At 42.4% G+C, this 132,304-nt stretch overlaps 37 protein-coding genes across 37 annotated transcripts in view; 12 read left to right on the forward strand and 25 right to left on the reverse strand.

Moving 5' to 3' along the window:
- Positions 1-459: 459 nt before the first annotated feature.
- BDB00DRAFT_773316 (uncharacterized protein) lies at positions 460-1,060 on the reverse strand (the record flags this gene model as incomplete). Its single annotated transcript, XM_053120090.1, has 2 exons — positions 460-721; positions 849-1,060. 2 exons carry the CDS (start codon positions 1,058-1,060, stop codon positions 460-462), a joined length of 474 nt encoding a protein of 157 aa, XP_052974277.1.
- A 5,819-nt stretch (positions 1,061-6,879) lies between these two features.
- BDB00DRAFT_877857 (uncharacterized protein) lies at positions 6,880-7,357 on the reverse strand (the record flags this gene model as incomplete). Its single annotated transcript, XM_053127664.1, has 2 exons — positions 6,880-7,255; positions 7,323-7,357. The coding sequence occupies 2 exons, from the start codon at positions 7,355-7,357 to the stop codon at positions 6,880-6,882; spliced, it is 411 nt and encodes a 136-aa protein (XP_052974278.1).
- Positions 7,358-7,746: 389 nt separating this feature from the next.
- BDB00DRAFT_734950 (uncharacterized protein) lies at positions 7,747-8,151 on the reverse strand (the record flags this gene model as incomplete). The annotated part of the gene is made up of 2 exons (XM_053118370.1): positions 7,747-7,877; positions 7,959-8,151. Coding segments are annotated over 2 exons (324 nt in total), but the record flags the coding sequence as incomplete, so codon positions are not given.
- Positions 8,152-15,733: 7,582 nt separating this feature from the next.
- BDB00DRAFT_792186 (uncharacterized protein) lies at positions 15,734-17,392 on the forward strand (the record flags this gene model as incomplete). Its single annotated transcript, XM_053121103.1, has 6 exons — positions 15,734-15,983; positions 16,059-16,093; positions 16,166-16,331; positions 16,393-16,444; positions 16,521-17,162; positions 17,224-17,392. The coding sequence occupies 6 exons, from the start codon at positions 15,734-15,736 to the stop codon at positions 17,390-17,392; spliced, it is 1,314 nt and encodes a 437-aa protein (XP_052974280.1).
- Positions 17,393-17,757: 365 nt separating this feature from the next.
- On the reverse strand, positions 17,758-18,337 carry BDB00DRAFT_725220 (ankyrin repeat-containing domain protein; the record flags this gene model as incomplete). The annotated part of the gene is made up of 3 exons (XM_053118231.1): positions 17,758-17,836; positions 17,936-18,118; positions 18,210-18,337. Coding segments are annotated over 3 exons (390 nt in total), but the record flags the coding sequence as incomplete, so codon positions are not given.
- Positions 18,338-19,948: 1,611 nt separating this feature from the next.
- Positions 19,949-20,592, reverse strand: BDB00DRAFT_850332 (uncharacterized protein; the record flags this gene model as incomplete). The annotated part of the gene is made up of 1 exon (XM_053125426.1): positions 19,949-20,592. A coding segment is annotated over exon 1 (248 nt), but the record flags the coding sequence as incomplete, so codon positions are not given.
- Positions 20,593-21,218: 626 nt separating this feature from the next.
- On the reverse strand, positions 21,219-23,537 carry BDB00DRAFT_850334 (uncharacterized protein). The gene is made up of 3 exons (XM_053125427.1): positions 22,810-23,537; positions 22,365-22,640; positions 21,219-22,159 (listed from the first exon to the last, which is right to left on the reverse strand). Exons 1-3 carry the CDS (start codon positions 23,263-23,265, stop codon positions 21,656-21,658), a joined length of 1,236 nt encoding a protein of 411 aa, XP_052974283.1. The 5' UTR covers positions 23,266-23,537; the 3' UTR covers positions 21,219-21,655.
- Positions 23,538-24,130: 593 nt separating this feature from the next.
- Positions 24,131-24,736, reverse strand: BDB00DRAFT_877863 (uncharacterized protein; the record flags this gene model as incomplete). The annotated part of the gene is made up of 2 exons (XM_053127665.1): positions 24,131-24,645; positions 24,724-24,736. The coding sequence occupies 2 exons, from the start codon at positions 24,734-24,736 to the stop codon at positions 24,131-24,133; spliced, it is 528 nt and encodes a 175-aa protein (XP_052974284.1).
- A 942-nt stretch (positions 24,737-25,678) lies between these two features.
- Positions 25,679-30,223, reverse strand: BDB00DRAFT_773325 (C2 domain-containing protein; the record flags this gene model as incomplete). Its single annotated transcript, XM_053120091.1, has 15 exons — positions 25,679-25,857; positions 26,047-26,246; positions 26,319-26,526; positions 26,597-26,669; positions 26,752-26,867; positions 26,942-27,004; positions 27,076-27,638; positions 27,708-27,788; positions 27,865-28,225; positions 28,299-28,709; positions 28,794-28,915; positions 28,980-29,328; positions 29,400-29,520; positions 29,603-29,905; positions 30,035-30,223. The coding sequence occupies 15 exons, from the start codon at positions 30,221-30,223 to the stop codon at positions 25,679-25,681; spliced, it is 3,339 nt and encodes a 1,112-aa protein (XP_052974285.1).
- Positions 30,224-31,336: 1,113 nt separating this feature from the next.
- On the forward strand, positions 31,337-32,703 carry BDB00DRAFT_850343 (HAD-like domain-containing protein). The gene is made up of 4 exons (XM_053125428.1): positions 31,337-31,468; positions 31,569-32,230; positions 32,337-32,387; positions 32,477-32,703. Exons 1-4 carry the CDS (start codon positions 31,365-31,367, stop codon positions 32,545-32,547), a joined length of 888 nt encoding a protein of 295 aa, XP_052974286.1. The 5' UTR covers positions 31,337-31,364; the 3' UTR covers positions 32,548-32,703.
- Positions 32,704-32,793: 90 nt separating this feature from the next.
- Positions 32,794-33,231, reverse strand: BDB00DRAFT_773371 (dolichol-phosphate mannosyltransferase subunit 3; the record flags this gene model as incomplete). The annotated part of the gene is made up of 3 exons (XM_053120094.1): positions 32,794-32,844; positions 32,909-33,016; positions 33,115-33,231. 3 exons carry the CDS (start codon positions 33,229-33,231, stop codon positions 32,794-32,796), a joined length of 276 nt encoding a protein of 91 aa, XP_052974287.1.
- An 11,703-nt stretch (positions 33,232-44,934) lies between these two features.
- BDB00DRAFT_850354 (uncharacterized protein) lies at positions 44,935-46,921 on the reverse strand. Its single transcript, XM_053125429.1, has 3 exons — positions 46,127-46,921; positions 45,478-45,991; positions 44,935-45,375 (listed from the first exon to the last, which is right to left on the reverse strand). The coding sequence occupies exons 1-3, from the start codon at positions 46,855-46,857 to the stop codon at positions 45,262-45,264; spliced, it is 1,359 nt and encodes a 452-aa protein (XP_052974288.1). The 5' UTR covers positions 46,858-46,921; the 3' UTR covers positions 44,935-45,261.
- A 1,104-nt stretch (positions 46,922-48,025) lies between these two features.
- BDB00DRAFT_773352 (armadillo-type protein) lies at positions 48,026-51,077 on the reverse strand (the record flags this gene model as incomplete). The annotated part of the gene is made up of 13 exons (XM_053120093.1): positions 48,026-48,136; positions 48,213-48,407; positions 48,487-48,618; positions 48,712-49,217; positions 49,298-49,388; positions 49,463-49,531; positions 49,615-49,781; positions 49,907-50,050; positions 50,151-50,263; positions 50,343-50,464; positions 50,565-50,604; positions 50,717-50,901; positions 51,027-51,077. The coding sequence occupies 13 exons, from the start codon at positions 51,075-51,077 to the stop codon at positions 48,026-48,028; spliced, it is 1,926 nt and encodes a 641-aa protein (XP_052974289.1).
- Positions 51,078-51,553: 476 nt separating this feature from the next.
- Positions 51,554-55,721, reverse strand: BDB00DRAFT_850363 (autophagy-related protein 13-domain-containing protein). Its single transcript, XM_053125430.1, has 10 exons — positions 55,283-55,721; positions 55,008-55,148; positions 54,645-54,883; positions 54,356-54,561; positions 54,213-54,279; positions 53,939-54,107; positions 53,537-53,861; positions 53,260-53,465; positions 52,962-53,147; positions 51,554-52,883 (listed from the first exon to the last, which is right to left on the reverse strand). The coding sequence occupies exons 1-10, from the start codon at positions 55,427-55,429 to the stop codon at positions 51,792-51,794; spliced, it is 2,778 nt and encodes a 925-aa protein (XP_052974290.1). The 5' UTR covers positions 55,430-55,721; the 3' UTR covers positions 51,554-51,791.
- A 262-nt stretch (positions 55,722-55,983) lies between these two features.
- On the reverse strand, positions 55,984-58,900 carry BDB00DRAFT_850365 (putative GFA1-glucosamine--fructose-6-phosphate transaminase). The gene is made up of 6 exons (XM_053125431.1): positions 58,862-58,900; positions 58,629-58,726; positions 58,400-58,533; positions 58,039-58,308; positions 57,779-57,932; positions 55,984-57,689 (listed from the first exon to the last, which is right to left on the reverse strand). The coding sequence occupies exons 1-6, from the start codon at positions 58,876-58,878 to the stop codon at positions 56,287-56,289; spliced, it is 2,076 nt and encodes a 691-aa protein (XP_052974291.1). The 5' UTR covers positions 58,879-58,900; the 3' UTR covers positions 55,984-56,286.
- Positions 58,901-61,568: 2,668 nt separating this feature from the next.
- On the reverse strand, positions 61,569-63,312 carry BDB00DRAFT_70500 (S-adenosyl-L-methionine-dependent methyltransferase). The gene is made up of 7 exons (XM_053118172.1): positions 62,971-63,312; positions 62,779-62,863; positions 62,638-62,696; positions 62,240-62,508; positions 61,925-62,128; positions 61,794-61,828; positions 61,569-61,726 (listed from the first exon to the last, which is right to left on the reverse strand). The coding sequence occupies exons 1-5, from the start codon at positions 63,035-63,037 to the stop codon at positions 61,958-61,960; spliced, it is 651 nt and encodes a 216-aa protein (XP_052974292.1). The 5' UTR covers positions 63,038-63,312; the 3' UTR covers positions 61,569-61,726; positions 61,794-61,828; positions 61,925-61,957.
- A 469-nt stretch (positions 63,313-63,781) lies between these two features.
- BDB00DRAFT_850379 (3-deoxy-7-phosphoheptulonate synthase) lies at positions 63,782-64,912 on the forward strand. The gene is made up of 2 exons (XM_053125432.1): positions 63,782-63,801; positions 63,871-64,912. Exon 2 carries the CDS (start codon positions 63,946-63,948, stop codon positions 64,699-64,701), a length of 756 nt encoding a protein of 251 aa, XP_052974293.1. The 5' UTR covers positions 63,782-63,801; positions 63,871-63,945; the 3' UTR covers positions 64,702-64,912.
- Positions 64,761-66,508, reverse strand: BDB00DRAFT_850381 (DNA-directed RNA polymerase). The gene is made up of 7 exons (XM_053125433.1): positions 66,387-66,508; positions 66,223-66,294; positions 66,033-66,140; positions 65,802-65,931; positions 65,604-65,723; positions 65,092-65,511; positions 64,761-65,002 (listed from the first exon to the last, which is right to left on the reverse strand). The coding sequence occupies exons 1-7, from the start codon at positions 66,462-66,464 to the stop codon at positions 64,878-64,880; spliced, it is 1,053 nt and encodes a 350-aa protein (XP_052974294.1). The 5' UTR covers positions 66,465-66,508; the 3' UTR covers positions 64,761-64,877.
- Positions 66,509-68,894: 2,386 nt separating this feature from the next.
- BDB00DRAFT_850385 (uncharacterized protein) lies at positions 68,895-70,429 on the forward strand. Its single transcript, XM_053125434.1, has 2 exons — positions 68,895-70,011; positions 70,099-70,429. The coding sequence occupies exons 1-2, from the start codon at positions 69,073-69,075 to the stop codon at positions 70,210-70,212; spliced, it is 1,053 nt and encodes a 350-aa protein (XP_052974295.1). The 5' UTR covers positions 68,895-69,072; the 3' UTR covers positions 70,213-70,429.
- Positions 70,430-72,814, reverse strand: BDB00DRAFT_850388 (uncharacterized protein). The gene is made up of 5 exons (XM_053125435.1): positions 72,691-72,814; positions 72,285-72,534; positions 71,851-72,158; positions 71,302-71,764; positions 70,430-71,198 (listed from the first exon to the last, which is right to left on the reverse strand). The coding sequence occupies exons 1-5, from the start codon at positions 72,718-72,720 to the stop codon at positions 70,441-70,443; spliced, it is 1,809 nt and encodes a 602-aa protein (XP_052974296.1). The 5' UTR covers positions 72,721-72,814; the 3' UTR covers positions 70,430-70,440.
- A 422-nt stretch (positions 72,815-73,236) lies between these two features.
- BDB00DRAFT_792202 (exocyst complex component Sec5-domain-containing protein) lies at positions 73,237-75,797 on the reverse strand (the record flags this gene model as incomplete). The annotated part of the gene is made up of 8 exons (XM_053121104.1): positions 73,237-73,281; positions 73,363-73,444; positions 73,517-74,307; positions 74,394-74,602; positions 74,702-74,891; positions 74,985-75,077; positions 75,137-75,308; positions 75,367-75,797. 8 exons carry the CDS (start codon positions 75,795-75,797, stop codon positions 73,237-73,239), a joined length of 2,013 nt encoding a protein of 670 aa, XP_052974297.1.
- Positions 75,798-77,693: 1,896 nt separating this feature from the next.
- On the reverse strand, positions 77,694-79,911 carry BDB00DRAFT_877878 (uncharacterized protein; the record flags this gene model as incomplete). The annotated part of the gene is made up of 4 exons (XM_053127666.1): positions 77,694-78,202; positions 78,290-78,480; positions 78,621-79,099; positions 79,600-79,911. The coding sequence occupies 4 exons, from the start codon at positions 79,909-79,911 to the stop codon at positions 77,694-77,696; spliced, it is 1,491 nt and encodes a 496-aa protein (XP_052974298.1).
- A 3,712-nt stretch (positions 79,912-83,623) lies between these two features.
- BDB00DRAFT_850396 (uncharacterized protein) lies at positions 83,624-84,549 on the forward strand. The gene is made up of 3 exons (XM_053125436.1): positions 83,624-83,844; positions 83,904-84,261; positions 84,438-84,549. The coding sequence occupies exon 2, from the start codon at positions 83,914-83,916 to the stop codon at positions 84,190-84,192; it is 279 nt and encodes a 92-aa protein (XP_052974299.1). The 5' UTR covers positions 83,624-83,844; positions 83,904-83,913; the 3' UTR covers positions 84,193-84,261; positions 84,438-84,549.
- Positions 84,550-86,358: 1,809 nt separating this feature from the next.
- On the forward strand, positions 86,359-87,989 carry BDB00DRAFT_884992 (major facilitator superfamily domain-containing protein; the record flags this gene model as incomplete). The annotated part of the gene is made up of 7 exons (XM_053128374.1): positions 86,359-86,571; positions 86,645-86,707; positions 86,785-86,924; positions 86,998-87,206; positions 87,318-87,411; positions 87,491-87,651; positions 87,748-87,989. 7 exons carry the CDS (start codon positions 86,359-86,361, stop codon positions 87,987-87,989), a joined length of 1,122 nt encoding a protein of 373 aa, XP_052974300.1.
- A 1,444-nt stretch (positions 87,990-89,433) lies between these two features.
- BDB00DRAFT_70764 (rab-GTPase-TBC domain-containing protein) lies at positions 89,434-92,388 on the reverse strand. The gene is made up of 7 exons (XM_053118173.1): positions 91,129-92,388; positions 90,875-91,032; positions 90,736-90,782; positions 90,013-90,621; positions 89,868-89,899; positions 89,525-89,751; positions 89,434-89,445 (listed from the first exon to the last, which is right to left on the reverse strand). Exons 1-6 carry the CDS (start codon positions 92,103-92,105, stop codon positions 89,607-89,609), a joined length of 1,968 nt encoding a protein of 655 aa, XP_052974301.1. The 5' UTR covers positions 92,106-92,388; the 3' UTR covers positions 89,434-89,445; positions 89,525-89,606.
- Positions 92,389-94,541: 2,153 nt separating this feature from the next.
- BDB00DRAFT_877882 (WD40-repeat-containing domain protein) lies at positions 94,542-96,557 on the forward strand (the record flags this gene model as incomplete). The annotated part of the gene is made up of 2 exons (XM_053127667.1): positions 94,542-94,730; positions 94,833-96,557. The coding sequence occupies 2 exons, from the start codon at positions 94,542-94,544 to the stop codon at positions 96,555-96,557; spliced, it is 1,914 nt and encodes a 637-aa protein (XP_052974302.1).
- A 552-nt stretch (positions 96,558-97,109) lies between these two features.
- BDB00DRAFT_850404 (uncharacterized protein) lies at positions 97,110-97,867 on the reverse strand. Its single transcript, XM_053125437.1, has 2 exons — positions 97,637-97,867; positions 97,110-97,523 (listed from the first exon to the last, which is right to left on the reverse strand). The coding sequence occupies exons 1-2, from the start codon at positions 97,842-97,844 to the stop codon at positions 97,243-97,245; spliced, it is 489 nt and encodes a 162-aa protein (XP_052974303.1). The 5' UTR covers positions 97,845-97,867; the 3' UTR covers positions 97,110-97,242.
- A 1,399-nt stretch (positions 97,868-99,266) lies between these two features.
- BDB00DRAFT_850407 (armadillo-type protein) lies at positions 99,267-104,634 on the forward strand. The gene is made up of 15 exons (XM_053125438.1): positions 99,267-99,397; positions 99,499-99,671; positions 99,769-99,884; positions 99,981-100,072; positions 100,175-100,467; positions 100,556-100,784; positions 100,870-100,934; positions 101,009-102,211; positions 102,317-102,847; positions 102,936-103,134; positions 103,227-103,547; positions 103,622-103,810; positions 103,890-104,061; positions 104,139-104,285; positions 104,377-104,634. The coding sequence occupies exons 1-15, from the start codon at positions 99,353-99,355 to the stop codon at positions 104,511-104,513; spliced, it is 3,912 nt and encodes a 1,303-aa protein (XP_052974304.1). The 5' UTR covers positions 99,267-99,352; the 3' UTR covers positions 104,514-104,634.
- Positions 104,635-105,659: 1,025 nt separating this feature from the next.
- On the forward strand, positions 105,660-106,805 carry BDB00DRAFT_773339 (RGS domain-containing protein; the record flags this gene model as incomplete). Its single annotated transcript, XM_053120092.1, has 2 exons — positions 105,660-105,944; positions 106,026-106,805. 2 exons carry the CDS (start codon positions 105,660-105,662, stop codon positions 106,803-106,805), a joined length of 1,065 nt encoding a protein of 354 aa, XP_052974305.1.
- On the reverse strand, positions 106,796-109,166 carry BDB00DRAFT_964299 (uncharacterized protein). The gene is made up of 2 exons (XM_053129767.1): positions 108,382-109,166; positions 106,796-107,936 (listed from the first exon to the last, which is right to left on the reverse strand). Exons 1-2 carry the CDS (start codon positions 108,808-108,810, stop codon positions 107,178-107,180), a joined length of 1,188 nt encoding a protein of 395 aa, XP_052974306.1. The 5' UTR covers positions 108,811-109,166; the 3' UTR covers positions 106,796-107,177.
- Positions 109,167-110,016: 850 nt separating this feature from the next.
- BDB00DRAFT_877888 (formyl transferase) lies at positions 110,017-111,885 on the forward strand (the record flags this gene model as incomplete). The annotated part of the gene is made up of 8 exons (XM_053127668.1): positions 110,017-110,073; positions 110,146-110,278; positions 110,357-110,443; positions 110,508-110,590; positions 110,674-110,916; positions 110,991-111,098; positions 111,203-111,334; positions 111,427-111,885. 8 exons carry the CDS (start codon positions 110,017-110,019, stop codon positions 111,883-111,885), a joined length of 1,302 nt encoding a protein of 433 aa, XP_052974307.1.
- A 129-nt stretch (positions 111,886-112,014) lies between these two features.
- On the reverse strand, positions 112,015-114,134 carry BDB00DRAFT_850418 (soluble NSF attachment protein). The gene is made up of 7 exons (XM_053125439.1): positions 114,026-114,134; positions 113,432-113,931; positions 113,161-113,286; positions 112,899-113,079; positions 112,620-112,794; positions 112,472-112,558; positions 112,015-112,378 (listed from the first exon to the last, which is right to left on the reverse strand). Exons 2-7 carry the CDS (start codon positions 113,736-113,738, stop codon positions 112,232-112,234), a joined length of 1,023 nt encoding a protein of 340 aa, XP_052974308.1. The 5' UTR covers positions 113,739-113,931; positions 114,026-114,134; the 3' UTR covers positions 112,015-112,231.
- Positions 114,135-114,997: 863 nt separating this feature from the next.
- BDB00DRAFT_723760 (putative ubiquitin) lies at positions 114,998-115,249 on the forward strand (the record flags this gene model as incomplete). Its single annotated transcript, XM_053118217.1, has 1 exon — positions 114,998-115,249. A coding segment is annotated over one exon (252 nt), but the record flags the coding sequence as incomplete, so codon positions are not given.
- Positions 115,250-115,951: 702 nt separating this feature from the next.
- On the reverse strand, positions 115,952-117,441 carry BDB00DRAFT_71053 (thaumatin). The gene is made up of 2 exons (XM_053118174.1): positions 116,930-117,441; positions 115,952-116,815 (listed from the first exon to the last, which is right to left on the reverse strand). Exons 1-2 carry the CDS (start codon positions 117,011-117,013, stop codon positions 116,039-116,041), a joined length of 861 nt encoding a protein of 286 aa, XP_052974310.1. The 5' UTR covers positions 117,014-117,441; the 3' UTR covers positions 115,952-116,038.
- Positions 117,442-117,832: 391 nt separating this feature from the next.
- BDB00DRAFT_850426 (adaptin N terminal region-domain-containing protein) lies at positions 117,833-121,626 on the forward strand. The gene is made up of 18 exons (XM_053125440.1): positions 117,833-117,948; positions 118,049-118,120; positions 118,182-118,308; positions 118,384-118,457; positions 118,518-118,639; positions 118,713-118,875; positions 118,974-119,146; positions 119,230-119,303; positions 119,371-119,627; positions 119,706-119,851; positions 119,930-120,039; positions 120,128-120,249; positions 120,321-120,408; positions 120,498-120,625; positions 120,703-120,795; positions 120,862-120,919; positions 120,987-121,120; positions 121,196-121,626. The coding sequence occupies exons 1-18, from the start codon at positions 117,844-117,846 to the stop codon at positions 121,526-121,528; spliced, it is 2,379 nt and encodes a 792-aa protein (XP_052974311.1). The 5' UTR covers positions 117,833-117,843; the 3' UTR covers positions 121,529-121,626.
- A 300-nt stretch (positions 121,627-121,926) lies between these two features.
- Positions 121,927-123,812, reverse strand: BDB00DRAFT_850433 (uncharacterized protein). The gene is made up of 4 exons (XM_053125441.1): positions 123,478-123,812; positions 123,171-123,390; positions 122,524-123,038; positions 121,927-122,446 (listed from the first exon to the last, which is right to left on the reverse strand). The coding sequence occupies exons 1-4, from the start codon at positions 123,502-123,504 to the stop codon at positions 122,024-122,026; spliced, it is 1,185 nt and encodes a 394-aa protein (XP_052974312.1). The 5' UTR covers positions 123,505-123,812; the 3' UTR covers positions 121,927-122,023.
- Positions 123,813-131,403: 7,591 nt separating this feature from the next.
- BDB00DRAFT_850462 (uncharacterized protein) overlaps positions 131,404-132,304 on the reverse strand; it is a 1,853-nt gene continuing 952 nt past the window's right edge. The window contains exons 3-4 of the mRNA XM_053125442.1: positions 132,171-132,304; positions 131,404-132,093 (exon numbers count right to left, since the gene is read on the reverse strand). The exon at positions 132,171-132,304 is cut by the window's right edge and continues 424 nt beyond it. Coding sequence (XP_052974313.1) covers positions 131,435-132,093; positions 132,171-132,304 — 793 coding nt within the window. The 3' untranslated portion in view covers positions 131,404-131,434. The remainder of the gene's footprint in view (positions 132,094-132,170) is intronic.

Raw genomic sequence — 132,304 nt, forward strand, 5'->3', positions numbered from 1 at the left:
TTCCTCTGTTAGTCGACCTTTCCAGCATGAATCTGTTGGATCGAGAATAAAAGAATGAACGAGGCTACAGATACGATGATATGAAAGTTAGTCATAGTAAATATACATGTGCAAATACATATATAACTCACTGTTCAAATTCATATTCGGTTCCAAATTCATACATGGAAAACAATCTTGTTTGCATTAAATGACCAAATTTCAGCTATTCATTTTATTTTCAAATAAATCCATATAATTATCAATAATTGCTGTATCATCAAGATCTTCTTGCCAAATCCATTCATTATGTGAATCATCATAATCTTTCTATTTAACATAATATTTCATTCGTTTTTTAAATTTTCTATGTTTTATAATTCTTCCAACTTCAAAACTATCATCATCTGTATAATTATCATTTTCTATATCCATATTAATTATTGGTAATTCATTGCTATGATTATCATCAAAGTAGTTTCAAATAAATGCATCTTGTTGATTAGTCATATCTGTAATTCTTAATATATCAAATTCATATATAATGCTATTTATATTATTATTTCTATTAGGATTAGGATAATCAAAGTTTTCATTAACCCATAACAGATGATTTGGTTTATTAGGTATATTATATAACTGACAAAACTTTTGAATATTTAATAATAGAAGTGATAATTTTATTTGTACATTATATATTTTAAATCTGTAAACTTTTATAGTACTTTCATTATTATTAAACCTTTTGAATTTATTGCTAAGAAATCTAAGACATGATTCTATTTTACTTCTAAAACTTCCAAAAGTTTCATTGTATAGTAATTCATTATCATTTAAGTCTATATTTTTACTTTTTCTAATAGGAAAACATAAAATTATTAAGATTTATTTTATCATTTCCTTTTCTATCGCAATTATCTATAGATTTTTTAATATAGTAGTAGTAACCACCATCAAATGCTATGCAATCATTTTCATTTAATTTATTTTCCAACTTCATATCTAAAAACATTTGCCCATCATTATAATTTCTGCATGGTTTACTATTAGATACATTAACTGCAAATTCATTTATTAACATTTAATTGTTCAATTCCCAAAATCATATATAACTTGTGTTTGTAAACCTGAATTTTTGAATTTATATGAATAAAAATTTCTTTTCTTTATATCTTTATCGTTACAATCTATACGACTATCATGACCATCTATAAATAAAGTCATATTTTTAAAGCCTATAGGATTAAGCTTTTCTGCATTTAATATTCTCAAAGTAGTGGATGAAAACATATTTTCTAATAATTCAGTTATAATTCTATTTAAAATCATTAAATGACTTTATAGAAAATTCATTTTTATCATAATTCTTTATACTGATAGTTTCTATGCTTATCTTTTTATTATTAAAGAAATTCAATTTTTATGTAAAAAGTAAAATTATTGCTCATGTCATGTCATATGATGAATTAAAAAGTCTTGGCAAAAAGTGTTGAAGATGAAAATAAAAAATAAAATACAATGTATACTTATAAAATAATTGTTCATTTTTTGCTGTATGTTTTAGCATTTAATATATTATAGTGTTTTGAAAAATTTAAATATTCTCAATTCATTATATGTTTAATAAAATTTTTAAATTTATTTATAAATAAATGTTCTCCCATGATATCTTCGAGATAGATATCACTACTATTATCGTCTTTTCGTAATGGCCATTTGTCTTCGTTTTTCATTGCTTCGAATTTTTTTTGATACTGCTCTCTGTTTTCAGCACTCAAAGGACATGAGTCTGTCTTCGAGCTTTCAGCTGTAGAGAGGGATCTCTTGCTTGTAGTTGTTGGTGTTGCTGATAATGACACAATATTATTTGTTGTAGACGAGGCTCTGCTACTTCTTACGTTTGCAGATTGGATCTCTGGTTCCACTCCATTTTGCTTCTATAAATCAAAAGTTAGAAATATCAAAGGCTTAATGTTATACGATATACATAGCGTAGATAGTTAGATACAATACTTTGAGAACATGTTGTAAAATATCATTCCAATTGGGTTGCTTCTTCGAAAATTTCTATTTATGTATAAAATAGCAGTGTTAGATATTATCTGTGTTGGTGAACGCTTGTACTTGATACACATAGTAAAGTACTTTATGCACCTTTAAATTATAACTATGAATTGCGGTTATGAATCGTTGTTTCCATGTTTGTACAACTGCGTTTGGGTTCGGCATATCAATAAATTTTTTTTGTCATGGTTATATAAACCAGCAAGACTTGGGATTCCTTCTTCATTTTCAAGGTATTCCTTGATCACTAAATAATTTGTAATATGGTTGGTTCTGGGTTATCAATCCCTTTAACATGATTCTAGTTTATACAATATATATTACTACGTTTTGTGATTTCTTCATTATCGCTTGGAGGTGCTGTGGCTGCGGAATCTGACATTTTGTGGAAGGAAGTTAACGCTGTTATGCTTCGGCAACCGTTGCTGGGTTACAGCAAAAATAATTATGATGTAATAAATTGTGACGTAATCAATGGTGATAAATAACGACTTCGTTAAACACCCGAAAAACTTTTGGTGCATTTCTTCTATCAATGTATTTCTTATGAGGGTTTATCAGGGTAACAACCCAGCCCAAGTAATGTACGTGGAATAACTAGTATCGGGTTGTCTTTACTAGTCCCTCAGCGTGCATTGCGTTATCTTTTGTCTATTTGTTTCTTATGAGGGTTTATCAGGGTAACAACCCAGCCCAAGTGATGTACGTGGAATAACTAGTATCGGGTTGTCTTTACTAGTCCCTCAGCGTGCATTGCGTTATTTTTCTTATGAGTCTATTCACAAGTCGATAATAGGGGTCGCAATTAGACGGGTCAGGTTGGGTCAAGGGTCTGACCCATTGACCTGTGGGTCAAGAAAACACTGACCCGACCCGACCCGTTCAACCCGACGGGTCAAAACTCGGGTTGATGGGTCAAGACTAATTTCAATGTAGTGATGAAGGAAGTGTCGATCAGCCTGAACTTGAGTGCTGGAAGTGCAAAACTCCATATATATATAGCTCTCTTAGATGATGGCACGCAAATTCCTAGCAGTGCTAGCAACATCTACGTTTTGAGTGATTATTCTTAAAGGTAAAGGGTTCTGTGCCATCACAAAAGAAATTGCTTGGGCTCACATGCTTTAAAGAAAGCATAATATTTAAAGTGTGGTTGAAAATCGACTTCCCTATATGCCCCTTATCCTTTTCCCTTTTCCCTTTTCTTTTCACTTCTATCTTCTTCCTTCGATTTTCTTTTCTCAATTCCTTTTCTGTCTTTTGTTAAATCGCGTCTCTTACTGCCACCCTCTATTGTATATTCTCATTGCACTATTGCTATGTACTCTTTACTCCTATCATATATATTGCTTATAGCTTACTTATCCCATACTGTTGAATATAAAGTATAATCCCACAATAAAAAGAATTAAGTACGTTTTATGCTATAGTTCTATAGCAGACATATTGACAACTAATGATGATGTTTCCCAACAAGAAGATTGACTACTTCAATATAAGTACCTCATACATATTATATGTATACACGGGTCACGACGGGTCAACGGGTCGGGTCAAGGGTTGGACGGGTCGACCTGCGGGTCAGAAAAGCATCAACCCGACCCGTTGACCCGTCCTCAACCTGCGGGTTGGTTTTGACCCGCGGGTCAGATTGCGACCCCTAATTGGTAATAATGTTGACATTTTTCGATTTTGAACAGGCACCAAAAAGAACAGATTTGAATTTCTTTGATAACCGCCTAATATCCACATATGTTTTCTGTATCGTTTATGCTTTGCAGTAGTAATTTTTGTTTTGTCAAAACAGCATTCGTCGATTTCAACAATTTCATCTTGTCCACCAATTACATTTTTCCATAACTCTTGATTGTTAAGGATCCATGTTTTTATCGCAAAGCGTATTTTTGAATGAGAAGTGCTACGCGTACGAGTTTTTCTGAGCGGGTTTTTAAAGTGGTTGTGTTGTGAAACCTTGTATAGCCAATCCAATTGCCGGTCTTACACGTACGAGTTTTTTGCTAAAGGAACTGAACAGCATATGCGTACGAGTTTTTGTCTATCCATCAATCTTCCGTTTTTTTGAATGGCCTTGTCAAAATAAATAGCTATTGTCATACTTCTTGATGTACAAACTGCTCATTAGATGGGCGCAATGGATTTATTTACGCTGTTCTTTTCGAGATCTTACACGTCTGTTCTGCCACCATACAGTAATGGCATATATAAGTTTGCATTCGCTTCTTTTCTTTAAGTTCTTGGCCTTTTCCCCAATATTTGATGCCACACCAAGCGATATCAGGATTCTAATCAATCAAGCAATTCACTTGTTCATGTGGAGGAGTTTTCTACCGAGTCCATATAGTTAGCAATCATTTATAAAAAAAGAACTTTGGGCAGCGCTCTTTTACGCGTACGAGTTTTTTTCTATAGTGGTTCCACGCGTAAAACAGCCCTTTAACATAAGCTACTGTGATAAGAAGTCAGTGTTTATGTATAAAAAGGTAAAATCCAAGAGAAAATATAAGAGAATTAAAACGCTAATTCATGTGAGAGTAAATATAAGGTGGATAACAGTAATTGTGTCTGACAGAGAAAAATAGAAATGAAATGGAGGAGAGATAAACAAATGGGTTGTTACAACAAGAAAAAATCGGAAAAAAGGTAATGAAAGCTGTCAGATACTATTTATACGTTTCTGGAAATACATTGGAACCAAACTGTGCACTTTTCCACATGCGAAGTCGTGCATAAGATGTGAGATCTTCAACACCTTCTATCTGCATTAGATCCCATTCATTTAAATTTTTGCTCCTTCTACCTTCTTCCAGATCTTCAGCTATAAGTAAAATGGCTGTTTCCGGTGCAAGGATCATTTGGACGTAAGATATGTATGTAAGGCGCAATCTTTCAATGTTGTAGTCTTGGTCTTGTTATGAAGTAGGGAGCCAGTACTTATCCTCACTATTATTTCTACTTAATATGTTAGATCATAGTCTTTTTACATTTGAAACGCATATAGTACTCGAAATTACAGTGAGCAAGTTTCCTATGAAACTTCCACTTCCTATGGAGCTGTTTGAACGGTCTTCAGATTAACAAATAACTCACTGCAAGCAGACTTAAGAAAACTCATACGCGTTAGCAGATAGCTGTCAAAATTTACCCCAGCTAGTTATAATTTACATAGAAAAAACTCGTACGTGTAAGCAGACAACTGTCAAAATTTGTCCCCGCTACTTATGATTTACGTGGAACCAGGTTCAAAAAAATCCATACGCGTAAAAGAGCGCTGCCCAGAGTTTTTTTATAAGTGATTGTTACCTATGTGGACTCGGTAGAAAACTACCTCCACACAAACAAATGAATTGCTTGATTGATTAGGATCTTGATATCGAGCTTAGTGTTCCATCTAATTTTGGGAAAAGGCCAAGAACTTAAAGAAAAGAAGGAATGCAAAACTCATATATGCCATCACTGTATAGTGGCAGAACAGAATCCTGTAAGATCTCGAAAAGAACAGCGTAATTAAACCCATTGCACCCATTTAGCGAGCAGTTTTACATCAAGAAGTAGGACAATAGCTAGCTATTTTGACAAGGCCATCTAAATAGGGGAAGACTGATGGGTAGACAAAACCTCGTATGCATATGCTGTTCAGTTCCTTTAGCAAAAAACTCGTATGTGTAAGACTGGCAATTGGATTGGCTATACAAGGTTTCACAACACAACTACTTTAAAAACCCGCTCAGAAAAACTCGTATGCGTAAGAAAAAAAACTCGTACGCATAGCACTTCTCTTTTGAATATAATTGTGTAACTGTTTCATCATCGATTCCCATTTGTAGAGACACTTTTATAGGAGAAGGATCTATATAAAAAACAAATTAATATTATATATGTTATATTGTAAAAGATACATACCAATCATCCATTGACGTAATAGCTCTACTATTTGTATTGGTCGTAGATTTGTTTTTTCAAATAATGTTTCGGTAAATACACCTTTTCTAATATTATCTGGATAACAATAAAATCGATATCTTTGATAATATTTTCCAATGGATAATGGTTTTTCGCATTTTTTACAAATAAAAGGTTTTATAAGTCCTTGCTTTTGTAAATAGATTATAGCTTGTTCATCGTCGTAAAGTGTTCAAAATAGTATTTCATTTAGTTTAAACATTTTGATAAAGAAAAAGAAAAATTTTTTATAACTTTATATATTTTGTGTAACTTACCAAAGAACGCTTGTAACCGAAATTATTTGTGTTTAACAGCCGGCAAACATATCCACCTGGAGAGTCAAGAATAGATACTTGCAAACGGGTGTCTAAAATGTCAATCAATAGATATTTCGTTTGTAAGTTCGCAGTGATGACAATTGCTACAAAGCAGAAGTAAGAACTTACTGTTTTCGTTGATGGCTGTAACTTTAATGACTCGAGCAAGAGAACTCTCACCATATCCCTTTGCTAATATTCTTACAAGAATATCTTTCATAATCTTTGGTGTATGCAAATGTTTTTCCACCATCTCTTTTTTTCCGATACTGCCAGCATCCTCTTTACCACATTCGCCAACAGCAATATCAAGATTATTGTGTATCAGCAAGAAGTCGGGGCGAACTGACGACTGCTTATCTGCAATCGAGTTCAATCCAGTTATTGCCCTATTGTTGTTTACTCGAACTAACGTGGAAACACATGCTCGGTCCCTTTTTTGAGTCGTTAATAGAGCACGTATAACCAAATATATAATGCAAAATAAAGTAAAGTAGAATAAAAAATCCCACCTAGCAGCGATAGCGATATTCTCGTAGCACCGGTCCAAGTTGACTCAGCAACGAGCTACAAAATCCATCTCACTGCCATTTGCAACGATATCTCTTAAGGTGTCGTTGCGATACATGTTGAGGAAATCGAGAATTGTTCTTTGTACCCAATCTTCGTCAAAGTGAGTTCGAGGGTTAAAAAAGCCCAACTCAGTCACTGCCTTCCAGATGGTGTCAATGATATCGTCGCTCTTTCTCTCTGAATTCTCGCCATCAACAGTTGCAAGCGCCTTTTCACAGTGATCAAAAATGGATCGAACGCCATCACCAATTGCCAGAAGGCCTGGATCAGTTGCATCAATGATTCTTTTTAACTCTTCCTCTGTTAGTCGACCTTTCCAGCATGAATCTGTTGGATCGAGAATAAAAGAATGAACGAGGCTACAGATACGATGATATGAAAGTTAGTCATAGTAAATATACATGTGCAAATACATATATAACTCACTGTTCAAATTCATATTCGGTTCCAAATTCATACATGGAAAACAATCTTGTTTGCATTAAATGACCAAATTTCAGCTATTCATTTTATTTTCAAGTAAATCCATATAATTATCAATAATTGCTGTATTATCAAGATCTTCTTGCCAAATCCATTCATTATGTGAATCATCATAATCTTTCCATTTAACATAATATTTCATTCGTTTTTTAAATTTTCTATGTTTTATAATTCTTTCAACTTCAAAACTATCATCATCTGTATAATTATCATTTTCTATATCCATATTAATTATTGGTAATTCATTGCTATGATTATCATCAAAGTAGTTTCAAATAAATGCATCTTGTTGATTAGTCATATCTGTAATTCTTAATATATCAAATTCATATATAATGCTATTTATATTATTATTTCTATTAGGATTAGGATAATCAAAGTTTTCATTAACCCATAACAGATGATTTGGTTTATTAGGTATATTATATAACTGACAAAACTTTTGAATATTTAATAATAGAAGTGATAATTTTATTTGTACATTATATATTTTTAAATCTGTAACTTTTATAGTACTTTCATTATTATTAAACCTTTTGAATTTATTGCTAAGAAATCTAAGACATGATTCTATTTTACTTCTAAAACTTCCAAAAGTTTCATTGTATAGTAATTCATTATCATTTAAGTCTATATTTTTACTTTTTCTAATAGGAAACATAAAATTATTAAGATTTATTTTATCATTTCCTTTTCTATCGCAATTATCTATAGATTTTTTAATATAGTAGTAGTAACCACCATCAAATGCTATGCAATCATTTTCATTTAATTTATTTTCCAACTTCATATCTAAAAACATTTGCCCATCATTATAATTTCTGCATGGTTTACTATTAGATACATTAACTGCAAATTCATTAATATCATATATAACTTGTGTTTGTAAACCTGAATTTTTGAATTTATATGAATAAAAATTTCTTTTCTTTATATCTTTATCGTTACAATCTATACGACTATCATGACCATCTATAAATAAAGTCATATTTTTAAAGCCTATAGGATTAAGCTTTTCTGCATTTAATATTCTCAAAGTAGTGGATGAAAACATATTTTCTAATAATTCAGTTATAATTCTATTTAAAATCATTAAATGACTTTATAGAAAATTCATTTTTATCATAATTCTTTATACTGATAGTTTCTATGCTTATCTTTTTATTATTAAAGAAATTCAATTTTTATGTAAAAAGTAAAATTATTGCTCATGTCATGTCATATGATGAATTAAAAAGTCTTGGCAAAAAGTGTTGAAGATGAAAATAAAAAATAAAAATACAATGTATACTTATAAAATAATTGTTCATTTTTTGCTGTATGTTTTAGCATTTAATATATTATAGTGTTTTGAAAAATTTAAATATTCTCAATTCATTATATGTTTAATAAAATTTTTAAATTTATTTATAAATAAATGTTCTCCCATGATATCTTCGAGATAGATATCACTACTATTATCGTCTTTTCGTAATGGCCATTTGTCTTCGTTTTTCATTGCTTCGAATTTTTTTTGATACTGCTCTCTGTTTTCAGCACTCAAAGGACATGAGTCTGTCTTCGAGCTTTCAGCTGTAGAGAGGGATCTCTTGCTTGTAGTTGTTGGTGTTGCTGATAATGACACAATATTATTTGTTGTAGACGAGGCTCTGCTACTTCTTGTGTTTGCAGATTGGATCTCTGGTTCCACTCCATTTTGCTTCTATAAATCAAAAGTTAGAAATATCAAAGGCTTAATGTTATACGATATACATAGCGTAGATAGTTAGATACAATACTTTGAGAACATGTTGTAAATTATCATTCCAATTGGGTTGCTTCTTTGAAAATTTCTGTTCATGTATAAAATAGCAGTGTTAGATATTATCTGTGTTAGTGAACGCTTGTACTTGATACACATAGTAAAGTACTTTATGCACCTTTAAATTATAACTACGAATTGTGGTTATGAATCGTTGTTTCCATGTTTGTACAACTGCGTTTGGGTTCGGCATATCAATAAATTTTTTTTTGTCATGGTTATATAAACCAGCAAGACTTGGGATTCCTTCTTCATTTTCAATGTATTCCTTGATCACTAAATAATTTGTAATATGGTTGGTTCTGGGTTATCAATCCCTTTTAACATGATTCTAGTTTATACAATATATATTACTACGTTTTGTGATTTCTTCATTATGGCTTGGAGGTACTGTGGCTGCGGAATCTGACATTTTGTGGAAGGAAGTTAATGCTGTTATGCTTCGGCAACCGTTGCTGGGTTACAGCAAAAATAATTATGATGTAATAAATTGTGACGTAATCAATGGTGATAAATAACGACTTCGTTAAACACCCAAAAAACTTTTGGTGCATTTCTTCTATCAATGTATTTCTTATGAGGGTTTATCAGGGTAACAACCCAGCCCAAGTGATGTACGTGGAATAACTAGTATCGGGTTGTCCTTACTAGTCCCTCAGCGTGCACTGCGTTATCTTTTGTCTATTTGTTTCTTATGAGGGTTTATCAGGGTAACAACCCAGCCCAAGTGATGTACGTGGAATAACTAGTATCGGGTTGTCTTTACTAGTCCCTCAGCATGCATTGCGTTATTTTTCTTATGAGTCTATTCACAAGTCGATAATAAACAATTGCATTTTTTGAAATGTTCAACTCCAAACAGCTTTACTACTGGGTTACGATGTTTTTTTAATGAACGTTTTTCTAATATTGTAAAATAGGCTGTGTAGAGGCATAGGTTTACAGCTCAAGTTAGTCAATGGCAAGAAAAACAACGACATAGTAGGAGGAAAAATGGTATTATCTTGGTGTTGAAATGTTTGTGGATTCGTTGTCATCTGGTTATATGTCTTACATTCATTAGAAAGTGACTCACAGTATATTCTTTTTTTAATACAGAAACAGGCCACCAGTATGTTACTATCAAGTCGCATGGCTCTTTTCTTCATCAATAAATTATTCGACAAGTTGTTTGAGGGGTCTTTGTTGTTATCCTTATGTTCTAAAATCGAGTGGATAAGATGCTGGGTATTTTTTTATTGAATGCGTTGGAGTATTGTAGTGTTTACCAATGTAATATATATAATTGGGAAGTTGTGATATGATGGTCAAATTTTGACGAGAGTATTATATTATAAGTGTATGTTTTCTACATATGACAGGTCGGCTTCTAGGAGCGAGATGGCAGTAGAGCATCAATCTTGACCAACATGGAGGTGTCTGTGCAGTATCGCCATTCCGAGAAAACACACACACACGCACAAAAAAAATATATCGTGCTATACTTATCCATACTTCTACAATGAGACACAGGAGAGCCGAACACGCGGCCAGAGCAGAGCAGAGAATCGCAGCCAAGGCAAAAGCACTTCTTCTCGCTGAGAAATTAAAAGATCATTAGAGGGCTGCACACACTGTGCTATCTTCATTTTTGACACGGCATGTCCATCCTCCTCCATCCCAAGCTGGATGCAGCTATACTAACATTTGTTATGTCGTTTTACAGAAAAGATATAGACAGAGAGAGGTGGCTCTAAATTAATCCAAGTCCAAACAGACCACCGCAGAACCTGCCTTTAATAGAAAAAAAAAGTATCTATGAGCAGCTGTGTATACTTTTTGACATGTCAGGGCAGACATCTTTCTGGTTTTTCAAACACGCAAAGACAAACACAAGCACAAAATCCTTTCCAGCTATACTTACTGTTATGACATCCTTGGGTTGGAGGAAGAGAGCCTTGAGCTAAAAAGAGGAAAAGCAAGAAGGACACGACGACCAATTCTGAAAAGAATAAGAGAAGAAATGAGAGAGACTGCCATACTGCTCACCTTTGACACGTCATCCCCAGCACCCAGGCCATCCTACTCACCTACCAATGTTCAAGTCCCTTTTTGCTTATCTCTACTATCTGTTACTTGTCCGCCGGACACGATTAACCCAACCAGCATAAGGCGGAACCTGAAGTAGAAAGAAAAGAAGAAAGACCTTAAGCAGGCTGTTCTACATATGCAGCTACTTTTGACACGTCACGGCATCAGCACTCCCAACAGACACTCAGCTTCTCTCCAGCTCATGCTGACATTCCTTTTCCTACCGTACTCACAGCCGTTGCTTGAGCTTAAAGGTGGGGTGCAAATACCAAACCGAACCAACCGTTTCAAAAGGTCAGAATCCTACAGTAGTAGCAGAGAAGAAAGGAGGATAACATTAGTGGCTGTATGCTGTACACACACTTCTTAGACACATCAAAATTCAGATCTTCTTTCGTATATCACATCCAAATGCAAAAACTCAAAGTACACTTCACCCTTTCCATATCGTTCTTACACTTGCATTTCTGCTTTGAGAGCCAACGTGAAGGGGAGAAGGGCCAGGTTAAGACGAGAAGAAGGTCTGTGTCAAAAAAGAAAGAAAGTGAGATAAAGGATCTTGAGAAATCACTGTATACTCACGATCGGTTGCATACACTCTTCTCACTCACCACCATAAACATACTCTCTCCAATCCTCTAATCCGTTCCAATGATACTCACATTGAATAGCTTTGGCTTAGAAAAGTTGACGAGGAGGAAGAAGAGCGGCATGATTGCTGCGACCGCGCGGTTATATAGTAGTAATGATCACACATGCTACGCGGCATTTGAGCGAGTTCATTCTATCCTATCATATTACTCTCTGACGTTTATGACGCGCCGAGGTGTGTGAGTAGACGGGTATCGCATCGAGGAAAGACTCAAGGAGATAACCGTCATTAACACGACAGAAGCTCACTTCAAATCCTTCATCATCTGAGAAGTGTCATCGCTTTAAACACGCTGAATAGAAGTATCAATACAAGTATCAACGTATTCACTACACTATGTATATAGGAGTATCCAAGATCTCATGAGACATGACGGTCCCGCGCTTGCCAATGTTCCATTTGGTGAAAAAATCATGATCTTTGGCGTTGACTTTCGCTAGGTATTCAACATTGTATCCTCTCTTCTACTCTGCATTCTTTTACTACTGAGCGGTAGTACTTACATTAAAGTATCTGCATCAAACCTGATAACAGTTCCTTCCTGTGATACCAGATGATCGCGCTCGCAAATCGTACAGTAGTATCTAAATCGTTCATCAATTTGGCCCAGTGTCACCGTCCACCGCCTTGAAACCAACATGCGCGTCCAACAACCTGCCAACACCAATGACACAAACGAGCATGGCCAGTTCATGCAATTTTTACTTTGCGTTGGTGATGGTGCTGAGCTGTTGGTGCCAGCCACTGACGACAGAGTCCGGCTTCCGGATCGAATGCTCATGCCACATTACAACACGTACGAGCTCATAGAAGCCATTTACGGCAACCTCAACGCACCACATGTGGATCGTGGTTACCTCATCAGTCGCTCTATCTTAATTCCAGAGAATGTCGACGTCACAGCAATCAACGAATTGATACTCGACCATTTCCCAGGCACTGTACACGAATTCCAGAGCGCTTATACAGTGGATGATCCGGAAGATTAAACCACATACCCACCAGAGCTTCTGAATGCAATGAATCCATGAGACCTCCCACCACACTCGCTAAAACTCAAAGTCGGTTGCCCAGTCATGCTTTTGCGGAACTTGCATACCCAAAGTGGTCTCTGCAATAGGATACGGCCGATTGTACGCTCTTTCCAACGCTATGTACTTGAAGCAGAAATAGCCAGTGGACCTCATGCCGGCAACATCGTCTTAATCCCTCGCATAACACTCACACCTTCACAAACACGCTCCCCCATTCTATTTGAACGCCCGCAAGCCCTTGTTCGCTTGGCATTTGCAATAACCATCAATAAGGCACAGGGTCAAACTTTCAACACTGTTGGCCTCTACTTGCCTGAACCTCCTATCACCCACGGTCTATTTCATGTAGCCATGTCACGCGTCCGCACACCATCATCTATTAGAATCATGTTAGCTCCCGAGAACTCAAGTATCGCGGGTCAGCAAGGCCAAAACACCCGAAATGTTGTTTTCCATGAAGTTCTTCTCTAATTCTTTTTGTCGCCTATTCTCTTTTACCTTCTTATCACTACATTATCTTTTTCTACACTTCTTTTCGCATTGCATTTAAACTGGAGATAGTTAAGTATCCAACTTTGACGACTTTCTATGATAGACTACTTCTCACTGAACAATGATCTAGCTTTTGTTTCTGAAAACAGACAATAAGGATCCAATACCAAAACACTGATCCAACCTCGCTCTACAGGGGGGTTTGGGGGGGCCGTTCGGACGCGTTTCCGTTGAATGACACGGAGCGAAGCGGAGGGGCTCATTCATCCGAGCGAAGCGAGAAAGGACCGCTAGTAATGCTTAAAGTAATAATAATTTATTATTTAGTTTGAAGTTTATTTATTGGAAGGTCAATGACGGTATGCTTGTAGCGTTCTTGTCGTTTTTCTTGCAATGCGGAGATTATCAGAAAAAGCCCTCATAAGAGAGATGATGCTTTAACTGAAAATAGTTTTCTAGTGAGGGAAAAACATGCCAGATTAAATATGATATAGAGTACAGATACTTTTAATAAACAGAGAGTATATGTACCATAATAAATAGTGGGTTCATTAGACCGTATATAAGATATTTCCTATTAGTGCAGAAGGCTGGTTTGAAAAGAGGTACGTTTTAATGTAGTATATGCATTTTCTATAAAGAATATCAGAGCATACATGTTTATGCTGTACAATTCGCTTATTACAGTACTCTCCTCCTGTCATTGTATTGTTGGACATCGCAATCAATAAAGACAGCGATTGCTCTTCCTTAAAACCCTGGTTATAAAAGCTATGTAAGAATAGTAAATAAACACTGACATCGCGGTTGTTGCCGTAAAATGATAAGCTTTAATTCACTTATACTTTTGTTTGGGCCTATACACGGCAACATCTGGCTATGCGGTAATCTTGTCCATATCGATGGACAGGAAATAAACTTGTCTGGTACATCAACGATTTACCTCGTCTGGCAAAACAGTGACAGCTTAGTATCACAGAACTCTTTTTTTTGAAGAATCGAGGCATCTTGAAAACAGCATCGTGTGATATGTAGGTTGCCAGTAAACAGCCAGTATATTTATGTGACGTAGATGCAAAGTTTCAAAGCATGTTGAAAAATCAAAGGTGAGTACTGTAGCGATCAAATGTTTCTGCGAGCGTACAGCTTAGGCAACATGCTCTAGTATTTACCGGCTATCTTTGACAAAATAAAATTCTTAGGTTTTTGTCTTAAAAGGCACTACCGGAAGAACCCGACATTACGGCTATAAGGAACCTGCGGCAAAACCCATAGCTACATGGATTTGGTTCAGCTAATCTTAGAATAACTCCTCATCGCATTAGCATGATAGCAGCTACTAGAGTGAACTGCTGTTTGGAACATTGAGCGTTAAAAGCGGAATATGATATTCAAGAAATCTTACTCGCATACAACACTCACTCGCACACAATTCGTTGCATTTGCGATATATTAAGCTTGCACTTCATGTGCCTGCAGCATCAATTCTATTATTTAAGCAGACAACTTCAAGTAAATAACAGAAGTACTGTATCTTAAGTTCTCACATTGTGATCTCACAAGTATCATATTATACTGTCAGTTTCCGAGATACTCGTTTTTTCAAGCTTGTTGGAATGTAGTAGTATCTCACCTCTTGTTTTTTCATTGCCCTATTCAGCTAATACAAAATACCGTACCTTCGCTGTTGGCCAGCGCAAACTTCACTAGAAGCTGTACTTTATTAATTTACATGTATTATTTATGATATCGATTACTAAGAAGGATGCATATCGCTTCATCTACGCTTATGCATCATGATTTATTCTAATAGTTCGTTATAATCAGTCCGATGAGTAAGCATTCACCTATGATTATCGACAACTTTCGACTAAACTTTGAGGTCTTGTGACTAACTTGCTTACTCATTCAGCAAGGTTGATTGATCAAGTTGGTACCAATGACAATGTCAAAATTTTCGTGCCCTTCAAAAGGAATATCGGAAGAAAGAACGTTCTGGCAATATAAACAGCAAACTGCATGAACAGGCCCCCCTTCGGGCGCCGGTGTCGGATCTGTTACAATCCCGGAGTTGTAATCCGGTAGATCTTTTTTGCCAGGTGTATCCGAAACTCGACGGCGAGAAAGGGAATCTCTTTTTTTTACTCTCTCTCCACACACAATGCCAATTCGAGTACCACCAGAAGGCAAGTCTTTTGCTCTGCTATAAAAAGAGCAGAATAAGCAAGCTCTATATCACACACAGCTGTAGCAGGTCACTAACAGGTTAAGGAAAATATAACTGCGGTGTTTAATAGAGCTGCCTATGCTCGAGCAACTGCTGAACATAAAGAATCGCTTAACCGCGCTGAAACGGGATCGCTCAAGCTACCTGCGCACACAAGACATTCTACCGTTGAAAGACGAAACTGAAGAGCAGGTGGAAAAATTGAGCAAGGTTCGTGGCAATGTATTGTTCTCGGAGGATCGCTTGTCAAATCGCACCGACGACGTGCTGGACGAAGTATGTCAGCTGCTGAGCTTATCGTTTTTATGCTTGGGCAAGACTAGAGAAAGTAAAGTATTTTGTCTTACAAAAGAAGGGTATTATTTTTTCACTGGGCATGTTAACTTATTCCGAGAATTACCAGCACCTGCTGTGTACTCTCAGGTGATAGCTATCAAGGTAAGGAAAAACGAACATGCACGGGTCATGCATAAATTTTTCACAAAATTTAATATCTGCTTCTTCCAACAGCAATGCTTTGACAGATTGGAAGAATTTGGAATTTACGCTGAAGAGTTTCTGGAACCTTATGAGAAAAAGTTAAAAGAAATCGGACAAATTCTTGAAATCGACAATCGAGACCAGGTTATTCCCGAAACTGCTATGAAGATCGTCAACATCAAGTTTAAGCAGTGCAGTGAGTTGATCTTGCTTTTTCTTTATAAAGAAAAGTACATTTGCTAATTGGTGCTTTATAGAGCGCATCTATGAGAACTTGCTAGATACGATCCATGAAGTCTCTCCTGAACTGTAAGTGTGTGGATGTGGTTGTGCGATGTGTTCTTTATCTGTCCGTCGGTGTAACAAGATCTCTTCTGCTATCTAGTGTACCGGTACGCAACCAACTATTACGTGTCCGGCGTCATCTAGTATCCGTCGCATGCAGAAAGTCGTTCAAACAATCGGATTTATTAGGAGCCCAGGAGGAGTTGAATGAAATCGATCAGAAGAGAGTGGATGGCAAGTTCATGGGCAAAGACGGGGTCAGTATTCCACCAGGCCAGGCTGTTGTTGTCGGTCTCCTCGAGCAAATTTATGCATACGCACACGATCTGGTCCTTGTAGCGAGCAGCGACTTTTCACCTGCATTACAGACAATCCGTGAACGACTCGTTGAAATCAAGACTCAGCTGGAGCGACTTGAACTTACGCACAAATGGACATTGCGACAGACCGATCTATTCACGTACCAACATCAACTCCATGATATCGTCAGTATGCGATGCTCGGACGAGGAAAGCCCCAATTACGGCAAGTTTGTCGACGAGCGTGGTGAGGCCCCTGAAGGACAGACGGTGTTACTCTTTCTGCTTCAGAAATGCTATCGCATGATCCTTATTCTGCTGAATGAAAGCCTTCCGGTCTCAGAAGCACTGACGCCCATATATAATCAACTGTCCACCGTTCGTCAATGCTTGCTTGCAGTTAGAAATACTGGCGCACCTTGCTCTCCCGAAGAGCTCTACCCGTAAGTTTATATTTCCAAAGTATCTTCTCCGCTGTAGTACTGAACATTTTTTCGGGTGCAGATATCAAATGAAGTTGACAAGTATCGACAATTTACGCCGAGATGGCAAGTTCCATGATGACGAAGGACATATCCCTGAAGGACAAGCAATGTGCGTTTCGACGTTAGAGGAATGCTACAGCCTTTTGGATGAACTTCGTGACCAAAACCAAGGTAGCGAAAGCGCATAAAAACACCATCATCGTTATTTTCTAAATAAGATCCACCACAATCCCCACATAATTCATAATACACTTATGTACAGTAGCATAGCAACCAAAAACTTTTAAAGATAATTACTTTTTTTAAACTGGCAGTGGATGGGTTGGAAGGGTATTCGTATTTGTATTGAATCACACTACAAGGGAAAGAACACAAGACATCTCTATCGGTACAGGAGCTACTCTTAGTCGCTGGGCTGATCATCGTCCGAATGGACGTCGTCGTCATCGTGGGCGATATCCGAATCATCCTATTCGAAGAATAGATTAATACGACTTATTCCCTCTACATCCACTCTACATTCGTTTCCTACCATCTGATATGCGGTTGCACCTTGTTCTAGTAATTCCTTAAGCTCCTTGTTTTGGGGGTTCACCAATGTGATTGGCGTGAGCTTATTACGGTTCTCTATGCTAAAATTCTCTCAGCATAGTCTCTTCGCCGACCAAAAAGTCTCTGGTCCCCCAACCCAACATCCTTCTCTTTTCAGGTGTACAAGTTCAAAGACATACTTAGGGTCAGCACCGGCCTCAAGCAAAATCTCTACCATTGCAACCGCCATGGGGACGTCTTCACTTTGATGTTGCACTGCCTTATGCAAAGGTGTGTCTCCTTCAAGTCTATTTTTGACATCGAAATCAATGTCGTCAAGATTGACGAGCAGTTCAAGACAGCCAATGGAACCGAACTGGGCACTAGAACAAATATTGTACATTGCCTCGTTTTAAATATGCATAATTGTAACATTTCTTCCTTTTTTTTTTCTTTCCACCACACAGTACCTACGCGTAGTGAGCTGCTGTGTTACCGGCACCGTCGACGAAGTTAGGGTCACAACTTCCTTCTTTCAAAAGGTCGCCAAGGACATCTTCCTGATCGTTTCGGCAGGTCGAAAGCATCAATTTATCTATTGTTCACAAGTTAATCGTTGACTAGGAACAAAGTATGAAAGGGCACATTGAAAACGCTAACTTACTGTTGGTTGCACCCTCTTTGGTCATTTTATATGGCTATTCTGGAGAAAAAAGAACAAGTGCTCCAGGTTTACTGTGCTCCACTTTAAACAGCCTAATTCCGTCCCCAGCCAATGAGGAAACTACGTCGTACACATTTTGGTTGTCAAGTGGGGAGTTGCTCCAGCGCCGTTGAGGTACATAAAAATTCCCAGGTTATCGTTATACTTCGTGAATTCACCGTTCGTAAGTCTTTCCTCTTAATACAGTCATTTAAAATCGTCGATAGCAATACTTTAATCCAATGCCTTAGAATATATAACGTGCTTCCTTGTATAAAATTTGAAGAATATGCATGTATTTCATCGATTAGATAACATGGACAACAACTAACAAGTACTTCGTGCCAGCTTCAAATCTCTTGAACTTTACTGTCCTACGAATAAAAGGGGTTGGCGTACCTATATTTGTGTCCTTTCAAGCTGGTCTTGCATTAAATATCAGTAGTACCATTAGCACAACAGCTGAAACTTTGTATACTTTATGCTAATGTACTTTCTTCTGCAGTGTCCTGCAGAAGATTATATAGTGAACAAAGCCATATACTTGAGAAAGCTGGTATATACTTCTCTCAAGGTCGCTTACAAGTATAATGGGAAATGATGATGTCTGCTCTCACCGTTCTCGTCGTTTTTGAGACGACTTAACAGCATAGACGAAACACGTCTTAATGCGTGCCAATCTTGTTGCATATAAGTGTAACGAACTGAGTAAAGTTCACGATCAGTGTAGTTCTCTCTTTAGAACACCGATATTTCAGGCATTAGCGAGCCCGATGGAAATGGAAAACGTTGCACGAACTGTATGTATCACAGCAACAAAAATCTACATGTAGCTAGGGGATCATCTGTTCCCTACTGTCACTTTTTTGAATAACATTTGGGTCGAAATCGTTGAAATGACGAGGGCAGAATTCGTGCGCTCATACCATGGACGACACAATTAGTAGGAAGTGGAAACAATCATCAAGTGACAATACTATGCCAAATATACCTATCTTAAGGAACCTCCGATTCGTAGAAAACAGTCTACACATTTTCTGGCTTCTAATGGTACGAGTTCGTACAGCTGCCGTGAACGTGATTCACATATTACCGAATGACTGCTCTAATTCCTTCTGTGTATACACTTTAGGTGAGAGACAAAGTTATGCTATTAAACATTAATTATGGTATGATTTTACCATAAACGCGCTGTCGTCGACCATGCTTGTTAAAATGCCCGAAAATCTATACATTTTTTTGGATGATCAATGGCACAAAAAGAGTAAGCCGATTATGTATCATCTACAATAATAAGTGATATATATAATGTGTAGCGTTAATATGGTGTTTCTATATCGGTGATTACTATGAATCATGTATATGTGATAAACTCTAAGGAAGGACGAATCGAACGATAGTGGACACGCACATAAATACAATCTTCTACACGAAGTCATAATTTTTAACTGCCCGTACGTACCAAATAAGCGATCGATGTTTTTGCCATGTTACCAAAATTTCCAGGGCCCAGAAAACGCATGAAACATGTAGACAGCAGCGCCGTAATTGGTCACCAGCATTTGGCACCAGTCGTAGCGTTGTTAGCTATTCGACGCCGCCAATAGCATTATATAGACTCTGGGGTCCGTGACCGTTGCCTTGAAAGCTATGTCCGTGGTGAATGCGAATCGTTTGGAGTGAGTGTGCGATGAATAGTGCTTGCTATAACAGTCTTGCCGATAGATGGCTACTGAAGATATGCAGGAAGGCGAAGTTTGCATGATGGCGAGTAGAGCGAATGATACTTGGCACCTTAGCGTAAATCCCAAGCACATCATAGAATCACTGCTCATAGCAGTTGAAGCTGTCAATTCGTCAACGGGTGAGACATCGTGTATCCAGAGGCATTCGTTCTGTTATTTATTTGAAAGCAGTGGTAAGTGCAGCTGAAAAAATCGGATATTAGACTTCGACTTGTTGCTAGAAAAGGTGCAGCGACTGACAGCATGTTGAGATTACAAGAAATGTTACCACGCGTGACATAAGTGGACATTAGATAAACTCAAAAAAAAGCGACTGAAGTAGTCAATATCAGTACAGACTGTTTTCCCAAAAGTAAATTATTTATTAAAGACATGAAGCTGCTGTAAATCAAATTCCTGCTGTATTGATGAGCAACTATGTAGTGATCGAGAAATTTGTTAATGTAGCAGTTTTAATGATTATGATACATGCTATTGCTCTTTTATAAGCAAAGTAGCAATAATATATATGGTAGCTACATAGCCGCTCTCTACTTGAAAACCTGATGATTAATGTCGTTCTTAAGCATCGCTGTGTAGCTTCTGCTTCTCTCTAATTGATGACATACATATATAATTCAGTGCTAATAAAGCAAGCACTGCTCTGGCTCCAAATGATGTACTGATTGTCCTGCAATTTAATATGAAAGGCACATAGTATTAATTTTTTGAAATGGCATTACAGAGACTTTGTTGTAGAAGAACATTCTTTACTTCTTTGTATGATGTAACTGTACGCAATACTTGTATGAGAAGTAAATGAAACGAACGGTTGGATATGCTTATTAAAAACCTTCCATCTTGGCAATTCTTCCGTCTTTGTCAGTTTTTCCACGATTAGTGCATTGATATAAGGAATTAGAACATATAAACGGATTAAATTCTCAGATATGTTAATGAAGATCAAAATATATGCACATATCCCACACATACAAACAGCGGCAGAACCGCTGATAGTGAAATTAAAGCAAAAATGGCTACTATAATTATATGACAGTTGAGATTGATCCGATAATTTATGGTACAAGTGCACAATACTTTCTTTGTATTTAATAAGAATGGTTTTCATTCAAATGGAGAATGCTACATAATGTAATGTTAATTAGATAAATGAAAACTTTAGAGTAATATTATTAAATAAACGGTCGCATGGCTACATCTTGCACAAGGGGGTTCGAGGATGGATGATGGAGGAACAAAAACAAAGTATACTAAGGGGTAAAGAAAGGGGCAGGTTAGATAGGAAGTGGTGAAGCAAATAGCGACGAGTTGTAGCCGAAACCAGTACTTGTGACGAGAGATAGACTAGAACAATAAAGAAGGAAAGAAAAAGAGAATCTAAGAGCTTCTTCCTTTAATTTTTAGGGGACTTTTCTCGAGGGAAGAAGAGAGAAAATGGACCCTTTTAATGCTGTTTCTATTATGCTTGTTTTTTAAGCCATCAGACGGGCAACGCCCGCGAGTAAGGCGGCAAAGAGCATAAGGGACGGCATTGCGGATACAGAAACGGCAGAGCTAGGTGAGTTGGAAGCGCCAGGTACGACGCCAGAGCCAGTTGCAGTGCTTGCATTCTGGTTGACCTTTTGGTCAAAGCTGGGGAAAGTGACGACTTGTTCGATGTAGGGGTGCGAGATGTTCATGCATGTTGCAACGTCGACCACGTGCTTGTATGCATTTTTGATGGCTGGATAATTCTTGATTGCAAAGTCCATGGTCATGTTATTGATTTCGTGGCTCAGAACAATGTTGCCGCCGTTAGCAAAGGTGCCGTTTGAGCCCATGGTTATGAAATTTTGGTAGTTTTGATCGACAGTCTGAGGTGTCACACCCGGAGTCGTACCAGCTGCCCAGTCGTCGGTATCAAGATTCCAGAGGATTGCAGTGAAGTTGAGCTGTGTTGCAATCCAGCGAACTCGGTCATCTAGGTCGCCCAGGGCCTAAGATTATAGTAATAGTAAACCAATCGCCAATTAGTGAAAAAGACTCCCCGATCCTCTAGCGCATCTATGCTGTATGTCACCTTTCAACCCCCTCCCCTTCCCCACTTCCCCGTAATTCTGCTCTCCCTCTCAGAAAGGAGATACTATTTCGAGGCATGGAAATTGAGAGTAGAATCAAAAAGCGAAGGGCTGTTCAACTTACAGGACGCCAGTAGAGAGGGGTAACACCCGTGACGTACTTGATGGCCTTGGCTGAATAGTACAGTTCTGCAAGAACCTCCTGGTTGTTTAGCGTAGTCATCATCTTGTGGGACCAGGTATGACCTGCAATGTGGTGGCCGTCCTTGACACCGCGCAGTGCGCCATAAGGCCAGTTGAGAACGTTAGAGCCAATGTAGAACATTGAGGCTTGCTGGTTGTTTTGTTGTAAAAAGTCGTAGAAGGCATTGTGCGAGCAATTGGGTCCGTCATCAAATGTCTAAATGATTTTTATATCCTTGCTTAGTCAATTCTCTTGTATCTTGTAGATGACACAGACACAAACACAAACACACGCGTATGTGAACAGAAAAAAAAAGGAGAAGCTAGCAAAAAATAACAGATCGCACTAAGGAGGCACGTATTCAACAAAATGGAGTAGCACTTACAAGACCCCAAGTTTCAGGCTCTGGACAACGGCTGATATCGGCGTAGATGCCTTCATGCTTGGGCGTTGTGCACTGGCTGGAGGACCACCAGCAGTCGGGATCGTTCTTAGCGTCATATCCGACCATGTTCAAACCACCAGCAGCGGTTGCTGTGCGCACGGGGATGTTGGGAGCTTTTGTCCAGTCGATGGAGTTGTACAATTGTTGGAACTCTTGGCTGGTGTTCATGTTGTTGCTTGTAGCAACGTCCCAGTTGGTGGGCCATTCGGCCGGATTGACGGTGTAATCAGAGTTGTAAAACTGGCATTCGGTCGCTACGTCCCCAGAGGTTGTCTGGGGGATGTCAGGCATCGAGATATTGGTCGGATCGGTCTTGGTGGCTGAGAAGTTTGTCTTGACCTCAGCATGAGCGAGCCCAAGCATGCAGGCTAACAGGGCGAGGTAGTAATGAATCATCTTCTTTGCCAGTACGAGTTAGTGATAGAAGAAAGAAGCAATATATGAAGAAAACAAGTGGATCGGTGTAGAGAAAGAAAAGGAAACGAAGAAAGCAGCTAACCCTCGCGAAATTTATAAGGCGCGGGCAAGAAGGGGGGGGAGGGAACTTCCACTTTTTTACTTTATATTAAGAGCAACCATAGAGACTATGTATGATGTGGTGGATTATCATATTTCGAGTGTGGATGGCTTCTCCTTTGGAGCGCGCTTAATTGACTAGCTGTTTTTTGATAAAAAGTACATTTGTGGCATCAATTGCGTTCAAGCTAAGTTTATAGAAAAATGTTCTCTAAATTTAGCAAAAATTCTATGTTTGTTGTTGTCACTAGACTGGAAAAAAATTAAAGGATCGGTGCGAGACTTCATCGTCAAACAGAATGCCGGTGGGGGAAAGACACATCATGCACGCACTACGCATATCACGCAATCACAGAGCATCGTCATAGCAACAAACAGTACGGATCCGCCGTGTGTTGCAGATTTTGTCGTCTTCAGTACAGAAGCTTTTGATGGCTAGCTTGTTACGGACAGTACACCCTGACAATAGTGTGAACACAAATTCTGTAGTCAAAACAACTTTGTGCTGGATATATTTTATCCGTGCTGGTATAATGTAGCATCTCTGCTATGCGGTTTCGGAAATCCAGCCGAACAGGGCAATCAGAATCAGAATAGCCAAAAAATAAATATGGTACAAGATGTAGAAAAAATACACATATGCAGCTAAATTCGGGGGAAAGCAGGCACAAGAAAGAGAGCGCGAGCGAGAACGACAGCCATACAGGGAGGAGGATATGTATGATACGGAATACATTACAGATTGTCACAAATTACTTTTCAGGGCCACACCACACTTTGAACAGCAGGTGCCACTGACCCTCTTGACGAAGAGACCACAATCGCCACACCAGACATGGTCCATCAATTCCAGCAGTTCCGGCTGCGGAGTGAACCCCGTCCGTCGCATCCAGACCGACGACGGTGGTCGGAGCGGGGGCGGTTGCGGCAGGATTACTCCATCGGCGTAGTAGTGGTATACATCAGTCTGTTGTTGTCGTTTGTCGCTCTCCAGTATGTCAGAGTTACGCCGTGAATAGGATTCTTGCAGTGGTGCGAATAGGAAGCCGCATGCGAGGCAGGTTAGCTCGTTCGCAGGTGACGGTGGCGATGTTGAAGGTGGTGGTGCTTGGCGTTCTTTTCTCGGTATACAGCAAAGCAACCGGTCTAGTATTCGCCACTTTTTGTTATTTTTATGATTATTCACAGCTACCGCGTCTTCGTGACAAGCCGGACAATAAGTGCCGATAGGGATGACTGCGTTGCTCGGTTCGTTTGGATCTAATACAAGCGTATGGAGGAGAGGAAGGTTATTCTATTTCATGTAGTATACGTTTAGGCTTATTGTTTTCGCCAAACCTCGAAACCGCATTATTATTGTGTACACTACAGCGTTGAAAGAGGGAGAAAGGTAGAGAAAGACTAGGCTACAAAGGAAGAGGGGGGAGGTACAAAGGGTAAATTGTGCCAGTACTTTTTTCAAGTATCCCGGAAACAGATGGTGTAACAAGGTCCCGGAAAAAAAAAGAGGGCCACGTTTCGTATACATAGAAAGAACTAGCCTAAAATAGTCTACTGAGGCGAAGGAGCTAGAATTACATGTACAAAAATACTACGGAGTAAATTGTAAAGAGGCTTCTCTTCTGCGCCCAACTGAAAAAAAAGTCGTCAATAGGTCATCTTGCTAAAATAGATACTGTTCGATCGTCAAAACATGGGTAACAACGCAGCGCGTGCGACCACGATAAGCAAAGCCCAGTGGAGCCTCTATCTAAAAAAGGGTTTGCTGTTGTGTGTATCATGCAAATGATAACATATGCTATTCAGATGGAGTCAGTAACAAATAACAAACCTACTGTTAATTATTACTACTGTTATCAATCTAGTGCACCAGGCAATCGCATGTCTTGCAAAGATTTATATAAAAACACACAAGGACTATTATGCTGTCGATCCATTCCCCATCGTCATAGCCTGTAACTGCTGTGACACACGCGCATGACCATGATGCTATTTTTAAGATATGTTATACGGACAAATATAGAGCTTCTTAAAACTGCCAACCGATCTGATGTCGGCAAACCTGATACTGTAGTATGCAGAGGCCATGTAAATACTTGCGATGCTTAATATAATAGATTCGCTGTATCCTCTGTATCCTCTGCAGCAATATTCATCGACGATCATTGACGATGATAAAAGGCTTGGTATAAACAAACAGTACGCACAAATCTAAAGCACAAGCGAGGGTTTGTGCATTGAGAACATATTGTTTATTTGGATGCACCTGTACTCGTACAGACGACATATCGGCTTACTGTGGTGAAAATTCCAAAACAATGTGAATTTCTCCACTGCCAATGGGATCCAATGGAAGCCAGCGATCGCTTCGTGTTTGATCAGGACGAATGAGATCCCAGATATTCCATCGACTATCGCCAAGATCCACTGCACGGCTAAAACGATTATAATCCTTGATCTTAAACCGTATAGCTGTAGGTTGACCTGATATCTCATTCACGAAGGACTCTTCCCTGAAACAGAAAAGAATTTGATGTTATTTTTCCCTCGCGTTATTGTTGTAAGACTCTCTTTCTTACCATGTGGGTGCCAATGTTTTGGATATTGTTTTAGTCTTGTATACCGGCTGACCACCGATACGCACGCGTACATAAGGATCACTGGTTCCTGACTTATCCACACCCTGAAGTCCTCGTGCTTCAATGATACGAACCGTAAGCTGACCGTCAACACCGACTGTATCCGACAAACCATTTCCATTATCAATCGTTGTCGCTATCGATCCAAGATCGGTGCTGCTCCGTTGGAGGATTCCAGATCCTGCCTCTGATGCTGTGCGACTATGCATTCCACCACCTTCACTAAGTGCAAGGCTGGACATGGATTTCATCGGTTTGGGTCCATTGGCTAGGTCTCCTAGTCCACTGCTAGACGCTGACGACATGCTGGTGCTCGTGCCAATTCGTGTAGTGCTGCCCAAGACGGACGTTTGTGTTTTTCTCTTTACCAGAAGTTGTGGCTGCCACAAGAAACGTACACGGATGCTACCCGTAACACCAGCTACACCATCCAACGGAATATTGACATCCTTGGATGCAAAACTTTCAACCATGTCACCGCGAAGCGTAATGCCACCCGAACCTAACAGAAAAAATAACAAGATTAAGCTTTTGGTTTTTTTCCTTTAATTTACATGACATTTTTGTGTTACCGATGGGCTCATCGCCTTGAATTTGGTTCCAGTCAAACACTTCGATACGGAAACTTGCAGTAACACGTGAGTGCTATCATCACAAACCAGCCATCAATAACCTTTTTTACATATCGTGCAAACCTTTCGCAGAACTCGTAAATTTGGGCACTTACAATGGGCACAGTAAATTGCTCGTTTTTCCAAACAGGATTTAAAGTCTTCTTTACAACTCCACTCTTGTGTACGCGGTCACCATTGACAGTAAACACGACATATGGATCACTTGTACCTATAACATATATCCAATTGAATAAAGAAAAGAAGCTTGATGTAAACACATATATATATATTTATACAACTTACCGGACTTATCAGCGGCTTTAAGATCAACACCACGAATCAGAGACGCCGTCAGTGTTCCTTGATCTAATAGTAATTGTGTCGCTGTGAGTTTATACAGCGAATATACCTATTTTTAGATGCTCTTCAAAACGTACTATCGATGCTTTCATCAGGGCTTAAAATGAAGCTACTCATGGGTATATAATCGAAGCTGAGACGAATACGACCTGGATTTTCAGTACCGCCGCCAAAGAGACTGAACCATTCACTGTTGTCGCCATCGTCATTCGCACCTCTCTCTTGATTGCCGCGTCGTTTATTTTGGATATGGCGAATAATGCCTTTGGTACCATCAATCCAGTAGCCAATCTTGGTATCGTCCTTTTCATCCGACGTAGCAGGCTTCACCTCGATTGCCAGACGTGAGATATCAGCCTCTTTAATAAACACATCTGTCGTTTCATTGAACGATAGTTTACGGCCCTTCAATCGAGCAGTTTTGTATTGTGGAAGAAGAGCATCTGCAACAACTTGACAGTATGCATAAACATGTCGTGAAAACTCGACTTCGTGGATTTTGATACGCAAGACACCAGAGGAATATGCAGCCAGATCGACCAAATCATCGGGTGTATATTTAATAAAGCTGCCGTGAAGGTCTTGGAGAGGTAAGCCAGAGCCGTCTTGGTCAAGTCCATTCTCGGTATCTTGACCGGGGCTGTCAGCAGGATTAGGCGATTCTGGATCCTGCTTTTCGATTATAGGCGATTGTCGTGATTTCGGTAACGTCAGTGTAGGGTGGAACTCTGCTCTGTAGCGCAGCTCCCCCTTTCCAGGTCGACGATCAGCAGATCGAAGCATAGTCCATCTGCTTAGAAAGCAAAAGTTAATCAAAGAGAAAAAACACGGATCCTATATGTAACATATATCTGGTGATACTTAACTGGTCAATTACAGCATCCGTTGCTTCGTACCACTTGTCCGGATTCTCACTCTGATCACCAACGCGCAGCTGGACAAGATCCTTCAAGCTAAGTTCAACCAGGCCAAGCGACTTGTCGCGCGTTTTGGCGTTCCAGTCCATGACTTCGAGCACAAGATCTTCCTTGGGTGTGTGAACGGGCACATAGAGGGTTTCACCCCACTCGGGCGAAAGGTTGTTGTCAATAACATTCGTGCGTTCGCGGATTTGGTAGCCCGATAATACTCGGACGTATGGGTCAGATTTGCCAGAAGCGACATTTTCAACATTGCGCAGGTCCCGTGCTTCCCAGAACGTGAGTCGCATCACACCGATAGGAGGTGCTACACAGAAACAGCAAAGTTAGGCTTCTTTTCCTTCTCATTCTAACTAACTATTGATTTCCCTAATATATACCGTCGTAACCATGGCGGCCGATTCCATCACGAAGTCCTGACATAATGACTGGCTTCCATTGTGCACTTAATCGAACGTATCCGACTGATTCATCATGCATTGATAGTGGCCACCATCCTTCATTTTCTTCTTGGAACTGAAGCATTTCACTCAGATGGGCAGACCAAACACCTAAGAGCACGTCCTTGTGCACGGTGCTACGATCCTTGACCTCGACACGGACAAACACTTCGCTCTTGTCAAGAATGGCAGTCTCGCCGGGAACTTCAAAAACTGGGCTAATGTTGCGCCATGCTGGTGACGTGCGGATACGCTCCTCTCCGTTAATGATGACACGGACATAAGGCAGCATGCGCGAAGGACCTTGTAAGTTCTGACATTCATGCACTGTAACGCGAAGGATAGCTGAGTCTATGGACATAAACGGTTTAGTATCTTCAACACATTACATGTATATTATGCATACTTGTTTGTTGTTTGCGCTGGAACACTTACTTGATTCAGGTGCAGGATCTACTGTGCCATCTTCATGCTTGACAGGCTTGGATACTGGGAAATAACGCATATCCACCTTCAGGTCACTGATTGCGTTACCCTTGTGCAACAGTGCCAGATCACTAAAAAAAAAAGATGCGACTTAGAATCGAATAGTTTCTCCTCTATTTTCAAAAAAAAACATACAGTCCCTCTTGCTCGTAGCGATCCTCATCGTCCAGTTCCCGCAAATCAAAGTATCCTGTAGCTACTCTGTCATCTTCAGCATCCGGATTCTTTGTCTGAGAACATAGCTCAAGACAAAGTTGGGCGTTCAAATTATTCAACAGCAAAAATCGCGTTTCGTTCCAATCCGGCTTCATTGTGCTTGAGCGTACACTGGTACGACCGAGCTCTTGGGTAGTGTCAAGCGAAAATCGCACATATGGATTGAGTGTGTGCTTTGGCCGTGTTGCAAACGGCCCACCATCGCTATTGGCTGGGTCCAATGCTGTTGCATCATATACAGTGACTGCCAAGATACCGTTTGCTTGGGCTGTATCAAAAAGAGAGTAGAGTTAATACAACACATGAAAAGCGTAAAATGACGAAATAGTGTAAAATTACAGATATCGTGCTCTCCGGAAAAGAACTTTTCTACATCAAACGTAAATACGTTTGGGAGGTACATCATGGGGCCTAGAATAGCGTGCGCTTGATCGCGAACAAACGTTTGCAGGCCTGGAATCTGAGAACATTATTCAGCAACATTGCCCCCACATTATGCTATTTACCAAACCTAATTGCAACGAAAAGCCTAAAAGACTTACCACGTTAACATCGATACCCAAATTGTCTGTACCGAATGGGCGCAGGTTGTAATCAAAGTCAGGCTTCTCCAAAAAGCAGGCTTCGAAAACCTTTGCATAAGGGAACTTATTCATGAAGCGGATCTGGACACGCATATGGCCGTGGAACGAGATATCCTCGACTTGAACAGGCAACACAGCACCCATCAGGTTCTTTGTCATGTGGATGTTGATCTTGATTTTTGGATTCACCTGTCTGTCCAACTCGCCCGGAGTCAAGTCCGAGCGATCGCTCGGGATAAATGACACCCGCCAATCCATGCACTAACCAAGTAGAACATAAGATTACGCATGCTTGCTGTTGAGTAACCGTTCTACCAGAATCCCCCATGCCGCTACCCCCGATAGCAAGAGTCTAAAGGGCATTCTGAGATGTCTTCTCGGTCTCCTTACCACAGTATCCGGATCTGTGTTCAAGTAGGTTTTGACACTCTCAATCCGAAAAGGCTTTGTGCCAAGTGTGAGGGTTGTCAGTTTCACCGACTCCACAAATGGTGGTAAGTACTCGCCAATGACGGCATCCAAGTTTTCCAGAATAAGGGAGCATAGCACAGGCTCGAAAATAAGCCAGAATTTGCCCATAAACGCATTCATCCATTCGACAGGCTCTTCGTCGGCTTCCATGTTCATCTTGGATAGTTCACCCTGTAGATTGTTTCGTTCGTTTCGACGATAACGACGCGTGCTTGCTTGGAAATAAATTGCTACAGGGCAACAATACGATTATTACATCCAATTCTTTCCATATACTGTATGACCAGGACTAACAGAATCTTTACCAAAAACAAAACAAAACCCAAGCACAACGCCTAGCTCGCCTCCTAGCTTTCCCAAAAGAAACGCAAAGAGAGCCGTCGCAAGCAGCGCTGCGATGTTATGGTACCACTCGCCATAGAACGCGCCGGGTATTTTCTCCTCAATAAGGTCCTGCAGCGTGGTAAAGGCCTTTGCCGTGTTGGTGCTACTTGCTAGACTGACGAACGACGGGTCTAGCCAAGAAGCTACGTTTGAATGAGCCAGTGCGGGAAAGGCCCCTATTGTTGGCAACAGAGTTTCTTGGGAGAGGTTGGTGCTTGCATAAGAATCGTCGGGGGCAGTAGCAGCCAAAGTGTCTTTCTTGTCAGCATTTAGGTTAGATTTGTCTCTACTGATAGTGCCTTCGTCATGCTCCATGCTTAACGGTGCGGAAAGGATTTTGAAAATGAAAAGGTCAATATTTTATGGCGCGTTCACTTTTTTTTTCTCTTCAGCACAAGAGGAGGTGAGAGGGGGGCAAAACGGCAAAGCAACAATACAATAATTGTCTCCATTGGGCAGTACTCCGAACAGTTCTACATACTAGCCAAGCATAATAATTGAAAAGCAAGAGTAATAAGGAGGGTGCTGCCTTACTACCACGATACATAATACAAGCTGGTTTTATTATCATCTTACAAGAAATCTTGTTACTCCTCTTCCAACCCTTCCCCCCCCCCTTTTTATCGTCGCCTTATTCGCGAATGTGTTTCTCTTTCATTTTTCTGCATGCAGAAACAGATAAATACATCCGTCTGCTAGCTACATAATCTTGTCAAGTTGCACTCGACGTTGTTCCGAAATCTCCATCGAATCAGGGAGTCACTCGAATGAACGTTGTGTCACCCACGATATATAATAAGTTTTCATTCTTTTCGCTTGAAATCCGATGTTCTTTCTCTTTCACACTCTCCTCCGCAATACATTCATGTCGCCCACTACCACAGCCGCTAACCCGCCTGTCGATCTCAGCAAGGTCCGCCTTGTTGCCTCTGACCTGGATGGTACCTTAATCGTAGGCAGCTTCAACGGGTATGTCTGAAGATTGCTGATATCATCCAGTGAGCACTGCAACCAAACTAACGTGGTTTTTTTTTCTGACACCATAATCTTTTTTGTTCGACTATCTAAGCGGTAATTTGACTCAAAGAACCATTGATGTGCTCCACGCACTCGAAAAGAAAGGTATCCGCATTGTGTTTGCCTCAGGACGACCTACACGGACCATGATCCCTGCAGTGGAGCAAGCCGGACTGTCCAACTTGATGGTGATCTGCTGCAACGGCGCACAGGTCGTCGACAGCCACACCAAGACGATTGTCAAGAAATTCTCCATTCCAGCACATCATGTGCAGGAGATTGTGACCAAAGTCAAGGCTGCCCTGGGCGATGAGGCCTTTATTGGAGTAGAGTGTGACGCTCAATTCAAGTGCGAGCAAGGTTACGCCGACAAGCGCCGTCCTTTCATGAACCACGCACACGTCATTGTCGAGGATCCCCGAACGGACTTTTTCCAGACCGAAGAAGATACGGTTGAAAAGATCATCATTGTCCACAAGACCTGGCCAGCTGATCAGCTCAATGCTTATCTTTTGGAGCACGTCTTTTCTGAGAAATCGTGGATGGATGTGATCTACCCGACCTTTTCGAGTATGCATTTTGTAGAGATTTCCGCTGCCGGCGTTTCCAAAGCAACGGCGATCCAGTATCTCTGCGAAAAACTGGATGTCGCAAAGGAAGAGGTCATTGCGTTTGGTGATATGCCCAATGATATCGAAATGATCAAGTTTGCTGGTAAATTTTAATTGATTGCATGCAGGAGCAAAAGAAGCGGGATGTTGTGCGTGTGAGTGTGTCCGCGTGCTTAGTGCTAAAGATGACTTCACTCCTTTTTTGACAGGTATCGGCGTTGCAATGGGAAATGCACACGCAAAAGTCCAGGAACTTGCTGGTAAGATTGCTTGCGTTTATTCAGGGGTGTGTGGTCGTGAATGCTTATGGATACTTGACTAAAATGCTGTCAATTGTCCTACGACTTAGACATGGTTACTGTAAACAACGTTGACGATGGCGTTGCTGTTGTCCTGGAAAAGATGCTTGCACAATTATAATAACTTTTGCCCCCAATTATCATCCCCTCCCTTTTCCCTCATTCTTGTTATTCTGCTCATTCCCGCCCTGTTCTCTTCTCTCCGTGTATAATTTGAGAAATATATAACCCACGATCTGCATTAAGATCTTGGTTTTCTTGCAAAATTGGACATCATTGCCAAATCGGGTCATGTTCGTTTGATTTATCTTGTGTTATTTACATGATGGTTGTGCGGGGAGAATGAAAGTTGAAAGGATCGTATTATCTAAAGAGAGACGCCTTTCGATGTTAAATCGGTTTTGGCCAGTTGGATTTCCTGCAGAATGATTTTCTTTAGCATGAAACTTGTAGTGGCAATATTACTTTAATTATACACTTACACCCATGAGCTCTGTATACGCATCAGGACAGTCGCTGAAATTCATGACGTGCCAGCCCAAGTAACCCAAGCTATACGATCCGAATGTAACAAGGGACCACCATGGAAACTGTTTGATGAGTCATATTAGGTGAGATTGAAAAGGTTTTTGGTTCGCGCTAACCATTGCGCTTGCACTAACTAGAAACAAAAAATGATAGGCCTTACCACAGGCACGATCTTATTTTGAATGACCTCTGGAAGAGGAACGAGCCCAAACAAGAGGACCAAATATACTACTGCTGCTAATCCAAGTTTTGTGAATGCTTCAGTTGCTCTTGTCATTTCTGATGAGGTGCTAAAAAAGGAACGGGAAGGGCACGTACCCTGTGGTCATGATCAATTGAATTGGTACATTGATTGCGCGGAGTTCAGCATTCTTCAGTAACTCGGCGGCATACTTGAGGTATGCCTAATTGCAACAGAAAGTAATGGAACAGCTATCAATAAATGTATATGAAGTACGTCCATTGTGAGCACTACCAAGTATATACTACAAACCTATGCTGATGCAGCCGCCCATGAACGTTGAAGAAGCTATTTTGAATAGCAATCAAACTCTACACGATTGAAAGACATCTCGCTTTATACAAGGAAAAGTGATCCAGGAATGCACGCATGTGAACAGTTGTTCGATTTTATGTATACACCCTCCTCGTCACTCTATACTCTTGTTGTTGATCGTCACCAACATTCCAAAAGATTAATTAAGGCATACCTCATTGGAGAGCATAAGAAAGTTGTTTCTCATACTCGCCACCTCGTAGAACCCTGCGGATCACTTGGTTCTTCGATCGACTATGGATACTGTATAATATACTGCAGCCAAAAATTTTATCGTAGACGTTGTACTGCTGACATCAACGCGGAATCACAATCCGGCTATAAATGTTGGCTTTTTGTGTTAAACGTACCATCGTGAAGCCAGGTTGGACAGTTCCACCAAGTGTAAAGCTTTCGTGCATGAGAGTCCCTCGTGCGGGAACTGATAAATGCCAGCGCGCTATGTGCGGTAACTGTTCTAATACTCGCATTACTATAAGACCTCTTAAAGCTATCACTATCGGTTTCTAACAATGCTGTTTCTTCTGTGTTAACTTGGCAAACTATTTTACATTGTCATGACGATGTTCTATTGAGTGTAGCCGAACTTATATTCGTGCTGTAGATTTTCCAAAAGTTTTGGTTGGTTGCCAGCTGAAGGGCGTTTGCGCTTGCAGCCGGCACGAGTAAGCCCCAAAACTCTGCAGACGGAAGGACGAGAGGTGGTATCTGTCTTTGCGCACGTTTCGCACTTGTTCGTGAATTTTTTAAAAATGCTTCGTCAAAGGAAGCGTCACGCCTAACCCGTTGCTAATACAAGATGATTTAAACTGGTTTAAAAAGAGAAAGAAGAAACACATTTCCTAACGACAGCAGCAACACGATGCTACGATGACACCACCAAAATCTGAGCGACCGAGAGTATTGAAGCAACCTCACCTTCTCAGTAATTATTACAAAGTTTGAAATCCATAACGCTATCCTTTATACACCTCAAAACACTTCCCATCTCCCCTCTTACGTAATCATAAGTTGTATTCAGAACGTATATGAAACGCGCATTGGCGCTTTGTCTTCAATTACAGTCCCTTCGTACCTAACATAATAATTTCGTAATTCCACACTCTTTTGTTAATCCTGTAAACATCAAGAAAAACAACTATTCTTAATCACACAATTGTACGTTCCTTGGCTTCTTTCCCTCACATCTCATATACACGTGATTTGAAATTAAAATCGACAGAATAATTTGTTGCGCGCCATAAAAAACGTTTCGAACAAAGATTATGGCGCTCAAACATGTACTTCGACAGCCGTTATCCAACAGCTTTTTGTTTCATGAAAGAGGTTTGATGCGGTTATTTCGTATCGTAGGATCAACCAGTCCAGAAAAAGGTTGCATTCTGTGTTGTTTTTGAGCCACACTACATACTCCTGCATATATTTGAGCTCGTCTGAATCTAGATGGCCCTCTTAATTACAGCGATATTATGCAGCTTGGACGGTTTACTCGACGCGATTGCTGCCAAAGACAAATGTGTATGAACAAGATGTTTGTGTAAAACATCGCTTGCATCTAATGGTCAGAAGCCGGTCAGGTTTGCTTATCTGTGGATCGCTGTTCTTTTAAGGGCGTTACTTCTATCGGTGTCCGCGGTACTCTAGGCGATTTGCACATACCTAATGCTGCAAAAATTATGATGTTTAGGTTTGATGATAATATATACAGAGGAATATTAGTCGGTCATACCATATCTCATAAATCTTTTGACTGGCAGTTTAATCAAACATTTCAATACCGGTCCACACTTAGTTACATTCAGGACGACGCTACCAGATGGTATTTTATGAGGACACGGCTACATAGTCCCGCAATTACTAAACAGAAAGTGGTGAATTCGATTTAGAAGAGATGGAAAGCAACAAGAAAACCACCGTATCTTTGATCATACATAGACATGAGTATGATATGCATAACACATCTCAGTAAAAAACGACATAGTTACAAAAGAAGCAATAACTGAGCCTTAGCTGCAATAAAAGAAGCTATCAAACATGCAAAAATATACAAATGCAAGGTAGTAGAAAGCATATGCAGTGACCGCTCGTTATAGTGATATGCCCAGTGAGACCCAAATCCCATCACTATACAGTATCGAATTATTACTATATCGAATTGTAGTTCCTTCAATGATACCCGGTACACAGATTAACCGGGGTATTTGGCGAGCTCTACAAAAGAAGCTCCAGAATCACGTCCTGTCAAAATTGATAGTATGCAACTCCTAAAAAATATTACTGTAGGAGAAGAATAGTAGAGAGGCTGGAGAAGAAGCTGAAAGACTTCTATCTGATGAGCTTGATGCTAGGATTTTATATACTCATGAGGAAGCATGTGGCATTGATGGTATTGATTTGATACCACATGAAGAATCGGAGGATATCCATCTATCAACTTCTTTCAACGACCTCATTGACGATGCTATTCTTGATAGTGATTAATGTACATTCATAAAAGGCTGATGTAACAGCATATGTAAAAGTCATAGCTTGTTTTTATTACAGACAAGTAGATGTTGATGAAGAAGAGATTAACCAGAGAAGACGAGATGAGGAGAAGGAAGCATTGAAGCCACTGCATAGTAAAAGAGAGAGGAAACAGTATATGAGCGATTTATTGAAAACAATGGTGGTGAAGAAGACCTGGATGCTCAGTTAATTAGGCTTATTAGACAAAAGATGCGCAAACTAGACTCTGTGATATCAACCAGCGCACAGCAAACTGATCTTTTTTCCTTTTCTGATAAACAAAAATATACTATTGGTCCGCTCGATATAATGATATTTCTGATGGTTGATATCACATATCACAATAGCGAATTAATAATGATTCCCTGCTTAATTTGATTTGGACCCCAAAAACCCATCACTACATCGAATATCACTATAGCGAGCGGCCACTGTGGTTGTTTCGCGCATCGTCCATTTTTATACCCTCTTTTATATGATAGCATGAAAACAGGAGTACTACGCACTTTTTTTTTAAAAAAACAAGCAATATTGTAAGCTACACAGCCTAATCAGTCAGGTTATGTACGTCGTCTTTTCAGTGGCATCTACGCGTTTGAATAGCCATTTGATGGGCTTATACTCTTTGTCTAGATTTGTGATAAATAAAAGATTTGGTATGCTACAGTGCTCAGAAACTTTTTATTTTGTATCTATTTAATAGTAGCAGCTATCTTTTAACACCATGTTTTCAGTGACTCGCGAAAATAAATTACTCTCATCAAAGTTATCTGTTATAATAGGAAGTCGACACTTCCCACACACCACATCACCGCGGCATTTTACCAAAGATAGTAAGATAACAGCATGATGAGCAATCATGATTTCGAAAGGCTTTAAAAAATTAGTACCTTTCCAAATAACTGTGTAATAGTATTGGCCATATCAGATTTCTCGGCTGTCCGATTTGGCAGAAGCACCGCCCGCCCCTTCCCCATGGCGGTGACTATGACCTGGTTGAATGCGGTCCCGCCAGGAGGAACCCGGCGAGAACCTGAGAATTACTATATGCTTACTTAACCTTGAGATGTTCTCTATTACGATCAATTGCATAGCTGCTAAATCCCTTTTTACTAATTTGTCTACTGGAAAGTTTCCGTTATGACATCCGCATTTCCTCCGTCATAATTTCCGCCTTTTCCGCCTTTTCCGCTGGTCACGGAAACCCAAGACTGCTAGATAACCATAGAAAGGAGCAATACATCGAATGATAAAAAGGTATTTATCCATGTCGTGTAACGTCGGCTATGGTGAACTGATATGGTGTTTTACAGTGTTGGATTATTCACCGTGAATATTCGGAAAGCTAAAATCCACGCCGTGAAAAAGTGAAAAATGTACGTGAAAATTCCAGCGTGAATAAACCTTCATTACTTTGAAATGCCTAAGGGAGAGCAAGAGAGAGAGAAAGCAAAGGCTCCAGAGTCCATTTATAAGTATAGGAAGGTTTATTCACGCGTGAATATGTACATTCTCACTGTCCGTGAAAAATGGTCAACGTGACTAATGCCAACACTGGTGTTTTATGCTTTGTTATCTTATGCCTACTTCTAAACAAACGACAAGGGGAGTTCACAGTGGCAAAAGGATGGGAAACGATTACTATATAATTTATTTGCAAGGAACATTGAGAAGCATCACACCGTCCCATCGTATACCTATGGCTTCCCTAGTTTCTCTATTAAATTTAAGAGTAATATACATAGTACATGCTATTAAGTATTTTTTTATGATCTTGCTATTCAAATGCTGCATAGTGGTGCTACGCATATTATACATTCCTAGTAATGAACAGTTTAGTACAGTATTTCTTTTGATCTGATTCTTTATTTGTCATCGAGAAGGTTAGATACCCCGTACGCTTCGAAAAGTCAAAGAATAGAGTGCTTTCGGACACGTAGCAGTATTGCAATTACCTTTTATGATACGGGCTATCTAGACCTATTATGTATTTAGATGCACATTCATATCAATGATAGAAGATGATGGAACAGTGTATTTAACCGGGGTTTCGCACAAATGTATCTACTATTAAAAGAGAAGTGGTGCTTACTATAGTTACCCATTTTTGGAAATCCTGATCCTGTTTTGGAAATTGTGATGCTGCTAAGCCCCGGCTGTCAGTATAATTTTTTTTGCGCTGAAACTGGGATAAACCACTGCTCTTCCCTCACTTTTTCCTTCTGCCCACTGAATTCTTACACCACTATTTTCTCTTTTAAAATGAGTTTGCAACAAGTATGACACCGCATATTAGATTCTTCTTAGAAGATTTGACAACATTGTTCAGCGCGCAGCGCGCATTAGTTTCAAATGAACAATCGTTTTGAGTATTTTGAGTATAAAGCAAATAATAACCATATATCTACTATTAAAAGAGAAGTGGTGCTTACTATAGTTACCCATTTTTGGAAATCCTGATCCTGTTTTGGAAATTGTGATGCTGCTAAGCCCCGGCTGTCAGTATAATTTTTTTTGCGCTGAAACTGGGATAAACCACTGCTCTTCCCTCACTTTTTCCTTCTGCCCACTGAATTCTTACACCACTATTTTCTCTTTTAAAATGAGTTTGCAACAAGTATGACACCGCATATTAGATTCTTCTTAGAAGATTTGACAACATTGTTCAGCGCGCAGCGCGCATTAGTTTCAAATGAACAATCGTTTTGAGTATTTTGAGTATAAAGCAAATAATAACCATATATTTCCCGCTTTAACAGAATGACCAAGACCAAATAAACGTGCTTACCTGTGTTTGTGGCTCAACTAGCCATTTGACCGAAAGTCATCACGATTGTCCTTTGAATGAGCGTAACGTACGCCGTAGAATTGATAATGATGTATGTTTGTTATCTTTAATAGCGTGTTTGGCGGCTATAGTTATTAGTAAACAAGCGAAGCGAGTTTGCTCAGGATTTAGATAGAGGCGCCGGAGGGGGTGCGGGCAGTGTTGGGGAAACGCCCCACAGGAGGATCTGCGGGAGGGAACATCTTACAAATCGTCTACAAGATATCGTCTTCAAGATGTATTTCTTTGTTGGTTGTTTCTTAACACTAATTGTATATATGTAGGACATGAATATTGTCTTTGAGCAGTTGGATTCTCATGCAAGTCAGCGCCAGCGTTGCCGTTGTGGGTCCACCACACATCAGCGAGTAACGCATCGCGATTGCCCCCTTAATCGGAACAATCAAGGTATAGAATCTAACCATGCAGTATCTAGAGCTATGTGTGTTGTGTATTTGTGAAGCACATTACTTATGTGTGCATTGTAGGGAATGTCCGTGTCTGCGCGAGCTGTAATGCGCCTGGCCACTCTCGACGAACTTCTGAAGACTGTCCTTTCAATAATGCAAACATCCGATCTGAGCATGGGGCACAGTATCAAATAGCGTGCACTGTTCCTTTCGTTCCTGAAGATGTGTTTGGCCCCAGCATTTGTTTTGCACCGGGAGAAAACTTTCACCGACATGTGCTTTCTCGCATGGCTGCTGTTTGTACGTTTTGTCAGGCACGTATGTGGATTGAGGAGCGCATTGCCAGCTCTTCAAACTCAAACCCACGTTTCAGTATTTGCTGCACTCACGGAAAAATACAGTTACCTATCCCTCGCCCTCCGCCACAAGAAATCATCGACCTGTTGACCAGCGGAAACGACGATTTCTTCACTAACATTCGCGCTTATAACAACATGTTTGCATTTGCGTCCATTCGAGCAAACTATGATCGCAATTTAGCTGACGGATCGCAAGGTGTTTCAACTTTCCGCATAAATGGCACGATGTACCATTGCATGGGTGCTTTACGACCAGAGCAGCAGCAATCAGCCAACTTTGCTCAAATATATTTTGCCGATACGCAAGAGCAACTGATGAGAAGACAGACGTTGTTCACTGGACTCAACAGTGAGACGATAGCTGTGCTTCAGAGCGTTATGGAGAGATGCAACCCGTACGCGCAGACCCTTATGAATGCTGCTGAATCGTACCGTGACACCCCTATCGGAACACTCCAAGTTGTCATTCGTTCTGCGCGTGAGATGGGCAGACGCTACGATCAGCAAAGTTATCCCGAAGTCGCTGCAATGATCGTCGAAGACACAGTGGATGGTGCATCATCACCGCATGACATTATCATCCGCGATCGTCAGTTGGGTCTTCGAACTGTCAGTTCCCTCCATGCATCGTATATGCCCCTCCACTACGTGCTTATATTTCCGTTTGGTGATGACGGTTGGTTTGCTGGAATGCAGTGCGGAAGTGCCGACCGTCAGACTAATACTGTTACGTTGCTCGAGTTCTGCTCCTATATGCTCATGGTCCGTGACGGGGACCGCACGAGCTACCAGCACCACTATCGTCGTCTTTTCCAACAATTAGTTGTTGACAACTATGCACGCATCGAGTATTCGCGCCTTCAGTATATTATCAACAATCAAAGTGATTTACGTTCTGAGGTGTACAACGGTATTGGTGATGATGTAGATCCACGTCAGATTGGTCGGTCAATTATTTTGCCATCTTCTTTCACAGGGGGTCCACGGTACATGAAGCAGATGCTCCAGGATGGATTGGCAATCATTCGTCAAAGAGGCAATCCCACACTCTTCATCACTTTTACCTGCAATCCACAATGGCCGGAAATCCAAGCTGAACTTCTTCCAGGTCAGCAGGCGTTTGATCGCCCTGACATATGTTCCAGGGTGTTCCATATGAAGATCACTGAGATGCTATCTCATATCAAAGAGTCCAGTTGCTTTGGTCGCGTCGAAGGTTATGTGGCAACTGTTGAATTTCAGAAACGTGGCTTACCACATGTCCACATCCTACTTATCTTGCACCATGAAGACCGTCCTCGCAATCCTTCTGATTACGACCGTTTTGTCTGTGCTGAGTTGCCAGATCCTGTCACACAGCCTCAACTTTACGCCACAGTGACAAGGTCAATGATACATGGCCCATGTGGAAATTCTAAACCTGATGCTGTTTGCATGAAAGACGGACGTTGCTCTCAAGGATATCCTAAGTCATTTGTTATTGAAACGCGTGTGAGCAGAGATGGTTATCCGATCTATCGCAGATGTGAAAACCTTCATCGTCGCCACCACTTCCACCGATCCAACTTTGTTGCTGACAATTCCCATGTTGTTCCTTATAACCCGTACCTATGCCAAAAGTACAATGCTCACATCAACGTTGAGATCTGTACCTCTGCACGCGCTATCAAGTATTTGTGCAAGTACATCACAAAAGGATCAGACAGAGCGCAATTGGAGACTGTTAGAGCTGGGCAGCCAGAAGCAGTGCGATCTACTACTGCTGTTGTTGGAGCCGGTGCTGCTACGGATGGAAATGCTGAGCGCGAGCCAGTAGACGAGGTGACACAATACCAGAATGCACGGTATATCGGCCCATGCGAGGCAATTTGGCGTACCTTCGAATATCAAGTACATATGCATCATCCCTACGTCTCCCGGTTAGAATTGCATCTTCCTGACCAGCAATCTGTCACTTTCCATGCAAACGATTCGCGTGTCGGTCTTGCAGCCGCACGTAACAACGCATCAAGAACAAAACTTACCGCTCTTTTTGACCTTTGCTCCCGCGATGAACAGGCTCGACAATATCTTTACACTGAGATTCCTTGCCACTATACTTGGGATAAAGGAAATAAGACATGGATCCGCCGCACCCGCCCACCATTTCAAAACATTGTTTCTCGCATTTACTTTGCATCACCGTCCAATATGGCGCTGTACTCACTTCGATTGCTGCTGCTCACTGTTCGTGGTCCTACCAGTTTTGAGTCTTTAAGAACGTTAGGTGATGTGGTGCATCCATCCTTTGAAGCTGCTGCTCTCGCGCGTGGTTTGCTCGAGTCTGATGAGGAGTGGGATCGCTGCATGACTGAGGCGGCTATCCATTCTCCTTCAGCTGCATCACTTCGAGAGCTTTTTGTGTATATCCTTACAAACTGCTCACCTTCCAATCCTCGCAGACTCTGGGATAATCATCGCGAAAGAATGAGCGATGATTATTTTTTTCAAGTACACTTTCAGCTTCCGAACAATGAGACCGAGTTGGTGCCTGGGCAATGGAACGAAGTATTCCAGCGTACTCTTGGTGACGTTGAGATGAGGCTCCAATCTACAGGTCATCACTTAACCGAGTTCCCTTCTTTGCCGCAAGATTTCGTGACTGAGCTCGATGCTCTTCCGCAGCTTACTGCTTTAGAAGCAGTCGAGCGTGGAGAGTATGTCACAGAAGAACAAACACGAATCTACGATGAGCTATCCCAGTCACTCAACGACGACCAAAGACACGCATTCGACGCAGTCATGCAAGCAATCAACGAACCAGGTGACCTCGACCAGTCACACCTTTTCTTTGTCAATGGCCCTGGAGGTACCGGAAAGTCTCAGCTTTTCAAGGCGCTATTGAGTCGTGTTCGTTCGCGAGAGCAAATTGCGCTGCCTGTTGCATCCTCTGGCATTGCTGCAATTTTGCTTCCCGGTGGTCGAACGGCTCACAGCCGCTTTAAGATACCGATCAACGCTGACGACGCTACAACTTGCAATCTTCGTCTTGGTGGTCCACACGCGCATCTTATACAGCAAGCGTCACTGATTATATGGGATGAAGCAGTAATGTGCAGCAAGTACAACTTTCAGGCTGTCGACAAGGCATTACGTGATATCATGGGTGCTGTCAATCCTGTGTATGAGCGCGTTCCTTTTGGTGGAAAGGTCGTTGTTTTTGGCGGGGACTTTCGCCAGCTACTGCCTGTTGTCAAGAAAGGTACACGGTCTGAAATCACTGGAGAGTGTATCAAATCTGCGTCTTTTTGGCAGCATGTCCGGGTGTTGCATCTTACAGTCAACATGCGTGTCCGTAATGCAGGACCTGCTGCTGCTGCCTTTTCTGAAACACTTCTTGCTGTGGGTGATGGACGACCTCCATACAGAGACAGCGTCGAAATACCTCAAGAATGGCTAATCGATTCAAGAGATACAGTTTCTCTAATCGATACCATTTACCCAACAATCCGCCAGCCAGATCCACAACCACACCACTATAGCAATCGTGCTATTTTAGCTGCTAAAAATGTTGACGTTGACGAGATCAACCAATCGGCGTTTGAACTTTTTCCTGGCCAAAGCAGACAGTATCTCTCCACTGACCGTATTCTGGACGCAGACGATCCAGACGTTGCGGCGGCAAGCTATCCCCCCGAGTATCTTCGCTCTTTAAGTGCCGGTGGTATTCCGTCTCACGCTTTGGAGCTAAAGATTGGTATGCCATTGGTGCTTCTGAGAAATCTCAACCCAGATGAAGGTCTGTGCAATGGTACCAAAGTTTTCGTCACTGCTCTTTTGGACAACTGCATAGTCGTTAAAAGAATTGACCGAGGCCATGACGATGAGGAGCACTATCTGCCTCGAATCAACATGTGCACCACAGAGGGTGAATATCCTTTCATCCTTTGTCGACGCCAATTTCCTGTTCGTCCCGCATTCGCCATGACCATCCACAAGGCACAGGGACAAACTTTAACGCATGTCGGCATTCGTTTGCAGGAGCCTGTGTTTGCTCACGGTCAATTATATGTTGCTCTTTCACGGGCAACAAACCCAAACAACCTCCGCGTAGCTGTCGATATGACAGAATTACCTTTTTCAGATGTCCCTGCTACGACAAACATCGTTTACCATGAAGTGCTTTTGCACCCACCACAGCAATTGCCATCTCAAACACACACCGCTACTACTACTACTACTACGTCTTGAACACCTGTTTCTCTCCTACTCTTCTCTTCTCTTTTTTACTTCCTCTTTGTATACGTATCATTTTAGATCCTTTCTTTTTTCTTACAATTCTATCTCTATTGTCTTTTCATCAATCGCCATGTAAGCATATGTTTTAAGCCGAGTACCTTTAAATTTAGTAGGGTAAGGGTTTAGTGTAGTAATAGCGATAGTCAGTGAGCGCAGCGAACGAGTTTAGTGTTTAGGTAGGCGAGTAAGCTCGCGAAGCGAGCAGGGTTTAGGGTTTAGAAGGGGGGCGTGGGGGGGAACCCCCCACATTGGGGGCGTGGGGGAACCCCCCACGAAACATCCAGACCGTTGAATGACCCGGAGCGCAGCGCAGGGGCTCATTCAGCCGAGCGAAGCGAGGCAGGTGGATGTTGATGTATATTATAGCATGACAGAAGTGCGGAAACAAAAATTTATTTTCAACCAACATCAGTGACTAATAAAGTTTCTTTATTCCACCGCTGAGTACTGTTTCGCTTCTATTGGCAGTAGCATATGTAGCCTTATCCGTTCATCCATCTTCGTATCAGTGATTCCAAACAAAAGTTTGATAATGCTATACTATTAGTGCTACTAATACTGCTATTGATTCTCTACAGCTGAAGATAATGTAACCTAATACTTTAGAAAAGAGTTCATGCACAGTATGATGATTTGTATATCTGTGTGTACCACTGCCCCACACATCCACGGAATACAGTAGGTGTTTAGTACCACAAGTACACGCAAGACATATTGATAAGATCTAGCTCTGTATAAAAATAGAGCATTTTTTCACGTCGCCTCATGAATCATCCGTGAAAGAACAAATCATCTATCACCAACACTAACAATGTGTAAATAATTATAGCAATGACGATAATTGTGTGCTGCCTCAATAGGTAATTGGCGCTTACATGTTTGTAATTGGGCGATGCTACTCCTGTTTTGGCCCAAGCATGTGCTTGCTTCCAAGGAATTAAAGCCTCACTGAGAGGAAAAGAAAGTGTATACCACTAGAAAGAATAATCATACCTAAACAAAAACGATATCCGTGAGAAGAAACCATCATAAGAAAGACCCACACAAAACTTAGTCGCCCATAATGTCGGCTCATCGCGAGGTTCCCCGTATGGCTAAATCAGGAATTTTGTGTATGTTGTTGATACAGAAGGCGCACAAATTGAGTCATCCATCATAAATCGAGCACATATTTCACTAAAAAGACAGAAAAAACGCGGATGTTGGCGGCGAAATGGAGCGCAGCCAAGGAGGTGTGAAGGAGCACCAAGTGAGCATCTTGTTGGAACTCAAAGGAAGAAGACACATGTATTCACACACACAGTGCACATACGGACTCAAAACACACAAAACGTGAGTGCATGTATGTTTGTATGAAGTTCTCCGTTCTTCAAACATCAACAACTCGTTTTATTCGACTACAATCGTTGAGGTGCTTTCCTCTGTATTTGATCAAGTATTCGCCATTATCTTTGAATGTCACTGTTTTGTTGACAGGACAACCCTGTTTCATAGAAGGAAAGGTGGACATAGAATGGGTCAACCAAATGAAAATCGATTAAAAAAGAAAGTTTTCACATCTAAGAAAAACCGAGTTCTCTGTTACCTTTTGATTATTGGCACACTTGTAGTATATGCTTTTGTTGCCTGAACCTTTATGGATCGTGTTGCCGTTGTTCTTCCAGAGATAATCGTCGTTGTAAGGAAACTCGCGGGTTTCAATGATCATGGTAATGGCTTGCATCTCGCGTCGCCTCCGTTTTGCGAAAGGTCGGCTGTGTGTTGTAATATTTGATCCCGGTCTTGAAGACAGCGAGGCTGTGGTTGTCATGACAGGCTGTGACACTGGAGGTAAAGGAAGCTTGTTTGGTGGTGTTGTCGGTCCGTAATAGTAATGGTAAATATGAGCTTTGTTGTTATCGGGTTGCTGTTGCTGTTGCTGTTGTGCGTCGTTATTATGGCTTTGCTCGTCCTCGTGAAAACTTTGTCGTTTGTCGCTCTGACGGTAGTTATCGAGTATTACTGGTGCTGTTGAAAAGCTAGTACTATTATTACTGTTGTTGTTGTTGTTGCTGCCATACGGGTACGGTTCGCTTGTGGGTGCTCCACTACTTGATAACCTAGCCATAACAGTTTCACATGTCAGCAACAATTGTTTTTCTCTTTTTTGGGTCACCTCACTACTAGTAAATAGCGTATATGGTCAAGAGGACAAGGATCATAGAGTGAGTGTGTGTCGAACAGGTGACGTTTACCTCTTTCGTGAAGCGATAAGTTGGCGGATTTCTTGGCTTGCCGAAACGACTGGCGATGTTGGCCGTTCTGGCGAACTATCTACTGCTATGATTGTTGGTAATAAGCGATCATTATTAGCAGTAGTAGGATGAAGCAGCGTTGTCGGGTGTAAAAGCTCATCGCGCGAAGGGTGTTGCGGTGAAGCTAAAGTGGCAGCGACCGGCGCTTGTTCAGGGATTGACCGCGGCGAGCCAAACGAAGAGCTGGTGAGTGACGGTGAGTGATATGGTGCGGAAACTGTTTTGTCAAGGTCCAGGATTGCTGGTAAAGATGGAAGAGAATGACGATGCTGTTGATGATTTGATTCATGATTATGATGGTGATGACTATGATGATGATTATGATGCATGTCGGGCGAATGAGGTGATGATGATGATGCTGATGATGATGATGACGGTCGTTGTTGTTCTCGCTGGAGAATATAGTCGATCTCTTTACTGCGCAGCTTTGCTTCTTCTGCACGTCGTCGATCTTCTTGAACCTTGCTCATCAGTATCAGTTCCATTAGCTCTGGTTTCTGATTGTACTGGCGAATGATTTCTTCAAGTGACGAGGTTGTTTCAGTTGTCATAGCTGGAGGTATCAAGACTGCCGGCAGTCTTCTAGTGGCAGCAGCAGTACCCCAACTAAAGCCACTAGTAGTATTACTATTGCTGGTAGGATTGCTACTGCTGTTTGGTGGTGGTATCATGGATGATGTAAAGTAAAGAAGAGTAGAAAAGAAATGCCAATAAGTAAGTTTGAGAGGAAGGAAGAAAGAGCAGCAAAAATAAAAGAGAGGAGTGGTGCTCCACTACCATATTTGTTGTTAAAACAGTGGAACACAGATGTAATCCAATCAGGTCAAAACTTTTGGGTATACCTAGAATCTATATATGATAGAGGAGCTTCTTGCGCGGACTGTTACCCCGCATCTTTCGGAATTGCTGGGTCGTGATCACATGCGTTCCCCGCCTTCCCCCATGTGCCTAAGCATTGGTTGGCGGTGTATATAAAGGTCAAGGATATTAAAAAGATAGATGGGTGGGAGCGGTATGCTGATGAGTGAAGGCAGAGACACATGTTGAGAGGGAAAGGAAGGGAAGGCGGCTACCAAAGAGAGAATGTTGGCGATTGCTTATTCCCACGACTGATATGACGCACACACAAACAGAGACAATAACGTGTTGGTATATGAGAGAAGATGAGATGGGAAGTTTGGTTGATGGGGTACTTTTACTGAATAAGCAAGTTTGCACTGAAAAGTAGGGACCCAAGGGTCCGTTTTCTCACCCAAGCCTGCTGTTGTGAAATGTTCAGTTATTAGCCAATTACGTAAGTGATTCATAGAGAGAAAAGAATGAGTTATCGGTATGCTACATGTGCGTGGGCAATTCAAGAACAATCTCTTGGGGTAGACAATAAATGTGTTATTTTGAGATTTCTCTCAGTATCCTAATTAAGAACACTCGTAGGGACCAAAGGGCCTGCTTAGTCACAGCCCATCCCGTTGTGCGCCGCACATGATTCTTCCCATTTACCCAAACTACCTACTCACAGCCACAATCCCGTCGAAACGAACGGAATCGGGAAGTTCTCACGGACAATTACCAACCACTTGCAAAGTGGGATCAAAAACCTGTCAGAACCCGACTAGGAGTTATGGTTCCCGACTTGCTCCGTAAATCCCGACAAGCAGTGGGTTAAACAATGAGGCGGGTTTCATGTTTTCTTTGCAATGAAACGTTCAGGAAATTTGATGATAATGCTCTGTACTAGTTATTGTTGATGTATGCAAAACAAGAGGGGAAGAAATTAAAGGAAGAATGAGACGGAAGGGGCGAAAGAGAGTGTGTATGATATTCTACATTTTAAGCTACTTATTGACGCTTTTCGTTGGCTTTATATTTATTAAAAGCGACGAGATTCATGAGTGCTTCATCGCTTCTTGATCGCAGATCAAAGTTCTTTCTTCGGTCGATGTTTTTGGTCTATGGAAAAGAAAGTTAAACATACGATTTATGTTTTTTTTCTATTCATTGCTATTCAAGCGATTCAAGAACTTACCATAGTGCGAATAGTTGGTACAAGGACCTTGAGTTGTAATAAAAAGTTGCCTTGGACAAAAACAGGCATATCATAATCAAAAGCGCAATCACTGTAGACGTCGAAGATGCAATTCAATGCTTCCACCGCAACAGCTGGTGCTGTTTGACGAGAGGTGACATTTCTTAAAACTTCCATGAAGAAGCTTCCAATTTCCTATAATTCAAATAATAGGTGATATCATTGTTGAGTTAGTGCAATTCTAAGGTATACATATTCATCATTTAGTAATTACCTTGTTGGCTTCAACTGCTCCTTGTCGCATAGCAATCGGGCCCAAACAACCAATAATTTTCACGCGCATTGACTCTGAAGTAGTGGCATGGTAAGCTCCAAACAAGGAAGTAACATCTGCGGTTTCCAAAGGCTAGATAAAAATCGAAAAACGATTAAGATCAGTTAAACCAATTCATGTAGAGTTAACACACATATGACTTGTAGTAAGGAAAATTATACTTACAATATCTTGACCGAGGCCACGACCAAGGGACCACAGACAGCCAACAATGATCTCTATCAATTCGTCACGTGCCTGACTCGATTGGGCCGAGCCAACTGTGTTTGCCAAATTGAACAGCCAGCGCCAAGCTTGGCAAGCATCGGATTTGTGCTCCTTGAACCAAAACTTGGAGGGTAGTTCAGCCATTGCAAGCAAAAAGTTGTTGAAGCACTCCAACGCACGCTGATGGGTCAACACCAGAGCATCTGTAATAGCAGGGGCAATAGGTTCCGATGGGAATGACAGTGGAGTAAGTGATGCTAACTGAATCAATTGAGGGGAAATATCAGTGATGAAGGAGCGGAGAATAGGGTTGGTACGAATCAATTGGTCATCAACAGCAGTAGAGGTCTTCTGATCCAGGTTTTCGCCGTCCTTCAATAAGTCCTCCACGTTTTCCTCGGTCACTTCTTCTGGTTCTTCGTCGTCATCTGCCATGTTTTCATCGGCATCTTCCCATCCATCCTCTATGGTATGTTAGAGTTAGCAACCCACACATGCGTAAACTTTGCACCTCTTTACCCTATCTCATTATATAAAAACTAACCTTCGGCATCGTCTTGGGCACAAATGTTGGCGAGCAATTCAAGTGCCAATTGTAGCGTGGACAAACGGTGTTCCAAATTTTCAATATACGTCTATGCACAGTGTCAACATTCTAATTCACACACACACGCGTTCCCACTCAGTTTTGTTGATCGAAAATCCATACCTCCTCTTTAGTCGTCGCGTGCTTGGGTCTGGGTGCAATATCACCGCTATCTTCATGCTTAGTCACGTTCTATCAAAGTATCAAAACTCCTTGTGAGTTAAAGCAGTTCTTTCTACCTGGTAAATTTAAACTATTGCGTTAAAAACACTCACGCCACTTTTCATAGCCGAAATTGTCTTTTCAGCGGCCTCTTGAATATCAAAGTTCAAAGAAGAAGACAGAATCGGTAAAAGAGTCTTGTTCAGTTCGCTAGAACCATCCTGACTATCATCCCATGTTTCTTGCGTCAATACGACTTCGCGGATATTTGTCAAAATTGCTACATTCAAGTTGTAGGAGTTTAGCATCAGTTGATATGTATTCCCTTAAATGCCCATCAACGATTACATCTCGTTCTTTCTCCATATATTCCAACCATTTTTAAAAGAAAAAGAAGAGAATTACCACAAGCAAGCACGCGCACTAAATTCATGGAGGGATCTTGGAACTTTTGAAGGATATCAAAGAGCATCTTGACATACTCGGGGTGATTTTGGAATTCAATATAGATGTCCTTGTTGTTATCAGTCAGGGTAGTTAAGCATTGACCTATTATAATCGGGAAACAAAAGACAAAGGCGTAGTTTAGTAGGACCATCAACGTGTGTTTCTTATCAAATATGCAAGCATATTTAATCATCACACGTACCAGCAGCAACAACAACATGAGTAGGGCATTGGTCAGCGGAGGATAAGAACGAGATCAGAAATGTGATGATGTTGAGTTGGTTCACAGCTTTGATATACTTGTCCGATGCCTCACTATAAAGTTCAGCAATTGAGCCCACGCAAAATGATTGGATGCAACAAACTACCACCAGGTACCCAAACATATATTTACCATATACTCCAAACAACATAGATAAAGTTTTCGGCAAGATCCCAAATTGTACGGCGTCTGTCCTGATCAGCCTCATCTGCGAGAGGTGCATTTTGCAATACAAGATCGATCGTGTGTGAAATCTACAACATAGGATTACAACTTGTCAGCTATCTTTCAGAGAAAGCCTAGCATAAATATATATCAATCATGATAAAACTAACCTTGGGTAAAAGTACAGACAGCGGATTGAGGATATCGCGCTTGAAATATTCCTTTGCAACTTCTGGATCGACCGAGACAAGATTTCTATGAACAGAGATTTCTTTTTGTTTTAATACCCTTTTTATCCTGTAAAACCACAAATACAAAAAAAGTCGTTCCGATAAAACCACAAAACTAACCTCAAAGCACCCATTGATTCTTCCAACACTTCATATTGATCGTCGGACAAACGTTCCAATAAAAGGGGTATGGTGCCCTTTGACAATAAGAGCTTGCGAACAGAAGTGCCCGCCATAACCAAGTTGGAAACACATGCTGCAGCCCAAGCGCGTTCAGTGGCATCGGGTGCAGATAGCTAGTCATAACGATTATATTACATTTTCTTGTCAACTTTCTCTCTCTTATTCATTACGAGTCAAAATTTTACCGAGAAATAATATCTCGATCAAACTAAAAACTTCTTTTTATTGATTTTGTTACCTTTTGAATGACAGGTAAAACTTGTTCTGGTTGAGGTGTTTGGTCATTCATGCCTTCTTGAAGACCAGCATTGGCTCGCGATCCGATCGATTTGGAGCGACGTTTGCCGCGTTTATTCATTGACTGTTTTCCCATGTCAATATTTGAAAACTCGGTGTTACTAGCCACAAGTACGCAAAAAAAAAAAAAAAATGCTTTGGAAAAAAAAAAGATAAAAAAGATTTTTTTTAAACTCAAACTGCCTGGTTACACATACCTAAAATTTTGCATTGTATACGCTTTCCACCAGAAGTAGCATTTTATTTCAACCCATAGCAACAGATTGATTGACGTAGTCATACAAATGGGCTGCTCAATTGAAAAATGTTATCTAGTAGCTCCATGGCAATTTTAGCGAGTGAGCGCTCGATATCATGATTATCTCATTGATTTATCCCAAACTTTTTGACGACGATTACAATTAAGAAGAATGGAAGACAACATGAACTGTGATAATTCTCTTGCAAAGACAGACACTGTACATGGAATGTTTTCACACATAAATAACTGATATTAAAAGTACAAAAAGAAAAACAAAAAAAAAAGGAAATGCAAAACAAAAAAAAACGGATGGGGGCGAGTGGGGATGGTGGTGTGCGCATGGAAATTTGTCTGTGATTTATGCTGCGTTAAGTGTAAAAGTGCGAGTGTGTGAGTGAATTTGTGTGTGCATGATAAAGATTTACGTAAAGGTGCTCATTACAAGAGAATAAGAAAGGGAAACTTTCACCAAAAGTCACGAGGATATTTAGAATGGGGATCACTTTTACTACTACTATTGCTTGCACTTGCACTTCTTTCCTCCTCTTCCACAACCGTGGCCATAGCGACCGTAGTCTGGGGTATACTTGTGCTGCTACTGATACGGCGTACAGGCGTGATTGCGTTTGGATCAACCCCGACTGCTGCTGTCGTTGTTATCGGCGACGAAGCTGCCATCATTGTTGTCGTAGTTATTGGCGATGATGGGGATGATGATGCCGTCGTTGTTGCCGCTGTTCTGCTACTAGGACTATTGATACCAAGCCGACGTGCATAATCACGGGTACCATGCAGTACAATATTGTCATTGGATTCATCTGCAGGATGGTGGGCTTCAAGTTCGCTCATTTTGAATACAAGTGAATCGTCATCGTCAAGGGAGCTCGCCCGTCCGCCTTGATTGTGCATGACACTGCCAGAGCTCTGAAGACCTGCATGGGAGTCATCTTGTAAACTGCTCAGGCTTTCTTGTCTGCGGATCATGGATGAGGAGGAATCGCTTTCGAGAACACAGAGTCGGCGCAGTTCATCGTGATGACGATCTTGTGGATAGCTGGAAAAGGCCCCGTCTGCATTTACATCATTAACGCAGTCATGTCCGTCGCCAGCTTCTTTGTTGTATTTGGCGTTTTGTGAGGAGTGATATCGTCGATGCTGTCGAGCAGTTGAAATGGCAGTAGTAGCAGTGGTTGTAGCTGTATGAGATCCAACAGCTGCTACAGCTGCAGTAGTAGAGGTAGTGCTTGTAGTGGTGGTAGTGGTATTATTGCCGGTGTCGCTAGTATTACCGAGGCTATGGCGATGATGGCTACGTGGAATATGCATCGGTGATGTTGATGGATTGTTGCTGTTGCTCGCGCTTCCCTCTGAATGCAATGGTGAGCGAACTGCCGGTAGATAGGGTCGACTATTCGAAGATGTAGATGATGATCCTAACGACGTGCCAACAGCAGGTGATGACTCTTGCCGTTCGCCACTTGTGAGCACGCTAGATGACAGTGATTCAGACAATGTATTATGGGTATCTCGCAAATTCTTATAATGAGAGAGTGCTTTCTATAAAAGCGAAATTAGAATTCAAAAAGTTACGGTTTTACAGAAATGTCAATCTTTTCCACGTTACACAGGTACTACCTTGGACCGATAAATGGATCCGCTACCATATCCACTAGCACCTAAACTGCTGCTGGTTTCTGAAGTAGGCGACAAGTTTGCACTTTCCATCATCTGACTGCTGTTGCTGGCTCGACTCTGAGCCAGTTTAAGATCAGGCTTGGCGGCTGCTGCTCGTATGAATTCTTCAAGTTCGGGATCATCGGTCTGTCAAGTTGGATTCATTACAGAAAATAAAAATGTAGCGAGTTAATATCTAGGATAAGCCAAAGTGCTGGTCTATTTCATTACTCTATTAATTTTATAGAAAAAGACATACACTGAAATTATTGATCGAGCTATGGTCGCTAGCACGAGACCATCGTCTAGTCATCATACTTGTCTCTGTTCGACCAGGGCTACTTTGTATCTTGTCAAAACTTGGCGAAAATTCTACCTTGTTTCTACTCGTCGATGAGGAGCTTTCAACATTAAGTGCTCGTGTTCTTTCACTTGGAGAAGCTTGTGGTCGGACACCTGACGATACTGAATTGGTAAAAAAAAAAGAGAAAGATATTAGGGGGGATATACGAATTGTAATTTTTTTTATCACGTACATAAAGCCTCAGCTTGTGGCGAAGAAGAAAGCGAGGGCGATTTAAACGGAGACATGTGTGGTGCCGATGTTCTTCTTTTCGTGCTCGTCGGCGGAGTACCGACAACAGCAGTAGTGGAGGATTTGACTGGACTGGCACGCAAACTAGAGCCCGTCTCACGATTCAATGGTGATACAGATGTGGGTGATCCTCCGCGAAAACCCATACTCGATTTTCGCTGTTGCTGTTGAATGATTTCGCGTGGATCGGACGAGTCGGTGCTGCTTTGTCGAGCATTTGCATAAGGCGGAGAATTGCGGTGTGCATGACGGGATGCCGTTGCTTCCTAAAGGGAAAAAAACACAGTTGTTATAATTTCTAGCTTGGCAACAAAAGATAAAACAAAAGTATGTCGATTATTACTTCATCGTGCGGATATATTGCGCGTGGGTGTTGTTCTTGTCGGTGTTGCACCATGGTGGGTGTAAAAAAGTGTTCATCCATGTCAATCATGCGTGCACTCAAATCGCGTTCTGAGTCTTCTAGTCGAAAATCGCAATTCTTGCGGTACTCGACATGGAGTTTAAAGGTCCTATCTCGAACAATGGCCATCTTTCAGCATGTATATCCAACCACTTAAAAGGCACCATCGCTCTCTCTCTCTCTCTCTCTTTCTAGCAGTATTGCAGCAACTTACCCCAACGGTGTCACAACATTTGAAAACTCGTATTCATCGGTGGCACCGCCACGCAGCATGGGTTGATCTATCGCGGTTGTTGTTCGTTGTTGAATGCATGGATCAAAACTCTTACACACTCCTTAAAGCTATTCGCAACATACCTAGCGGGATCTCATCATTGCGATATGTAGGCGTCGAAGTCAACCGATAGTTTAGTGCCAAGCCATTCAGTTGGCCGTAATTGCAAAGTCTTCCATGCAGACTGTAACAGGGCAGTAATCTGACGAATGAATACAGGGCCCGGAAGAATGCAATGCTTCGTTTGTACAGATTCGGTAGATCCACTGAGAAATCCGGTAATGGATGGCTATACGCAATAATCATGGGCTGTTAAGGAGGGCCATGCCTATCAGGAATGGAAAAAACAAAGAGAAAAAATGGACCGCATACTTGAGAGACAATACCCATCGTTCGAGTAAGATGGTTTCCACACCGTTTATGTCGACCTTGTTGAGTCGTGACGGATCATCTGCCAACACCAAAATCTGACTCTGTGTCAATTGCGACACATCCAGAACAACGTCCAGTATGAGTGGTGGCGGCTCTCCTGCTTCTGATTGTATCGATAATGCACGCCAAAATTTCAATTCTTCTCGCAAAAAGTCAATGTCTTGTGTTGCTATGTTAAACTGCATATATCGTCATCATCATCATCATCATCATCACGACGCATAGATTAGACACGCAGGCATTATTCGACAGTGAATCATGGATAGTATTGCTTTTTCGTATAGCACAAGGTTTAGGTCTTACCCATTTGTTTGGCTTGTTCGTTTTGCTGCTGTTGCTTGCTAGAGTGCTACTACTACTGCTACTGCGACGATTCGTGCTGCCTTGTTGTTCTGGATCTAAGCGTGCCTGAACTACCACCTGGGCCGTCTTTGTGTAAAAGTTCTACAATGAGTTTTGCGATTAGCAAAGAGAAAAAGTGGGTAAAACATGTAGCCCTCCATGGTTGCTCTGATGGTGTTGAATCACAACCACCCACTGCCGCCCCTGTGACAATTGTTGCATATGTTTTTAGTTACTTGAACAATATGTTCCAACTTGTGGCGAGTGTTGAATGAAGTGGATGCTGAAGGACCAGTAGGAGCGACGGGTGACGATTGATAAGAGCGAGGTCCCGCCTGCATAGGATTGCTGGAAGATGCGGGTGGATTGCCGGGGAAGCTCATCGTGTGTATTGCATAATAATCGTAACACCGTTCTTTTTTTTTGATTGCTTAGAGTTGTAACAGCCCTTTAAATAGATGAAATGGCAGCAGCAACGAGAGGTCAAGGGAGTAGTGGTAGATAGAGCAGCAGGGTAGAGAAAGAGGAGGAAGGGTTAGAAAGAAAGAGAGGCAAGAGAAGCTGGTATGTAGCGTTCGGGTTTATTGGCAACGAGAAAGTGAGTCAGTGTGTGTGTGTGTGTGTGTGTGTGCGCAAGTGCGGTTGGTAGCTCCAGCGTCCACTACGAAGCAAAACGATGCGAAGGAAGCTGCGCTTTGACTGCCCCACGCACCCTTTTAAGGTTTTTCGCCTATTCCACCCCTCCCCCACAAAGCCCAACTATACAGGCGCCGTTGCCTCGACCATGTGTCCCACCCCCACCATCACACTCACACGCCTGTCATTCAACAGCTGCGTGATATGACACGGTTGACTCTTGCAATAATCGCATTTTTACTTGGGAGACACCATCCAAACCTATTACCATGGCTGTTCTTAGGTAACACATACACGCTGATTTTGGTAAACAAAAACAAAGGACTCTTTTTTCTTTATTCTTTTAGAAGCGATGTGAACATTGGAATCATCCGAAAGGTTGGGTTGTGTGTATCGTGGCGTAGAGAGAGAGAGAGAGAGAATATGTGTGTGATATGTCTTTTTATGAAACAAGAGGGGGATGCTGAAGATGGGAGATCGTTGTGTTGTGGATAGTTGTGGCAACGTGCGAATATGTGGAGGTTGAAAAGCGAAGCAAACAGAAGATGGAAAAGGGCGGAGGGGATGGGGTGTTGAAGAGAGAGAAGTTCTATACAAGATATATTTACTCGACGGTAACCGACTTTGCAAGGTTTCTGGGAAAGTCGACATCGACGCCCTGGATCACGGCAAGGTGATAGGAGAGCAACTGGAGAGGAACGATGTTGACGAGACCCTGGAGACAGTCGACGTTTTGCGGCACGGAGATGGTCTTGTAGTTCTTTAGCAGATCCTCATCGTCGTCGTTGCACACAATGATTGGCTGACCCTTGCGGGCAGTGACCTGCTGCAACGCGCTCTGGACCTTGGGGTAAAGCGAGTCCTTGGTCATGATGAGGATGACAGGCATGTTCTCGTCGACAAGGGCAAGAGGACCGTGCTTGAGTTCACCCGCCAGGATACCCTCACTGTGCATGTATGAAATTTCCTTGATCTTCAAGGCGCCTTCCAAGCAGGTGGCGTTCTGGTAGCCACGGCCCATCAAGAGCAAAGACTTCTCCTTGGAGAGCGTCACCGAGGCGAGCTGCTGCAAGTTGCTGTCTTGGTTCAAGACCTGCTTGATCTGCTGCGGGAGGCGGTAGAGGCCGTCAATGATTGCATTGCGGCGTTCGGTCATCGAGAGACGGTCCTCAGAGAGCTGGAGGGCCATCATGACCAGGGCAATGTACTGGGAGGTGTAGGCCTTGGTGCTGGCGACACCGATTTCAGGGCCGGCGTTGATGTGGACACCGCAGTGAGACTCACGCGAGATGGAACTGCCGACCGTGTTGGTGATACCGACACACAAAGCGCCGCGCTCCAAGCAGTAGCGCATGGCAAGGATGGTGTCGGCCGTCTCGCCGGATTGGGAGACAAAGACGCAGACGTCATCACGGAAGATGGGGGTGCGTCTGTCCAAGAAGTCCGAGGCAAGCTCGATCTGGGCCGGGATTTCGGTCAGTTCTTCAAAGATGCCACGGGTGGCCAAGCAGCTGTGATAGGAGGTACCGCAGGCAATGAACACGATACGACGGGCACGACGCATGATCTGGAGGTAGCCACGCAGACCGCCCAGGGTGACCTGGTGCTTCTCAAAGTTGACACGGCCACGCATGGTGTTGACGACCGACTCGGGCTGTTCGTAGATCTCCTTTTGCATAAAGTGGTCGAACGAGCCCTTCATGATCTCGGCAAGCTCGATCTCGAGCGTCTGGATGGAACGGGTGGTCGAGGCGCCCTCGTCACGGCGGAGACGGTGGATGTGGAGCTCACCGCTGGCAATGTGGGCAATGTCGTCATCTTCCAGGTACAAGACACGCTTGGTGTGCTCGACGATGGCGGCGGCATCGGATGCCAAGAAGAATTCGATGGGCTGAGGCATGCCGTCCTCGCTCAAGAAGGCGCGGGACTGGCTGCGGTGCAACTGGGGATGACCATCCTCAGCGGACAGGAAACCGGTAGAAGAAGCTTCAGCGGGAGTAGGGGTCACTAAAAGAAAGCAAAAGTACGTAAGCATCTCACACCCACCCATCAAAAGAGAGAGAGAGAGAGAGAGTTGTGTGTGTGTGTTTTCTTACCATTGTCAGCAGCACTGCCGAACTCGACATCGACAAAGTCGACCTTCAACTTCTTTGCAGTCTTGACACCGACCAAAAGAGGAGAACCACGACGCGTGGCCACAACCTCGTTGGGGAAGTGTACGCTCTTGAAAATGAAAGCAAAACTGCCCTCCTGCAATCACCCAAAAAAAAAAAACACACATGACGCGCGATCGAATCAGCATCCCTTTTTTTTATCATCAACAACAACCACAACAACCAGAAGAAAGAAAACTTACGAGTTCCTTGGCAACCTGCTTGACAAGAGCAGTGAAGGTCAGGTTCTGGTCCTTGGTGGTCTCGTAAACGTACTTTGTGAGCTTGGCAACACATTCAGTGTCGGTGTCAGTCTCGAACGAGATGCCCTTCTTGGACAACAGCGTCTTGATTTCCTTATAGTTGGTGATGATGCCGTTATGTACAATGGTGAACTCGTTGTTGGGATCAGAGCGGTGAGGGTGGGAGTTGAGCTGCGAGGGCTGGCCGTGCGTAGCCCAACGGGTATGTGCCTAAAAACATTACTTTTTTTTTAATAGGGATGATCACCTTTTTCCCCCTCCCCATATGAAAAATCCAAACCCACAGACTCATAACACATACCATGCCACAGTGGCTGATGAAGGTCTTTTCAAAGTCGACCTGCTGCTCGTTCACGAGCTTTTTGAGTGCGGCAACCTTGCCCATCTGCTTGAAAATGTATGTTTCCTCAGCGCTGTCACCATCGGCGGCAAGACCTTTTTAAAAACGCGTCAACATGAAATCAATTAAAAAAAATAAAATAAAGACGCGGGCAATATATATATATAAGTTTCGTGGCGGAGACGCATACCTGCTGAGTCGTAGCCTCTGTATTCGAGACGGGACAAACCGTTGGTGAGTGTGTCCAAGATGAAGCGTCTGTCTCTTTCGACGAGGTAGTTGAGGTAACTAAAAACAAAAAAAAAGAATAGCCCCAATGTCAGTCCAACCTGAGATTGAATCAAGAGATGATGATGATGAAGCTGATGGCTGCGAGCTAGATGATGCAAGGGAGAGGGGAGAGAGAGAGAGAGATGAGCTTACCCAAAGATGCCGCACATGATGAGTAAGTTTGAAGCAAGAAGAAAGGGAGAAGAAGCAACGGAAATAGTGGGGCCTAGTGCCTTTTATAGATTGGGGCACTTGTGCTAGAGCTGTCTTTTCGGATCATGTCAAAGCCATTCCCTCCGCGGAGTATAGCGCGGTTTGTGCTTCTGGATCGCTTCCGCGGATGGGGGGGGGGGTAGGGAAATAGAGTAAAAATAGATCGCTTATCGGGCACATTTCCCCCTCCCCCCACTCTCCCTCTTTCCAGCCCCCGCTCTCTCTTCCAACCCCCCACAAAATCAAGGCCATCATCGCACGCCTCATGTGTAACACTCGCAATTAGTGCGGGATTAAATAGTTTGTTTTATTTGGTGCGTGATGGGTTGTCTTTGCTTTGTGGCGAAAACTACAATGTGGCCCATCGAAAAAAAAGACCTTGTACAAGTGCATAGGGGCTACATCGTACTCTTGGGACCGACAAGCGCGGGTTGCATGGAAAAAGAAGGTCGAATGCAGCCCCACCCCACTCCTGCATCCGTCTTTGCTGCTGTATGATCAGAGGTCCTCCAGTTGTCCCCGACTAAACCTCCTTTCTCCATCACTTTATCTAATCTATCACAGGCCGATTGGCCGCCTTTTTTCCAATGATAAAAGTGCATTGGTTGGAGGCTCCATGTCTGTGACGACCCATCGACCAGAAGAATTGCACGTGTGTATCGCTCCGATGCTTCTTCTTTTGCTGCTGCTGCTGCTGCTAATGGTTCCAAAGGGAAAGAATTGACGCTGATTTTCCTTAACTTCGGTTCCAAACTATAAATATACACCTTCCACTGATGGCAGCCATACCTGTTGGTGCTGTTGCCAGGCTCGTTCCTCTAGAGACACAGTAGTACATTGTCGCTTAGAGATAAAACGAGTAGGTAGGTAGGTAGGTGATAAGGTTCCGAGTGGAGGAGAACTACTAGCATATGCATAGTGCACTTGACCCCTTTATTTTTTTTGCGCTCGCATGTTTGATCGATTACAAGGAAGGTGTTTGCTGTTTGTAAACGGTAAGCGAGCGGAGATCTGGACTGATATCGTAAATGGTTTTGGTTATACATGATGTATACTACCAAGCCCAAAAACTGCCCGTGCGCCGTCTTTTCCTCCCTCGTGCTTCGCCTCTTGCCCTTGCGGCTTCTCTCTCTCTCTCTCTCTCTCTCTCTCTCTCTCTCTCGCTTGTCACTGTGGAACGCGTGCGCGTGTTCAACAACAAGTATTGCTGCTATTACTGTATAACTGCTACATATTAACCAAACAGCAGCACCTCCGATGATTGACCACCGTGTATTTGAGTTACACGGCAGGTCGAGAAGCATAAACGGCGGGCATCACAAGTACAACCAAAGGAGCCCGATGCATTATCCGCTATTCTTTGTTCGTGGTTGGGTTCTCTCGCTTTCGTCCGTTTTCAGTGGCTATTCTTTTCCAATGGGAAATTTAATGCACGACGCTTTCTACTACAGCGCTTGTAAAGCACACTAAAGTAACCCTTCCGGAAGCAGTTGGTACTATCTAGTGTTTGTGTGTGTGTGTGTGTGGCGTGACAACTATATAAGCTGCTTACGCTAATTTTTCTATATGAGCGGATCACCGAGAGTGGTCATTAATGAAAGAAAATTTCATGATGCATGCATCGTGCTCGTCGGTGTAACACCAGACAATTTTTCATCTTGTTGTCCACACAGCCTGGGTAATAAAGCAGGACCTGTCAAAACTGGTGTTCCGGTGTGGCCTCCCCCCCCTCCACACAGAATGCGTACATATGCACATAATAGACAGGATGCATGGTGATTCTGCACCAGCACATCCCACATTTCATCATCATCACTTGCCACAGTAGTTTTCAACTTGGGAACCGTGTTGACTACTTCCAGCCTACCAATGAACACATGTGTTTCTCCCGGTTAGCATCATCCCCAATTTGAAGATTGTTCTGTGGTAGGGTGTCTGCGTGTATATATATATATGCTGTACGTATCTTTTTGTCCCCGCTGCTGCTTTGCTCATGGTGCCACACGAAAAACTGCACCGACGTGTATTACTCGGTACCTTTGGGGAAAACTCGAAAACCATAGCTATTTCTAGTTATATTTACCGTGTAGAAAGATTCTCTATGTGAGAGAGTTCTGCGTGATTGGAAATGTGTATATTTTTTATGAGAGAAAAGCGAAATATATAGGAGAACATAATGTTCTGGATTGGTGCGACACAGAAACAAGTTGGCTTGGAGTGCTTCTTTTTTTGTTCAGGCTGTTGCTATTTTTATCTCAAGGTATGTTCTAGATATATCCTAGTGTTTCTTTCGGTTGTTTTCCTGGGAGGAGCTCGAAACACGTTTCTCCCCCCTCTGCTACCAACATTGGTGTCTTGCAATTTGTTGTGTTCCTATTAACAACACGTTCGTGTGCTACTCTTGTGCACTTTGTACAGTAAAGCTTACTAGTACTACGCTGTACAGGACTAGTATCATTGACACAATCTCGATTAATCCTAGCGTATATTTCCTGACTTGTGGGAATTCCTGAACTCGAGAGACAGCGGATACGTTTTAAACATTAGAGATCAAACAATGGTCAAGTTGAGATATCCTACACTATCTTATTGTTATCCGTAACCATCAATTTATCAACAGCTACTAGCACCCGCGTCTAAATGCATAAAAAACACACACTCTAAATTCAATAGTATTGACATCTTTTAAATATAGAGCTATGCAAGTAGCAGTACGGTATTAAAACGCAGTGCTAGGACAAAATTCAAGGAGGCCGCCACATGCCCTGTAGCTTACTCTCCTATGCTCTAATGATATGCAGAATGCTAAAGTATACATTTAGAGTCATGACAGTACATACACTATGTGGAATTAAGTAATTGGATGTTTTACATGTATTTGATCAATCGTTGACGAACTGAATAACTCTATAGCGCATTCATAACGCTGCACATGTTACTACATTGTGTAATGTCTTGGAAATATATTCCTTTGACCCGGCATATTTTAACATGGATATTTACATTATTGTTTTGTATTGTTTGTCATTTCTGCCATCAAGTAGGACGTTGTATTCTCAAGATATATTGTCTCTCCCTACCCGCTCTCCGTTCCATCACGATCTCAGCCTGCATACCATACTGAGCACGCATAATTTCGGCAACCTCGGCCGGTCGGTTTTCATTGATAAGCAAGAGGTAGAACACGCCCTGTGGTGACAACAATTGCTAAATTAAAACATTTCCACTAGTTAGTAGTGATATCATACATATATATATAGAGAGAGAGAGAGAGAGACAGTACAATGCATGCTCTTAGATGAGAGAACAAGTACTTACAGGGATAAAGGGTAATAATGCATCAATGACCTGTCTTCCATCAATACCACCGGCCCATGCAGCCTCAATGCCAAAGCTTCCTACTTCTTCAGGTGGAGTCACCGCATAGGGTGGGTTAAAGCATAAAATATCGACAGCATGCTCAAGCCGTGGTAATAATGACTCAACCAACGATGTTTGAACAGTTTCGACACTGTGCACGCTGTTATGGCGACCCGTGCGTTGCGTTGCATGGCAAGCGTGGTTATTTATATCCGTAGTAAAGAACACTATTTTTATGATTGCCCATTGTGTTGTAGAGAACACATCTTTGTGTTAAGGATGCATTCTTTTTCTTTTTTGATAGCTGTAAGCTGCGGCCATTGATTGTGTATACACGCATATACAAAATACTTTACCTGCGTTGCTTGCGCCGACAATCTTGGCTAGCATTGTAGTTACGCATCCCGATCCAGACCTGATTAAACGTGGCGATCGCGCGCGTCTTAGCCTTTGTTTTGGTTTTGTTTTGTATACACAATGACAGTAAACTAGTTTACCCAATTTCAAGGCAAATTGTTGGTTGTTGTGTTTGGATCCGTTTTTCGTCTTGTTCAAGCGCGTCCAAAAGCAGGAACGTGTCCTCTAATGGTGAATTTAGAAAAAAAGACGAAATAAAAATAGAGGAAAAATCAACAATGACACTAAAACACCATTGTCCGTCGTCGTGGTGGTCATTAGTATAAGTTTACCCGCGGGTTCATAGACATTGTCGAAATCTCGGCTGGTCAAGTGTGTTAGATCGGGTGTTGGGATCATGACAACAGGAGAAGAACAGAAAGCGCCGGGCCCGAAACTAGGGGTTGGGGTGTTTCCGAAGGGGAGAGGCTATCTACCATACACAAACGGGCGGGAAGCAAGGCAAAAGAAAGGGCTGGTGCATTCAGTCACGTAGAGAGAGAGATGCATACAGAGTTATTCACAATCTGTCTCTCTCTCTCTCTATTGACAACTTTTTTTTTCTCTGTTCATTTATATAAAGCAGAAGCATCTGCAGTCCTTGCCTTTTCTTTTTTTTAAACGTTTTCTTCCCCTTTCTCTCATATTTTCTATACAAACCATATCCAAGCATGGTGGATGTTCGTATTAAAGGATACAGCGCTCTTTTGTCGCCCAACTTCATCTCTGAAGAGTTTCCGGTGGTAAGCGTATCCATGCTCTCTCTCTCTCTCTCTGAGTCTAGTCTGATAACCTCGCAAACATATACTTAATAAGACACACAAACCAAATAGAGCGAAAAGTCGATGCAAACCATTGTGGGTGCACGAGAGGAGATCTCCAAAGTTCTACACAAACAAGACGATCGATTGCTTGTCATTGTCGGCCCTTGCTCTATACACGATGTCCTTGCAGCAAAAGAATATGGTAATGTATTAGCCATACAAGCCTAAATCAGCCTGGGTGAGACGTGTCTATTCTCTAACCCGATAGAAGAATAGCTGCCCTACTTCTTGGAGCAAAGAAACGCTACAAAGACGAGCTTGTGATTGTGATGCGCTCCTACTTTGAGAAGCCACGTACGACTGTTGGGTGGAAAGGACTGATCAATGATCCAGACATTGACGGAAGGTAAATTTAAAAAGAAAACAAACCTGCATGAACAATCTTCAGCCCCTCGTTTCCAAAAATAAATAATAAAAAAAGAGTGTTGCTAATTGTTTGGATGAATGTGTGTGTGTGTGTGTGTGCTTAGCTTCAACATCAACAAAGGGCTGCGCATTGGCCGTGGACTACTTTGCGAACTCACGAATATGGGCATGCCGGTGGCAGTCGAACTCCTTGATACCATTTCCCCACAATATCTTGCAGACCTGATCTCATGGGGTGCCATTGGCGCCCGAACAACCGAGTCGCAACTGCACCGTGAACTTGCCTCAGGGTCATCGTTCCCCATCGGCTTCAAGAACGGCACGGATGGTAATCTCAACATTGCCCTCGACGGGATCCGAGCAGCCGCAGTTTCACACCACTTTTTGGGCATCACTCGCCAAGGTGTCACGGCGATCACCCATACAGAGGGCAATCCTGACACGCACATCATCCTACGTGGCGGCTCTGGCGGTCCCAATTATGAAAAGGAGTACATTAAGGATGCACGCGCCCAGTTGGAAAAAGCCAAACTGCCTGCGTCGATCATGGTCGATTGCTCGCACGGTAACTCGAGCAAGGACCATCGCAACCAGCCCAAAGTTGCAAAGGTACTCGCGGATCAGATCGCCCAAGGTGAAGATGCTATTACTGGCATTATGCTCGAATCACATTTGTTTGAGGGCAAGCAGAGCGTTCCAGCAGAAGGCGCCATGGCACTCAAGTACGGTGTATCGATTACAGACGCATGCATTGATTGGGATACGACGGAGGATGTCTTGGAATGTTTGGCTGAAGCGGTCATAGCCAGACGCAAGGCCTCAAACAAACCATGAAAGCAGGAGGGACCATCTTATGTAGTAGTGAAAGTGAAATGCAAATACAGATTTTATAGTGCTTTTTTTTAATATGTAAATGTTATGTTAGTGTTGTGCTGTGAGTGTGTGTGAAAAGAAGAGAGAGAGAGAGAGAGAGTGTGTGTGTGTGTGTAGAATGTAAGGGTGAATATTTTTTAGCTTTGATGGGTCATGACTCGTTCCAGCGAAGGCTTAATGGCTTGTACTTTTTCCATGAGTACGTTGATTGCCAACGGGAAGAGATCTTGTGGAGGAATAATACCGGTAGTTTCAACATTGACTATATTCGAAACAAAAACGTGTTAGCAAAACAAAAAGAGAGAGAGAGAGCTCCTCCCCTCCCCATTAAGACTCTTTGAGAGCACTTACAGATAAAATGGTCTCGTACTCGCGTCAATCGGACCTTGTCTTCAAACTCTTTGTGTCGCAATACTTCTCGGCTAACCGTATCTTTACGTGCATTCACGACCTTGGCGACCTTTTCTCCATTCTCCTCGACGACATCCACCACACCAGGCGGGAAGCACTTTTGGAAACGGTATGCAGCGTCACCAGTAATCGGCTTTAAGATGGTAATTTCGGGTAATAATCGATATGAGGCTGTTGCTACAGGAGACCATTTGGCGTGTTCCTGTCCGATACCCTTGTGACAATGCAATTCCATGTCAATTTCCTGACCCGGTCGAAGCTTTGCAATCAAAATATCGTCTTGAACGGGGCGGATAGGGTTATCAGCATACTTTTCAGCCTGCGAACCCTTGGGTTCCCATACAAGATCGCCCGAGTATACTTTTGAAAATATAAACAGAGATGTGCTGTCAGCTTTTCTCTATCCTCTCAATCGTGTACGCATAATGGTTTCTTTTTTCATTCCATCCTACCATGGCTATGGTTATATTTCTTTTTAGGATCAGTCTCGTCGGGTGAAGCGTTCGGATTGCTTTCACATTTAACCTTGAGTCTGAAAACGATGGTGTTCAAATCGGTAGGTCCATCTTCGTCTACAACCAAGATATCATTCATTTATTTGCTTCTCTTGCGACATACTATTTTGAGGCATAGGGAAACGAAAAACTTACCACTCTTGAAATGGAACAATTGTGGATCGGCAAGGATAGGAATCAAACCCAAACGATGTGCTAAAACTTCGTCGTGGATAATCGATGTGTTGTTGATAACGTAGACTTTTTCAATAGCCATGGTGGGCACCTGATATTATATACAAAATCTTCCATTTAATATACACCTCCTCCACAAGCGACAGACTTTTTTTCCCTCTTTGCTTGGCAATAATGAATCCTCTTTTTTACCTCTGAAATCAAGATACGACGGAAAGCATTGGCGATCGATGCATCAATACCAACAAGGTCAAATTCAATGTTGTCAGGCGTTAAACGGTTGATCTTGATTCGAAGGTTCTGTACGTTGGAAATACAGTGTCATTTTAAACATGACCATGTAACCTGAATTCTGTTCTCTCTTCCTTAAGCGAAAAGTTACCTTTTTAAATTCTTCAACGTCCCAGGCATTGTTGATACCGGGATATTGGTGTGGGTAATCGCTGCCGCTGACCTGTCAGATAATATATAATCAAAATCAAACAATGAATGAGTCAAAAAGAAACAAACTTTTTTTTTGTCAGAAATAATATACTGCAAATTTACACTAAAAACACGATCGCGTTCAACAACGACACGAGTACGCAGTAATTCGACGTTCTCTGGCAGCTCGACACCGGGCATGGTAATTATGTACAAGAATTTAGAAAAAAAAAAGTCGAGAGCGGGAGTCTTTTTGTTGAGCTGTGCTACCTGAACGCCCACAAGCCCGCAAGCCACCTAGAAGCGGGCCTATATTTGCCATACGAGCAAGCAGTAAAAGTGTCACAACGCTTTACCATTACATGGGGATAAAACTGCCAACAAAATATCCAAAGTACTCTTTTAACTATCCAGTAGCTATAGAGGATGTAGATAATTGAGTGCACTGCACTGAGTTTTATATCGCAGCAACCGTGGCGTAGCAACCGTATATCCTAACAATCAATGAAGTAATCAATGTACTTTACGAGGACGTGAGGACAAGTGCTAGCATAGATCAAACTACGAAATGATAACGGCTTCCAGGGTGCAGTGAACACATATTGCGGTGTGATGAAGAATACAGATGCGTCATCCCGGATGCGGCGTAATACTTTTTTCTTCGCCAGCACTGGGCATATTCTGCCACAAGTCTTTTGTAATTGCAAAGGATGAGTATTGATTTGGTATCATCACCGATATTAGTTTAGATAGGGACGAGCAAGAATGATAGCTGCTGAATCTTGCCAATACATACAATGTGCACTTCTCTCCACCAATTGATCCATGCATAACAATCGACAGAGGGTGGAGATCCAACAATTTGAAGGGTTTCGCTTGTGAGTGTTTTATCATTTAGCTACTATTCACACCAAACCTACACTAGCAGAAAAACTACAACGAAATCACGCATCATCATAGTCAAGATAAGGGCTCAATACAATTATACAACAGCATAAAGAACAAAAGTTCTACGTACTGCCGCAGCTCCTAAAATGTATTGTAATCCGACAAAGTTCCGTTCTCAAACGGGTGAAAGATGTAGTTTAACGGAGTCGGATCAGTACAAAGTTTCGAGAGGCTTTGCTAAGCGCAGTATGATTTATTTTTTGACTTGCCGCAAAAAAAAAACACACACATATAAAAGCAAAGTGACCAGGAGCCGTTGCTCGGTTTTTTCTTCTTTAAATACCTTTACATATAAGCCTCTTTTTGCGTGCGTATCGTTAAATTCAAATGGATATTGCAGCTCCTGAGAGAGTCAAGAATGAATGCGTAGACTTACTAATACTCAAGCGTCCGTTCTATGGATGCCCAGAGTTTCGCGGTCTGCCGAAATGGAAAAAAAAAAATTTAAAAAAGAAAAAAGAAAACTTTGAACGTAATCTCAACTGGGTTGTGGGATGGATTGAAATGATATTGATCGAGGCTCATTCGAGCTTGTTGATTGTTGAGGTTATTGTTTAACGTCTGGACTTGTCCTCAGTTGAACGGTATTGAAGCCAGTATATTCTGTAAAAGAAGGAGAATTGTTGTCTGGTGGGATGAGCACACAAACAATAAATCTCAACAATCCGTGTTCCATTCCTCTCTACCAACTTGAAAAGAATGGCAAACTTCATGTCAAGAACATTTACTTCTGGCAACTGCTTATACAGTCATGCCTTCTATAATTCGAAACTGTATGCAACTGTAATGGAAGTAGAACATGACTACGGAGAGTACTGAGTGATAATACATTCGTTTTCAGTAAAACAAATAGTAGTGTTGGGGCGGGGATCTGCCTGTATCGATTATTTTTACTCGGAATAGGCAACACAACACTATGTACATGGGTCATTCCTTTTCACTGGCCATGTAAAAATGCAGGAGTTTGTTGCGGTTCGCCACGAGAAAGACGGCTCTATGTATGTGAACTTGGGCTCGCTATGGATGGATGGATGAATTTAGCGACACCTCTAAAGCATAAAAGTTGCTTTTCCCCCCCACTGACCTGCCGAAGCGACCCAGGTGTCATTTCACACGATGCAGTTACGCCTCAACTGCCCTGGAAGGTGAGGGGGGGGAGTGCCTGCATATCTGAGCTAGCAACGTACAGAGCGGCCTATTCGTACCTTATACGCTAAAGAAACAGCGACGATCGAAACTTTTTTTTTAGCATTTTTGACTTTTTTTTTCACTCGCCCCTCCTTTTGTTCTCTCAAACAAGTGTGGTTCTAAACCTAGTGCGTAATAACAGGTCAAGAATTGTTTGGAACACGAACGGAAAGGGCGTCCAAACAGGCCAAGTGTCTTTTTCTTTGTTTTGGCTTAGCAGCAGACCTGCATACGCGGCACATCCTGCCAAAGAGCGACCTCCGTCTCTGAAAGCTCTTTGAGAAAGATGCAGTGTGCATGCGTGCGTTGCTGCTCATGCCTGCGAAGCACCCAACGAGTGGAAGGGAGAGCGCGTCCTGTGTTGTATGTAGCCAACCCATATCGAACGCTGGTGTAACGTGCCACAACAAACATCGAGATGCAAGCTCCGATGGCACTACATGGGCAACTGTGTAGGAAAAGTAAGGTGCCAAACCATTTTGAGAAGAGAGCGACCAGAGGCTGGCTACACGAACAAGGTCGTTTGGGCTGCTCCACCTCTCTCCCCTCCCCTCGCCTCTTTTTCTTTCTTTTTTTCCTTCTCTCGCTTTCCCTTCTCTCCTTCTTTCTTTCACTCTTCTCTCCACTTTTATTTACCCTCTTTTTATCTCCCTTGGTCCTTTCACCAAAGTTCATGTACGAGTTCCAACCACCTGCCAACCTTAACGCCATTCGATGTTCCATCGCACGCAAAATCAAAGAGCAACGTGAAAAGCACAAGAAGAACGAGGAGGAGTTTAAGAACAAGACGCGTCCTACTCTTGCCGTAACCACAACAACTGACAGCGGCCTTCCCTCACCACCCGTTGAAGCTTGCCACTACGAACCGTTTAAGCGACCCGGAGAAGAAGAACTGCTACCACACCAACAACCCAACAACGAGCTTGCCACCAACGCCTTGCTCGAATTAACGGGTGGAGCTGGCACTCCTTCGTCATCTGCGAGTCTGGACACCCTGGACGAAAAGGTCATTCGACAAAAAATACAAGCATTACAACAAGAGAAACATGAGCTCTTTCAACTCATGAGGAATCTACTCGCCAATCCGGCAACTCCTTCACCTCCTCCTCCTGCTGCTGCTGCTGCTGCCGCAAACACTGCCGCTGCAGTTACCGTTACCGCCACCGCTGCTCCTGGTCCCACTCCTACTCCTCCTTCTCCTTCTGTGCAAAAGCCAACGCAAGAACAAACACAGGCTCAACTTCCAACACCAGCAGCATCACCACCGAGCGTTAAACAAGATGTCCAAGCAGAGCCACCGAAATCCCGAGAGCGACTTCGATCATGTAGCAATGGTCGTACTCGAACACCACCACCACCCCTACAATTTTCCTCGCCATCTTCTTGCTTCTCACCCACCCGTCCGTCTCATTTGTCTCGACCACCGCCACTCTCCTCTGACCACCATCACCGATTCCCTCCACAGCGATATGCACCGTATCGAAGGATATCGCCCCCACCGTCGTCTCGGTACTATGGCAGAGGCTATGGCGGCAGCCGACTGTATAATAATACCCCGCTATCTGCACCACCGTTTCCACCCTCGTCGTCTCCGTCGTCCATGCCTTATGCGGTAATGTTCTTATGCCCTCGCTTTACCACCTGCCCACAGTCCTGCTGATACACTCTCGTTTGTTCTTTTTGTTTTTTTGTTCTCTAGCACCGTCGCATGCCACCGCCCTACGGTTCTCTACGGGCACAGTCGCCACCCTTAAGATCAACGTCCTTCCGAGCTCCTCGACCGTTGGCCGATAGACACATTCCGAGATACTGAGACTTGTCTAAACGAAATATTTCATATATCATATATATTATTGGTCTCACCAACACAAACCTCTTTGGTGTATCCCGCTGTATAATATTTTTGTAAATTAATAATGTTTGTTTTTTTTTGCAAAACAAAAAGCATCCCCACCCCATCATCGACAAGAAAAAGAGATTACTTCTTTTCCTTGACAATAGCAATCATAATAATAGTAATAGTAGTAATAATGATAAACTTTTATTGATGCTTATGGAAACAAGTCTTGCAGTGTCCCTTTTTAAATACATTGGCACTGAAATCTGTACATCCACACTCTTGGCACGGCGGTTCGTTGTCATGCTGCTGCACGAGACCAGCAGGAGTGACACTTGCTAACGCGCGTGCATGGGCTTGTGGGGGCGGTGGTGGAGTTCTTGTCGATGACGAGGTAGATACGCTTGGCGACATGCGGGACGCAGGTGGAGGAGGTGGCGTTCGTGTGGATGCTGTCGCAGCGCTGGGTGGGGTCATTGGCTTGGTGTCGAGTGGAACATACGTGGTGCTCCGAGATGCCGGTGGTGGTGAACTCATCGTGCTTGCTGAGTTTGAACGTGTGGCAAAGGGTCTTGGTTGTTCATATGCAGGCGTACTGGGTACAGATGCTGCTGCTGCTGCTCCTGTCATTGCATGGTCACTGAAAGGCGAGTCGTTCTCAACCGCCCGAGAATACATTGGCTCATCCTCTTCGTCTGGCTGCTCTTGAATGGATGCTGCGGGGGGTATCGATGGGCGTGCTGGCATGGGTGGTGAGCGGTTGTTGCTGTTGCCCACAATGTCTTCTGTGTAGTTGACAGGAAAGATGCCTCGTCGTTTGGGTCCAAAGTGCTCTACTTCTCCAAGCCACCATCCTTCATCCACTTCCTCCACAACCGTAATGACATCCCCTGCGCGGAATGAAAGTTCTTCAATGCTCTCTCCTTCAAAGTCATACATTGCCTTGCGACGTTTGGTGGTTGCTATGAACACATATTCAATGGGTTATCAGGGGTAAGCTTCAACGAGAAGACCCATCTCAAAACAAATAGTCCGAAAACGGATCTTTTAGCACCATCATCATACCTTGTTGATTGCGTCGAGGCATAGGTGGAGGTTGTCGAGTAGAGGCTGATCTTTCGCTCGTACTGCTGCGAATCGAAGTAGAACTCGAGACCCGTCTCGGACCGGCCGGATGTACGTTCAAGCTGTCAGCGCTACCCTGTCGCGTGCTGAGTCTGCGCTGTATAGACGATAGAGCACTTCCTGGCGATCGTGCGGGTGTTTGGGTATCGGGCGATTCGGAATACGCAAAGTAGTCGTCGCCGCCAGCACCGCCATTCATATTACTGTTACTGTTATTATTAAAGGATCGAGGGGTACTGACTGTGCTGCTACTGAATGTAGTAGCGCTGCGTGTAACTGGTCTTGCCATGGGGTTACCGCCCTGACCCCAATTAGCTCGCATACCGTCCAGCAGTTCTGCGGCTCGGCTATAGTACATGTATTGTGCTTCTAGTAGTCGGCGTAATGTCTCATAGTGTGTATCCTACATCCATTTGTTGGTTTTCATCTTTGGATCAATTATCGCTGAGCTATAAACAGCAACACCGTGCAGGCACCTACATGACATACCTCAAATTCTTGCAAATAAACCATTTTCTGAATAAGATCGTACTCAGTCTCCTCGTATTTGAGCTTGGATGCCTGCATTTCCTGCTCGAGTTCTGGTTTCTCCTTCTTCGCTTTTTGCAATCGGCCCAGCTTGGAGTCATAATCGAGACGCCTTGATTCCAGCTTTTTCTTGAGGGCCTGATATTCCTTGTACTCCTGCAATCCAGCTTCCAAGGTACTCATATAATCTTCCTTTAGCACGCAAGAAAAGTCTTCTTGCAAAACGGCAATTCTGGATTCGGCTTGGCCAAAGCTCACCAATGCAGCCCCTTTTTTTTCCAAAATGGAATACGGTTTCTCCCAATATTAATTCACGATGCATTCTACAATCATGGGAGTCTAACTACTACAGATAGGTGCGCGTGGGATGTCTCTCAAAGACCCTGAAATCTTACCTAGAGGAGAATCCTCCGTAAAAGCCCCACCATGATTCATCAAGCAAGAGCCCAAGGCATCACATGGGTACACTTTGGTCTTGCCGTCTTCCGGTGACAGTTTTTTCTTGGATAATTGGCTGTATGTCAACTCGGACGCGGAATACACTCTTTCAAACCCGGTACGCTTGCGTTCCGTGTCGGCTTCAAGCCGTTGAAAGTCTTCTGTCTGTAGCGTAGACTTTGCTGCTCCTAGACGTTCGCCCGTCCACTAATGGGCGAGATGGCACTTTAAGTTTTCCTTTTATTTTGCATAAACACGTAAAGTGGAATTTGCCATCCGACAGAACACCTCCTCCCATCATCCCATTGCCCAAACAAAAACCCCAGCTGAACTGTCAACTGCAATGTGAGAGATCCGTCTTACCTGTTTTAGTTTTCCGAGGTTCTTAATCATGATTGTATTGAAATGAAGGAAAAGTTGAAGGAGAGGGGGAGAGAGAGAGAGAAGAGGTGTAAAAGGGAGCGGGGCCAAGGGAATAAGAGAAAAGGCCTGGATCAAAAGCAGGGCGACTTGTCCCAAAATAGTATCATCCTTAAAATTGATCAACCGAATGTGCTAGTGGATACAAAACCCTTTCTCTCTCTCCGTCTAGCACTAGACACGGCCGATTGGTGAAACATGAACAGCGTGCAATGAATAAGCTATGTGCACTTTTTTGTGCCATGTAGCCCAAGTTATCAGTACTGTGTCACATATTAGAGCTTACGTCCCTCTAAGAAATCCATAGTTTCCGTCAATGCAAATGTTTTTGTCTATATTTAGACAGACCATGGGGATCTGGTACAGTATCCTTTTTTGGTCGTCTGCAGAAGTTCAAGTAAATAGCAATATCTTTAGTGCAGATGTTAAAGAAAAGGGTGGTGGCGCATAGGCTGTGTATACAAATTTATTATAAAAGGTGGTATTGATCTAGTTACTAGTAGGGATGTACTTTGAAAGAATTGTTTCTAATTCCTATTGAAAGCATCAGCTAGTCAGTCAGTAACATGATATTGTCTCAAACAGAGGGTTGAGGCCCATATAAAGTCTACGTACTTCAGGATCCATCGGCGTCGGTGATTCGCACCGCATGTAAGCGCTAGAGACTATCTCCTGAAGCATGTTGCTCATCCATTTACTATGCAATATCAATTAGCGATGTTTAAAGAGGCGCGTTATAAAGCTTCCGTATATGCATTACACGACTTACTTTTCCTTTTGAGTGTAAGGCCATAACATCAGGCGAAGGTACTCTGAATCCACTTGCAGTTGCTGATAGTCAAACTGTTGTAGTCGCATTTGTCGGACAGTCTCATGGAAGGCTTTGAGTAAGATTCGCAGTAACCCGGTGCACACACCAAGCGGAGTCGGTTCCACATGTCGGTAAATATCGATGCGATCTGCAAAAAGCTTGTCGATGTTGCTCATGATATTGACCGTCATATCGTACCCAAACTTGGGCATGATGCCTAATCCAGAGGGCTCGCCGGGCGTTTCGGATGATGCTGTAGTAAGGCTGTGCGAGGATTGCGTTGGTCGGGTATATAATCCTTCGCCAGGTGTGCCAGCGCCAAAACGATATTCGTATTCAGTGTCAGATGTCTCAGCAGCTCCGTCTGGAGACGTTGCTTGTGAATACACCGTCTCCACCAGCTGTTCAATGTAGTGTACGCGTTCAAACATGGTTTGCCACACATTAGATACGCCCTTGGGTGCTTCTGTTCCTCGATGTGGACGCAAATACTCTTTTTCAATGGAGGAGGAAAATGTGTACCCTTCTTGCATTGTTTCTTCGTTGAGTAAGCTTTGGCCCTTGCGCGAGAAACGATCCGCCACCTCCTGGGCATCGGCGGTAATGATCTGGTCAAGTTCGCCGTTGTCCTTGCTTAATTCCTTCGAGACACTGGCATATATTTGCGGAATTCCCTGGTCTGCCAGATCGTAGCATAGACGAGAACCAACGATCAGCATTGGACTAGACTTATCACTCCCATCTGCGCCCTAGAATTTCGAAAAAATAAGCAAGCCAGTTCAAACAATACTGTAGACGTATGCACAGCTCCAAAGTGCGAAATAGGAAAACATACAGCAATAATTTCGAGTACGCCGTTCCACATTTTGCGAAGGCTTTCTCGAACGCGCAAAGAAATATCAGACTGACCATCGTCGGTAGCGGTAGTAGCAATAGCCATCAAGTCGCGAAGAGGATCGAGACAGCTGTTTTGAATGTGTTGCACCAGCCATGTATCTGTTTCAACGATGAATTCACTCAATGCTTCTTTGTGGTCCGTGATTCCTTGCAATGAGTTGAGATTAAATTCGTTTAATCGGCTCAGACGCTCTACAACCTTTTTTTAGCATTCTTGCCTCGTGGATAAGATCTGGCGATATGTACCTTTCATTTTTTCAGTGGTGGTGTCCATCAATCCATCGATCAACGTGCCTTCCCAATGAGCTGTCAATTTAGTCATTCTCTCCGCTGTGCCCATGACCCTTGCTAATGCTTGTCCATGTGCCAATATCGATTCACGCAAGTCGCTCAAAACACGGATTTGTGCTAATAATTGATCTCTATTCATGGCACTCTTGAAACGCGTCATTGGTTTTTTTAAGAAAATGAAGAATAGTTAGCAGGAACTTTCGCTTCCAGATGCTTTTTCTCTCTTTTCAATACTCACCGGTAAGCTAATAAATCCAGAGACTTTGTCAAAGAATCTGTCTACATGAGACGACATGGCTTGTACTAGGTCGTTCTTGGCGTCTCGTTTGTCCTGCATTCAAACTTAGCATATGCATAGCAGAGCCTGTGTTTAGCGTATCACAAACTTACTTTGTCACTCAAAGTATTCACTTTTTCGGCATCTTCATCGTTTGTTGAAGCAGTTAAAAATAATGTCTCGAAACATTCAACAGTGCTATTGAGTAGCACAAGGCATTTGCTGTCAAGGTCTTCGATTGTATCAAATTGCTGATCTGTTGTGTTGTCAAGCCGCGCTACCTGGCTACAATGACAATGAATCTCTATTGCGTTTATTTTCCTTTTCCGTTTTGCTTACTTACACTTGAATGTACTCTTTCCATAGCTTCCTGGGATCTTCTTGCAAAACGCGTAAAAGCTTCATGCTTGCGGTAACCTTGTCCAACGGACTTTCCGAATTTCGTGCGTCTTCCCATATTTTGCCCTTTATTTTACCCATAATCACATCACAGTCGCGCTCAATACCCTTGAATGCAGACAAGTGCTGATAGTGGTTAAGCAGTCGCGTTGCTCGAGAGTAATATTTGACGGCATGGGCGTACTGGCCGTTTGACAAACATCGATTCAGGCGGTTCGGTAAGTCGAAAATAAATTGCAGTCGTTTCAACAAATTATGTACGTTCGTTAAGCGCCGTATTTTATCGCGATTGGGACCAAGCGCGTCGATAATCTCGGTACACTGTTGCGAAATGCCGTTCATATTGTTGTTGAGATTGGCCATTTCCGATTCCATGCTTTCGACGTTCGATTTCATCTAAAAGTTTTTTGATCATGTGTTAAGCAAACGATTGAGGTACACAGCTTTGTTTCAAGTGAGCGCGACCAGAGCTCAATGCGAACCTTTCGAATCGTGTCTGTTGCACTAATGAACTTGCTATAATTCTCGTATACCAACGTTTTCATGTCACCGTCAATTTCGCGTATTTCTAGTGCAACCAGGCCCTTGACTTTAGCATACTTCAATCTTCTTTAACAAAGCAACCCAACCGTCAAAGGGGGTCGAGATGAGAAAACTTTAACATACCAGTGACGAGCTCATTATCTTTTTTGACTAGGCCATTGAGCGTTTTTTCCTTTACCAAGCGAGCAAAGTACTTGTTCGGTTCAAATGTACCGCCGTCTAATTGAGGCAAGATATACAAGAAAGGTTTCGTTACGGGTTAGGTTCTCTACAAACACTGACTACACCCGCGAACCATCTCCCATGTAACTGCTTTCGATTCACTCTACCAATGTCAAGAGGTCGACGTGCTTCTGCTTTAGATGCACCAATGCCATAATATTTTAGTAAATTTAAATTTCGCTCGCGCGATCGCCCGTTTTTTTGACGGTCTGGAGGGCTAGTATTCATTAGCCGGGTTGAAGAAAGGGTTTCTCTTTTTTATGAAGGGTGATCGTCGGAAATTGTAAGTAGGTTCTTTAATGCCTCTGAGGGGCCTTGGAGCGGCGCACAATAATTTTAACGGCATATCAATTCGATACCATACAATACTGCATTATCACATCTTTTTAAATTAGGTCGATACGATACAGGCTCCTTTGGTGGTTCTTATTAGTAAGATCGACATTTGATAATTAGCTCCCCATAATATCCTAAAATTACTTTCCGTTGACAGATTACTGCCGTTTTGTATGATAGACTTATATATGTTCAATTCTGCAGAATAAAGAAGTAGCATGATTAGCGATCATCTCAACAAACAGCGGTGCCCATCGGATGAATTGTGTATATCATATGTGCATACCAAGTTCAATTGCAGCAGCAGCAAACGCTTAAAAGTGATTCACCCTGGGGGATGCGAGCAGTGATGGAGGATTGCGAACATCTCTTTTGAATCGGTAGTTACTCATATACATGATATGTCTTATCTTCTTTCAAGGGATATTTCAAGTCCGTATGTTGTCTGCACCAAATACAGGTTGCCTGTACTTATGAGATGCTGTAGAACTTCTCTTCAGAAGACCTGATATTCTAATGCTAATACTGCATAATGTCACATACAATTATAACGTATCTTGTGCCAGTAGATCGAATATACAAGAAAAATATGAGCAAGTTTTGCTCCTAACTGCACAGACATAAGTATCCCTTATTTTATGAGGATGACTGACGTATGAAGTGAGAAAGAGAGTCGAAAAGCCGTCATCCACGACGATGATATTGTCAAGCCAAGCTACTAAATAAAAAGCAACATAATTACGGCGCGAAATCACGATAAACACAGATACACCGAGAATTTTAATCTTTTAGAGGCTCTAGTTTGTAGCATGGATCTGTTCGGGAAAACTAGCTTATATGCAATAGTATGGTTGATGAATGTAGGTGATGCTTTCGGGTTGATCCCAATGCATGCTATGCTATGACAGTGGTCTTATATACATACATATTTTGTATAGACCATTCGAAAAGGCGGCAAAATTATAGATGTGTATAGGGAGTGTGATAAATACAAAGTGTATATTATTTTTATGAGTTTTCATATACAAAAAAAGAAGAGAATATTTTCTAAATACTAATATATGAGAGTGAAAAACGAGTGGAATGGGAAGGAGCGACTATTAATTTTTTTGGGGGTATTGTAGAGGAATTGTTACGTCCCGAGTAAAAGAAAAAAAAAGAATATGCACATTATACAGTTGTTGATGTTGGTGGTGTAGGATGTACTCGACCGAGAAGAGCCAGCTCTCGATATGGCTGTTTTGGGGGCGGATATGGCCCCTTTGCCAAAAAGTAAAATATACGCATAATAGATTTGCTGATCCGCCGTCGTCGGCTTTTCCGTTTGACGTGGACTTGCGTTTTTGAATGTGATGTTGAGGCTCGAGATTTTATAGATCCAGTAGTAGTAACATTAGGTGCTGGATCAACAGCCGGTTGTATAGCAGGAAAAGTAGTATCAGTAGCAGTGACACCGGTATTGCTACAGCTAGGGTTAGCCGCCTCTGCTTCTGCTGTTGCTAAAATTGCTGATGCTGATGATAATTGCTGTGGTGCTATTACAGAGGAGGATGAAGTAGGGTCGTTATTGGCGAGCATGATGGATGAGCACGGTTTGAGCCAGGGATGAAACAATACGAGATCGAGCGATGCACGCGCATTACCCGGAGCTAACATGCGTCGAAGTAAGTCTTTTGCATCTATTACAAAGTACAGGGATTTTTTTTTTCGAGGTCAGTTTTCTTCTGCTTTGGGATGAGAACCTAAATGCACGTGAAGCTACATACCATCCGACAGTTGATGAGGAATGCTGAAATCTCCATGCAGCATCTTACTAAAGAGTTTGCGGTCATTGGGAGCAGTAAAAGGATGTTTTCCAACAAGCATTCTGTACAGGATGACCCCCATGATCCACACATCTGCTAAGCCTTGATTATAGACTCCACCTGAAAGCTCGGGAGGAAGATATTGTGAGTTCCTGAAAAATAGATACAAAGTAGCTGTGTTAGTTATACAAGGCAAAAATAAAATGCTTAAAAGACGTCGCTTCGACAATGTCAAAACTTGGATGTTTGTTTTTCTTTTCAGCGTAAATAACTATAAGTGGTCTTAACTTACCCGCTAAAGCGCCAATATTCGTCACTGATTTTGTTATTGTCATATGCGTGCCGCGTGATGATTCGTATGGAGCGTACGTTATCATGATCATCGAATAAGATTTCCGTTCGCGCATTCTGCTCGAGTCTTTGTTGTTTAGAAGCAGCACTAACGATACGGGCAAGCTTGAGTTGACATCGGACTTCGTCGCCGATAAGTGCGTCGTCATGCGGTGCGTCGGGCGTTTCAGTAAACCAAGCTGTGGGAGGCCGGTAATATACAGTCGAGGCGCTCGATGAAATTGAGGAGGAGGATGGTGAAGAAGAAGAGGAAGCGTCTGAAACTCGAACACTGGATGGCGGCGGGTACTGTTCGTTCGAATTACGTATCTGCGTCGCCATTGTTTCTCCTTCTTCGGGTATCGTGTAGAGATGCCGTCCGTCAACTGCGCCAGAAGGTGTTTGGCGGTAATGTGAAAAAGCAAAGGTAGCCGTGCTAAGCTGTTAAATGAATAGATAGAGAGAAAAAGAAGAGAGTTAAATTAGCTACTGTAAGATGCTTGGATTAATAGTAAAAGTGGCGTGAGACTCGGCATAAAACTCTTAGAGCAGAAACAAAGAAAATAGGGGAGGAAAATATACGGTGGTGATGGTAATAAAGGTGATGTTATGGGGGGAGGATAAGAAGAAGAAGAAAAAAGAGAGAGAGGGCAAGACGCGTGGAATATCAAGAAACATCCTATACACAGCTACCCAGTGCTATTCCTCCAGCCCGGCCTGCAGTTGATGAATTTGCATACAGATATGCACAACCGTGTTGGTCCAAGCAGAGTTCCAGTTAAGGTAGGTTGCTGTGTATGCTATGGGGCACAACAAAAGATAACACAAAAGCTGCATAGCAATGCTTCTTCTTCTTCTTTGCCTTATGCTGCCCCGAAGAAGAATGACAAAAATGTGTGGAAATTTATAAGAGATCTCGCATCACTTTCTTTCATACGCACCTCGTCTGTCAAAGATGTCAAGTGCCCCGCACCTAAGGAATTATTGCTTCTATTAACGTCGCCGTTCGTAGTGGTTGTCATCGTTGTTGGTGGTAAGGAGTCCAATGCCGGCAGTGGTGGGAATTCTGGGGATAAGGTGCGCCAGTCGCGCGCCTTTTTCTTACTGCTGTTGGTCGTGGTGGTACCGCCATCGGCATTATTACTGTTATCGATATTATTACGTCTGGGGAGGGACAGTACTTTGCGCACGTTGCGTCGTATCCGATTAAGTAGGCCAGTCGTACTACGTCGTAGCTCATGGCGTGGCGGCATGCTATTAATACCGTTTGTCGTCCGGCGAGCTGGAACGGCGTGTGTGGAATATTCGTCGTCTTCGTCGTCGTTATTAAATTGGTGTTATTGTTAAATAGCGTCGTTTTTTTGCTATTTCAAGCAAATTGCTTCGTCGGACTATATTATCGTTATTATCGAAGAAAAAAAGAATGTATACAACGAGAAGAAGAAGAGCCGTTTTGGACATTTGTTGATGTCTCCTGCTATCGTTATATGCAACGTCTAGCCACGCGAGACCGATTGACAAATGTGGAAAACCAACATCATAGTATTCGGGAAAACCGGATCCTCTCTCCCCCGTCCGAAGCCAAGCTCCTGTTATTGACTGAAACCATACATCGCCTCAATCAATTAACTTACGGCCGAGGTCAATCTGCTGCAAGTAAAGTAAAATTTTGTAGCTCATCCCAAGTGTTTCATCCGCGCTGTTCTTCTTTGTCTCTTTTGTTCTTTCAAAAGAACACTAACAGCTTTCCACATATTCCGGGCTATACGACGAGTATAGTTATGTGTAGCAGCAATACAAAAATAGATACTACATTCACAACAGATCAAAACATAACGTCTGCTGATGCCTACCGTGCAGCCATATAATGATGCCTCCAGCTCAGGCACTCTCTCCATTGTGCGGTGTGCCTCTATTGTGTCCACGACTAACATTGTTTAGTGGCAAATGTAAACCATTGACGCAAATAGCTTCTTCTTTTCCCTTTCTACTCCTTTTCTCTTTTTCTCTATTTTACCCCTGCATCACACTATAGTTTCTTAAAATTGATGGATCTTGTTTAAAAAAAAGTGGGTAATGTTTTCTCTCTCCGTCTTCTCAAGTACATCATTAGCATATGCACGTTCAGTGTGGCTGCTCCTTTAACCTTTTGATTCTTCCTAGAGAAACAATGAGATTACACGTGCTACCGTCTTATTACTACCATCATCACCCTCACCGAGAAAGACATTGTACCTTTGCATGTGCTGACTATTTTTCTTTTGACGAAAATGATACTTCAATTATTATGACACAAACCCCTGTGGTTGTCATAGGAATGCGTTGCCACGAAGACTAGTCGTAACCAGGCAGGTAGCAAGGCATAGTTTTTGGTTCCTTCTTGCGTGTAATGAAGTTCATCATATGTAAGCAAGCACCATATAATTATTCGCAAAGAAAAAGCAGGTACCATGCATATGCAGCGTAGAATAGAAAAAGGCGAGAGCGGGAAAGAGTGCACAAACCACTCATTTAACTCGATACACTTCCAACGATCAGTTGTTGTACTAGAGCTATCAGTGTATCGCGATATATGTATTTTCCAAGCTGAGCCTGGTTGATCTGCCTGTGATAGCGAGCATTTTTCAAAGAATAATGCGACGCTAATTAGGATCGGACGTCGGCTTTTTCTCCGTTTGCCACCGTTCGCCACTGCCGGTTATTTCTAAGAAATGATTATTTGACAAGAATGATCGTCGCTGGCTGTTGCTGTTGCGGAAGAGGCTAGAGCAAGAACAGTCTTAAAGTAGATCAGTTTTCTATTCCTGGAATCATCATCCGTGATCCAGAGTTGTCTGTACGATACTCCTATTTACTCGCTTAAAGAGTGGGTCGCTCGGGGTACTGTTGTGCGCTTTTTTTTTGAAATTCAATAATGATATACAGTTTGGAAAGCAGCAGCTGCACACTTGATCGACATTACCGGCATCTATCTTCTCCTTATGTGTATAAACTGCTTGTGTAGTGACATTCAAGCTCGGTACGTCTTCATAAATTAGTATGACACACTACTACTTGCTGTCATAATATATACCCATCGCGAGCAAAATGTTATAACTGCTGTCTCCCTAATAATCTCTCCACATGCCATCGTCTTCGGAATCTTCCGTCACTTACAGCAACAAAATAGTATTACCTTTTGCTCATAAACGATATACATCTACCCTTGGGAATGCAATGGTTCTTGGCATATAATAATGGGTTTATATCTTTAAAAAGCAACAAGACGACAAAAAAACATTGTTCTACATTCAGTAACCTAAGTTCGACGATTCTCAATGATATATTACATTTGTAAACCAATGCACTTTTACAACATACGTGCTTGAATATAAACGAACAGTTACAAATCGGGTCATTCTGCAATCTAGAGCAAATTACGCACCATTCCTTGACATCTTCTTCATCGCGTAAAAACCGGTCTCGCCTGTTCCGATAATATAAATTTGGATTGCAATAGTCGTGTAAAAGGAGAGTACAATAAATTTCCATACGCTTTTTGAACTCGGAAGGAGATATGTTTTATTAAGAGCACCTTTTCCCTCCTTATTGTCGACGCTATGCTTATTGTAGGATTGAGATAATAAAGTCTGTGCTGATCATCCGCAATCTCTTCTTTCTTAAAAGCCACTACAAGTTATACGTATGACATCATCTTCATCGTACTACACATTCGACACACATACGGCACCTGAAGTTATCTCATTATATACCGAGGTATTATATACGAGGTAATCTACATTCAGCCTTATCTTTCGCTTACTACTAATGGCTGTGATGTATGTTGATGCTGAAATTGACAACTTCCGTCATCCATTATCGTATATATATGGATAACTGTCATAAATGAAGAACAAGCTGCGGGAGTGTAAAAGCTCATAGATATTTAACCGACACACATCTGCTGCTTGTACTTTACCCTGTCCGCCATTATGGCATGTTCCTGGAATTTTAAACATATTAGTTCTTGAATCTCATGTTTCGTATATTTCTCTCTCATATGCTGTAAAACTACATATTTCATCGTATCTATGACGCCATGCATTATGTATGATATCGATTTTTCCTCAAGGTAATATTAGCGTTTATGTCCTAATCGTCTGCTGTATTGCGTAATTCTAACTTACACAATTTCAGGTGATGAGGGTTGGACCGTCGAAGCGCGAAATGACTATGATGATCATATAACAGCTATGGAATGGTTTAATCATCGGCTGATGGTGCGCGAGAACGGTGACGACGACAATAGACACAATTTGCATCGCCTCGGTAAGCTGTTTCAACAGTTTATTACTGATATGTATACCAAGATGGAATCCGAACGCCTTGGCTACATCGCTTAGAACCAGGTCAACCTACGCTCTCATTTGTGCAATAGTGTTGTGGATTCCATGATACTGAAAGACAATATTTTGGTCAACGCCGGTAGACGTGTTATTTTGCCATCGTCTTTCACCGGTGGCCGGCGGCATATGCAACAGCTCTATTATGAAGCCATGCGTATCGTGCCGCGCTTTGGAGGACCTGATCTTTCGTCACATTTACGTGCAACCCGCGATGGCACGAGATACACGCTTTTCTTCTTTCAAAACAGACACCGCCCGACAGACCGGATACAAGTGTCTGATATTCGAAACAGTTATGGATGATTTGAGCAATAATACGGTTCTGGGCACAATGATTGCACATGTCCACACTGTCGAATGTCAAAAACGCAAGCTACCGCATGCAGTTTTCTGTATCATCTGTTGTCTAGCATCAATATTTGATGAAACGTGGTACCGAGTTGCGATTATTTTGAGGTACATACTTTATGTAATTTTCATGTGAACATTCAGTGTAATTCAACTAAAAATAGCAATCTACTAGGACCACAAAAATATCAATAAAGTTCGTCAATGGTGCAGAACATACCCATTGGATCTACTCCGTCGTAACAAACCTCCTCACACACGAAACCATCGTCAATTAATTAGATTCAGTTTTCTTCCTCTTTCCAAGCTTGTACTATCAGATTCGTTATATATACTAGTACACTACATAAAAAACAGTCTCCGGTTATGACATCATAAAATTTCAATTCACTTATCACGAAGGGAAACATAATCACAGAGATGATTCTCCAGTATCAATAACTTTTCAAACCGGTAAGTGTCGCAGTATACACCATTTTCATTTTTTCATGTATATGGCTTAAAATGAACAGAAATGCTACTATGATAGAAAAAATTGTTACGACAGCCGAAATATTAGTGAAGACCATTCGAATTTGCAGTACAACATCCAGTATTGGCGTTGAGCAGGGAGCGAAGGCTTTTGAGGAGATTTCTAACAGCGGTTATGGCTGGGCCGTTGTATTCGGCTCGCATTTGACGCAAGCCATAAATTTTTGGGTCCTTACTGCATGGTACACATTTACACTGCTACTGGTACTTGTTATAAAGGGTCCATTACAATTTAATCTGCTGTCTTATCTAAGGGTAAGAAAATTTTAGTGATCGACGGCAAGAATAAAAGCACTGAGAGCAACTTGTTTGAGGAGGAGGAGGAGAACATCCCAAAACGTAAGATATTTTTAACCCATTTGGACGCCTTTAAATGAATTTGCGGCACCTTAAAGTGCATGAACATGCATTCAAAGGCATGGAAAGGTGCTTTAAGGCTTTCTACACGTTGAGACGAAAGCTTTACTTTCAGGGGTCAAGCAAGCTTTTTACGAGCAGTAGCACATCATATTTAGCAACTCCGATACATCATTCCAATTGAGCTTTGTGGGTAATATATGTGCGATGGAGGCAAAAGCCTTTGGTCCTCCGGTGCAAATATTCCAAATCGATCTGCGTAGCAATGCGACCCCTTCCGCAAAAGCTTCACCGATGAGCTTAGGGTTTAATGTTGCATAATCTTTTACCGAGACTTGTCATAGTAGTGCATTACATGTAAGTATTATCTATATAAAGAATGGATTGCAATCAACAGAATTATCGAGCGTTAATATGTGGCGCTTGCATTTAACTTAGGATATTGTCGTATAATTTATGGTTTTGGTAAGATGCGATCTCACATTGCCTGCGCGATGTTTCCAGCGTCGTATCCATGCAATTAAACTTATAAGAGTTGCGATCGCTCTTCTAGCTGCTGGTATAAGAAATAATAAACGATTTTGGCTCGAAAGACAATCTACTTCAGGCATTTTGGAAAAAAACAGTAGGCTAAAATTTGTTATGCTTATCAAGGATCTATGATATCGCGAAATTCATCTGCTTAGCCTATGATTTGGTCACCTGTTTGCTGGTAAAAATCAGTGTACTCTCCTTCACAAACGCACAAAAGATCAAACGGAATACATATTCAAGAACAAAAAATCAATGAATTTGGTTCCCGAGTGCTACACTTAAGGTGGCAAGACATTATGTGGCGTTCTTTTCTCGTTCGTGTAATGTGTCACTACGGCAAAGTTATTCCACCCTGACGCCATCAACTCTCGCTACCGTCTGCCATTTTCACAGTGGCACAGCTGAAAGTAAAAGCAGCCCTCACCCATGCAGTATCATAGCTTGTAAAAACCAAGGTTTTTTCGATAAATGTTATCAAGGCTTATGAAGATTCAATGGCTCGAGACATTGCTGATCACTGTCTTACTTCTCATATAGAAGCCGCAATTCTTTTATGCATGCACCCAGTTGTTATGTTCTCTTTATGCAGCAATTTCACGCCATCATGCTACCTTAGAATTGTTTCGACCTTCTGCATCTATGGAACTCCGATGCACTCATGGAAGTGCAACTATTACATCATACGTATAGTTGGTTTATTGAGTAATATACAACAGATACCGATGGACTTTCTTCTAATGTCCGTGATAGCTTTAGTCAGTTGTAGCATAAGCTGCTTATAATAACGAACTATGCAGACGCACTCTTCTTTAAAGTGCGGTAGCATGCAACGTGCATTGCATGATCGTCGCTGCATGACGTACAGTATCCTACGTCGCGGCTTAAAGTATCTCTTCCACCTTTCATTTCCCTCTTCTTTTTTCCTGTTTTCAATAGATTTGAAACATTACTTTTATATATGATGAAGCCGTCAAATGCTATGCCAAATAATAGTGACCAAATGAATCACAGGGAACTGGAAGGTATGCTCATAACACCCCATGTATTTGGTTTCCCAACAAATAACAAAGGGAGTACTAAAAGGGTACATTCACCGCTTGATATCGTGATATGGTTATAGAATGAGAGACAGCTGTTAAAGAAAGAAACCGTTGTTAGAAAATCGTACGCAGTCGGTGGAAGTATCAGAAGAAACCCATTCGCCCGACAATGAATTTAAGGCAACTATCAAGGATGATACCCTACATCATCAGACAAATGTAGATGATTCGACCATTCCTGATGGTGGTTATGGATGGATTGTTGTAATTGGCGGCTTTTTGGTTCAGTTTATATGCTTCGGCGTAATTACTTCATGGTTTGTATATCAGAAAGCATTCACCATTTATAGTATTTACTACCACAGAAGAGCTAACATGTGTTTTTAATTTGCTTAATTGATGTCTCTTCGTTTACGTAGGGGTAAGTTAGTTTGGCAGCCAATAAACAAATCGTGCATTCAGAATAGGACATTCTTGCTCACGAATATAACTATTTGTAGGCGTTATGCAAAATTATTATCAGCAGAACGTGTTTGATGATCAAACCTTGGACGTAACGCTGCAACTAAGTCTTGTCGGTACATTATGTGGGTTGCTGTCAAATTCTATGTCCTTGCCGGCTCAAATTTTGCGATCCATATATGGTACCAAATTTGTGCTGAATATTGGTAGTACCTTGATGGTGATAGGATTAGTGGCAGCAGGATTTACAACAGAGGTTTGTTGATTATTCGATATATATTTAGCGCAAAAAAAAAGAAATAATTTCACAAACTCAGGCATCGATTTAGATCTGGCATTTGTATTTGACGCAAGCTGTATGTTTTGGTGCAGGTGTTGGATTTGTGTACTCGGTAAGTACATACATAGTAAAAATAGAATCCTACAAAGAAAAGCTACCAATTCTAACAACAAGCATAAATTAATCAAGACATCGCTGGCTATCGCCCCTCAATATTTTTATCGTAAGCGTGGCGTTGCACTCGGCTGTTTGTCGAGTGGAGCCTCCATTGGTGGTCTAGTCATACCATTCATGATGACTCCCATTAATAACAGTCTAGGAGGTGCATGGTAAAAGGCGTTTTTTTTCTAGTTCATGAAGCTGTTCGACGACGTTTACAACGTTATCATTTTTCCCCGATAGGACATATCGTATTTTAGGTATCATCTGCTTCGTATTTACCTTCCTTGGCTGCTATTTAACGAAAGACCGTGTTCCTCTCCCCCGTTCCCGTAAATCCGTGAATGTCATATGCAGTCTTGATATCTTTCGAAACAAAAATTACCTACTATGGTGTTTGGCCGCTACTTTTCAAATGGCAGGGTATTATATACCATCCTTTTATATACCATGTAAATAAGCGATTACTAACGTAAAAGTACAGTAGATAGTGAAAGTAAAGAAAAAGAAGTAACACCAAACTGAATACTGACAATGAACCCTTCTATCTTGTACTCGACTAGCATACGCCACATATCTTGGGCTTTCGACCGCTCAAGGCTCTGCCCTTATATCTATAAATTTTGCCTCAAATTTTTTCGGTCGCTTCTTCTCAGGGTAGAGTAAAAAAAACCGATGGTTCCTTTGGAAAGATATGGAAAGATGGGGCTCATAATTTTTAACTATCGATAATTAGAGCGCTTGGTGATCGACTAGGACCTATCAACTCAAACTTTCTTTTTGTGACAATCACTGGTCTGAGTAGTATGCTTCTCTGGAAGTTTGCATATAGCTACGGAATGCTTATTGCTTTCATGATTGTCTTTGGCTTCGCTTGTGGATCTTATTTTTCTCTCGGTAATGATTTGTAACAGTATAACAAGCAAGACTATGCGTAGTCGAATAACACGAGATGATAAATTTTTCTGACAAAGGCTTCTATTGCATGTATAGTATCCCCAATAGTGGCATTCCTCTTGAGTACAGAAAATTTTTCAATTGGTTTGGCGATCAATATATTTATCGCTGCGTTTGGCATTCTTGGTGCAACTCTTGCAAGCGCAATTGAAAGCCATGTCACACCTGAGCCATTTCTAACATTCAAGATGTTCACAGGCGTTGCATATATACTTGCTAGCTTTACTCTACTATGCCTTAAACTCAATGTGAACCGTACGCTTTTGGCCAAAGTATAATGTACTCATTAAATAAATGTACATATATTTTTGTAAGCCGCTTTCGTCATTTTCGACAGTAATTAGAGCGAAAGTACATATATTTATAGAAGATGAAACTGCTGGAGAGCCTGCTTGCTGTTTGAATACATATCGTTCCAAGTACCTCAACAGCAACAAAAAACGTTCTGAAAAGTCAAAGTGTTTGGTGTCCAATGTGTCAAAATAACAATAACTTTGATCTCTGTCTCTGTCACTGAAGCCGGTTAATTTATAGATCAAACTCCTCGGACAACCGAAATACCGACGTGCTTTGACGAAAAATACTCTCTCATGCCATTGTTTGAAATATTGGCTTATTTACTGGTATGTGTTGTTTTTGTTGACTTGTTTTTGTTGCTCTGTCACAGTATACCACAATAGTACTTGATAGTAACATAACCCTGCTGTTATAGGACACTTGTCATGAACAAAACGAAATAATCTCGCAACTCCGGAAGGAACATACCGGCTCTATACAAGTACGAAAGAGCATTGAAAAGAACTCTTTTAAGCTTTCCTTTGAATTGGCTATTGAGTGTGACCTCAGAAAAGGAGATTTTGAAAAATACCACCCTATACACTTTCACATAATGTACCATAATACTGTATACCAGTCTCTGATCATAAGCAACTTACGAAGGGGTGTCCCAGAGGGTTGAACTTAACGAGGTTACAAAATGTCAACATGTCATTGAATATAAAGGCTTTATTTTTCTTGGAAGGCCCCTCAAGAGACTTGTATATATCTGAGGCTGATCTAAAGGGGTGACTAATGCTATCATACCGTCGCGATAGATAGCGTTGCAATGGTGCCAACAATATATAATTGAGAAACATTACACAAACTGCACACATCCCGGCCTCCGACATGTCCAAATATAAATGATAATATAAAGATAAATGTGGAATAAGTTTGTATTATGCTGCAGATATATGATATGTAAAAGTAATAATGTTGCTTGTTGGTTCTACAGAGGAACCAAGAACATGGAAAGAATATGCAAGAAGAAAACAATATGAGTGAGTGCGAGGATTGCTGATTACATGGTAACAAGAATGGTGATTGGAAGTGCGTGAGTGAACTTGTGAGGGTAGGTGGGGGGGGGAATGATCTATACAACAACAGATTGAGTATGAGATGATAGACTTGTTGAATGGAAGTGAAAATATTAAGTGCAAAAAAGAGAAACAAGTAATTAGTATGTGACGTGAGACTGTGGTGCGCTGTTTTTGAGTGAGTCGTGGGGTATTATTTATGCTTGTTGGATGCTTTACGCTTCCACGGAGTCGTGCCAAACGGCCGCCGGGGTAGCGTTCTTGATTTGGCATTGCTAGGAACACGACCTGATCGCCGTCTGTCACGACACATTTCTCGCCGGCGTTCTAGATCGTCATGAGTGATATCGGTAAGAGATCCGTGCCGCCGAAACGTATGCTAAACAGATTTGAAGTGTGATTCTGCTTGTCAATATGATTCAAGTCCACTTGTTTAAAGTTCTCTTACGTTAGCTTACATCTAGTAACATCTGGCAGTCAATGATTTTTTTCGGCATGTTCTAACACGTGGTGTTCAATAGTGTCAATCGAGAGGAAAGGTTACACACATCTATGCACGTTTAATATCAAAATATTTACCTGTATCACTTGGAATATTTCCAAAGAATCGTCCAAAGACATGATCGCATTTTCGCTCAACTTGAATAATGTCAATGCGACACGGAACAGAACACTGGCACCCTCACTAACAAAAGTAATTAAACTCATTTAGTGTATGCTGCATTAACTAGAAAAACAGGGCAAAAAGAGTCTAATATGCCAATGATAGGGGTGAGGCTGGCATGGGCAAGAGACACTTACTAAAAGAAGCAATCCCACACTCGCAATACAGTCTACAGCATCAATGATTAGCAACAAAACCAGAGAGAATAAGCGCTCCATCAGATTTAATAACAAATTAAAAAATACCGGCACCACCGCCCCTATTTTCATTCTCTTTTGTTACCTCGATGGGAAGAATATTAATGAAGAGTGTCAGGAACCAATGGTTGGTGACGAGTGTAATGGTAGGCATAGACGTGCCATCTGCGGCATAGTCCCAAAATGAAGATTTCTTTTCCGCTAGCTTGTTCCACAAGTGCGGCATGCGTTCCCAGATCAACATCATCAACACTGTTTGATCGATGTTGGATCCCTCCATCGTAACGTCATAGACACCAGCTGGCAGCAGGTTCTGTACAATAGCCACCAGGGTCCAAAATGCCTCCTCTTCGTTCATGAATAATAGAAGCATGCCCACGATATAGTTGAGTGATTGACAATATCCGATCGAGGGTGAATAGACTGAGAATGCAGATAAAACGCGTTGTAATGCAGATATGATTGCAGGTTGTTCTTGCTGTTGTTCCTGCTGTTGCTGTTGTGCGTCAGTAGACGATGATGGTGTCCTGGATCGAAATTGGATATTGTCAGGAAACGTACGATGAAGGTCGCGTGCAATGATATCCGCAAACTCGTTGCTATCGCCCATCTCTTCGGCCTTGCCAAGGAATTTGGCATATACACCGGGGTTGGAGTCCATCTTAGCCTCCGCTCCGCTGTAGTGTAGCCATACCTGGTTAATAGCATGAGTTTTCCGTCCATTTCATTGGAGAGGCAAAGGGAAACAGAGAAAGGAACAAGAGCAGTGCTCTGGATGTGAGGTCAAACAGACATAGAGCCCACTTACTTTTCCTCGAAGATGAGCAGGAACACCTTTACGGATATACCGTTTGACTGATTTGATTGATGTTGTCGTTGTTTTAATTTAGTTGTCTACTCTTTTATTGTTCGTTTCCTGTGTAGATCACCAATCTCTTTTTTTCTACCTTTTGAACTTCGTTCTGGTAACTTTGGCTCGTATTCTTCGAGCAACTGCTGCCATTTGCCGAGTCGTCGATCTAAGGTTGGTTGGTATGTCTCGTCGAATTCATGATGGTCGTCCAGAGTAATCCACTGGGAAGCCTTTTTAAATCCATAGCGATCGCTGTAACGTACAACAAAAGTAAGAATTACGCACTTGCCCCATAAAAAAATAAATTTTAAAAAAGAAAAGCTGACGCTACGTGACACGAGAACATACGTTTCGGGATTGTCGCCAAAAGATACAGGAGGAGGAGGATATACAAGGTTTGAGTTTTGTGCAAGATTTGGATCGTGTCGATGCTGATGAAAACGTTTACTGAACTGAAATAACGAATGGTTGGATGAACTGCTGTTGCTTTTTTTCAGCTTGAAAAAATGCTGCTTTTTGGCTGCTGAAGAGTCGTTCGCTGTGGTTGATGTTGGGGATAAGGGCGAGGAGACCACGGCGTTGGGATCGTCTGTGGCGTGGAATCCATTGTAAGCAATGGGTGATGCGTCTGGTGAAAGAGGTGGGGGTGACCAATATTCTCGATCCGTGATGACTTTGGGTTGTGTTTTGGGCTCTTTACGATGGTTGTGATGATGTTGTGCTTGTGCTTGGACAACCTCTTTCTTTGTTGGCAGAACAAAACTCGGTCGGACCGCGCGACGGATCATGACACCTTCTAGAATAGCACCTTCATCCTCTCGTCCACTATGTGTAGTGCTATCACTGCTGATTGTATTGCCACTGCTCACACTACTCTCGCGTTTTCTCTGCTGCTGCTGCTGCTGCTCTTCTTCTTGTGGGTGGGTATGATGATTATGGTGATCCTCGTCCTCGTCTTCCGAATCCGACGACGTTGCATCCGATGATGCGATCGATTCTGTTGGTTGAGGCAAGGTCGCAGCTCGTATTGGTGAATGGCGACTCATACAAATTTGCGAAGGCGCTCTCGGTACTAAATCGTGCCGGTGATGATCTCTGCTTTTTCGTTGCTGTACAAACGACTCAGACCGTTGTCGTCGGATATTGTTGGCATCATATGCAGCTGCTGCATACACCGAAACTGCACTTGTACTTTTTAACGAGCGGCTTTGAGGTAGTAAACTCGGTGTGGATTTCGGGTAGTTGCCCGATGTCATTACTTTACGTAAAGGTGTACTGCTGCTGGGTTTCACTTGCAGTGTATCAGGAACCTGAAGCGATCCCATGATGAACCTCTCTTTTCTTTTCGGTCTGTTTGTGAAGTGTGGTGCGGTGTGAAGGGGGCAAAGGAAGAACGGGGATGGAAAGGAATGGCGGATGAGAAAGGGGAGGGATCAAACAAATTATGATTCGTTCCCTTTTTGAAAAAGGACGAAACGAACAAAGAGGAAGAAGAAGAAGAAGAAAAGAGGGAAAACAGAGAGCGCTTATAGTAGTCGTACTGGCTTGCAGGTTTGGCTGCTCTGGGGATATATAACACAATCCACCTGTTATGTGAGCTTTTGCGCGTGTGCTTGTTGCTTGTTTTGGCATTGAATGAAAATCAGTTTCAGGTCCGACGTCCGTCCCTTTTATGTATTCTCTCTACTCGTAAGTATTAGATGCTCTTCCTCTTCTCCTATAACCTAGCAGTGGTAGATCACTAGGTTTTAATGTCCTTTTCGTTTCAAACAACCGGTCATCTTCTTTATTGAAACCGATACTGGTGTACGCCATGTGGCCTTATGGCGGAGAGGATTTTTCTTTTTGTGAACTAGTAGGCTGTGTGACACATTTGTCAGCACTTAACAATCATTTGGTCTGTTCATCGTTCTACATCATCATTGTCAAATATCGCTGATTTATTGGGAAGCGAAGGTATACCAAATCCAGAACACATCACGATATCATAGAGGTAGCAAAGAATTACATAGTAATCTATAGTGTTCTGCAACCGCCAAGGGATGAATAAGAAGGAGATCTCTTCTTCACCTAGAGAAGCAAATAGTGAAAACTATTTTTATACAGCAGCAAAAAGTAAGTTACTTTTCTTCATTCGCATACTAGCTATTAGACTGCATATGCTGCTAGATTGCGGCTGCTTTTGCTCTGGTGATATGCAAGTGTATCGGTATGTATATGTGCGATTCTAGAAATGAGCAGAATCACCAAACATTTTTAAAATAATGATATCATATCAAGCAAACGAGCACAAGGTAGTTATTACTTAATCAAACTATCCATGGCCTCTTGAAATCAACATTTTGAATATCAGTGTTTGTCTTTTCCGTAATGATACATTAAAAGTGAAAGAGAAATTGATTGATTTTTATTGCTCTATATACAGCTGGCATGTACCTGTCTTCATCCGGCCTCGACATTAAAAGAAAAATAGCTAATTACAAGGACAGTTACTTGTAATTTATACTGTGAATAGGTCGCTCTTACTCCAAAGCGGTTGTAGACAGTAGCACCTCGTTAACGATTCAGTGTCCTTTTGACACCGCTTGTGTCTTATTAACTTCCAGAATCAGCTGGTACCGATCGAAGAGAGTACATTATACATCAACGATTTATTACTAACATGGGATAATAGCGGAATCTAATACAGTAGCTAGGCTTGTACCGATTCCACATAATAGCAACCGTGTGTAGTAAGCGTTGAGATGGAAACGCTGCTTACTATCTTCGCTATCCATGGCCTATGATAGATGTGCATCCAAGTTCAACGTTCTCTGTTAGTTATGGGACTGGTTAATCCAGGCATTGAGATATCATCATCTTTAAGCGAGTGTTGTCTTCTTTTATGTTATGCTATGTATCTGTAGTTTCTTAGCACAGCTCCATTCTACTGCTGTCATCTGATGAGTGGATGCAGTAAAGTAAGAATATCAAAGGTAGAGAAAAAGAAAAAAGTGCGTTCTGTAGGTGAGTTCAGTTTTTTCTTAGAAAACAAAGTGACAAAGATAAATGGAATATGCTATTGAAGCTTCTAAAAAGTTAGTATGTTTTGATTGTGTGCATTGCAATATGTATCTTGATGTTTACAGTACAGTATGATTATTAGTGAGGGCAAGAAAACAAGTTGTATGTATACACTCTCCGTACTTGGACAGTCCATTATTACGTTGAAAGCACACCACTTCCAGTATGGGATCCACTTACTGAAAGTCAACTGTCCTATACTGTGCCCATCAACTGCTCAATGTAAAAGCAGTGCAATGGCTTGTCATCTTGGTATACTATTACAGCTTAGGTTGTGCTATTTACATGTTATACAGTAGAAATCAGAGCACCCGGCGGCGGCATGAAAACGGAGGAAGCGTAACGTGTACAAGCAACAAGCAGGTTATGCGTAAGAAAAAGACGGATGGACCTGTGTTGTTTGTTTAGGAATTGTATGACGCAAAATCCAAACAAAGTTGTGCAAAGCAGCGTCCAAAAATGAGCATTTGACATTTTATTCTTGCATGTCGCATTAGCGTGCGAAAAATCAACCTGTGGGACCATGTGCCGTCAGGCATATTGCAATTCGCTCCGCCGTCCGCCGAACCATTTGATTGGGCGAATTACGGTTGCAGTCGAAAAAAATACATAGAAACCGCACAGGTTCAACCAGACGGTTTCGCTTCTCTCCTACTAAAAATCGTCGTTCGTTGTTTGATTACAAAGCTTTGAGAACCATGAGCGACAAAGACGAGCCACTACGTGAGCAAAAATTAGCACAACCTGCACCAGACATACACCATAGCTTTTTGACTCGCCATGTACCTGCACAATACTCCAATACAAGGAAACTATGCTATCGCCATCGTCCCGATTTAACCCGGAAACGAATGCCTGATTCCTTCAACTTTGAAGACGTACAACGAGTAAGCGCCCTTACCAATGAAATCTTTTTGCAGCTGTAGCATCGCTATAATTATGCTCTTCGGTTACTGACAGTTGTCTTTCATTTTCATGTACTACATTAGCAAATGGAAACGCTTCCAACTTCAGACAGAGCGGCCATTTCACGCATTTGGAGTTTGTTTTCAGCAGCACCAGCCGATCAACGCACACTTATTTTGAAGGGTCTGCTTTCGACTTGCTGCATGCCACAACTATCATTTTTGTATGACGAGATTAGACCGCTGCTACGAATTGATTTTAGTTACATTCTGCCTCGTGAAGTGTCGCTACGGATCTTTTCATTCTTGGATGCCAAGTCACTATGCCATGCTGCTCAAGTATCGCAATCCTGGCGTTCGCTTGCAGACGACGACGCATTGTGGCATAGAATGTGCGAACAGCATATCGATAAGAAATGTACAAAATGTGGCTGGGGCTTGCCCCTGCTAGACAATAAACGTGCAAATGTACCACGAAAACGGTTGCCAGATCAATCTGTAGTAACAACCCATCGTGTTGGCAGTACTGACGACACTTCGCCACTGCGTACAGCCTGCGGACCAGCAGCTCTTGATCAAGACGAAGCACATCCAACGAAACGAGCCAAGATTGATCATAGTGGCACGACAGTCGAATCCTTTGAAGGTGGAGTGTATCCGTCACACAACACCGAAATAGTTCCTGTGGTGACTCGACGACCTTGGAAAGAAGTCTACAGCGAGCGACTGGTGGTGGAACGCAATTGGCGACGCAACAAATACAATGTGCGCGTGCTCAAGGGGCACACGGATGGCGTAATGTGCGTCCAATTTTGCGACGCCAATAATATCGTCATGACCGGGTCTTACGACAAATCGGTCAAAGTGTGGAGTCTTGACACAGGCGAAACGATCCGCACATTGGAAGGCCATACACGCTGTGTGCGTGCACTTCAATTTGACAATGCAAAAGTAGTGACCGCTTCCATGGATCACACCCTCAAGATATGGGATTGGCACGCCGGACGGTGCATTCGCACGCTTGAAGGCCACACTGGCGGTGTCTTGAGCCTGCACTTTGATTCCAAATTGCTTGCCAGCGGTTCTACGGATATGACGATCCGGGTATGGGACTTTCAACGAGGCGAATGCTGTACGCTCACCGGACACAATGAATGGGTCAACTCTGTTCGCATCTGTTCGCAAGACAACCTGCTTGTATCCGGTAGCGACGATTCTACTATCCGCTTGTGGGATTTGCAAACGCGGTCGTGCATCAAGGTGTTCCAGGGCCATGTGGGCCAAGTTCAAGTTGCACTGCCAAGTCCAAGGGGATTTAAGCATCGATTCAATGGAGATCATACCGATAGCAGCAATCCTGTTGTCAATACCGCATCGCCAATGAACCTCAACAACTTCCAGCCAGCATGTGCTACGGAGGATAGAGCAAGCACAGCCAACCGACGCCAGGTGCAAGCACCTGATGATTGTAACTCGTCACCACCGTTGAACGCCTTGTCCGACACACCTATCATTGTGTCTGGCAGCTTGGACAACACACTCAAGTTCTGGACGTTTGAAGGCGTATGTTTGCGTACACTATTTGGCCACGTCGAAGGCGTATGGAGTCTTGCCTTTGATAGCTTGCGCATTGTCTCTGGCTCGCACGACCGAACGGTGCGGGTGTGGGACCTTGAGAATGGCCACTGTATGCATGCGCTGGAGGGACACAGCGGACCAGTGACTGCAGTGGCAATGAGCGATACCAAGATCGTCTCCGCAAGCGAAGACTGTGAAGTGCGCATCTGGGATTATAGTGCCAACCAGTAATGGCCTTGTCGTTGCACACGTCTGAAGTGTCTTTTGCTTTATACCTTTTCTCCACTTTCACCGAACCCTCTGATCCATTCTCATTACTTCTGTCTTCTTCACAGACGATGCACCTAGCCCATTTCATCATATACAGCAACATAATCCAACTGTTTCTCCCTCCACCTCCTCATTGTTGTAAATACTCCCCCTCCTGTTGTTAACGTATACTGACCATCACCATGCCTACGAACCCCCTCATTCTTTGTCTCTACCCTATTATGCATACTATATACTTTCTGTTTCTTTTTACAAATGCACGCAATACGCACTACTGTCATGCGACCATGGTGCTTACTCCTTTGTTTTTCCGCAGTTCGAAACATCTTTCTTTTTCAGCTGAAGATATACATACAGCAACAACAATAATAAACCTTGTTACTCTCAGAACAAAGATCAAGTTAATGACGCTATGGGGCACTAAGGTTGCATCATCTGAGAAACCTTAAATGCTCGAATAAGGTTAATATTCTTTGTGCATGCAATGGGCTCTGAAATGAAAGAGACGAGTTACACAGACAACACGCATCAGGGGTATACTAGCATTCTTTTATTTGATATCTAAAACACTTTGTAAGGAATAACATACAGAGAATAAGGTACAAAGTTATATATACAAAGAGAACAATTAGGGCGTTGTTACGTATTAGCTCTCCGTAATTGCAACAACCATCACGAAGCAAACAAACAACATGATCATTAACGCCATGGAATATCCTGCCCAACCGTGGCCGACATCCAACAGCTGGTTGACGATCCGATACTGGTTCTTAAAATAAGTCACCAACGATACCAGGATACTGGCCAGCCCAAGCCCAATGAACACGAACGCCACAATCCGCGTCTTGTATGGTACATCTTCGTGTGACCATGGAAGCCCCTTTGAAGGTGCAAGTAGCTGCCGAACATCCAACAGTGTCATAAACCCTGCCGAGTAAAAACAAAGCCATGAGTTTCTTTTTTCTCTGATGGAGATGGTATAGTGGCAGTCAAAAGTATACATGTTTTATCAAAAATCGCACAGTGAAAGATATATATACCAATGAGAACAAGCGTCATTCCAGTCCGCAACCATGACAGGAAGGTTCGTTCAGAGGCAAAGTGATCGCGAGGGTGGGGACCATCAATTTTGGTGTGAATCACCCAGTCGGTGTATTTAAACTTTTTGGAGCAATGTTGATCGTTGCATAAAATAAAGCGTCCGCTGTTGTGTTGGCCGGTTTCAATACAAGTTGCTGCAGAGCTCATAGGTTTCTTTTGGAAGAAGAATTGGGAATGGAAAAAGAGAAGAAAAAGAGGGAAAAAATGATTGATCTGCTCTTTTTGATAGCCGCCAGAGTCGGGATTACTTTATTGTTGCTGTGTGTTGGAAATAGTGAACAGCCACACACACAATGCCGCTGGTGGATATACCAGAACCAATACTTCTGGCTTGTAAGTACGATGTCAAGCCGTAGAAATAGTAATGAAATTATCATCATCTACTGCACTTCTGTCAGTCTTCTTTACCCTTAGGTATTCTCTTCAAAGTGCTCTTGCATGATGCTGCAGCTCTCCTTACAAATGCTAAAAGCAGGGTACATATATAACGTGGTAAAATTAACTCTGTCATGCTGTGTATGACTGTTGAGTTCTTCTGAAAGGTGAAACATTGTTCATATGTATCCCCGCATATGTCGACGAATGTCTAGAAGATTATATGTGAGTATTCAACAGGGTAACATTATTAGAAAGTAAACACAATTCTCGTCGAGCAAATGTATTCTTCCATGCGCTGTCTATGAATCGATGCGAAGAAATCTAACAAACGACTACCACCACCAAGCTAGCAAGTGTACACTTGCGAATGGCTTTTCATATGGTGCTACTGATGCTGCTGTATTTGCTCTGCTATTAGCTCGAAAGTTTAAAATTGATAAAACTGGGTACTATTGTTAGCGAGTGCCTGTATTTATTGCTATCTTAAAACAACCTTGGATGTCCATCTTGGCGTATGATTTACTTGCGAGTTTTAAACAGGGAATTCCTTGAAAATACTTAGATGGTCTAGTAGACTAACAGCAAAATGCTTCGTATAATCAGCACATACTTCTAGCTGCAAGGCAGGTTATTTAAGGTAGATTTGCCAGACACTGGAGACCGTGACAACGAGGTTGTTTTTTATGTTGAGCTTTGATAATTTTAATATAACATAGCCTACGAAGAGACTGTAAAATATGAACTTTTGAGGGACTACTTTACTTTCAGAATATCGCTTTAAATGGTGACGATTCACAGTAAGAGTTCGTGGGATTTTTCCTTCAAGCTCTTGCAATGATATACTAGCTTTATATTTCCTGCTGCAAGCTGCCGATAGTCGTCCAATGTCGTTCATCGAGATTTGTGAGCGTTGGCTGTACATACCTGGCAGAGTCTCTTCGTGAGCTGTGATATATCGTCTGCAGGGGATCCCTCTACAATAGTCAAATGGTAGTGCCTATGCCTACAAAGGAAGGTTTAACAAATAATCTGGTGTCTTGATCGAGCTAACTCTGATCAAAGTGAGAAGAGCGAGCCTTGAAAAAGGAGTGAGCGAAGGAGCGCAGTAACAACGCCATTCCTGCGAGTAACAACACCAAGATTGCTGAGTTCAGACAAGCTCAATGCTTCGAAAATAGAGGGGCGGTCACGTCCACGTACGTTAAGTTACAATACGCGCAGCCTTTCTTTTTCGTTTCTCTGTATTCGCGCATAAACCCGACCAAATAAAGGCAACAATGGCAGTGACAAACGCGTACATGGTTGCTAATCTCATCGAAAAGGTGTGTTTATAATGAACAATTGCGAATTTCTGTGCAGGTGCTTGGGAACTGAGCTTTTATGAAACACTAAACCGCAATTCTATCTGCTTTTATTTGAAAAGATGAGTAACGAAGACAGGGACTTTCGTTACATGGCCCTGAATGACTTGATGAATGAGTTGCAAAAAGAAAATGGACTTTCTATGGACGAGGCTATTGAAGGCAAGGTCATTCGAGCAGTTTTAAACTTGATGGAGGACAAGAACGGTGAAGTCCAAAATCTTGCTGTCAAATGGTAAAGCAACCCGGCTATTCTCCAAGCAACATCCTCTCTTACGTATATGTGTGAGCAAATTGATTTAAGATTTGATTATCTACTGCACTTATTTTAGTCTGGGCCCCCTCGTCAAACGTATTCGTATCGAACATACTTTGGAAATCATTGATCGGTTGAGTGACTATGCGGTGCAAAAGGACAACGAAATTCTTCGAGGCATCACGAGCATGGGCAAGTCCCTCTGATCCCCTTTCTGTTGGGCTTTGTTTTCTTTTGAAAAGAGATGTCATTTTGCACTCAATGCGTATATTGACTCTGCGAGTGTAGGTCTGAAAACGGTGATCACCGAAGTAGATCCTGTGATGGGGCCAAGAATATGCGAAAAAATCATTCCCAAACTATTGCAAATGTCTCAATCGGTAAAGAAAAGCAATGATTATCTGTTGAAGGAGTACCCAAAAGTCAGGTGAAAGAGAGTATGTGTGTGCTTAAACGTATGTTTGTCGCTGTGTTCTGTACAGGACTCGTATGAAATGCAGATGGATGCATTGGACATTTTGGCTGAGGTGCTTTCCCGATTTGGATCTCAAATCACCGTGTCCCAGCAGACCAAGATCCAAGGCACCTTGTTACCCCTTTTGGATCATGGCCGTGCAGCCGTAAGAAAGCGAACCACGGTTGCCATTGGTTATTCTGTCGTTAACTTGACCGATACCATGTATATCAGCCTGATCAATTACTTATTGGACCGATTACAAAACACAAAGAACAGCGAAAAACTGAGAACTTTGGTACAATGCGCAGGTGTACTGAGGTAAGAAAAACCTTGGTCTCGATCCGTTGAGAAAAAAAAGGTGACAGTCAACTTGGTAAACTAACATTGTTTGTTGTTGTTACTGCAGCCGATACAGCACAAGACGATTGGGAGGCTATTTGCCAAAGCTTTTACCCATCATTGTCAATCACGCCAAGGAGGCAGACGAGGACGATGAATTGAGAGAAATATGCCTCCAGTCGCTGGAATCTTTTGTACTTCGATGCCCTACTGAAATTACGCCTTATATCAACGAAATCATTGAACTCGGCTTGACATATCTGAAATACGATCCTAACTTTGCAGAAGACGATGAGGTTATATACTTGACCATTTACTTTTCTGTCACTGGCCAAATACGCTAGCGAGTAAAAGTTAACGTTTTTTTTTCGATATGTCTAGGATGATGATGGAATGGAGTGTCAAGAGGAGGAAGAAGACGAAGAAGACGAATTCGACGAAGAAGTGTATGTATTTATAAAGAAGGGAGGGAAATGAAGAATACTGATAGATACTTCTTTATCATTTTACAACTATGTAGAGATTATTCCGACGAGGACGACGACATGTCATGGAAGGTGCGACGTTCATCGACTAAGCTTCTTGGTGCGGTGATCGGAACACGTTCCGACTTGTTACAATCTTTGTACGAGACAGTAGCACCTGCACTGATCAGCCGTTTCAAGGAGCGCGAAGAATCCGTCCGAGCTGACGTTTTGATGACCTTTATTGCATTGTTGCGACAAACTGCCGTGTACGGTGGCAGCGGTGGCGAGTCTGCAATTGCACTGCATTCTGCCAAATCCAACCTTTACTTTGATGCTACGGGTCTTGGAGACGAACTCTCGCTTCTCCCTGAGAAAGTACGATCATCCGGCTCGCAGACGTTTGACAGTGACATGGAGACCGGTGAAGGACCCAAGCAGCTGCTTCTTGCACAGGTCCCTAAGCTTGCCAAGGCACTTTCAAAGCAGCTTTCATCCAAATCGACCCAAACGCGACAAATTGGCTTCATCCTTTTGCGTGAGCTTGTCACCGTATTGCATGGTGGTCTCTCCAACGAGATCGAGCTGTTCATTCCTGCTATCGAGTCATCGCTAGCAACCGGAGCAAACGAGACGCAGCACATTGCACTGACGTCTAACTTGAAGATTGAAGTGTTGACATTCTTACGTCAGCTGTTCCGCAACCATTCTACCAATGTCTTACACCCTTACCTTAACCGCCTCTCTCCTCCAATTATTCGTACCCTTTCGGATCGATTCTACAAGATCACCTCTGAAGCGTTCTTGCTCTGCATCGAGCTGATCAAGGTCATCCGCCCTATCAAGCGCAACAGTGAAACTGGAGAATACGATATTGCAGACATGAATTCAGACTACAAGCCCTACATCTTGGACATTTACAATATCACTATCAAGATTCTCGGCACAAGTGATGCGGATCAGGAAGTCAAGGAGCGCTCTATCATGTGTCTAGGCGCTTTGCTCGCTCAAGCAGGCGATGCACTTCAGTCTGAACAACGTGAGGCATGGGATATGTTTTTGGATCGTTTGCGAAACGAGGTGACGCGCTTGATCACTGTGCGCACGTTGGCAATCATTTGTCAAAGCCCTGTAGCGGCTGGTTCAGAGCTTGAGCGCTGTGTCTTGGTTGCTGTCGACGAAATTAGCCTTTTGCTCCGCAAGAACAACCGTTCGTTGCGTGTTGCTAGTGCTGAATGCTTGCGCATTCTTATCCAAAAGTATGCTTTCTCGATCTTTTGAGATAATCAGGAAAAGGGACTGCTTCGATGAATATATTATAACGGAGGAAAGAAAACTAAATAACATCCTTGATGATATTACAGGTTTGGCCAACATATCCCTAACGAAAGCTGCAAGAAGCTTCTAAATGAACTTATTCCTCTTATCTCTGACGCCGATCTTCACTTGTTGCCATTGGCACTGCGCACCATCGAAGCACTCATTATCGCCAAACCAGAGTCAGTCCAGGGTATTAAGGAAGCCACCCTCCCATCTCTGTTCCAATTGATCCAATCACCTCTATTACAAGGCGCTGCTCTCGACAGCTTGTTGAATTTGTTTGCCGCGCTGGCTCGAGCAAGCCCGGCTGATTACCAGATACTCGTCAAAGGACTGATTGATCCATTGTTGAACGTCAAGACATCGGGTGTTTCTGCTGGCGGTGTTGCAGCTGTTGCCAACAAGCAAGCTGCTGCTACTGTCGCTCAATGTGTTGCTGTTCTTGCAGTCAACACGGACGAAGCAAACTGCCAAAACACTATCCGTGGATTCCAGGGCTACATCGAGGATGCTTCGACCAACGATTCCATCAAGTACCTGAGCCTCCTTGCTTTGGGTGAAATTGGCCGTCGTGTGTAAGTGCTATGAGTTTCTGCTGTGGTTATGTATAATGGACAAATTGACCCTCAAATAGATACTAATGACTGGCCTTGTACTAAATAGCAACTTGAGTTCGATTGATAACATCCAGGAGCATGTGCTTCGATTGTTTGCAGCACAGTCCGAGGAAGTCAAGTTTGCAGCTGCATTCGCTCTTGGTAACATTAGCGTTGGTAATCTTGAGAGATACTTGCCCTTGATTGTGGCACAGATTAAAGAACAGCCCAAGCGGCGCTATTTGCTGCTCCACGCCTTGAAAGAGGTACGCTCGAACATACATAAGCAAACACGGCTCTTTTCATCAACCCACACGCGCTGAAAACATCTGCTTTTTACCCTATTTTGTACGAATAGATTATCACGCGCTCTGACAAAAACACAAAGCTCGGTGCTGCATCAGACGAAATCTGGGTCTTACTTATTGAAAGCAGCGACTCCGAGCAAGAAGAAGGCACCCGCAGTGTTGTTGCTGAGTGTCTCGGCAAGCTCGCATTGACCAATACCACCAAGTTTTTGCCCGAGTTACAATCGCGTTTAGCTTCGCCCTCCGCACATATCCGAGCAACCGTTGCCACGGCAATTAAATATGCAATCGTCGATCCAACAACTGAATATGATGAACTTCTGAAACCAACTTTATCTCAATTCTTATCACTGCTGCAGGATTCTAGCTTGGTAAGTGATAACTAGGAGAATCTGATTGGGGCGGAAACTAAGTGGGATCGTAAACTTACATAATGATTGGATAGGACGTACAACGGCTCGCGCTCTTGACGATGAATTCAGCCGTGCATAGAAAGCCTTACTTGATCAAGGGCATGTTGGGCGAACTTGTACCACTCTTGTATAGTGAAACTGTGGTCAAGGAAGAGCTCATCCATACTGTTGAAATGGGTCCGTTCAAGCACAAGGTGGACGATGGTTTGGAAATCCGCAAGGTAAATTATCGGAACTACAAGGGGTTTTATGCCATCTACGCATTATGAGGAAATGGCTGAAAATGGGTAAAATGATTAGGCTGCATACGAGTGCATGTACACCCTTCTCTCGACTTGCTTGGATAAAATTGACGTGCATGGGTTCTTGGACACTGTGCGATCGGGATTAGAAGATCAGCATGATATCAAGATGCTCGCTTACTTGATGCTGGTTCGATTAGGCAAGGTAGCACCAACAGCTGTAATGCAAAGTAAGTTTTCTTAGAAACGGTATTCTGTTACACACACGCCACAGAGATCAATTGACGCGGATCTCTTTGTTGTACAGAATTGGATGAATTAGTAGATCCATTCAAAGCCACACTGGAATTCAAGATGCGGAGCAATGCTGTCAAGCAAGAAGTCGAAAAGAACCAAGAACTCGTTCGTGCCACGCTTCGGTGCATGGTCGGTTTGGCTGGTCTTTCGGAACCAGGTAAATAGCAACAAAAAGGACAATTCAGGGTCAAAAGTTAAGGAAAACTTTATTGTATACTCACGCACCATGTTTTTTTACAACAATTAAGGCGTATCACCTAAATTCGACCATTTCATCAAGGAGGTGCAATCTGGTCCTCTTGCCGATGATTATAATCAAACGCTGGTGGAGGCAAACAATCGAGAAACGATTCGCAACCCTGGGGACTACATGGATATTTCGTAGGGCGCTCTGTAGTAGTAGTGAATAAACAAGAAGCATAGTATATACATAGTCATTAGCAACAATACCGTATATTTAGTGATGGAAGACTGTCCAGTGGAACAGTTAAAACCAATATATGTCGATCTACTACTACTCATGGACAGTGCACGGGATCCAAAGGCTTCGTGGTTTCTTCTAGAACCATACTGATTCGGGTTCTGTTGTTCTGTTCTGTTCTGTTCTGTTCTGTCATTCTGTTGAGAATTTAATCTCATCACCGTTGGTTTCATATCCAGCACATTACACCAGCAAATAGAACATCTAGATTGTTTGAAGGATTACAGTACGCTAACGAGCAAGCATATGCACTACCAGCGTGAAAGGGAGGCTGCAATTGTGGCCGTACGGAAAGCCAAGCACATCCCCTTGCTCTCCTACCCACCATGCTCCTCCCCATTCTAATTCATGAAGCCGACAACAAAATCGATGGAAGACTACAGAATGCCAGAAACGCTCTTGACGTAACATTTACTAGAAACATATTAATCGCGAACTCAGAAAACGGAAAAGAGCTACGGCCGAAATAGAATACTTTCCATCGTACAGAACAGTTTTCTAGAAGTCGAACACTAGTAGTTAAAAAATGTCTGCTCCCTAAATTTATCTATGCTTCGCCCTTGCCAGCTCTCTCATTTCTCTCTCTCTCACTCACTCACTTCCCTTTCTGGCCATACTTACATACTATCTTTGATCCACATCCCATATCCCCCCTCCCTCTTCTGCTCTCATCACCCCTGCCTTCCGTATTCCTCCTTTTGGCAAACAATAAAAAAACCTATTCTTCGATCTTCAACTATGGAACCGTCGTTGTCTGTGTTCTCACACTTTTGTCACACTATGGCCACGACACTCGACAGCTGCAAAACAAGTCTATCGCTTCGATCTCGTCCAGTCGTTGAACAAAGACGCGGAAGCCTTGCACAAATGATGGTCATGACCACCACGTCGTCGCTCCAACAACAACCTAACTCGCTGAATGCTTCATCATCACTCGATAACACTTTTACAAGTATCAGTGGTTCTTTAACTACGACGGACGATCCAATGGATCAAGATGATATCGACCATTTGCCGCTTCCTCGCCTTCCTCCGGCTTCATCACAATACATGACAGCAACCGGTGGCCGTCGACGATCATCGTCATGTACTATGCTGACAGCATCATCGATTCACAAGGCCAGCAACAACACCGGGTTCGATGTCCATACCCTCTACAAGATAAAACGCAGCCGATCCACCCGCAAACTCAACAACTTCTTCGGCGAGCAAACACCCGATGATATCTGCATATCCGAGATTCGTCGTGAAGGTTTAAAGGCACTGCTGCAATCCAAAATACCTGTGTGTTATTTTCTGTACCATTTGCTGCAGGAAATCAGCAGTGAAAACTTGGTATGTACTTTTTTTGTTTATGGTCTGAATTTTACCAAGAAAACATGTCTACAGTATGATACTGATCGAAGAACATTAAAGTTTTTCTTCACTGAACTCGAACAATACGAATCGTTCACCTATCTCAACAGCGTCCAGCAACTCGCTACGGCACAGCATATCTATGAAACTTACCTAAGCCCCAACAGCCATTTCGAAGTCAACATTGACGAGCGGATACGACGCAGCGTGTCTGCAGCTTTGCACCAAAAACAAGTACACAGCTGCTTTGATCCGGCCAAAGCGGCTGTTTATGCTCTTCTGGAGTCGAGCTTTATGCGGTTTGTCGACTCACACATTTGGCAAGAAATGGTAGCACAATGCGGCGGTGAACACAACTCGTTCTTTTTTGACGACGCCACACGCGAAGCTGCTGTGAATACCTTACTGCGTTTCATAGAACAACAGCATGCCATGTTATACACCAACCCACATACGGATGCACCGTTGTCCATGTGTATGAAGACGGCCAAGAAACGACATGAGCTGACTAAATCTATGGTGCACGAATTTTGTCGGACCGTGGTGGGCGTCGAGTTTACCTACTACAACGTGTGGGATCGTGATAGTGGTGAAGATATGACCGACGACGACGAAGATATCGACCTCAAGTACATGTCCCCTTCGCAGTACAGCTCTACGTTCTCGCTGTCGTCCATAGCTTCGAACAGTGTCATGAGTCGCGCACCCTCAACTGTGCAGATTGCTCCGTCGTCCTCAAGTTCATCGTCATCGCGTCCCGGCGCTAATTTTATTCAGGCTTTGAAACGACCCCGGCAGATGGTGGAAGCGTTCGAGTTTTTTGCTAGAAAGAAAAAATGATCTCAGACCGTTGTTTGTCACTCTCTTCTTCATGTTCTTTATATCGCATAGATAATACTACTACTACTACTACTATTATCATCATTATTGCTCTTCATTGTTTTTACTCTTTATTACGCGTTTCCTTCTATAGTATGTACAAGGCCATTTTTATTATTCATGCTTAGTTTGCTGAAATAAAGAGAAGGAAGGGGGATATGCTTGGATAGTAATATACTTATGAGTTGTTAGAGGGAAAAAGGTTGAGAGCGAGATTTGTATGAGTAATGTATATGTGTAAGTATCCGGAAGAAATAGGAGGGAAAGGAAGTGTGAAAAGTGATTGATTAAGTGAATGACGTTGCTGTTGAGTGTAGTGCAAATGATTGATTATTAATGATGCATAGGTTGGAGCAGCTCTTGCTGCTGCTGCTGTTGTTGTTGCTGTTGTTGATCTGCTGATGGAGACGTTGACGAAATAGACGGTGCAGGTGCTGCAGGAGTTTCAGTAATGGCGGTGTTGGATGGAGTCGAGTTGGTGTCGTTAGTCGTTGTTTGAGCGGTAGCAACAGTTGCATGGTTTGTTGCTGGTTCAGTATTAGCGACAGTGGCGGTTACAACAGCAGCAGTACTTGAAGATGGCGGCCGTTCGACACACCACCAGCGGTGACCGTCGCTCCAGGCTTCGCTTTGGCATGCTTTGCTGCAGTATTTGGCTTTACGACATCGGCGACACTTTGCAAACTCGCGAGGTTTCGTTTCCCATTTTCCGCAACGCATGTTTGCACACCTCCGGATGCCGCCCTGCGTTTCATCCTTGCGACAAGCGTTGCGCATGATAACACCAGCCCAATACTGGATCAAATGCGGATGCACACGATGGGTGAATCTTTCGACGATAGAGAATACGTTACAGTCATAAGCAGTGTAAAACAGCTGACGAATATGAGGGTATTTCGACAGGTACGCCAACAGCTGTAGTGACATGAGGATATCTTCTTCGCGGTAAAACATGTTGACCAGTGAGCCTTCTTGTTCACGCTGATGCTGGTGATGTTGCTGGGTTGCGCCTCCTCGTCGGTTGCGTCGGCGTTGTTCTGCACTAATTTTCACATATGGAAATGTGCTTCTCCGAACAACAGGTGATTGAGCCTGACGACGGGTCGGCAAGGGATGCATAGATGAACAAAGTCTCGCCGTTGTCGGCCTGTTTTCATGTTGCTGCCGATCAGGTTGCTGCTGCTGCTGCTGTTGCTGTTGTTGCTGTTGTTGTTGCTGGTGTGCTTGCGGTTGAGATCGACATGCATCATCCTCACTCGAATCAAGTTGCAGACCTGATAGAAAAAAGACCAGCGAGTTAATGTTTTATGAGGAGGAAAGGGGGGGGGATGGAAGGGTTCATATAAGGATAGTAGGGGAAAGGAAGAGAGAAAGAGAGAAAAGGGTTATTATTTGGATGCTGAATAATACCTCCTAACTCACTGCCGCGACGATCCATTGTAAACAACTTGGCTTCAATCTGCTGTTGCTGCTGCTGTTGAGGCTGCTGTTGCTGTTGCTGCTGTTGACGTTGTTTTTGTTCATTTTCACCCGTAACAGCCTCCAATGCTCGTAAAAAGTTCTGAAGCACTTTGAGGACAATCGTAATCATGCCGGCCTCAACAACCCTTGTTCGGATTTGTTCCGTGCCCCGTACACCAATGTTAACGACACACTGGAAAGCAAGTGACCATTGGCACAGACTCCGTAGGTCGTGTGGTGAAGCTGCATTTGTAGCAGTTGCCATCGTCATGGGTTGCTGTACATGTGGGCTGGATAGAATGCGCACCAACTGTTCCAAGCCGCCATCAAGTATTAAGATTTCTCTAATGCGTGGCGAAGTGGAGGTCAAGTAGGCAAGATGAGTCAGCGAGTTGATCATTGGGAGTGTAGCAGTGCAGTCGAGCGCCCGTCTATCGTACAAGGCAGAAGTGATGCACACGGCGGCTCGATTCTGACTGGGAAAGCTCAAGTTGGGTTCGCGCATGATGATGTGGGAAGGGGCGGGGGAGGAATCAAGAAGCGTGGAGTGAAGGAAGAAGAAAGCAAAAAGTGGGAAACAATAATAGAAAGAAGGGGAGGGAGACGATTATATATTGCAACCAGCCCGCACACAAGCGGAAGATCTCTTTTTTTTTCTGCTGCGGTTTCAAAGCAGATTTTTGAAGCAATAGCAGCTGTTTTACACTAGCTTTGAGATCTTCTAACGCATCAGCGTCTCTACATTTATACAACGACGACTGCAGCCTGCTATATCGATAGCGATTTGAATGATGGGTATACCGTCTTTCTTTGGAGCACCTGTTATACTTTCATTCATCCCGGCATTTGGTTTCTTAAAAAGTATACCAACATCATGCTTTCATTGGTGCATGTGCAGCGGAGCCACTGCTGGATAAGGCAAACGCCATGCAATAATGGGGCCCGCCTGGATGTATGCTGTATGTGCCAATTTGCACCCGCCGGCTGTGGCACCCCTTCTTTTTGTTCATCACGAATTGTGCGAGAAGGGGTGGGGCTTGACAACTACGATAAGTTGCCAGGGTAACGTATATGCTACTGGCTAGTAACTTAACTGTTCAAATGACACAGATGACTTTAGATTGTCGATCGACATTACCTGACATACTTTGTTACAGCAGGTTCGTTCACTGACTCGACCACGCGTTCTGCGGGCATGTTATTAAAGCACTTGCTTATTTTGATGGCCCTTTGGAGCATTTGAAACATCAACGGTGAAACAACATAAACATAGGCGGACTATGTTTACGACAGGCAGATGGACACATCGCACAGCACAACGAAGCCTCGACTGATGCGTTTAATCCATTGCCATGTGTCTCACTGTCTAGCAAGTGATTTGGTTTGCTTTCATTTAGATTTACAAATAAAAAAGTTAGCGACATTCTCTTTCAAAAGTTCTCATCGATATGTTATTGTGGCAGACAATAGGACAGCTAAGTAGATATACTTACTAGCGAAAGAAAATTATCATCATTGAACTTGAGCATGTACTATGACATAGCAAGGAACTAGTAGGGTATCAGTTCTTGTAATTGTTGATGATGCAGCAGTTTGGGTCACATTTGAATATCCTACGTGTATGTACGCGTTGATGGTAATTTTTTTTGAGTTGCTTTATTTCCCAGCCTGTCAAAGCTGTTTCTCAATACTTTTCTGCCAAAAATACGGCATGTTACGAACGACAATTCTGCCTTGTTGGTCTGCAGCCTTTCGGCGATCCGTTCGAGTAAGTTGAAATCTGTTTGCTCAATCAAGTGGAAAACAACAAAGCTAATGGGTTTAATGGGTTTCCTCATAGTCTAGCTTTTTGCAGCATGCTCGACACCATGCATATACCACACAACAAGCTGGCAAAAATAAATTCAAAGTGGTATTCTTTGGAACTGACGACTTTGCAGTCAAGCATTTGAAGGAACTCATTCTCGATAAAGGTAACGGCAGAGGAAAATGACTGATCTTCAGAGGAAAAAGTGATTGGACTAATTGGGTGACATGAAAAAAACAACCAGCAAAGCCAAACTCTTGTATTGCTAGCATCGATCTTGTCTGTCCTCCAGATAGAAAAACTGGCCGAAAGTTGAAGAATATTACGCCCAGTAAGTTATTTTTATAACCTTTGTAAACATGCATTGCATATTTACTTAAAATACACGTTAATAGGTCCTACTAAAGGTATTGCTGAGCTGTACAGTATCCCTGTTCATCACACACCGGAGAATGCAAAAACTCTCGAAGGATGGAAGGTATTAACAATCATTTCTGTTTTGAGTAAAGCACGTTAGAAGGAGCCAATGTATAGCTAACGAAGAGGATATATTATATGTAGTTGCCTGGCAACGGGTATGATCTAGGAGTTGTCGTGTCGTTCGGTTACTTTGTGCCAGCCGATATCATCCACGGGCTAAAACACGGAGCAGTCAATGTTCATCCATCGCTTCTCCCTAAATATCGCGGTGCAGCGCCTATCCAACACACCATTCTAGCAGGCGATGATGTAACAGGAGTAACAGTTCAGGAATTAGACGATAAAAAGTTTGACGCTGGACGTATCCTCGCTCAACAAACTATGGTAATCTCCGGGGGGCGGATCTCTTTGTTGTTCTTCAATATCATGCTCTGACATCCAAGTAAACATGTGCGTAGGATCTTAGCCGAGTTAATGCACCAAATTATAGATTCCTAAAAGAAAAACTTGGTGATATGGGACGCAGTCTTCTCATAAATACCTTGCATAATTTTGACAAGTGTAAAGTAAGTTGGGAAGGAACAATACCAAGGGAATGATAGAGCCTAATGTTTCTCTACATACAGAATATGCAAAAGTAGCAAACCTAACTATGAATCTCTTGTCTTAGAAAAATGCTAAAGTACAGGATCTTTCGCAAGTATCGTCAGCGCCGAAAATCAAGAAGGAATGGTCAGAAATTGTATTTGATGATATGAGAGCCTGGCAAATAGAACAGTTATATCGGGCCATCGGTGATCAAGTAAGCTAGAACCTCATCTTTCCTTTTAAGATATATATGTATAGTCCACAAAGATGATATACTGACTTTCTTTCTTCACCACTGTTATATAGTACCCGCTTCGTACCACATTCACCTTCACACGGATCAAACGATCAAAAAAGATCAAACAACGCCATATCACCATGCAGTTACTCAACATGTTTCTCCCTGACGATTCGCCTTTGTATTACATGGAAAATGAAGCAGAGCCGGGCACTTTTGTATATGATGAAAAGACAAGCACACTGCACATCAGCTGTGCCGATGGTGGTGCTGTTGCAGTAACACATATCAAGGCTGAAGGGAGCGATGTTATATCTGCACGAGACTTTATAAACGGATACGAAATTCGAGATCAAATGGGACAATTTGGTTACTTTTCAGAAGAAGACATCCATCCGGAAATGAGTGGCGTTCGAGTTACAAAACGACGTGAAGAATATAACAAGACGATTCGCAGAAGAATGAAGATGCGCAAGAAAGAGTTTGAGGAGGTTTATGGTAAAAAACCTGGACGTGGTCGATGGTAGAAAAGCTGACGTGGTCGTTAAGCTATACAAACAGTAAACATTAACTTCATGTAATTGATACTATTTAGCATAGAGCTTATCAATAATTGTAATAACAGTCATTATTTATATTAGTGGATTCATATCCGGTGTTTGTTTTCTCTTTTTGAATTGACTGAATTGTTGTTAACTAATACAATGGCTTTAAAGGAGTAATGATATATGTGTGTGTTGCGTTGGTGTGAAGTTTACAATTGTATGTAGATAACAAAGTTAGAAGGGATCAAGGCGTTATGGAGGGTGGATCATATGGGTAAAATGCGTGTGAGAGAAATTGAAACTGGAGTTACATGGAGAAGGAGAAGATTTATCGAAGGTCATCCTGATCCATGCTCTTTTTAATTTTGAGCAAGATTGCCGTCTTCCAGCTATCCAATTTTGTCAGCTTGTCATATTCGTACACGGCTTGCGTAAACTGTTCCACATCGCCATTGTCGATCGAATCCATAACACCCTAACAGAAGAAAAGTTTGCATTCGCATAAAGTCAGTCAACTGTTGTACCTTCAAATCCGTCGTCCTTTTCCCTTTACAACACTTTCTCTCACCTTGAGCAACTGGTATTCGCGTGTAGTCTCAAATGACATGTCCATTCCACAATAGCTGTTCAAAGCCTGTCGTGCGCGTACCATGTCCTAAAGGGATTTTTCGATTAGTAGCCCTCCTTTTTCAACGAAAAAAGATAAAAAAACTTACATCCGTGCATAAATGGCACAATCCAGCCTTCAAGAAGTATTCTTTCAAAGACCATTTCAACAGATTATCATCTACAGCGGCAGCAGCCACGCGCTCGAACTTTTCAATAGCGACATCATACATATCCAGATCAGCTGCAATCTGAGCCACCTTGAGGAAACATTTGTTGGCCATCCTACAATATCAATCCTATCTTGGTAAGAATAACTAACTGCGTGATTGCATAGTCGAAAAGAGAAAATGGGAAATGCCCAAGTTAACAAGAACGCAAAAACTTACGCAGGCGATTCATCGGCACTGAATAAGTCAGCAGCATGCTCGTATGCATCATAAGCACCCTTAGCATCATCCAATTCCGTCTCCAAAAGCTCAGCTGCTTCTTGATAATGCCGTGCTGCTTGTCGGAAATTGCCGCCTTCTTGGTCTAGTGCAATAGCTTCATGAAGTGCTTTTACGGCAGCTACAAGAGTTTCCATCGCGCAACAACAATCCCGTCAACATATATATATATATAACCACCCAATCTTGACTGTTACTCTACCTCGGGGATCGTGTCGCTTGTAACACTTGGCAGCATTTTCATAGGCTCTTGAACCGTCAAACTTTGCGCCATTGGCCTTTTCAAACAGTTTAGCAGCCTCAATAAACGCATCGCCTGCCAACGACCCTATATACACCAAGAAGTGCATATATGTGTGTACGTACTAAGCTTAGCATTCTTTGGCTTTTCCGGGTAAATGAAACAACACGCTTCTCTTTCTTTCATAAACGAACAAAGTCATTCAAGTAATGCAATAGAAGAAAAGACTTACATTGCTGAGCCAGCTTGTACATGTTGCCTGCCTTTTCATATAGCTCGGCAGCATCTTCGAATTTGTTCGATGGGCCAAAGAAAGACCAGGATTTTAGTTTCTTTTGTGCTTGAGCGATTAATTCGCGGGCTTGTTGCTCGGAGGCTGCCACCATTATTGCGCGTGTCAGTTGTAGGAAAAGAGAAGCTGGATAAAAATGCCTCGGCTTCCTTTCGTCTGAGTTTATCTGATGCCTTGGCTCACTCAAACAGTAATGCACACTGAACCGAGGTATGCTGTTGGCTACTGTTACCTCTGCGAGTGCCATTAAGTTAGGAGGTTTAAGACCATATCACATATGTAAATGGTAGCATAAACCACACTCTTCAAGGGTGTATCATAGTTATCGAATAATAAGGACCAGGCACTATCAGTATTGCTAGAAGTTGCTACTTGAAATTATCTGCTGAGCAGCACCAGATACATCAGTGAACCTTTTCATGTGTTTCAACTGGGCTCTACTATTTTATCAAGTCAGCACTATATCACAGCCCAAAAATAGCCATTACGGATCGAAAATCAAAACAGAGGAAGCGCAGCAAGGAAAGCACTTACCTATTGAGTGGCACAGTTTGTCGAGAATTTCCTTGTTCGCCTCTTGTGTCACTTCAAGTCCAGCTTCTTAAAGAATCATCGATCCGCTTCTTCAACCTGCGCCTTTCTTTCTTCTATTCCCCACTTTTGCAGCCACTTTCTTCCCCTGGCACTATTGCTTAGACACATAATATCATCGCTTCTGTCATCAAGATGGTACCCAAAATTGACGTGCTTATTGCGGGCTTCCCTGGACTAGCGCTTACGATCCCTTATCGAAACGATGAACCTATCCAATACCTCATGGACCGCGTATGTAACATATTGGATGGTACCACGGTCGGTGGAATACGACACACTTGCCGTCTCTTCATTGACGGTATTCCGATCGAGAACTACAAACAGTCTATATACGATTACAGTTTGTTTGGCAAAGTGATCACCTACAGAGGCAGTCGACACCAGTATCCGATCAAACGCAAACTTACTTTTATCAACAGAGACAATGAACAGCAACAAGTAGCTCTGCCAGACACTAAGGATGCTTGTGCTACTCTGGGAATAAGCAAAGGAAAAATAAAGGTAAGAACTTTACGTAGCACATTTGCCGTTAGTCCGCCCAAATTTTTGACTGCCGCACGATTACAGAGGCAACGACAATGGCCAACTGACAAGGAGCAACAAGCCGAAGATGAGCCAGCCGGAGCATCAACTACAATAACACTCAATGTGGTTACCGCAGATGGTGAAAGTACCAGCGTCGATATGCATAAAGGTGACACGGTGGAGCAATTCAAGCAAAAACTGTCGGACTTGGTCCAAGATTGGCTGCTGCCAGGTTCAGAGCAGTATCTCTTTTTTGATGGATCCGCGTTGAACAACGACTCTGTGCTTTCGGACTGCAGCAACATTCACAATGGTGTTATCCAATTACTGATAAGTCGACGAACGCTTACCGAAAGCTCATCTTTTTCAGTCGATCCCTTTGAGCCGATCATGGTATACGTCAAGACACTCACGGGAAAAACTCTCGAAATTGAGATTGCTCCGGAGCAGACCGTCGACGAGCTGAAACTGGCAATCCAGGAGAAAGAAGGCAATCCAACGGACCAGCAGCGCATAATTTTTGCGGGAAAGCAGCTTGAGAGTGACAAGAGATTGTCAGATTACAATATACAAAACGAAAGTACTTTACACCTTGTGCTCCGACTTCGAGGAGGAGGAGTCTCGCCTTCGCTCTTTGCAGACGTGTCAGACCCTGAGGGACCTACAAAAGTAAAGTTCGGAACAAACGCGCCTCCAGGCCGATTTGTTGACAACGGTACCAATATCGAAGTGAAATGCAAGTGCACCCGGAATTATCAAGTCATCTCCCAGCAAGGGTTTGGACTATACGAGCTTGGAAACACACCCACACAATGCCCCAATTGCTACAGAACTGATGTGACCCCGGTCACTGTTGGGTTCGTCCGCTGTCAGTATAGAATTCATGGCTTAAAAGAAGATGGTACGCATTTTAAATCAGATTGGAAGAAAGTCAGAGAAGAGGACGAATACCAGCGCTATGACCAAGACAACCAGGTCTCGTGGAAGCGATTGGGAATAGAGTCAAGAGGCTTGTATGCTAGCGCTGATGATCCGTGCACAATTTGTTTGGAAAACCTTGATAATGTTACAACGTTAGCATGTGGCCATCAATTCCACGCAAAGTGTATCAATGGTTGGAAACTGACTTGTCCAAATTGCAGAGCATCCCGTTTATGATTGTCGCTTTTTGTTTCCCTTTTCACACGATATATATAACTTTATGTAAAATTGAACAAAAAAGAATCTTGCAATTATAGCAGAAGATTTTCACATCCAAAGTCGAAAAGCTGTTGATTTTTAGGAAAAAATGGTAGCTACACACAGACCAGCTGCATATAGTCTTTTATTGCACATAGTAACGAATGTTTGTTGCTTTTCAGCAAGGTATGTATGATATATAAAGGCGATAAAAATGATATAGATGATATGTTGTCGTCAAATAACCATTTAAGGACAGAAGGTGACAGTGTACTTATTGGCCTTGCATCCAAAAGTGCTCTTGGCATCATCATAGGCGTAGCTGTAGGCATCAGGGCAGCCAGACTTGAACCCGTCGGCGTATTCACTAGCCTTGCACTTGTCGGGAGAGTTGTATTCACCAGTGCAGCAATATTCATCCGTGCCAAAGGCAGCACAAGCACTCTTGCAGGCACCGTTGTCGCCCTTCAATTTGTCGGGACACGATGGGAGGCTTGAACAAGTAGGCGATCCACAGTCGTAACCATCGCCGGACTTGCCTTCGGGCTCGATGCTCATGGGGAGGTTGAAACCATCGACAAAGGAAATGTCATAGAAATCGCTGCCTTCGTAACCCTTGAACAAAAACTCGGCAAGCGAGACAGCAGAGCCATAGGAGCTGCAATCACCGCCTTCACAGCCCCAGAAACGACCAGCCCAGTCGGAATCGACTTGGAAATCATGGGATGAACCGGCAGAGACATCCTGGGATTCTTGAGCACCGCCACCGTTGGTAAGCTTGTAAATTTTGAGGTTGTTGCTGCAGCTATTCTTGACGGTAACGGTAACATCGCCACCTGATGAAGTAGTGTTACCGCTGCTGGTGCTTGAGGCAGAGGCACTGGAGGATGAGGAAGTGACAGAACCAGTAGAGGATGCAGAGGAAGAAGAAGAAGATGCGGTGGGGCTTGAAGAAGCAGCGGCAGAGGATGTGGAGTTGGTGGGAGCAGCCAAGCTAACGCCAGCGATAGCAAGGATGGAGGCAATCTTGATAATGTTCAACATTATGTTACTTGATATAATAAGAGTCGGTGGGGATATTGATGAGGGGAAAAGCAGAATCGTCCCTGAACTACCCTTTTATACCATTTACTCGAGTACCTGAATTTGATGGACGAACGAATCATGGTTTACTGCCCTGAAAATAAAAGTGTGAAACGAACGACCGTAGCCTCTGGTTCGCATAGTGGCACAATCATCAGTTACAAGTCTGAGACAAAGACTAGCTGTTTCTTCAGTTCGAAATTTTATTCGTTAAGTGACATATTTTTGAGTTAAGTAACTCACATTTTGTTCCTAACAGAGATGTTACCTCCAAATCGAAGTTTTCTAAACTAAAAATTTCATATGTTCTGTAAAGAAAATTTCACTTTTGAGACCATCTGCCAAGAGTATAATCTCAATTATGGGAACCGAAGCTATCTGGTGAAACTGGCAGCGGTACTTTTGCAGGGGTTTAGCTTTAATCCGTTGCAATTGGTTTAGTTGGAAGTTTACAATATCGTATATTATCCAGCAATAACTGAAACGTAAGAACGGATAACGACTGTTTTTAACGGTTCAGCGGGAAAGATTTTAAAGCGGGTAAAGCATGGTCATTGGGAGACGGTGACGGGCAAACAGGGTTATTTGATGGTCGTGGTATTCTTGGGAACGTCGCTTAGAGACATCAACACATGCTGCACAGTCTTTTACTTTTTTCTACTGTTGCTGTATATGAAATAACAAATCTAATTCCAGTATGCATTATGTAATCAATTGCTGTTTGGATATATGGAGCAAAAAGCGAAATTAGAATTATATAGCAGAGATCAGTCGGTAGCAGTCAGTGAGGATGATTACACATAGTCCCACACCGACATTTGTATCAAAGTGCAATTTCCATTTTACATTTGTTGTGCGTTCGTAGCAGTTGGGATGTTACACAGGCAAATGGCACGCGCAAGCGCGCATGACCGATAGTGATCTTTCTGGCGGCGCATGATTCTACATATGCTTCTTCATTCTTTTCCTCCATGGCGCGCGTACAATCGCTGTTCACTTCCGAATTTCTGGCATCGGGATTGGGTCCAGAGTTTTACGCCTTTTTAAAAAGAATAACCGAGGCCAAGAGCAAAGCAGTAAGAATTGGATGTAAAGAGGCGTGAACAATGGTCGGCAAATTGTTGAGTGGTCGGTTTTAAATGCATTGTGATTTTATTGTGCAAATTGTTTTGGCAGGAAGAACATTCGCATGTCACGGATGAACTTGGTAGTCTCTCAGCCAAAATGGGGCTGCCTGATGTTTCTTCGGTAATTACTATCGCCTATACATACTTACACTATTCAGTGTGCTAAACCTTTTATTTTCCAGGCACGTATGAAGGACTATTTGATACGGTTGATCCACTGTTTTATGCTCGGTCACAATGTCGATTTTGGTATAATTTATGCAATTATGGCTTCACAAAGTGGCGAAACTGCTGCCGAGCGTAGAGTAGGTAATTGGCTGATGAAGGGTAATTAGGGAAGAAAAGGAGGAGGATATGTTACTCACTACGGTTGTATAATTTAAGGCTACCTGGCATGCACATTGTTTTTAGGAGACAACGACGATCTCGGAATCATGTTGATCAACACATTACAAAGAGTACGTCCTGTATGCTCCATAGGCTCTGTATCATGTATCGCTACTTAACACATTTTTCAGGATTTGAAAAGCTCCAATTTTTTGGATCGTTGTGTTGCATTAAATGCAATTTGCTATTTGCACCATGACGAAATGACAAGCACCGTGCTTGATTCTGTCATTGCATCGATGGATTTTCCAAAGTAAGTGGATGCTTGCTGTTTGGGGCTTTCCGTCCACAAAAGTTGTCAATGTTACTGAACGATGCATATATAGACAAATTGTCCGACGAAAAGCAGTGATGACACTGTTTTGCATGTATCAACGATCCCCTGATCTGCTAGACAGAGTGGAACCGTTCTTCCGTGGGGCACTTGTGGATAAGGATCAAAGTGTCGTCTTTGCTGGTTTATCTATATGGAAGGAAATTATGTGCAGAGTAAGTGAGAATATAGACATTTTGGAACATTTATCTGAGAGTTCGACACTATGTTATTGACTCAAGTCATCTCCTCTTTTCTCATTTAATTTTGATAGGGTCAAGAAGAAGCAGAGCGTTATGAGGACATGCTGCCAGTGTTCATACAAATTATGAACCAGATCATGAAAAATCACGTACATCGATCATTCCATTACCATGGAGTGACGGCACCATGGGCGCAAGTTGCTTGCTTACAAATACTAGGGGCCTATATTAAGCATGGTGTTGGGTAAATATCTGCAGGCTGCACAAGAATGGTAACTGAGTATGCTATTTTGAAAGTATAGAAAATTGAATTCATTTTTGCCATAGATCTCAGCAAGAACTATATCAGCTTACAACCGAATGCCTCTCACTCGTAGAACGCAAAGTAGATGCAGCGTATGGTAAATAATTTATTGTAAAACGTACTGTATTATGCCTATATATATAGCTAACTTTCGTTTTATCAAGCCATTATTCTCGAATGTATACGGCTGCTGAATAGTATGGATACTTTGTTTCTCGAAAGTATGATATCTGCAGAAGATCGAAACCCTTTCCAAATTCTGGATGGGTTTCTCAGATCAACGAATCACAATTTGAAATACCTGGGATTGCTTGGAATAGAAGAAACAGATCGAAACTTGTGGTGCGAGGAATGGCGGGATGGGACACTATTGGCAGACGCAGTTGAAATTGCTGGCAGTGACAATACTCTGGTCTTCAAGGTTAAAATCTTTCTTAAGATGTCGTACATATAACAAGTTATGGATACGTGTGAACTAATTAACACTGCACGTAACTAGGCTGTGGATCTTTTAGACAGCATCATAGGCGATACTTCCATGCTGCGCGTGATATATCCCAAAATACAAAAAGCAGTGGAGAACTGTAGTACAACCTCGGCCATTCAAGCCCACATCTCTCGTTGGTTTCTTGATAAGCTCGATCTATATCCTTTTTCTTTTCTTTCTAATGTATAATGTACAATTGATTTCAAAAGCGTAATCAACCTTGACTATTAGTATACAGAGGGTGTAGATGTGTGGTATATTGAAACCGCTATAGCAATACTGTCCCCGGTAAAGAAGACCATAGATGAAGAATATGTTTCAGCGATATGCGATCGAATGAAAAGTGGTAAGTACTTCCTTTTCAGTTACACTGCTGTCTGTTGCTTGTCATTTGAAGATGCATTAAAAGATTACTTATGTGCTATCACTGGCAGAGCTCGAAGATGAGATTGAATCAACAAATTTTCGTGACGCGGCAGTGTCGTCTTTTTACAAGATGTTGAAAAGCAATAATCAGGATCAGATATCTCCTGCCTTACTTGATCTGGCATTTTCGGTAACAGTAGAATGTGATCATGGTGCCATAGTTGACAAAGAGAAACTAATTTTTACTTCCACTATATTCAGACATTGAGCGAGTACACGTATCTTTGTTCAACGTGCACCGAAGCTGATGTAATGTGGCAGTTGCAAAAATGGGCCGTTATTTTAAAGGGTACCAATGAATTATAGTTTCAAGTTGTCCTAGCTTCAATTGCCGACCTGATGCGCTTCTTGCTAATCGGAACTGCCATCATCCTACAGATGACTTACAACAGATCCAAGCTTTACAAGCAATAAAGCACTGTATGTCTCGATCCAGAACGTGGCACGCCGACCTGAAAAATATATTAAATGCGTTCAGACGATCGCCGATGCAGGAAAAACAGACGGTAGAAATCAAACCGTGGATATGGCTGTGCTTGTTAGCATTGGATCGTGTTACTGAATACAGTTTTCCCATGTATAGATCGCTTGCGAAATGTTAGATATGATTGTAGACTCTCAGTTTGAGAAGATGCTTCAGGATACCAACGTTACATCTCTCGCGATCCCAACAAAGGTAACCGAACGATAACTAAAACATTCGCATATTACAATCGTTCGTAATTACGAATCATCATCATAGCTTGTTGTCAATCCTAACCGACCTCAGAAGCCAAGCCGGTATCTCGACGAAGGAAAAGGTCAGAATTATTTTAAAAAAATAATAATAAGTACTGTCAATAAGTGTTTGATCTGATTGTAATGCAGCGACAGACCCTCAGACTCTTGATACTATTACCGATGTTCGATCCTACTCGCCAGCATCACTGCAGCAAAAGCGATCACAACAACGGTTCGATAAGGGAAAGTCTGTGCTCTCTCCACGTCAGAAAGCCGATGAGGTACGCTCTAGCTGCTATGCCAATGTACGCTCAAACATCCAGTATAGCGGTATATTAACATCACAATAACCATAGGAGTCAATGGTTGCAAGTCTAATGGCATTGGAACTCGAGCAATCAACGGAGGAGCAACCATTGGAAACCGAATCTTTCGGGGAGCTGTGGCTGAAGTACGCAGCCGAGCACAAGACAAGTGTGGAGCATTATCCTATGCAAACGATAACGGATCTGATATCGACACAGTGGAACTTTTATATTGTGCAAGTGATTGGCCAGGAGCTTATTGCTGCACAAGAAGGAGAACAAGTGTTGCTACATGGAAACGTGACGGACTCAAGCGTCGAGCTGACCATCAGATCGCCGAACCGATCTGTATTAAATCGTTTTCTTAGCACATATTCCATATAAACAGTAGACCCATTGTAATACTTCATAAGCAATCTCATCAGAAATTATGCTGAAATGATTAGAATAAACATGATCGCTTTTACACAGAACGAGGCAGCTTATGTCTATAGCACTATACGTCTATTGTTTAATGCGAATAGAAGGGGTCTATTACGATGCTACTACTCTTGGATACTTATTAAATGTTTATCGGAAGGCTATGTAATGACGGTGCGCTTGTAGCATTCCTGCCGCTTCCTTGCGTTACGGCGATCAAGAGGGAAAGAACATAAGAAGAGAGGTCTTATACAAATTCAAACGACTTGCTTGATATCATGGCTATATATAAAAACTAGCAAAGCATGACACATAACATAGAGTTAGTGTTCAAAGATTCAATATATCACTGTAACAGCAAATAGGTTGATAACCATAAAAGCATTTATTTTTACAAGCATACAGTATCATGAAAGAAGAAAGAGACTGAGGTACGGATACATATTTCTTAAAGACGTATCAGTACATGTATTCATAGCTAGTCTCCCCATCGCCGTCATCACCCTTGAAGATCAGTTCGCTATCGCCATGCTTGGAGCTGACGATCACATTCGAGCCTGTCTCCTTCTCCTTGTAGTATCCAGCTTTATATGTATATCGATTCTTCACAACATGAATGTCATCTGGATTAGGCGCTTTGACGATGGGCGAACCAGTCCAACTTGAGACGATGAAGTTGCCGGAAAATTCGTTGGCTGACAACTCTGCACTGGCTGGTCCAACAACAGCGGCGGATGTCACGTTAACATGCTCAGAGGCTGGATGAATTTTGACTTTGCTTGCACCATGCACAGCAGCTCCTGCAAATGTTTGAGTGGGGCTATAATCGCCCATTACAACGCCATAAAGTGAGCCAAGCATGATCTTTTCCGCTTTCAAATCCTACACACAGCAGAAGAGACAATGATTAAATGCAGAAACTCAGAGAAGAAATCTGACAAAAGAGGACTTCAAATTACCGAGAAGTTGATGGCACCATGGCCCACGCCAGCTCTGAATTTACCGAACGTCAACTTGGTCAGGTCAGTTGACGTGTGAATGCGCAGTGCTTTCCTGATGTGTAAGTCCAAATCCTCATACGATTCGAGATGGGATGGGAAGACCACGTGGATGGAGTAGGTTACACAATCCTCTTTGACTGGTGGTTTGCGGTGCCGACAATGATGGCCACCCTTGCGTTTGACTTGGACACTGTATTGGCCTTCATGGTCAAAGCCAGAGATTGATATTTGATCTTGGAGCTCTTTGCGGCCGACATAGGTAGTCACGTTGACCTTGACGTCTTGTGTATCATCGTCGTCAGCAGCTCGATCCACAGTAACTACGCCTCCATGCGAAAATTGGCCATCCAAAAACACGGCAGCGCGCTGGAACTCGTCAGGTGAAAAGGTAAACACTGAAGACGAAGGCAACAGCTCTTTGGGCTTGCAAAATGTTTCATGGCGACGCGGGGGACGCGGGTGCTTTGCATACTCTGTAGAGTTGTATTTTTGTTTTGTTTGTTAATTGGCATGGCATGAAAATAACACATACGCACTTGCACTGTAGTCGATGATAAAAAAAATAGTGATGCAACGGCCATGTGAGCCAGTATCTGTGTTCTTACCAGGAGGGAAAGCGATCGAAAGTTTTCCACAGTGTGCGCCAGTCTGTTCTGCACCGCACTCCATAACTTGGTCTTTATGGTGGTGCGAACATCCGCTTTCGCCAAACATGGCTTGCAGGTCTTGCATGAACGCGGCAAGCTCATTAGTGCCTTGGATGTCTTCCGCTTGTGACGGGAAACCCATATCCAAAACACCCTGTTCAGAGTGACCACTCAAAGTCTATGACGTCCATATTCGCGAAACAAGGGTGACGTTCTTTAGTTTCTGCCATCGTATTCTTACAAATAACGAGAAGGAGGATCATACCCTTTTGAGCCATGCAATATTATCCATTTGAGTGTAGGTAAACAAACCAATGACACCACTGAGTAGCAGGACATGCCACCAACGCCAGCGACCTTACGGTTATTAACAATAAATGGTCACACGGAAGCATAGGTCAGCCTTGGGTGAAAACGACAAAAACACATCGTAAAGTTCAGAAGCCATACTACCTCGTCGCTGAGCTTCTTGCTGTTGTTGCCACGAGAGATTGTATTCAGGTAAGTTTCCAGAAGGCTTTTCGCTATTCATCATGGGAAGGTAAAGTGCAAAAGAGAGAGAGAGAGAGAGAGAGAAAGGATGAGGAAAAACCAAATTTGAAACAGGCGTTTATAATTTTACACTGGGCAATGTGCGTGTTTTTCATGCAGACCCGGTGTAACATTCAGCCGATCCCCATGCTTTCGAACGTCACAGCGAAACGAGAACACGGTGGCTTGATTTTTGCCGAAAGGCTTCACCCCACGACATCGTTTAAGTAATGGGTACACTCAACAGCAATTGTCGCTTGAGAGACACCCCCAACATTACAAAAAGATCGCAACGGGTGAATCTTTTGTAACTCAAAGTGGCATTTCTTGAAGTAGCTTCATCAAAAGGCCATCACAGTACAAGCGTTACAAAATTTGTGAAAGCGACGGCTGCTGAGGTTGCCGCGACAACATCAAACATATCAATACACGTCCAGCACTTTCCAAACACGTGTTACCATAAAGACAAGATATAAGACGACAAATAACGTCTAGGTTTACCTGTACAACTACCTTGAATAGCAGCCTCAATGAAGAGCTAAGGTTTTAAGTTAATATAAGAGTATCAAATTTGAGCTTTTAAAAAAATCCATGTAAAGATGAGTACGATCAGTCTCCAAGAATCACTTTGCCTCCTCCTCTCTGCTATTATTCTGTGTATACTACTAGCTCTCAAATAAGCCTATATCATGTAATACGGATAAAAAGTCTTTGGCTTCTTTTTCGAACCGTTTTATCCTGTGTACAGATGTGAACTATATTAAGAACACGGTGCATATTTACCTGTATCATACAGGCCCGTGCTTGCATGTATTATATTTTGCAACAAGTTCTTTTGACATCATAACTTTCAGAGGTGCTGGATGACACCAGATGAGCCAAGCAAGGGGGTGAGGGGTGAGGCGTTAAAAGTGAAAGAGAGTGTGTATCATACGCAAAGCTTTTCTTCCAAATGGTCATTCTTGGCACTGTTGCCAAAGACGGGCTGCTACATGTATCGTAAGTTGCAGCTCTTGTTATGCAATACGATGCCAATGGGGACATATTGAACCGACAAAGAGCTTTGTCATAAGCTGAGGACCTTTTACGATACCTTAAAGTATAGTTTGGGCCATTGTGCAGTTGACGATGCACAAGGCAAACGACAAGAGCTTCATCTAAACCATACATTGCTTAATCAGCGAGGTATCGTTTTTGTTACCGTGATGCCATCCGTTGCTGCTGCTGCTGCTAACACTATAGGCGTAGTTGTAATATTAAATGTAATGTAGCACAGAGTTCAGTAAATAAACCTAGGGCACGAAATTGGTGATAATGCACATTTTGAATCCAGGCACGTATATACCTAATTTTTCGCTGCCACACCACATGCACGCTTTTCTATGTAACTTTTTATAGTAATAAATGCCAGCAGTTTAGTCTTTTCTCTTCTTTCGTTCCGGCGTACAACACGCACCATTACAGTGAGTTCACTAGCACCCGATCCATACGGTACTGACATTGTTGTCAAAGTTGTGCAGGCTGTTGTTTCTGTCAAACTGGACGTTAAAATGGCTAAACGACACATGTACACAATACTTTTTTCTTTCAACCCAACTTGTATTAATGTTGCTGTTGTTAGATGGCGCAGAAAATGTTCGCGCGTCTAAACATTTAGTAGGAAACCTCTCGGGTGCATCATTATGAAACTGCAGCAAGGTAACGTTATCATTGTTCACACGCAGTCTGCGTACTGTATAGCATTATGTAATACCAGTGTGGTTTCTAAAATGTAGGATTCTATCCGTTTCCATTTATCTAGTGATGACTCGTAGCACGGTACAGTAGTAGTCTCTCGCTAAAAGCGCAACTCATCAACCAGCAGCAAGACATTAACCATGCATGCATACTATCGTCCGTAGAAAGGCATGAAAAAGATATAGATATGCATTATAGCACTATCATGATGCAGCATGTAACAAGGCTTCTCTTAGTAAATATACATAACACAGAAACGATAGCTGTGTGTAGTAAACAACACGACTTTTTAAAATCGGTACGGAAAACTCATCCCACTTCTCACCGTCTTATTAATTACTATGATGCGATTAGAGAAAAGACGCACACTAGTGAGCTGCTATAGACAATACATAATCACTACCATATCAATATCAATAATCCCTCAAACATCGATCACAATGAGAATAATCAGAACCAGCCGTTGTATTCACAATCTTCTATTCTCGTAACTAGTCGACACTTCCTTTCGATCCAAATACCTAGGTTTACCAAATTATCACCTGTCAAAAATCAATTTCAACACACGAAGGTGGCACTGCTTCAAGAAACACACTGTTTAAGGCGAAAATAACTCCTTTCACTCGGAAGATAACATCCATCATCATGGCATCCAAAATCCACCTTTTTCATCTTCTTCATCTTCTTCATCTTGGAAATGTTCGATATCCGGCATGTCTGCGATCCGTCTATTAGTTTATCCCCACAAAAGTCTATCATAGCAGACAGAATAGACGTGTTCAGGTCAGTGAGCGTACGTGTCAATGTAAAATAGCTTGGATTTTGTTAATGCTACCAAGGGTGCATCAAATTGCTCTCATAAGGAGCAGTGAATATGATTGTCGAAGTTATTATAGCCTATACTCTTTGGTGTTTATCGTATGATGATTCATCGTAAGAAAAGAAGAGAAGAAGAACAACGCGCTTTCTGTATCCTGCTTCCTTTTCGTAGTTGCTCTGATCTGCCCAAAGCATCTCAACGAAATTTTCCTTTTCCGGTTCACTCCACCCATGATTTCTTCACCGCTCACAGTGATCATCCTTCTTTATGAGGCTTGCTTAACCACGCTGCATAAGAAAGCTGCTTATTGCCATGGCATTCAGTAGTCATGACTACCCATGTTCCCGAAAGCGGCTTGTTGCCAGGACAAGCATGTCAGAACACATTTTATTTTATTCGCGTCACCCATTTTGACCCATTCCGAACGAAATGGCAGCTGTTCTTGCGAAGAGATTCGCAGCGCTTTTTTCACACAATTGCACCCAGCGCAATGTGCAGACTCGTAGCAACACGCACATACTAAACCCTTGTTTTTTCGAGGCTCTGTGGTCAAGTTACGATGTTTTTTTTGCGCAGGGTCTCCATTGTACTTTGCTGTCATGCTCGGCTTCTTCATGCGCAGACCTTCCGTGCTGGCCGTGAAAAAAATTGGGGGCGGGGGGTTGGATGGGGGGATGGAACCAAAGTTGGGGGACGTCACTCGTCCAGGCGAAAACACTACGCTGAATACGCTTTATGGAGGTGTAGTTTTAGACTACTTGTCGTTTTTAGTCTCGCATTGAGCTCGCTCGGTGGTTAGCTTAACAAACGATAATCCTAAGCTGGCAAGCGTGGTGGACGCAGAGAAAGGGATTCTTTTCAAGAAAAAGAGCGTCGACCCTATATCCTATCTGTCTGCTTTTTCCAGGGTGCGCGTGAAGTATGATACATGTGAAAAAAGCAAACCAGATTGTATCCTCCGAACCAGCTCTTTTCCTTTCCATTATTTTCACGGGCAGAACTACGCGACCACAGAAATGTAAAAAAAGGAAAGGTGCAAAGTGCATTCCAAAGTGTGATAAAGCGCGTTGTGATCGTGTTACTGTCGGCTACGATACAGACTGTTTCCCGCTTTGTTTAGCACGGAGCTGTGGGTGGGCAAAAAACTAAGGAACTTGTCAAGCACATGAAAAAAAGGCAAAGCAAAAAATAAATAAAAAGCGGCAAAACTTTTATGAGAAGAGTGCGAAAAGAAAAAAATTGTTTTATTTTGTTTATCATTTTGTTTATTTGTGTTTAATAAAAAATAAAAAGTTCGTTTTAATTATCCCACCACATACCCGAAGGTACGTGTCCACATTCCCACTAGTACATTGCAAAAGATTTCCTATGACCGGACCACTGAATCCGGCCAATCCTCAGAATCCTCTTGACAATCGCCAGCACAAGCAATGACCCGATCATGGCACCAAACAGTGAATCTGTACTACAGATCAAAGCTGTACCAAAACGAACTGAAGAGAAGAGAAAAAAGAAAGGCGAAACTGCTCGCTTTATATAGACGTTTTTTGACTGTCACGCTCGGGACTTCAAAAAGTTCCACCAAGTTCCATGGATTTTCATTGGCTCTTGCGTAATAGTATAACTTTTAGCATATGGCTCAAAGGGACTATCACAAAAGGAAAGGAAAGGGGGTGTGCTTGGTGGTCATCTAAACAAATGTGTTGCGGCGGTAGTGGTACGTGTCTCTCACCATGGGCAGCTGTACCTCCGACGATGTCGCCGTTTGGTTGTGAGAGGTCCGTGCACGGCACCGTGTCAAGCGAAAACAAAGACACGAATGCGAATGAGCAAGTCGATTCACGGAAGAAGTGCTTTTCCGTGAGCAGTAAATGCCGGAATTAGACGTGACTGACAAGGTAGACAATTCACCATCAGTGAACATTCAAAACACCATCCACCAAGCAGCCAGTTTACAGTCCTTCACCCAACAAGACAAACAGCGTGTGTATATAGCGTAGTTCACAGACAAATCCACAGTACTTTAATATTGTCTTTTGACTGTGTGTGTGGTACGTAATGTTATGTGTGTGCGGAAAAAGATGCCCCCAACGCTGCACTATATGATAAAGACCCGTATCTTCTATGTTCAACCGTGCTCGTCAACTGTTGCTTTACCATCTACGCTATCCGCCAACAGTTCTCTGAACCACGCCGTATAACCTCCTCCCTCCATCCTCCATCCCAGTTTATGCTACTGCTAACGTTCTATCCTCCATCCCAAGTATGTGCTGCTGCAGATAAGTTGGCCCGCTCATAAATAAGTATCCGCTGCCGCTAGTGAAATCGACTCATCCTTCAGTGTTTTACATTGCTGCTGACATAGTAAATCTGTTCGTTTGTTTTTGTGCGGTTCTACGTTCTCTCAAAGCAGCGTTCAAGATCCACTGGGACGATCAGAAGAATAACACTACAAACGATGACTTCCTCTGGCTTTTGACACTTTTGCGCGTAATTCGTTGCTCCATTGATCACCTTTTTCACTCGCCATCCCTTTGTGCATTTGAGTGCGAAGTCAATTGGCCAAATCGCTGTGTCGTAATGCGCATAGTTTTCGTTTCAGGGAAAAGCTGTTGGAACGTTCAAGGTTTGACACACGCGTAACTTTGTCACTATCCAAAAAAGAAAGATCTGTGTTGCGCTCTTCCTGAATTCCTCATTCCTAGACTACCTTTGCTTCCTTGATTATTTGCGTACGTGATCGGAGCCTTCGTTATGTGATAATAAAAAAAAAAGAGAGACGCAGCGAATTTACCCCTACTGTTGCCTGTTTTCACAGCAAAATTCACATCATGTGGGCTTGTGTCTCTGACCGGCTCTTTGCACACTTCTTGCCGTTGCCGAATCAATGATGTCATAATAAACCCCGAGAGAAAAGTCCTGCTCTTTTGCGGTTGCTTTTTCTGTACGTTAAGAGCACCGTTTACTGTGCATTACGTCCCACTTAGCTTAATATATAGTCCCTCTTGGTATAAATTACGATCCGCTTATTTTTACTATGCCTTGTCTCTAGATGCCACAGAAAAGTGTGTTGGGAACGAGTAGCTTCTTCACTACAAGACTTCTTACAGCAGTAATCCTATTCACGACTGGTGCATTGATTGGTGGCAAGATGGCATATCAATTAAAGTTGGTAGGGATAGTAATGTGTGTTTGCTCTTGGACTACATGCGTTTGCTTTAAAACATGTAGGATTTCCCGTATAATGAACGTTTGAAGGCTACGTTTTTGGTTTGAGCCACTGATCCGGTCAGTGTACGGAAATGTTCACGAAGCTCATGTCACCTTTACCAATAGGTCAAGAAGGACTTAGTCTATGGATCGCTTTCAACGGCATTGCATACCGTGGGCGATAGCTGATAATGAGCGCCGAAATAACTATCTGTCCCTCCAATAGGGATCGTCGCTTAACAGAAATAATCATAATTCCTGGATTTCAATGGAGTTTTCCCAACAGTGGATGATGATGTTTGGGGAATCGTTTGGTCATATAAATGTGTGGATAGTAGCATATGATACCGTGATACCATCCGTTGCTGCTGCTGCTGCTGCTAACACTATAGACGTAGCTGTAATATTATATGTAATGTAGCAGGACGGATTTTTAACTCTACCACAGAGTTCTCAGTAAATAAACCTAGGGCACGAAATTGGTGATAATGCACATTTTGAACCCAGGCACGTATATAACTAATTTTTCGCTGCCACACCACACGCACGCTTTTCTATGTAACTTTTTATAGTAATAAATGCCAGCAGTTTAGTCTTTTCTCTTCTTCTTTCGTTCCGGCCGTACTGGTCAAACTGGACGTTAAAATGGCTAAACGACACATGTACACAATACTTTTTTCTTTCAACCCAACTTGTATTAATGTTGCTGTTGTTAGATGGCGCAGAAAATGTTCGCGCGTCTAAACATTTAGTAGGAAACCTCTCGGGTGCATCATTATGAAACTGCAGCAAGGTAACGTTATCATTGTTCACACGCAGTCTGCGTACTGTATAGCATTATGTAATACCAATGTGGTTTCTAACACCACGGGAAAATTTTTGGTCAATACCCGTCAATACTGGTGAAGATTGTTATTTTATGTCAAAGCTGGATAGTACACATGAGTGAAATTGGGTTAACCCCAGGTATAGCTATGATAGAAGTTTTTTTGTTAATCCTAGTTAAATGCTTTTGTTGATGTGGTTAACCATTGTCGAACTGGTTAAAGAAGTGGATTTGCGTAAAACATAGCAAATAAAGGTTGCAACCTGAAATAACTTTTTTCATTATTGTGGAAAAACGCTAAGCAGTAGTGTAAGGATTTGTGAATTCAGGTGATCTAGTAACAATTGGTGACTTTGAAGGAGGAGAAGAGATCTCAAATTTTCGAAGTATCACCGTGTCTGGTCTTACGTCAGGATACACATAATAAACGTTATGTTAAGCCTGTTGTTTCGTACGTCATGTATAAGGCATTCCATACTGGGTTGTCTTGTGCATCAATTATCTGGCCCAAGTCATAGTTTTTCAAACTAAACACTGTCATTTCTTTCAGAAGAATCTCGTGCATGATTCTGATATGGTCGTTTTGTTGATCCTTGATATGATAAGCATACCACCTTAAAAGTATCATACATGTCACATCTGTGCATAACCAGAAGACAGAGTGACGATCCTAACAAGCTTCCTGATATCATAGTACAAGTCATGACAGATGAGAAAATGCAATACCACGTAGCTACAGTAAGTCGTCATACAGGTTGCGATTTCTCAAACAGCTTGTCGTTTTATATAACTAGATAATATACAGCACTAATGATGCCACAACCAAGGAATTGACGGCATGGGACACTTTAGGATATGCTGAAGTATCAAAATACCACACGGGTGAACACTCACTACAATCATCACTAGTAACAGCCAGACAATCGATGATTACATCGGAAAAACAGATTTTAGTTTGTATACAATGGGGGTGAAATGGAATGCAAAAGGAAGATTATAAAAAACGAAAAAAAAGTCGATAATAAAATGCGAAAAAAAACACTTGATAGGGATTGGAGCAGCTACATAGATAAAATGATGAGAGGTCATGCAAAGAATTTAATCCTCCTTGCTCTTCTTCTTCTTTTCCTTCTTCTCCTTCTTCTCCTTCTTGTCCTTTTTGTCCTTCTTCTCCTTCTTTGCCTTCTTGGGCTCGGATTCGGGTTCTTCGCTGTCTTCTAATTTTCGCTTAGACGAGGGTGCTTCGGGGGATGCGGGTTCTTCTCGTGCGGGCGTGGATTCGGCCGATGCTTCGGTCATGACTGCGTCGGATTGCGTGTTGTATTGTGCGGGTTTGTTGAACTTGAACTTTTGTTGCTTCGTGGATGATCGATCACGGTTGGCTCGTGCGTTGTTGCCGCTCTCCAACATGCGGATTCGTGCTTCGACCTTTGTGCGACCTTCAATACCAACATCTGCGGTTTCCGTCTCGCCCAAGGCATCCACTCTCAGAGCAATGGCAGTCTTGGTGGCCAGCATTCTTGCAACCTTGGCCTTCGATTTGGGACCGGCCTGACCGACAAGTGATGCGTGGTAGATCAAACCGTACTTGGGTGTGTTGTGCTTGGTCTTGAGAGCGCGGAAGAGTGCCTTTTCGGCACCCAAAATCTGGATGGTGGAAGCGGGCTGCTTGGCAAGGTTCATGAGAGAACCTGCGTGTGCAATAAGACGGGCACCGACGAGTTCACCGACAAGCGAGGTTAAGTTGGGTGCAATGGCTAATCAAATATTTGCAATCAGTAATATTCTTTTTTTTTATCTAGTAATGCGCAGTGAGAAGAATGCTGGTATTTACCATTCATACGGTTCTTGAGATATTCGTACAACTGAGCTCTGTATTCGGAAATGTTGATGACCTGGTCACACAAGCTGTGGATGTTTTCGAGATCCTCATCCGAAATCTCGGTACCCATGGAAATTTCTGCGGCG

This window comes from Zychaea mexicana (assembly GCF_025766255.1).
Source record: "Zychaea mexicana strain RSA 1403 chromosome Unknown BDB00scaffold_119, whole genome shotgun sequence".
NCBI lineage: Eukaryota > Fungi > Mucoromycota > Mucoromycetes > Mucorales > Lichtheimiaceae > Zychaea > Zychaea mexicana.

Excerpts from the sequence above, each read along its gene's own strand:
- BDB00DRAFT_850334 (XM_053125427.1), bottom strand. The coding sequence starts at position 23,265 with ATGATTCATTACTACCTCGCCCTGTTAGCCTGCATGCTTGGGCTCGCT. Across the intron at positions 22,641-22,809 it reads AGCCTGAAACTTGGGGTCTT|ACATTTGATGACGGACCCAA; the intron begins GTAAGTGCTACT and ends AAAATCATTTAG. Across the intron at positions 22,160-22,364 it reads CCCCTCTCTACTGGCGTCCT|GCCCTGGGCGACCTAGATGA; the intron begins GTAAGTTGAACA and ends CTATAATCTTAG.
- BDB00DRAFT_850343 (XM_053125428.1), top strand. The coding sequence starts at position 31,365 with ATGTCGCCCACTACCACAGCCGCTAACCCGCCTGTCGATCTCAGCAAG. Across the intron at positions 32,231-32,336 it reads CGAAATGATCAAGTTTGCTG|GTATCGGCGTTGCAATGGGA; the intron begins GTAAATTTTAAT and ends CTTTTTTGACAG. Across the intron at positions 32,388-32,476 it reads AAAAGTCCAGGAACTTGCTG|ACATGGTTACTGTAAACAAC; the intron begins GTAAGATTGCTT and ends CCTACGACTTAG.
- BDB00DRAFT_850354 (XM_053125429.1), bottom strand. The coding sequence starts at position 46,857 with ATGATACCACCACCAAACAGCAGTAGCAATCCTACCAGCAATAGTAAT. Across the intron at positions 45,992-46,126 it reads CTTATCGCTTCACGAAAGAG|GTTATCAAGTAGTGGAGCAC; the intron begins GTAAACGTCACC and ends TGTTATGGCTAG. Across the intron at positions 45,376-45,477 it reads AGTGTGCCAATAATCAAAAG|GGTTGTCCTGTCAACAAAAC; the intron begins GTAACAGAGAAC and ends TCTATGAAACAG.
- BDB00DRAFT_850363 (XM_053125430.1), bottom strand. The coding sequence starts at position 55,429 with ATGAGCTTCCCCGGCAATCCACCCGCATCTTCCAGCAATCCTATGCAG. Across the intron at positions 53,466-53,536 it reads GCCACAAGCTGAGGCTTTAT|TATCGTCAGGTGTCCGACCA; the intron begins GTACGTGATAAA and ends TTACCAATTCAG. Across the intron at positions 52,884-52,961 it reads GATCCATTTATCGGTCCAAG|AAAGCACTCTCTCATTATAA; the intron begins GTAGTACCTGTG and ends TCGCTTTTATAG.
- BDB00DRAFT_850365 (XM_053125431.1), bottom strand. Across the intron at positions 58,534-58,628 it reads CAGAGGCTACGACTCAGCAG|GTCTTGCCGCCGATGGTGAC; the intron begins GTATGCGTCTCC and ends GTTTTTAAAAAG. Across the intron at positions 57,933-58,038 it reads AGCAGGTTGCCAAGGAACTC|GAGGGCAGTTTTGCTTTCAT; the intron begins GTAAGTTTTCTT and ends GGGTGATTGCAG.
- BDB00DRAFT_70500 (XM_053118172.1), bottom strand. The coding sequence starts at position 63,037 with ATGATCCCAACACCCGATCTAACACACTTGACCAGCCGAGATTTCGAC. Across the intron at positions 62,697-62,778 it reads ACAATTTGCCTTGAAATTGG|GTCTGGATCGGGATGCGTAA; the intron begins GTAAACTAGTTT and ends ACGTTTAATCAG. Across the intron at positions 62,509-62,637 it reads TGTCGGCGCAAGCAACGCAG|TGTTCTTTACTACGGATATA; the intron begins GTAAAGTATTTT and ends TCATAAAAATAG.
- BDB00DRAFT_850379 (XM_053125432.1), top strand. The coding sequence starts at position 63,946 with ATGTGTGTGTGTGTGTGTGTGCTTAGCTTCAACATCAACAAAGGGCTG.
- BDB00DRAFT_850381 (XM_053125433.1), bottom strand. The coding sequence starts at position 66,464 with ATGCCCGGTGTCGAGCTGCCAGAGAACGTCGAATTACTGCGTACTCGT. Across the intron at positions 66,295-66,386 it reads AACGCGATCGTGTTTTTAGT|GTCAGCGGCAGCGATTACCC; the intron begins GTAAATTTGCAG and ends ATTATCTGACAG. Across the intron at positions 65,724-65,801 it reads ATTGTTCCATTTCAAGAGTG|ACGAAGATGGACCTACCGAT; the intron begins GTAAGTTTTTCG and ends TCTTGGTTGTAG.
- BDB00DRAFT_850385 (XM_053125434.1), top strand. The coding sequence starts at position 69,073 with ATGTACGAGTTCCAACCACCTGCCAACCTTAACGCCATTCGATGTTCC. Across the intron at positions 70,012-70,098 it reads CGTCGTCCATGCCTTATGCG|CACCGTCGCATGCCACCGCC; the intron begins GTAATGTTCTTA and ends TTTGTTCTCTAG.
- BDB00DRAFT_850388 (XM_053125435.1), bottom strand. The coding sequence starts at position 72,720 with ATGATTAAGAACCTCGGAAAACTAAAACAG. Across the intron at positions 72,535-72,690 it reads ACCTCGGAAAACTAAAACAG|TGGACGGGCGAACGTCTAGG; the intron begins GTAAGACGGATC and ends CTCGCCCATTAG. Across the intron at positions 72,159-72,284 it reads TACGGAGGATTCTCCTCTAG|GGGCTGCATTGGTGAGCTTT; the intron begins GTAAGATTTCAG and ends TGGAAAAAAAAG.
- BDB00DRAFT_850396 (XM_053125436.1), top strand. The coding sequence starts at position 83,914 with ATGATAGAAAAAATTGTTACGACAGCCGAAATATTAGTGAAGACCATT.
- BDB00DRAFT_70764 (XM_053118173.1), bottom strand. The coding sequence starts at position 92,105 with ATGGGATCGCTTCAGGTTCCTGATACACTGCAAGTGAAACCCAGCAGC. Across the intron at positions 89,900-90,012 it reads TTAATATTCTTCCCATCGAG|ACTGTATTGCGAGTGTGGGA; the intron begins GTAACAAAAGAG and ends TTGATGCTGTAG. Across the intron at positions 89,752-89,867 it reads GTGTGGGATTGCTTCTTTTA|TGAGGGTGCCAGTGTTCTGT; the intron begins GTAAGTGTCTCT and ends TACTTTTGTTAG.
- BDB00DRAFT_850404 (XM_053125437.1), bottom strand. The coding sequence starts at position 97,844 with ATGAGCTCTGCAGCAACTTGTATTGAAACCGGCCAACACAACAGCGGA. Across the intron at positions 97,524-97,636 it reads AATGACGCTTGTTCTCATTG|GGTTTATGACACTGTTGGAT; the intron begins GTATATATATCT and ends TTTACTCGGCAG.
- BDB00DRAFT_850407 (XM_053125438.1), top strand. The coding sequence starts at position 99,353 with ATGGCAGTGACAAACGCGTACATGGTTGCTAATCTCATCGAAAAG. Across the intron at positions 102,848-102,935 it reads GGTGAAATTGGCCGTCGTGT|CAACTTGAGTTCGATTGATA; the intron begins GTAAGTGCTATG and ends TGTACTAAATAG. Across the intron at positions 103,811-103,889 it reads ATGGTTTGGAAATCCGCAAG|GCTGCATACGAGTGCATGTA; the intron begins GTAAATTATCGG and ends TAAAATGATTAG.
- BDB00DRAFT_964299 (XM_053129767.1), bottom strand. The coding sequence starts at position 108,810 with ATGCGCGAACCCAACTTGAGCTTTCCCAGTCAGAATCGAGCCGCCGTG. Across the intron at positions 107,937-108,381 it reads TTTTACGAGCATTGGAGGCT|GCTCAATCACCTGTTGTTCG; the intron begins GTTACGGGTGAA and ends ACCCGTCGTCAG.
- BDB00DRAFT_850418 (XM_053125439.1), bottom strand. The coding sequence starts at position 113,738 with ATGGCACTCGCAGAGGTAACAGTAGCCAACAGCATACCTCGGTTCAGT. Across the intron at positions 113,287-113,431 it reads GTACAAGCTGGCTCAGCAAT|GGTCGTTGGCAGGCGATGCG; the intron begins GTAAGTCTTTTC and ends TGGTGTATATAG. Across the intron at positions 112,379-112,471 it reads GCGAATACCAGTTGCTCAAG|GGTGTTATGGATTCGATCGA; the intron begins GTGAGAGAAAGT and ends TTCTTCTGTTAG.
- BDB00DRAFT_71053 (XM_053118174.1), bottom strand. The coding sequence starts at position 117,013 with ATGCGAACCAGAGGCTACGGTCGTTCGTTTCACACTTTTATTTTCAGG. Across the intron at positions 116,816-116,929 it reads CGTTCGTCCATCAAATTCAG|ATTGCCTCCATCCTTGCTAT; the intron begins GTACTCGAGTAA and ends AACATTATCAAG.
- BDB00DRAFT_850426 (XM_053125440.1), top strand. The coding sequence starts at position 117,844 with ATGGCGCGCGTACAATCGCTGTTCACTTCCGAATTTCTGGCATCGGGA. Across the intron at positions 118,458-118,517 it reads TGATCAACACATTACAAAGA|GATTTGAAAAGCTCCAATTT; the intron begins GTACGTCCTGTA and ends CACATTTTTCAG. Across the intron at positions 120,796-120,861 it reads CTCTCGCGATCCCAACAAAG|CTTGTTGTCAATCCTAACCG; the intron begins GTAACCGAACGA and ends TCATCATCATAG.
- BDB00DRAFT_850433 (XM_053125441.1), bottom strand. The coding sequence starts at position 123,504 with ATGGATAATATTGCATGGCTCAAAAGG. Across the intron at positions 123,391-123,477 it reads ATATTGCATGGCTCAAAAGG|ACTTTGAGTGGTCACTCTGA; the intron begins GTATGATCCTCC and ends TGGACGTCATAG. Across the intron at positions 123,039-123,170 it reads TTCGATCGCTTTCCCTCCTG|AGTATGCAAAGCACCCGCGT; the intron begins GTAAGAACACAG and ends ACAACTCTACAG.